We start from the raw sequence: 144,179 nt of genomic DNA on the forward strand, positions 1-144,179 counted from the left end.
AGAAATCAATCTAGCCCAAGAAGCAGAAGAAATGGGTAAAACTGAAGAATTCAGGCCCCTATATACAATCAGAGAGTCGCTTTTGAAGTCAGAAGCTGACAGATGTCTAGAGAGAAAAAACGAAGGACAATTATAACAGGCAGGAATAATTAATGCCAACTGCTTTTTATATCATTCTCCATCTCCACATTCCCTATAAGTTCCAGATTTAGAGGAAAAGAAAGTCTTGAATTGGTATAGTTAGGTCTATGTGTCCATCCCCTGACTGGAGAAAATGGGAACATCGTGTTTAACAATTTCATGCCTGTATTTATAGGGAAGGGGCAGTCTTCCCAGTGTGAGTTTGGGGCACAATTTCAAAAGAAAGGGAAATGGATTTTTGGCAGACATAGACAGCAGATGTCCACTGCGTGACTGAAAAACACAGATTACATGAATCGTGCCAATGTACCACAGAGTTGCGATTGCATGCTTGGTGTAAGATCTTTTTTTTTTCTTTTGAAGTGAAAAGTTCTGTCAAGATGAGTCATTCTGGGAAATCATTAAAGGTGGGACACAAGATAAAAATGGGCATACATCTTGATGAGGAAGGGTCTTTTCTTACTCTCTGTGGTTGGAATAATTCTACTGAGATCAGGGTATTTATTATCCTCAAGCTAACCCTACTTGTAGTGGCTACTAAGAACTCTGTACTGTACAATGGTAATAGCTACTCCTCTAAAGCTTGCAATATCCATGACTGATTGTCATGTCTTCCCAAGTCAAAGAAGGTACCTTCTCATGAGTAGTCAGCATTTGCTTCACAGCTAAACAACGTCCATCCTTAACAAAACAAAATATGAGGAACCAAGTCCTCTCTGTCAAACGTATATTTGTCAACAATTAAATAAAAAGTGACCATGAATTTGAAAGGGGCACATGGGAGGGTCTGGAAGGAGAAAATGGAAGGGGGAAATGATATAATTATAATCTTAAAAACAAAAAAAGTACTTTAAAAAATAAAAGCAAAGCAAAAAAAAAAAAAGGCAATAAAATGTCATTTGGCCCGCAGATGAAAAGAGTTGCTTTGCTCAAGATCAAGATGTGGTTTCTCCAGGGGTGACCACAAAAGGATGCGTGCCCAACAGAATAGCTGTCATGACAATCAACAGCAAGGGCAGCGATGAGAAAGCCAGGGCAACAGGCATGTTTATGCCTGTGATCCATGTGGACACTGAGAGAAAACAGTCTATCCTGCTTGCTTGCTTATTTTAGTACTGGGGGCTGGGCCTGGGGCTCATGCATTTTAGGCAAGCACTCTACTACTAAGCTACATTTTCTAATGTCCTTTAACTATGTTGAGACAAGGCCGTACCACTAAGTCAGCCACGCTGGAATTTGGAAGATGTTATCAAAAATGTTAGCGGTCCCACAGCAACATTGCTTTCATGTCACTCACACACAATGCTTTTTCCTATTCTACATCCTCATCTTAATGAAACTTACCCAAGATTCCCTGAGATACTGAACATTTATTTTTAAATATAGTTTGCTTATTAGGGTGCCCATGTGCCACTGTGTCATTGTGGACGTCAGAGAAAAACTTTGGGGAGCTGATTCTCCTCCATTGTGTATTTGGGAGACAGAACTCATGTCTTTGGGCTTGCTTGCACAGCAAGCGCATTCATTTAAGACAGGTGAAAACACTCAAAATAGTAACACCTGAGGCTTTGCTTGATTTTAGCTATGCATAGCCTCACCCACCCCTTTCTGTTTCCTGGTGTGTGTGTGTGTGTGTGTGTGTGTGTGTGTGTGTGTGTGTGTGTTACATATAGATTTTAAGTTTTGCAAGCATGTGTGTAAGTTCACATGCTAAGGCTGATGTAATGAATTGCCTTAGATTTCTCTCCCACTTAACAAATGAGGCAGGGTCTCTATCAAGCCCAAACTCTTCATAGCCATCTTACTCTGGGTCCATTTTGTCTCTGTCTCCTGAAGCTGGACTAACAGGCAGCTAACCATACACCCATTATTATAATGGTTCTGGTGATCTGAACTTGGGTCCCTAGGCTTGTGCAAGTGTTAAGCCACTTAGGCATCTCTGAGCCTAGCCCCCTCTTGTAACAATGCTCTTGGTAGCTTGGTTCCTTCACCGGCACATAGTGTGCACACAAACCACTCCCCAAAGAACTCACCTGTCTACCTTGGACCTCCACCTGAATATAGCTGCATATTTCTCTGCCAATGGTAACAATCAAATTTAGACACTTTCTAGCCATGTGTATTCCCCATGTCTGGTAGGAAGAATGGAAAGGCTCATTGGCCCATCTAGCCTGGATTTGGGTTTTGATTTTTTGTTTTTGTTTTGGTTCTTGTAAGGCAAAAATATCCTCAAAGTAACTTTCAGGGGAGAATGTTCTATTTACCATCCTCTGCTTGAATAATGGCCATGCATGTGATTAAAGTCAGGGAAGAGACATCTGAAGCTGAAAAATGAAAGTGAGAAGAACTATATGCCCTAATATAAAGCACTACACAGACTATGCCCCTTAGCAACTTAACTCTTCCCCTGGAACACAATCAAATGAAGCCTGAACAATAATCAGGGTTCTTGAGCACCTCCACTCATGTACTATGTCAATCAGTCTTGGCAGACTGTCTCTAGTCAGAATTAGGCCACAGTCTCATATAAAGTTATCATGCTGCATCTGCAACTGTGTAAGCCCTTATTTTCAACCCTTGGATAAGTCATGAAGGACCTACAAGTATTCCAACCACATGATACACTTTTACCTGCTGAACAATCTCACCAGCCTGGTACATTGGTTTCTAAATCTGAATAAAAGTATTTGGGTTTTCAATATTTGCTTTTATTTTGATTTCTATATTTAGGTTTTTGTTCCTCTATTCTTTTCTCTTTGTTTTTTATTTTTTTACTTTCATAGTTTTAAGTAACAATTATAGCACTATAACATTTTATTGGAGGGTAACTTTTGCTCATATTTGAAAACTGTTAATGCTGTCTCTTCTTGCTATTCTTGTTTTACTATCATCCAAAATTATAATTGTGACTTGATTGATGGCTCAGAGTTTGACTTTAAACTTTGAAATAATAACTTTTGATTTGCAAAATATCTTTGTACATGAATTTCCTCCATCCTTTCTTCCTTCCCTCCCTGGATCACTCCTGCTTCTGTCTGTTTCTAGTGACTGTTTCATGAACCTCTAACTGTATATTGTTCTATTGGGAATAAAAATTGAATCACAAGTCTGTGGATTTACTTATAAGTTGTTCAGTTTCTTCTTATTCTCTTTCTTTTCTACATTATCAAAGATGGATGGAGACACAAACTTCTTGAAGCAGGGGTTTTCCCTATTTGGCTCTTACTTTTGCCATTTTAGGGGGACTGAGAATGCAAGAGAGTGAGGAATAGGCTAGTTTGTAACAAGTGTGTGGCTTGTTTCCAATCAGGTACAGGAACTTTACAACAGGCATCAGGATGTTCCTTGCAACAAATTCTGCCCAAGTGAACCCAAACTCATGTAAACAATGCAGAGGGTGGATTAGCAGGCTTTCCATTCATTCACAAACTCCAGGAGGGAAAGTCAGTTCACAAAGAAAAGTTTATTTTGGCTCACAGCTTTGAAGGTTTTGGTCCAGGAGTGGTTTCATCACTTGGTTTTGGGCCTGTGGAAACACTTCACAGAACAGTGTGACAGAGAGAGCAGCAATGCTCCTCATGGCCAGGGCTATGAGAGGGGGGGCAGGGAGGGAGGGAGGGAAGAAGGGAGAGAAAGACAGAGAGAGAGAGGGAGGGAGAGAGGGAGAGAGAGGTGTCTTACTTTTCTATGCATAGCAGGCCACTAATGATCTAAATCCTTCTACTAGCCAGTTCTTTTTAAAGGTTTCTCCACCCTTTCAATCATACCAACCTAAGACCTCAGCTTTAGCACATGCTGTTTAGAGAGGGACATTCTAGATCAGAACTGTAAAACGGATGACATGACCTCACATAAGTGAGACACAGAAGATAAGCAGCCTTTAAGAAGCTACAGCGAGACCTCTTTTTTTTTTTTTTTTGGTATGCGTTTCACCTTTAAGCTGGTTTTCCTCAGAGTTGAAATATGAATGAGTGAGCTGCAGATGTCACATATACCAACTAAGAGTTTGTGTCCTACATTCTCGTTAAAATTTTCTGCAGTTTCAATGTCAGTCCTCTCTTATCCCAAGTTATGTCTTTACTGTCATTAGCACATTGGCAAACACTCATTGTCTTAATTCATTTCATGTGCTCCACTTACAAAAATGGTGTTCCCTAGAATTTCAAAGATCCCCAACAGAAATAAGGAAAAAACCAGTGGGCACCCATAGCTGCAGAGAAAGAAATATGTTGTGTAGCAATAACTCATGTGTGTATGGGGACTGTGAAATTCTACATTATGTCGTCTGCAAGCTGGAAGCCCAGGAAACTGATGTCATCTCAACCCAAGTGTCTGAAAACCAGAGATTCCAGTAGTGTGATAATATAACCATAAGAGCTAAAACTTTCCATCTGTTTGACAAATTAATGAGTAATGGTAATAGCTCATCTCTGGTTTATGGTAGCAGGCAGGAAAAGTGAAGTGTGCACATTTTAAAATGATCAAACTGCTGTGTTCATTAACAGCAGCTCTTATCCCAGGATTCTTCTTGTCGTTACCACCTTACTCATGCACATTCCTCTCAGCCAGGCTCCCTCAGCTACCCTGGATTCTTCTCTCGACCCCATTTGAACATGGGTTTCCATGTTGAATTTCAGGTGTTCTTCATTGAAATTATTACCATAACAACTTCTATGACTGGATAAGAAAAGGCAAAAGACAATTATCATATTAGGTAAGAAAAAATACCAGTTAATTATTACTGACAACAGACTAGTATCATTTGATGACTGTAAAGCAGGCAGCATCAAGCCATAGGGTGGGGACCATGCTGTGTATTGGCTCTCAGAATAATGCTTCAATTAAAAATGGAAAAGTTTGATTCCCAAAATTCCCTCTTACTCTATTCCTCTTCATCTGCTAGCTCTAATGACTAGTGCATTCCTGAATCTGTTTTGTTCTGCTTCCAGATAAATGAGAAAGCCATGTCCACAGCTATCAAAGGATTGCTTGCATGTGTAACGAAATCTAGCTCACAGTTACTTGGTGTTTGAAAGGGTTCCATATCAGTACTCCTTTCAACACTTAAAAGTTACACAGGACCCTAAAGACATTTTATTTGTGTGTCAATATTCACCAAAAAAAATAAAAACTAAGGATGGTTTAAAATGTATCAGTTCACCTAAAAGTCATATTATTGCCATAAGTATATAAATAGTATGTTATGAAAAGCAAGTGTATTTCCAAAACAAAGATACTTGAATAAGAAAAGTGGCACTATTTTACATTTTCCAAATCTCTTTCATGCCTCACCTACTAGATGCAGTCAAATGATCACATCTGCTTCTACATTTACTTTTTTCCTACATCCTATGTTTTGTAGATTCTGAGAAACACTGGATATTTGATAGAACTGAACAAGACCACTACAGTCTCTATATTATTAAACAAATGATTTCCCCCTTGTAGACAGGTGTCAGGAGGAGTTCCAGGGTCCATTAGATAAAGTTTCTAAAACCATTGCTTTCCACATGCACTCCACTGCAACATATATGATTTTCTCCTGCACCTTTTGTCTTTCAAGAAGTAAAATAGATCTTATTCTTAAATTGAACAAACAATGTGAAAAATGTGACATTCAGGGGGGACATTATGGTGAAGAATGGTAACCAGGAGATGTGTCATATCCGTGAAAATCTTTCATGAACTGGTATGAAGTAAATTACAAATACAGACGCTTCCTAGAAGCCAGCTGCATCTCCTTTATCTTTAATTCAGTGACACAAAACAGAATGCCAATGACAGGAACATTATAACAGAGATGTCTTCAATCTGTTAGGCTCTAATTTTATTCTTCAAGTAACTAATTTGAATGTTTCAGCCTTTAATAATGACTGGAATACATTAAAACACAATCCTGATGATGCTAGAAGATATCATCTTGCATAATACAAAGACAGGAACTCACCAATATCTTTCAGGAAGCTGGAGATGTGATAAATAGTATTGAGTTAATTCAGTGATGGTCTGTACCTACAATTACTGATAAAGAATAAGCTCCCTTTTTTCCTTTTATGTATATTGTATACCTACTCTTAGGTACGTTTTCTCACATACATGCATGAATACATGCATTCATCATCCATTAAGCATTTTTTGTGTACAACTTGTCTAAATAATGGCAGGCATTATTCCTGGCAATTGACATATGTATTGGTTACTTCTGTTGATTCGAGAACTTAAGGTAAATGGGGGGAGGTGGTTCACAGTGCTAGGTTAGAGTCCATCAGGCAGGGAAGTCATGGCAACTGCACCTAGTTACCTTGTATCCACAGTCAGGAGGAAGAAAGGGCGAATGCTGATGCCTGACTCTCTTTTTATTCAGACAAAGGCAGGCACCAGCTCAAGAAATGGTAACACCCAGATTTAGGGAAGATCTTCCCACTTTAATTGTTTCCATAATGACTCAGAGTCTCAGCAAGTTGATAATATTAACCAACATACCATAGAAATCAAACACAGATTCTTTGCCCTTGTGAGTTCTATGTTAGGGTTCAGAGAAAGATTTAATAAACAGGGGTAAGTTAAAGAACATACTTCTACTGCAGTGTGTGCTGAATGATTGCCCCTGGCCATGGGGCACAAAGTAGGAACTTAAAATGTTTAGTGAATGAAATAGTTAAATGTGAGATAGCGAAGTTTCTCTCTCTCTATAGCTGCTTCCTTTTGTTAGTTTGTTTTAATGACCCCATTTTTAGTTTTATTACATACTGAGGATAATCTCAAGAAAAAAGTTACAGACAGTAGGAAGAACCAAGCACAGGATTTGGCTGTCGGGGTCTCTATACACCTGCTTCCCTAGGTAATTTGTTCTAGAGCAGCGCCCCCCAAATAATAGTGCATTACATTAGTTGTACACATACTGCTGTAAGTATGAAAGAGAAAATGGAAAGGAGAATTAAATGTTAGTAAATAAATGACATGATGATTTAAAAGATAGAGGAAGGGAGAGGACTGCAAAGATACTTTAGCAGAGAGGGCACGAGCAAACCATTATGGGAACGAGTGCTCAAAGTGTGGGTGTTAGGGGGGTAGAGCAGCCAGCAAAGAATGTGGTTGAGAATTTGTGTAGAGTACTGTGGGAACAGGAAGCTGTTTGAGAGGCCTGGGAGCTAATAAAGGAGGGGGGCACATTTGGGAAGCCAAGGGGATTGTGAACAGAAGAGGGACGTGATCTCACAACTTTTCAATTGGTTTGATTTAGAGATAATGTGATTAAAGTGAACGTAATAAATTATAGGAACCTGAGTGTATTTTGAAAAAGGAAAGTGCCATTGAATAATCTTTTTACACACTGTAAAGATTTGTCACTCAAATTAGTTTAATAGATGCTGATTGGCCAGTAGCCATGCAAGATATACAGACTGGCCAGCCAAACTAAGGATGATAGGAAGAAGGGCAGAGTCAGGAGTTGCCAGCCAGATGCAGAGGGAACAAGAGATGAACGTGCTTTGCACATGATGGAATATAAATAATGAATATGGGTTAACTTAATGTAAGAGTTAGCTAGTAACAAGCCTGAGCTATTGGCCAGCATTTATTGTAAGCGTTTTGGGCGGATCAGGATGGAACTGGAGTGGGTCAGATATTCTGGAACTCGGGAGTCAAAGAATACTGAGTGTTACATAGCTCAGGTGGAAAGGTATCCTGGAACTTGGGAGCCAAGGACTACCACAGGTTGCAGTAAGCTTAGCTGGAGAGCAGAGACCAGAGAGCAGGGAGCAGAGTGTAACAACTCTGCCAAGGGAAGGTTTCCTTTCCCAGGGTCGCCTCTGCTCCGTCGCTGCCGCAAAAAAAAAGATCTTCACCCACAGCTTATCGGAAGGGGTTTATTGGAAGGAAGCTTCTGGCTCCTGGGACTAAAGGTGAGTGCCTGGCTTCTATGGCTTGTGGCTGACTTTGCTTTCTGAATCCTCAGGCAAGCTTTAATAAATCATAAATAACATACCACTACACTCCTACCACTTAGATAATTCATACCTCATATGTATCCAGGGAGACTGAAGGAGGGCATAAAAAGGCACTTTCCTAAAAGATGTGGGGGCCAGAGGACATATTTATGTTCTGATTATATGTCTCCCCAACAAGAATTTCTTTGTGGAAGTCATTTCCTAACCCTGCAAATGAATTGGAGCATGCATCCTCATGGAGTCTCTACCTGAATTCAAATCCCAGCTATGTGCCAGTTCTGTAAAATGGCAACAGCAAAGGGATGTACATCAGGTGACTGTGGGATTGGATGACTGTAAAGCATGCAACCCAGAATACTGGGTAGCACTGCTACTGCTTCTTCAAGCTTGAATCTCCAAGTAAGCATCATAACATTGCTATTCCTATACACATGGATTGCAATACCACAGGGATTAAGGATAAAAGTATATGACGAGGACCTAAGCTTAAAGTTAGATGACATGTCCGCCAATATCTGCACATTAACGTTATAAGAAAAATAGTACTACTTAAAAGAAAACTTATTGAAGTAGCTCACACCAAGAGACTTTCACAGGTGTGTGTGTTTCCCTAAGGAACCACACTTATATGGAAGATCCTGTGAACTGATTGGCTGACTAAACTTTCAGAGTCAACATTTGCTCTTAATCCCTGTATCATCTGACCTAGCATCCTCCTGACTGGAATATACTGTTGAAACCTAGCTGGCCAGTAGCTTCCTTTTTTATTCCCCTGGAACGCAGTGTGGTACTAGAGACTGGATCCAGATCCTCAAGCATGATAGGCAAACACCCTACCACTAGATGCCTAGCTTGTTTTCAATTATAAAACCAACAATGTTATAGCACCCACACCTATACAGTAGAACTATATGCTCCCTCACAGTTGCCCACCTACCCGACGTCCTATCCCTACCAAAATACTTAATAATTCATCGACGTGTAACCCTTTTTGTGGCTATAAAAAGTTCATGTAATATTTCCTAGAACAACAGATTGAGTAGCCCGAACCCATGCTCTGGAATCAGTCACTCATGGTTGTCTCCATATGAATTCTTCCTCCCTTCCCTTAAGAACAGAGGCTGTGCTTTGTAGTTATCATATAAGCACCGCAAACATTCTCAGTCCTGCAGTGAAACAGTTAATAAAACCTCAAAATGCAACATTGCTGCAAACACAATGCAACAGTTACAGGATGTGGAAATACTTTCACACAAGTAGACGCCCTGCTAATCCACCTTGTTTACCTACAAATTGAGAAAATTCACTCCGTTCTGTAAAAGACCATGTGCGGGTTAAAATGAACGACTAAATTTTGATGTTTAAGACTGTATGCTTGCCATGAAATGAATCCGCAAAACTTACTCTAGATTCTTACTTAAGTCTACTGATTTCTTCTTCTAGTTTCCTATGCTGCTCGGGTACAAAAGACTTGGTGGGATACCCCCAACACGTCCCCTCCCCCATTAAATTTCCGAGCCATTTGTGAGTGAATAAATTAGAGCATTCCAGGGAACCCTCCAGTGCACGCCGTGGCTCTGCTGATGTCTTCTTGATAAGGAACAAGCGGTTAAGGACACTTCAAAAGGAAACTTAGGGCTTGGCCCAAGGGCTTCTTGGGGTCAGAAGGCTGGATTTCGGGAGAGCTCCTCTTCCCGGTTCCCGGACACCTAGCTGCCTCCCACCATGCTCTCTGGTGGCACCCCACAGTGTCAGAGCCAGGTGGTGATTATAAGGTAAGTCACCTAAAGGGCTCGGGAGGGGTCGCGACCAGAGAGCCGGCCCCCACGCCGCAGAGCGCGGACTGCGGGGTCACGAGCGCCGGCGCGCGCTCGCCGTGGGGGCGTGGCTTCCGCCGGCGCGGCCCCGCCCCCTGGAGCGCCGGGCGGTCACGTGGCGGCCGCGCGCGTCCCCGTCCGCTGCGGGCTCCGAAGCGGAGGGTGAAAGGCTGCGAGGTGGCTGCGGCGGTGGCCGTGAGGTGGGCGCCGGGCGGGACCGGTGGGGAGCGCGGGTGTCCGAGGGCTGCGGGGCCTCGGCGGGCGGCGCAGCGACCGCGCTGGCTGCGGGGCGGCGCCTGGTGGTGGCGGCGGGCGGCGGCGGGTCGGGGCCGGTAGGACAGGGACGCCCTTGGCCAGCGCGGCCCGGACGGGCGCGCGGAGGGAGGGAGGCAGAGCTGGCGCAGCCCGGACCGTGACGGGCGCGGCCCCGGCCATTACTACGCAGGCCGGGCTGCGGGCAGCGCCGCCGGGCTCGGCCGGGCCTCAGTCGGCCACGGGCTGCATTCTGTCCTCGCTTGCCCTGCTGCTGCTGCTGCTGCTGCTGCTCTGCTGCTGCGAGCCTCTGGGTCTTGCCCAGCGTCCCGAGCCGTCCCTCCTCCTTGCCCTGGCGGAAGCCGCCGAGTGTTCTTGTTTTGATGGCTACCAAAACCTGAAACCACCCAGAGGTGTCGGGAGACGCGTCGGGGCCTCTCCCTCTACCCGGGTGCATCTTAAGAGCCCCGGCTGTCGCTTTGTTCTGGTTGCTGGGTGTGGAGTTCTCTCCCTTGCCCTCCACCCGGTCTGAGAGCGCACGGGATCCTCATTGTTGTGGCTGTCTTGTTTTCCTGAGAGGTTTTTTTTTTTTTTTTTAAAAGAGAGGAAGGCTGGGTTACGTTGTTTTTGAGGATGTGGAAATGGAACCGTCCTCTAATTAGGTAAGAGATTCCGGACTGTAAGTTAGCACACGCATTCTGACAACTATATTTTGTCTTTTCTCCGGGTGCTGTTTAAGCACTTCCCAAGTTTTCAGCATTTTGGGGCTTTTGTTTTTGTTTTTGTTTTGTTTTTACAACGCCGAAAAACTAGAGAACCTAGGGAAGAAGAAAGTCAAAGGAGATAGAATAGGCTTTGTTCGTTGATTGACATTTCAGGTGCCCGGGTGTGTTCACCCCCTCGTGTGTGTGTGTGTGTGTGTGTGTGTGTGTGTGTGTGTGTGTGTGTGTGTGTGTGTGTGTGTGTGAGTGTGTGTGTGTGTGTGTATACCTTGTTTTGCAAACAGGATGTGCACCTGGAACTTGGGTATTGAAAGTCATTTATTGTCATCGAATTTGAGCATGTAGAACATTTCAGTAAATGACCTGTATTAGACTTTTTAAAGGACACGGCATATTGAAAACAAATGAAGAAAATGGACCATACAAACTAGCAGCGAAGCTCCTGGGTGCTGTAAAAACACATGAAAATAGGTCACGTAAATCTCATTTTTAAAGAGAAAACTCAGGAGTGACTGCCACACTAAAGGAGTTTGGGATGTGTTTGGGTCTTGGATATGATATTGTGGAACACGGGTATGGTCAAATGGGCCTGTGTAATGTGGGCAGATTGAAACCCCTTGTGCTTAAACGTTTGAAGTTTTCTGTGTTTTGCTGGTGAAGAACTGAGTAGAGTTGTAATCATGGGGAAACATCCCAAATAACTCGTCGTTAGATAAGAGGAATGCATTTTTTTTTTTTAGGAGACATGTCAAGTGGTAAGAGTCATTTTTGCATTTTTTCTTTTCTGTTTTTAAAGGATCCAAGATGATTCCTTAACTTGAAAGAAAATAATAGGAAGAACTTTTATATATTCATATCGTTGTGACACATTCTCTGTTAGCCATATATGTGCTTGAAGTTGGTCCTGGTTCTTACACGTATTTTTCTGCAAGTGTTAGAGGTGGAAGGTTCTGAGTCTTTCTCAGTTCTTCCGTCCAATTGGGTTCTTGATAACAGTGGATTTGTGGAACTGCTGGCTGGATTAGAAACAGTCTTTCCAAGATGTACAGCCTCCTTTGCTATTTGTACTCTGATTTACCTTAGTGAATTAATACAAAGCCTGTTGTTAAAGGCCTGTTAATTAAAACATTTAAAATTGTAGAATCACAGAGGGGAGGGTGAAGCAACAAAATCATAGGGTTGACTTGACCAACGCCACACATCTAACAAGAGGACTTTCTTATTTACATAATGGTTGCTGACGGTGAAACATGTGATGAGATTAAAGTATCTGTTGATGTTCATATCGCATGAGTTATTGAAATGAATACAAAACTCACTTGGCAGAGAAGAAATTTAAAGATTTACACTTAAATATGAAGATTGTGAAGGCATGAAGATTGTGAAGGCACTCGGTAGTCATAAGATGATGCTGTTTACATTTTAGTCATAAGATGATGCTGTTTACATTTAACTGAAGTTGAGTTTTGACAGAATGCGTGTTTCCAAGTTGGACTTTTTTTGAAAGCTGATTGATGAAGAGCAAAAGTTGATACATTGTAATAGTTACTTGCCTGTGAATTTGGGAATCTTTCTAAGAAATTTCAAGATGTGTATGTTAAATCCCACCTGACCTCTGCTCTCTTTTCCTGTGTTTATAATAGATGCATATGTAGGTAAACATGTATACAGAACAAGGTTTGAAGTAGTCCCCCATTATTGACACCTTTCCTATACAGTATATCCTGCTTTGTTTATTTTGAATACAGAGTAAACTCTGTTTCATTAAATCTTTAAATAGGAAAAACAAAGTGTTCAAGCATATATAATTTGATATTTATATTTTAATTATTTATGATGTTTTATGTGTTCATGTTTTTCTTTGATTTATGTTTTTAAAGGTCAACATTTTATTCAAGTTGGTTATCTAGGGAAAGTGGACTTTTAAAAAGTGTAACTGACTTGATAAATGCAATTGCTATTAACCCTAAATCTTTACATCAGGAATTAACAGTGTATCCAAGTAATTGTAGTTTGAATTTCTTTAGTGGTTACACTTTTTAAGTAATACAATGTGACTTTATTTTTCAGTTTTTAAAAAATTAACTGGGTTAATTGATAAAGATCTAAATTCATTACTAATCTTTAAACCTCTTTATAAATATTGTCTATTGCTTTTTTTCTCCACAATTGCTAAGGGCCAAATAACCTTGTTTCTTTGGTGTTTTCATGTTACTTTCTTAATTTGTATTGAGTTTGGTGTATAATTTAAAAATTATCATAGGAGGGATTGTATATTTGAATCATGTATGTTTGCTAAATTATTTCTAGTAGGTACTTTGAAATCACCCATTTCCCCCTTAAGAAATCCTCTTGATTAAAATAAAAACACTTCTCTAACTTTAAAAACATGTTGTTTGAAATAATGTGAAAATTGTTTTCTGCTGTCTATATGCCTCTATTGACTGTTACATGTATGCCCTGTTTTTTATCTTTGACATTGTCATTTGCAAGATGGTAGTTGATGGGTCAGTTTGGCAGTGTCACCCACACCTGTCACAGCAGAATATATACAGTTTGGTTTTTTTTTTTTGTATTGTTGTTTTTAAAACTATGTTCAGTAAAGTAAGCAATCATTTAGAGTTCATTCTTTTCTGTTCATTGATTATTTTAACAATTTGTCAGCTTCATCTTTTAAGTGAGATGTGTTAATACATATGGCGTTGTAGGTTCAATTTGGCAAGGATGCTCAGCAGCTCTGAGTTGTGCTGAATATAAAGTCTATGTGGACTTCACAGGATACACATGCAAATGTCAAGTGTCCCATTAGTGATTTTATAGTGAATACATAATAAAATGGTGATACTGTAGATATGGTGAGTTACATAAAACAGATTTTAAAAATTAACCTGTTTCTTTTCGTTAGCCTTAGTATAACTAGTAGAAAATTTCAAATTAGATACTTGTTACAAGTTCTTTTTAGATGTTAGTTTTCCTAAGAGAAAGTTTTTTCTTTGTGTTACTTTTTCATTTTTCTTTCTCTTCTTTATCCAGAGAGAGAGAGAGAGAGAGAGAGAGAGAGAGAGAGAGAGAGAGATTGTTTGTTTTGAGATAAAGCCTCATTCTGTAGCTCAGGCTGGTCTGGAACTCCTGGCAATCTTCCTGCTTTTGCCTTTCCAGTGATATGACAGCATTTTTAAAAGAAGGTGTAGTATGCTTGAATTTGAATCCCATTTTAGAGTCTCAATAGCTTTTAGACTTTGAGTAAGCCATATGTCTTCTGAACTTGCTGTTCTTATTTGTAAGTTGTATACTCCCAAATCCAAGGCTGTTTGAGTTTGCATTGACAGAATTGATTTCCCAGTGCTTCATGGACTTGAGAGTGCCCATAAGTAACTAGGAGATCTGACTCTAGTCTGGGATTCACATAGTCATTTCCAAAGAACCTTCTGGTAGTGCCAGTTCTGGTCCTTTGGGACCTAGATTTCAGTAGACATTTTAGTTCATTTTTCTCCTCCCAAATTTTACCATCTATTTGTCTCAGCTTGTATCTGTGAGATATAGAAATGGAATAGTCACTATAACCTGCAAGATTTTAGAAAAATACATGTACTATGAGTTCATGCAGATACTATGGAAGTCCTGTTTACATCTATAAAGTTATTCCCATTTGGCTGGAGTCATGTTTGTTGATGGGTTTCTTTGACATAGTTTGTCTATGAGAGCCAAGGATTTTGAAAATAAAGGCATAACTGGAAGTAAAATAATTTTAATGGTGCACTGAATAAATAATTGTGTTTATCTTATTAAAGATCTTTAGAACAAGAAATAAATTTCACAATTTAAAAATTGGTGAAAAGAATTTCTAGGAGTTGTATCTTCTATTCATTAGGTCAGATAAAAGTGAAAAAGTGTCAAAGAAATATCAGGCAAAGTAAATGTATTTTAACTTTTTGAAAAGCAAGCTCATTAATTTGTAGGGAATCATACTGGAATGTTCATTGTGGCCTCTTAGGAATACTTTTTCACTGCTAATCCCTAGTACAGAAGATAGGTGTGGTAAAGATAAGTGTCTTTTGTTTAGTGAAGGGATAGGATTAGGATGAGAAAGGGTCTTTGCCCACAGTCAATGCTCTGCTGGTGTTACTGAGTGGCTGGTTCTATAAAAGACTACAACCTGATTAGGTGTCCAAATGGAGGAATTCTTAAAGATTTATATGAGTTATTTTGAAACTTCTTTGCTTCTGTTTACTTTAAAGTACAGGCCAGTCATAGAGTTAAAATATTTATGGGCAAGACTAGAATAGATAGGTAAGTGAATAAGTAGGAACAGTTGTGATTTATTAAAGAGAAAATATGTAAATAAATACACGGGAGAAGTAAAGCATTAGAAATAGGAACAATTTTTTTTCTCTGTATTTCATTAGTAGGAAAAAGGTATTTTCAATGACCTGCTAAGACTTTTATACGAAATTTATCACCAAATATTACAGGCCAGAATTTTACCATTCAGTCATATGTACCTGGAATGCATGATTAAGATGAATCAGATGATCGACTCTGGTTAACATAACTTGTAAGACTGTAAGATGGGAAGGACACAGCAGATATCCAGCAGTCGCATGTTAGAATGTAGGCGAAGTGTAAATTAAGTTCTGAGTCATGGTTCAAAAACATAATGAGTGAGGCACAGAATATCTGTGTCCTTTATTTTCCAAACCAAAGCACTCTTTCTCAGGAGACAAAGGACACATACAGATTGCTGTTCCCTCTATCATCCTTAACGTCATTCCATATCTTTATCAGGAAAAGACTCTTTGTTGCTGTGGCTGTCTGTATTCTTGGGATTTATCTACATTTTGGAGAATCTTTCAGTGGGCATTAGCCAGGTGAATCACGTGCTTGTCAAATGATAAAAAGTGGACAGGTTCTAGAGCTGGAGCTGTAGGACTGAATTACACTGTATGTTCTTTAAGGAAGGGTCTCTATGGATTTGGTAGTCTCCCAAAGAGTGCCTTCTTCTCAGGTGAAATGAAGATATTTTATGTGAACAGATGATTTAAGTATTGTGGTCTTTAAACAAATTCCAGATGAAATCAACATTAATTGATTGGCAACTTACTAACCACTTAGAGACATAAAATTTGTTCTGTCTTCATGCTTCAGCAGAAAGTCAGTGCATAAATTAGTAATGCTAATCCTCGTGAGAAGCTCAATAGTAAAAGAATATATAAAATGCAAGAGAGGAAAGTGGTTTGGGTGACCATTCCTGTGCAGTGCAGTGAATTTGGTCAAACATTTTATAAATTGGAGAAGAGGAAGAATTACCAAGAGCTGATTTGATGTAACTACAGTAGTAATCTGAAAAGCTGGTTGTCATGGATAAATCTGAGGCAGTTATGTATTTAGGGCTCAGAGACCTAAAGCTTGTGTTTTCCTAAGAAGCTTTGTCTTTATTGTATAGACTGAAACACTGAACTTGAGCTTCTAGTATAGGAGGAACATGATCAGTTCACTCAGGGGCATAGTGAATGTAAGACCAGTTACTTAGAAGTAGATTCCCAGAATGTTTGGGATAAAAGTTGACAGACTTCGGTGTGACAGGATGTAGGGCTAGAGAAGGTAGTAAAAGTGTTTTCTCTTTTTCTTTGTGACCCTTAAGGTGTGGAAACTGAAATGGATGTTCCATGATTCCTCAGATAGGTGTTTGTGTAGACCATAGAGGTGAATAAATGTGTGATGTTGCCAAACAAGTGTTCTGTTAAAGAAGAACTTTCGGATGATTCTAGATTGGGGAGCAAAGGAAATGACATCAGGAACTGTATAAAGGAAAGAAGATGAGGAAGTGGCCAGAGGTCTGGTCTCCATAATAAGAGCAATTGTGGGAATGAGAAGTGAGCAGAGAGGACTAGCACGTGGGGTCTGAGAGTGGGATTATGACTTCTGATTTTAGATGACAATGCCAAATGGCATTTTATGGCTAGGATGAAGTAAACTTACTTACATTTAGCAGTTCAAAAGTTGAAAACAAAGGACAGTTTTATGCTTTTTAGACTCAATTCACCAGTGTCTCTGGCCTAGAGTCTACATTGTGAGGATCCCCCTAAAGATACTATGTCCTTATTTCTAATGAAGATATAGTGGAGCAAGATTTAAGGACGTCTGAGAAGCTGGGGTGTTGGTTCTCGAGGACGCGTGTGATGGAGTGAAATCAGCACAGCCAGGGGTACACATCTCAGAACCAGTGGCGTTGGAACAGGGGGATGTATGTTTGCCTCTGACCTGCCAATGGGAGCTGATGGCACTGTGCGGAAAATGGACCGTGAGAGGGAAGTGCAGTGAGAACCCTACGATACCACTGAATGTTTTGGCAACATGAAAGCAGAGTGAAAAACTGGTAGGAAGAGTAGAATAGTGGTATCCATGTTATCTAAAGCCAGAGCAAAATGAAGCACATTTCTTAGAAATGCTGTTTAGCTAGTTACTTAGAAAATTCTTCAGCCTTGAAATCAGTTCTCTTAAACATTTGATGGGGAAAGCTGGCTCCTATTTAAAGCCCAAGGGTGCTACATTTACCTTTAGCCATGAGAATCTTAGGCTATCGAGATAGTTGTCAACTGAGAGACTCAAGGAACAGGAAGAAGGATCCAGGTCTCTCCTCTCAGCTTTACCTACTGTGCAGCTGCTTATTTCTTCAGTGGTCATGTGTGTGATTTCAAGGAAGCTTTACATGGATTGATGTGTGCTTTAGAAGCACAGGAAGGTATACTTATGAGAATTAGAGGCTGATGGTGTTTTTTGATTCCCTGGACAAGAGGTAGCTTGAGAGAAAGTTGGCATAAAGGTTGTGAAATTAGTTATGTTTGTGCATAAAAATAGACCCTTTGGTTAAGGTGCTAATGCTGCCTGTGTAGGAAGGCAGTGAGGCTAACTACACTCTGGATTAAGGATGGCCTGTTGACATTTTGTTGCCCTTTTGACTTGTTCATACAGAACTTGTTTGTTTTATTTAAAGTACTTATTGTAGTAGAATGTAAGAATTATGACATACTCTACTCTTTAACCATTTTAAATGTAAAACGCAATGTAGCTAATTTTATTTGCAGTTAAATAGCCATCCTTATATGTATTTCTATAAATAGTTCATAAATAATCCAGACAGAAAATAATGTACTTTTGAGGCAGTGTCTCCCTCTTCTCTCTCCCCCCTGGTCTTTAAGAACCCTTAAGTTGGTCTCTATGAAGTTTCCTATTCATTCAGGACTATATAGAGTATTTCTCTCTTTGTGTTTAGCTTATTTTGTTTTCAGGGTATATCCATATTGGATGAACTTAATTTTTCTTTTGTTCCAAATACAACACTGTCAAATGCCATGTTTCCTTTATCCATTCATCTACAAAGACACACTTTATGTCCACCTTTTGGTTTATAATTCTATTATAAACTTTGGTATATGAATCTCTATGTGAGTCGTGGTTTTCTTTTTATTTATATGTGGCAGTGGGGTTACTGGGGTGTGTTATAATTATCAAACTTCCCTAGGAGTGATATTATCAAAGTGATATTTTTCTGCATCCTCATCCACACGTGTTTCCGCTCTTCCTGTAGACACATGACTGTCTACTACTCTACTAAGGATTATCAGTACTAAGCAAGCACCTTCCCATGTGATCATTGGTTGTCCCCCTTATCCCCAGTGATTTTATTTTTCATGCCTGGTGCTTATTTATTTTTGTTTTTCATTGAGTTGTAAGAGTTCTTTAAGTAGTCTGAAAATCAAGTCTTAATTTTCAAAATAGTCTTATATAAGTTGTCTATTTGTTTTGTTTTTCTGATAAGGTATAATTTATATATTCCTTTTGTTCCCTGTGTTGTTGGTGTTGTGTGTTCTAATGCTTGAAGAGTTTCTCTTCTGATAACTTCTAAGATTTTGAGGATTTTATTATGATATTTTGGTCATTGATACACTTGGGATTAATTTTTGTGTTCCATGAAGTGTGACTTGACTTAGTGTAAATCTGTTTGTCCCAACATCTATAGAGGAATATTCTTTCCCCGTTGAACAGGCTTGATACACTTTCTCAAAGATCATTTGACTATATGTTTATTTCTACATTTAATGAAAAGATTTATTCACATATTTTAATGTGTGTTTGTGTGTGCGCGCGTGCACACCTGTATGTGCGTCATATACATGTAACAGCCTGTGGAGGCCAGAAGAGGGTATCGGATTTCCTGGAAACTGATATTGTAGGTGGTTGTGAACTGCTGTGTGGTACTGAGATCCTGAATCTGGGTCCTCTGCAAGTGCAGTAAGTGCTGTAATTGCTGAGCCATCTCTCCAGGACCATTTATGAATCTTTATTTTATTTTATTGACTTATTTTTCTATGTTTAATGCCAATACTATAGTATCTTAGTGTCCAGATTTATAGTAAGTTGTATCATTTGGAGGTGGCAGTTGTTGAACTTCTTTCATACTTTTCAAGATTATTTTAGCTAATTCCATGGGAATTTAAGGACTAGCTTTCTAATTCATTCAAAAGGGCTGTTAAGATTTTAATAGGAACTACATTGAATCTGTAGAGCACTCTAATGAGAATTATTTGTCTTCTCACATTCTCCAGTTTATGGACACTGGTTCTCTTTTTACTTATTCAGCCCTATTTTATCACTTCAATAATATTTTATCTTTTTTAACCAAGTCTTGGTGAAGTAAATCCAAAACTAATTTATTTTTTTAGATATTATTGTAAATGGATATTTTTCTTTGATTTCCATTTTGCTGACTGATATTATATAGGAACACACTCCTGGGGTTTGTGTGTGTGCGCATGCTTGCGTGCATGTGTGTGTGTGTAACTTATAGTCTACAACTTTGTTGAATGTGGTTATTCAATTTCTTAGGATTTCATAAAGAGAAAATAAGTTTTCCCCCCTCTCAGTACCAGTGAAAAATGTACATTTTAAAAACTTACACTGTGTTAATTGGTACATCTTTATTGCTTCTTCAGTCTAATGTCTCTGCTGGAGCTTCCATTGTTTAACAGCAGTGGTAAAAGAAAGCATCCTTGTTCCTTGCCTTTACTTTTAATTATAAAATAAAATTTGCCACTATTTTTTATTAACAAACTTAATTGACTAATTCTACTGATCTTGATTTGTAGAGCCATAGCTATTGATACTGTTTTTCTTTTTCAGTACGGAGAATGAACCAGCAGTGGAAGAGAAAACCCTACAAGTTGGCTGACAGCTGGTAAAGAAGATGTTTTATTTTTGTGACAGGTGCCTCTGGGATCTGTGATAGAAATGTAAGTAAGACATCTAGGGTGCCATGGCTTTCCCAAAGCTCAAGTGGATTGAGGAAGATAAAGGCAGAGAACCATACCTGTGTTTAATTTTAGTTATGCAAAATGAAGTTTTTTATTGACTCACCTATAGAGTTTGCAGTCCTATTCATGCTTTTTGATTATAATCAAAATTTCTAACGGTTTTCACATAGTGAAGGCTGAAAAGCTGGAGGTCTGAGTTTCCCACCTTTACTTTGCATAGTAACTTACTTGAGAAAGATTTCTGGATTTTAGAACTAATTACTACAAGTTTGTTTCATGAAATGTAAGGGCTTTCCATACAGTATGTGATTTAAAAATTAGTACTCTTTATTTTATTCATATCAATTTACTCTAACTTGTATTTTTATTATGTTTTCTTGCCATTTAGACTTTATGTACTATGCCTTCAGGTGTTTGACAATTTGAACCTATTCATATTAAATTTCATTATATTTGATGAAACATTTCCTACAATCAATACCATAGTTCTAAGTCATGGAAAATGAAAATCTTGTTAAGTTTCAGTCTTGATCATTACAGCGCTCAAATTCCTGGACCAGAAGGACTTTTTCAGATGCTGTCTTTGATACAGAAACTAGTTTGTTACCTCCTTTTTCAGTATGATAACACTGCCATTAAAAGAATGACTATATCATTCAAAGTCAGTATTGAGAAATGATACCATGTCACTTTCTTTAAAATTAGAGCCAGTGAATCTTGTATATTTTGTATCTGCCCCCACTCTCCTCCCCCCCCACACACATACACAACTGGGGGTCAAATTCAAGGCCTAGGCCTTGTGCTTACTAGGCAACCTCCCTACCACTGAGACAGATCCACAGCACCCCCCCCCGCCCATGTGTGTGGTGGTGGGGTGGGTTTAATCTTGATCATCTAGGAATGCACTATAGCCTAGTAACTGAGATGAGACAAATATGTTACCGATTAAGTGGTAGTAGAAATACTATGTTGAGATAACAGTAAGTTGTTTTTGGAGTTGAGAGGAAGAAGAAATGAATGTCATGTAAAGGATGGAGAGTGGAGAGAACAGGAAAGGGGTACACATACCTAACATCAAGGTATTTATAACATCAGGAATTGATAGCACATATACAAAGTAGAGTGCAAGAAAGAGCCCTCAGAATTGAAGGAGTGGGTGTTTATGCAGTACCGGCTGCCTGGTGGATAGTTTCCTTGAGTTGTTGAATTTAATCATTAAATATGAGTAGTCTTACTGTTGAAGAAGCAGAATTAAAGAAATTAAGTCATTTCCCTAGGATGGTTTATACCAAGTTTCTTTGAGAATAGTCCCTTGGAGTCACTTATTTAAAAACACAGCCCATTGAACCCAAATCCAGACCCCTGGGCTCAGATTTTTAGGAAAGTGTACACTAGCTAATTCCTATCTAGGCAAGTGTAGGATGTGTTAACGTAAAGAAAAATGGAATGACTAAGATTTTAGCTCTTTTAATGAAAAGTCTATATTAGTGATCTTGAAATTCTATGCTTAGGAGCTTCTATTGGATTATGTATACAGTAAGAAACTATTAAAGGTTGAGAGATGACTAATACACATGACTGAGAGAAGCCAGGGAGAGAGAAGACTGAAGCCTATTGGAAGGTTAATATTTTGTGCAAGGGGTATCCAAGGGTCTGGAGTGAAGAGGCACATTCTAAAGGAGTTGTGGCCAGGGGTTAAATGAGTGCTGAAAATGGTGATTTATTCAAGGTGAGAGCAAAGGTAAAGACACAGGATTGTTTTCAGTTGTGATTACTTCAGATGTCGGGTGTTGAAGTGGAATTTTGGAATACAGAAGCAGAAATACAGGCTTGAGGTGTGAGGAGTCACGTAGATCCATACGTGTAAGATACTGATAATGCCGACTAAGCATATAATGTGTACAATAAGGAATACGGGCAGAGTCCTGAGCGAGTACTGACTTTGAAGGGTACTAGAGAATGGGAAAGAATGGAAGAGACAAATTGAGAAAGTGCTAAAATCCAAATGAAAAACGTAACGATTGAAAAATAATGGGTTCAAGTATATTAGGGCTAAAGGAAGTCATTAAATTAATTTTGAGATGCTAGTCAGAGTCTAGAGGGTTAGATCATGGTTCCGATTCCAAAATTTAAGGGGATTTTCAAATAGCTGGCAGAAGCCCATGTCAGTAAGGCAGAGTACAAAGTTGAGTTACGTGGAGCATGCTTGCTGGTCTCCGGCAATCGGAGCAGCAAGGCAGTGTGTGAAGCTGCAGTTTCTGACTGAACTGGCTTTGGAAGGCCTCTCCCCTCCTGCCTTTTGTGGGAATGCTGTCAGTTTCCTGACTTCTTCTGAGCATTTTTTAATTCTCTTGCAGGCTGCTTATCATTTGTAAGTATTGGATAACGCAAGGTTTCGTGCCACCCATTTTCATGACTTTAAGAGCCATGCATATGTTGATGACTAGTAACTGGATGATTATATATGCGGACCAGTTTTACTGAGATTCTTAACCTTTTAAAATAAGATTATTTCACTTAAGATGTTAGTGACCTTCCTATAGGTGACCAATTCCTCCTTTGTGCTCCCTGGTTCTGTGGTGCTCAGCTCATAAGGTGATCAAATGTAAGGGCCATAGTTCAGATCCCTGGCACCTACATGAATATGAGGTAGGAAAGACAGTTTGCAGTTTCAGCACATAGAAGGCAGAGACAGCATCCCCAGAGCAAGGTTGGCTAGCCAGACTAGCCATATGGTGAGCTGTGTTTCTGTTGAGAGAAACTGCCTCAATGAAAAGGGTAAAGCAGCTGAGAAAGTCAACCTTGGGTCTCCATGCGCCTCACTCACATGTCTGTCACAAGGGGGTAAAAGGAATATTTATTAAAATTAATTTCTTTGATTTAAATTTCAAGGAATAAAGGTTTTTGAGACCCTAACAAAAGGTGCACACCATCAGTTTATTAGGGTTGGGCAAGGAGAGATAAATGGTGCTGATGACAGAGAGGATAACAAGCACGTGATTATACTTGTAAACTCTGCTGTTTTTTTTTTTTTCCAGTTAGATCTCGGAAAGCATGGCAAAAAAGTTTGAAGCTCTTATAGTGAGAAACACGTGGAGTTGTATTTTCTTGGTTTATTTTGAATGACTTAGACATTATCCTTTTCTGATTCCTGTAAGTTTCTGGAGGAGGGACTTAATTGGTACTATGTTGTGTCCTTTCCTGTAAATACAACCTAGTTTATAAACTGGTATCATTTTGAACATGTGTCTTTGGAGAAGCTGGTGCTATAAGGAAAAGGCAGAAGCATAGGCTATGAGATTGCATGGACTGTGATAAAAGCCAAAGAATATTCTTTCTCGATTTTTAAAGCATAAACACTTTTATTGGCTATCCCTTTCATAGGTACTGGTCTAGTTTGGAGTGATCTTGAATAAACATTCAACGTCCTTATAGTAGTTCAGTTTGAAATGCTCTGTGTTTAGTATGGCAGAATTAACTGAGAGAGAGGTCATCACTCATTTCAGTATCAGCTAATTCATAATCTCTGAACCTTCAGTCTTTGTTCCCATGTCTAGTCAACTCTGCTTTCTTCCTTTTTATCTGTGGTTTCCTGTCTGGAAATTCCTGGAATAATAATTAAGTTGTGTTTCTTTAGCATAGTAAATAAGGCTTTTAGCTCCACTCCTGTTATTCATTGTTTACTTAGTTGAGGACGTTGCATGTGTCCCTGGCTGAAATTGCCACCATCCATGTCCATTCCTCTCCACTCACTGCTTTTAGTAGCTTAACACATTTTTACTACTTCATATTGTGATTCTTGTACTTGAGTATGCATTTCCTTATTTAGCAGATTACACGTGTCCTATTTGTCATTAGATTACAGCACTGTTAATAGACTGGCAGTTGTTCAGTGGGTGCTTTTTTAATTTAAATTAGAAACAAGGTTGCTTCACAAGTCACTCCCAGCTCCCTCTCCCTCTCCCCTTCTCCCATGCCCCCCCACCAATCTCCCCTTCCCCCTCCCCCAGTCCCCACTCCTTTCCCAAGGGAGAAGGAGGCCCTCCATGGGGGTTGTCCATAGTCTGTCATTTCATCCAGGGCAGGGCCTAGGTCCTCCCCTAAGAGTCCAGGCTGAGAGAGCATCCCTCATTGTGGGATGGGCACCCAAAGTCTGTTTGTACCCCAGGGATAAATACTACCCAAGGCCTCATAGATTGCCTAGGCCTCTTCATTGACACCCACATTCAGGGGGTCTGGATCAGTTCCTTGCTGGATTCCTAGCCATGAATCTGGGGTTCAAGAACTTCCCCTTGTTCAGGTCACCTGTTTCTGTGGGTTAAACAAGCCCAGTCTTGACCCCTATGCTCATCAATCAGTCCTCCTTCTCTGTCACTGGGTTCGTTGAGTTTAGCTCAGTTTAGCTCTGTGGGTGTCTGCCTTTGCTTCTATCAGTCACTGGATAAAGGTTCTGTTTCCCAGACTCTCTGGCAGTGGGATTGTAGGCTGGCACTCCCCTGATCCATGTCTAAAATCCATATATGAGTGAGTACATACCATGTTTGTCTTTTTGTGACTGGGTTACCTCACTCAGGACAGTTTCTTCTAGTGCCATCCATTTGCCTGCAAATTTCAAGATTCCATTGTTTTCTTTCTGCTTAATAGTACTCCATTGTGTAAATGTACCACATTTTCTCTATCCACTCTTCAGTTGAGGGGCATCTAGGTTGTTTCCAGGTTCTGGCTATCACAAATAATGCTGTTATTGAATGTAGTGGAACAGATGCCTTTGTTGTATAAATGTGCATCTTTTGGGTGTATGCCTAAGTGTGGAATTGCTGGGTCTTGTGGTAGGCTGATTCCTATTTTCCTGAGGAGTCTCCATACTGATTTCCAAAGCAGTTGTATGAATTGGCACTCCCACCAGCAGTGGAGGAGTGTTCCCCTTTCTCCAATCCCCTCCAGCATAAACTGCCATTGGTGTTTTTGATTTTAGCTATTCTGACAGGATTAAGATGGTATCCCAGAGTTGTTTAGATTTGCATTTCCCTGATAGCTAGGGACATTGAGCACTTTCTTAAGTGCCTCTCAGCCATTTTAGACTCCTATTGAGAATTCTCTATTTAGTTCTGTAGCCCACTTTTTAATTGGATCCTTTGGTGTTTTGGAGACTTGCTTCTTGAGTTCTTTGTAAATTTAGAGATGAGCCCTCTGTCAGATGTGGGGTTAGTGAGTATTTTTTCCCATTCTGTCGGCTGCCTTTTTGTCTTGTTGACTGTGTCCTTTGCCTTACAGAAGCTTCTCAGTTTCAGGAGGTCCCATTTATTAATTGTTGCCCTCAATGTTTGTCCTATTGGAGTTATGTTCAGGAAGTGGTCTCTTGTACCAATTCATTCAAGGGTACCTCCCACTTTCTCTTCTAAGAGGTTCAGTGTGGCTGGATTTATGTTGAGGTCTTTGACCCATTTGGACTTAAGTTTTGTGCATGGCGATAAACATGGATCAATCCGCATTCTTCTATATGCCAGCATCCAGTTATGCCAGCACCATTTGTTGAAGATGCTTCCTTTTTTTACATTGTATTTTTAGCTTCTTTGTCGAAGATCAGATGTTCATACCTGTGTGGGTTAATTTCGGTATGTTCAATTCGATTCCATTGTTCTACCTGAGTATTTTTGTGCCAATACCATGTTTTCAGGACTATAGCTCTATAATAGAGCTTGAAATCAGAGATGGTGATGCCTCCAGACGTTACTTTGTGTTAATGAGGCAAAAGTTCCAAGTGTCCAGACTGGAGAGAGCAGTTAAGAGTGCTTGCTGCCCTTGTAGAGGGACAAGAGTTCAGTTCCCAGGAGTCACATCTGACAGTTCATAGCCACCTATAACTCCAGCTCCAGGTGATCAGGAGCCCTCTTATGGCCGGTGCAGGCACCCACAAACATGTGTGCACATACATATACATTAATTAAAATAAAATGGTTTTTCAAATTTCCAAATGTTTTATGTGTGTCAAGTTCACTACTTGCAAATTGGCAAATCTTTTTTTCCCCTTCCTCACAACAAATTCTATATCATTTTGTTTCATAATTATGTGGAATTTTCATAGAACTTTAGAAACTATTGGTTTTTGGAGGGGGTAATTTTTTTTCTTACCTGAACCTGGTAATTTTTTTAAGTAATGAAATTTAAGCTACCAGTTTACCTGGATGACTAAAAGCATGTATTAGTAGAGGAAACTGAAACTCGGATGATTAGATTTCCTGTTTAATGTTGTTTTCGCTGTGTCTTCATACTATGCTTTCTCGGTGAGTACTTGCAGCTTTCTGTTATCTGGCTCTTTGTTGAGCTTTCTCAGCACTAAATATAAGCGCAGTGATGGAACTTTTTCATAGTGACATGGTATGTGTATGTGTCTTGTATTGAAAAAGTTTTGAATTAGATATTTGAGCTTAATTAAAATAAAATGAAACTTAAATATCTATTTTACAATATGATAATATCCAGGGGTTTGCTTTTAACAGTGTTTTCTTTTCACAAATGTTTGCAAGGTCCTACATGGAAATACATAAATCACACTGGTGGGTAGTATACAGGAAGGCTAGATGCATGATTAGAGGGAATTTTGACAGGAGATGAAGATGGTGTGAAAAGTAGCAGCCAGATCATTTGAGGCATCCTTAGAAACTTTGGATTATACTAAAATCAACCTTTTTAAGGAAGGAGTGTGGCTGAATTAAAAGGCATATGTAGTGATTTAATAACCGATGCTTGATGACTTAGAAAAGGTAGGATGGATTGGGCAGATGGGAGATGATATTAATATGACCTATTGATGTTTTGGATGTGATGAGGCAAAAGGCAGTTTAGGAGCTGAACTTCTCACTTGTATACACATCTAGAACTATAACCTAATTGCTAATTAAAACAAAGGCTACAAATTGCTGTTTTCTAAAGTCACAATCTGAAGGACTGAGCTACGCTTTTGCTTCTTCATACTGAAGTCAGTTTGGAGTATGTTTCATGTTTTTAAATGCTACATTTAGTTCTGTTTTACAAATTCCATGTCTGGGTAGAAACTATATTTAAAATACACTATTTTTTTTTTTTGCTTTATTTTTTGCTTATGGTTCCTGTAAATAAAACCTGATGAGTTACAGCTACAAATGAAAAAGGGTGTTTACACATATTGAGTTTTTTCTGTTTTAAGTTTTCCATCTTTGTTTGAAATAGGGCATTATGGAGCATGTGGGCTTTGAATTTGCTGGTCTTCATTTTTATATCTTCCTCCTGTAGCATGTGGTTTGCCTGGAATAGGTACTCTCTGGGTATTTTCTGAACTAATGAATTAAGATATCAGAGGAGTTTGACCTGGCTTCACTTTTTTTTTCTCTCATTTTCTTAGGATGGCTGGCTGTGGTGAAATTGATCACTCAATAAATATGCTTCCTACAAATAAGAAGGCGAGCGAGTCCTGTTCTAATGCCGCACCTTCTCTAACAGTTCCTGAGTGTGCCATTTGTCTGCAGACGTGTGTTCATCCAGTCAGTCTGCCCTGCAAGCATGTTTTCTGTTATCTGTGTGTAAAGGGCGCTTCGTGGCTTGGGAAGCGATGTGCTCTTTGTCGACAAGAGATTCCTGAGGACTTCCTTGACAAGCCAACCCTGTTGTCGCCGGAAGAACTTAAGGCGGCAAGCAGAGGAAATGGTGAATATGCGTGGTATTATGAAGGAAGAAACGGGTGGTGGCAGTATGATGAGCGCACTAGTCGGGAGCTGGAAGATGCTTTTTCCAAAGGGAAAAAGAACACGGAAATGTTAATTGCTGGGTTTCTGTATGTTGCTGATCTTGAAAACATGGTTCAGTATAGGAGAAATGAACACGGACGTCGCAGGAAGATTAAGCGAGATATAATAGATATACCAAAGAAGGGAGTAGCTGGACTTAGGCTGGACTGTGACACGAGTCCTGTAAATCTAGCGAGAGAGAGCTCTGCTGACGGTGCGGACAGTGTGTCAGCACAGAGCGGAGCTTCTGTTCAGCTTCCAGTGCCGTCTTCCTCCAGGCCCCTCACATCCGTCGACGGTCAGTTAAGCAGCCCTGTAACACCGTCCCCCGACGCAGGCACTTCTCTGGAAGACTCTTTTGCTCATTTACAACTCAGTGGAGACAGCATAGCTGAAAGGAGTCACAGAGGCGAAGGAGAAGAAGACCGGGAATCCCCACCATCTTCTGGCAGAGTACCAGACACGTCTGTTGAAGAAACTGAGTCGGATGCCAGCAGTGACAGTGAGGATGTCCCTGTGGTGGTTGCACAGCACTCCTTGGCCCAGCAGAGACTTTTGGTTTCAAATGCAAACCAGACAGTAGCTGAGCGATCAGACCGGTCAGGGACTGACCGATCCGCAGCAGGGGCTGGAACCATGAGTGTCAGTGTCAGGTCGAGAAGGCCTGATGGACAGTGCACAGTGACAGAGGTTTAAATAAACGTCTCAGTGCCACCACTCAAGGGTGAAATGGGTACCTGTAAATTTCTGCCCACATAACATACTCATCCTTAGTAGTGCATTGTGGGAGTTGGGGTGGGAAGGGATATGGGAAGGACAGACCTGAAATTAAAATGTCTAACATGTCTCTGTTGAAATTTATTTAATGTGAGGAATTGGGGTGTTGATATTTGAGAGCTGTTCAGTAATAACACAGTTTTCTTGACATCTGTTTACCTTCTAGTGTATTTTTTTAAGTCTTTAGTTCTTTTTTTGGCCAATGTGTACCTGTGCATTAATGGTCCTCATCTGACTCTTGCACTACCTTATTTTTCTGCATGGATTGGTATAAAATCATTACTAAAATTTGGCACCTGTGAGGTATTTGATATCGTTATGAGCAGGAAGCTTAATGTGGAAAATAGATGTGAATTTGGGGTTAAGACTAGATGACTAACAGCTACTTCATAGTTGGTCTTACCGAGATAGAAATGTACAGCAGCAGCTGCTAAGTTGTTCCACAATCTGTGACACTCTTCATGGTGTTCCTTTCCATAGGGTCTGCTGTCTTGTCCTTGTCCTTGGACGTTTCTCTTAGTCTGCATTTTTCTTTTTGATTAAAAAAACTATATAATTTAATAAATACTAGAGTTTATCAAAAATAATTGTTTTTTGTTTGAGTTTGGAAAAGGGATGGGGGAACTTTGGCATTTGTGGCTGAAGAGCTTTTTAAAGAGGCTGGGTTTGAATTGATTGTATTCCGCTTAAATTGTCCCCACTCAAGTTTGATTTCTTCATAAGAGAATGTGTACAGAGAAGCTATTTGTGGCATTGTGTTTGGAATAAACAGATGTGGAAAAAAACACAAAGGCTGTGAGATTTAAATTTCTCAAGCAGCTAATACCATTAATTTTACATTGCCTTTACCAGTTTCTATCAGTGGTATTACTGTCTAGGCTATATAGAAAACTTGCACGCATGATGTTATAGATCAAATAAGCCTACTTTCTATGGCTTGGCAAGGTAGAAAGTATCGGTGAGCACAAAACTGAGAATTTGTATCTTGAAAAATCGTGTCTGTATTCCCTTTAGAAAGTGGGATTGTGTGGTGCATATTCCAGATTCTCTTTTAAGGTTACCAAGTTAACCGAATACTAAAACAAAAAGCAGTCACTATTTTGAGTGTCTTTTACCTTTTATTGAGACAGGTCAGGAGAATTTAATTCTTACACATACATTTTAAAGAACTTTTCTGAGATGAACATGACATTTCATTTACGTGTTTTTATTTAATTTAGTTTTTAAAAAGATAGCCACACAAGAATTTTAAGTATTATTAAAAAAATCAATCTGATAAAAATGAAAATGTTTAATGATGCTTCACAAATCTTTAATAGTTTCAATTATAAAACCCCATCAACAGCACTATTTTACCATTGGCTTTGTAATTCCAGGGAACAATGCAAAGCTACTTTGTACAGCCAGTCAGTGCTCTGTATAGTGGCTTTCACTGTTTAGTGGGTCATTTGAAACACAGTTAAAAAGACCAACTAAAGCTCCAAGTTCAGCAAAGATACACCTTTTCATTTCCCCAATAAAGGGCCATTTCCCATCAGTATCCTAAATGTACAGAGCAGAGCAAATGACAACCATTTCTTACACGCCTCTAATCCTCCCTTTTTGCTTCATAAGAAAAATTTACTGAGGTCTTTGGTTTTTAATTTTGTTTTTGTAAATTACATCAACTTAAGAAAGAACAAAATGGCCAGATGTAATAGTATATACCAGCATTTGGGAGATGGTGGCAGGGGGATTAGAAATTCAAGACTATCCTTGGCTACATAGTAAGTTTAAGACCCTGCCTTAAAATTTAAATTAGTAAATGTATTATAAAAGATAAGCCAAAGAATAGACTTTCTGTTTGAAAATTGATCTTTGGCTCTAGGATAGGAATTACTATAGGAATGTAGAAATTGGTAGAAGAGATTTTAAGCAAATGTTAAAAAAGAAAAACCAACAATATGAAAAATATCATCCAAACCACATAAGTGTATTAGCAGTCAATTTCAAATGAATTCTGCTGCTCATTTTTAATATCACTTCACTTCCTCCCATATTTTAAAAGCTATTTAGTGTGTTTCCCTCTCTTAGCAATAGCATCTAGGTTTGCAGGTCCACCCCACAGTGTTGCTAAAACATCTCTTTCATTCTGCAGTGCTTCCTCTAAATACAGCTCTCTGCCTGAACAGACGGATTTTTTTAACCCCCTAATGACTTCTGGAGGCCCACTGACAAATTGCTCTAGCCATTCCTGTGCCTCTTCTAGAGCCTTAGCCTCATCGGAAGACTGTAAGACCTCATCAACAAAGCCCATGTTTAAAGCTTTCTTGGAATCCAGTTTGAGGGTCCCACTTAACACTTTGAGAGCTTGTCTGCTGCCAATGATTTCAACCAGCCGGCTGGCACCACCCCAGCTTGGAACTATCCCCATCTCCTTGTGGACAAATCTGATCACACTCTCCACAGTCATTAACCTGTAAGAACAGAGAGGAAACTCTGTAAGTACACATATATATTACAACTGTAAAGCAGTACATTATCCTGAGCTAACAAAATTAATTGGTTTAGGCAGACATAAAAACATTGTGGAGAATGTTCCCAACTACAATTTAATTTACCACGTACTATTCAACAAATATTTGCTTTTGATAATATCATTTTGTTTTAGCTTTTTCAAACTTTGAAAATGAGAACCCAGCCTTCAAATAAAAAGAACTTCATATTAACAAATTTTTAAGAGTAATTGAGACAAATACTCTCATTTTACGGTTGAATAAGCATGCAACAGAATCACCAGGACTTGACCCCAGATAGTTGAGCTCAGTGTCTCAGCTAGACAAAAGCAGGAGCAGGAAAAGTAAGATGGCGGTGGCTTGGATTGGCCTGACTGACAGCAGTAGGCTCCTATAGAAGGAGTTATATCCCCAAGTAGTATTTTTATGATCAGGGTAATTCATAGAATAATAAATGGAAGTTAATAATTGGTGGGTATAATACTAGTTGTATATTACAAAGTTCTACAGTTTTAGGAAATGTTGCTTGTGTACGTTCTTGTTGCATGCATCAACAGAAGACTTATTGTATCAGAACCTAACTTGACCTAACTAAATTTCAAATCGCAATTTATTTTTTTCCTTTGGAATAATTATTTTCAAAACTACTCACTATAAGAAAGAAAAGCTGAAGTGATTTGCCTTTCCAGCACACTGTACGTTCAACTATGGATGACTTAGTTCTCTTAGTACCAAGTTTCTCAGACTGCACCCTGACCTTTAATCATGAAACACTGCAGAAAATTTTTGCAAAAGCTTACTAACCCACTGGGAAACTTTCTCCCCAGAGAGATGAATTTCCATCAAGAGTATGTCACAAGAGACAGAGCAAGTCTAATTGTCAAAAGAATCTAACTCCACAATAGGAACCTGCCAAAATTTTGGAATTAAACTTGCAAAATACAATATCTAATAGCTGTGGAAATGGAAACAATTCTTACTCTTGAGCGCAGTCTCAGGACAACTTAATATGCCAGTTTTTAAAACAAATTCTGGAATTGGCATGGTTTAGCTATTAGTATAGCTAATGATGTCAAGAATAAGCTCACTTAGAACTGAACATAAATTAGTGAGACATTAGATGTCAATATGATGTAGAGGATACTTTACGAGTTATTACAGTGGCCATGCATGAGTTGTTATAATGTAGGTATTATCCTTACATGTGTTTTGTCTCTTCTTTACTTTGCCAAGATCAGTTATGTATGTTTAAAAAGTTTTATCAAATTCATTTTTCATGTGCATGTGTGGGCACACATTACATGCCATACGTATGGAGGTCACCTGGTTCTCTCTTTTTTACCATGTGAGTATTGGGGATGGGATCGGGTTGGGTTGCCACTTGAATCCTATTTTACAACTAACAAATCCTCAAGTAATCTGTGTAAAAGTATGCATTATAAACTGACATATATTCTTTATAAATTACATAGCTAGTAGTATACTGTATTGACATACCTTTTAGCATGCATTAAGCATAATTTTAAAAATCCATTCATTGGTAGCCCTTAGTCACCAACCCCTCTTTCCTTAGACCCAATAAAAAGAGACCTCGGGCTGCAGCTTAAAGCCCTTGAGAACTTCTATCCATGTGCAATAAATGTCAATCACTGCAATGCATCCGTCTTTAATCTATCTCACTGTTAATCTCCAAATAAAATTATCGTGCTTCTTTTGCAAAAAAAAAAAAAGAAAGAAATCCATTGGTCACAAGAAAACAAGGCATTTCTACAGTTAGAGACATACAAAGCTCTCAGCAGGAAACATTTCACAAGATCCTTCATTAGCCTCACAGAGTTAAACTTTAAAGTTTCAAGTGTTGGAAAATAAAAGGAAATGGTCCAAAAAATATATCTCAAAATGGGAACTGCTGCGTCATCATTTCCCAGGATTATACATCTGAGTTACCCAGTATCACCTGGAATGCTTATTGCAAGGAGAATCTAAGAACCCATATAGGAGACTTAGCCCGTATAACTATAAAGTCATCATATCCAATTTATAAAGCTATTAAAGTCCCTAACTTTGATATAAGAGCTCTAAGTGCACCTGATATAATGGTGAGGAAGAGAAGAAATTCATCAGATGTTGGTATGTGTCTTACTATTTGGATGGAACTACCACAGGAAAAACCTCACAACTGGGCGAAGATGATTTGTGTGTGTGTATGCACACACACCACAGCACACACACACACCACAGTACACACACACACACACACACACACACACACACACACACAGGTCTCCACATAGTTTGTGGGAGGCAGTTCTCCCCTTCTGCCATGTGGGACCCAGGGATTGAATTCAGGCACTTTTCCCTGCTGAGCTAGCCATCTCTATGATCTGACTGTTATTTTTGACAGGGATGCCAGATCAGATGCAAAGTACAGAAAAGGCTACTCTGTCATGCTCCTGCCTTCTAATGAGGGAACCCTAGTTCAGGGTTAGCAAACAGGTCCAAGAACATTTCTAAATGAAGTGAAACTCTACTGAACAAGAAATTTTTTTAATAAAATATACACAAGAAAACTGGAGTTAGTGTTCATTAATGAAGAAAGGTACATATAGTAATCTGTAATAAAATATGGAATATGTATTGAAATGGAAGACTGCAGAGCTCTCCTATGCAGTACACGGAGGTACAGCCAGATCACGTGGCTGGAAATCCTAACATGGCCTCTCAAGTGTGACTATTCTCCAGTTTCTTTTTGTAGGCACTTAGTGCTATGAATTTTACTCTTAGCACTGTTTTCAAGGTTTGGGTATGTTGTGCCTTAATTTTCATTGAATTCTAGGAAGTCTTTAATTTCTTACTTGATTCAGGAGTGATGCAATTGAGCATTGTTCAATTTCCATGAATGTGTAGGCTTTCTGCAATTTGTGTTACTGTTGAATTCTAACTTTAAACCATGGTGATCTGATAAGATACAAGAGTTTATTCCATTTTTTGTTTGTTTGTTTTTTTGTATTTGTTGAGGTTTGCTTTGTTGCCGAGTATGTGGTTGATTTTAGAGAAAGTTCCATGTGGTGCTGAAAGGAAGATGGAATGTTCTATAGATGTCTGTTAAACCCAACTGAGTCACAACTTCTGTTAATTCCTTTATTTCTTTGTTACATTTCTGTCTGGTAGTCCTAGAACATCTATAAATTCTTAACTTGAGCTCTTATGGAAGAATATTAGGTATATCAGTACCTGTTTGCACATAGCTTAGAACTCTTTGAATATATTTTATATCTATATAATTACATACTATACTCTGTACGTGTATTTCTGGCTAAAATAAAGAAAACAAGCATTTATCACCTTATACATAAAGCATTTCCTATTTAGTCTCACATCGCCCACAAAGCTAGTGTGACTGCTTCTTCCAAGAACAAAACCAAGCAGCAACCTAATGCAGTCTGAAGTTCTGACAGCAGAGGGTGCTATGACAGAATGTTTTTTGGTTTTCATTGTATCCATGAATCCACTCATACTGGTTTTCAAAGAGGTGACGATCTTGGTAAATTGTCTTTTACATCAAAACAACTTTAAAGTTTCCGAGTAATAAATAAAACTTAACTAAAATAAGTCCTTAATTATCACATGAAAAACAAAATTTTCTTATTCAAGAGTTTGCTGAATCTTCTCATTATTTCTATTATTCTACGTCATCTATAAGAAGTTAAAACGGGAAAACATTTATTACAGAACATTAGTTTATAAGACTGGAAGTCATGAAGGGCATTATGATAATATTGAGTGTATTATGTTAACCCTGCATGGAAATGAGAAGTTGTGAAGAAGAGGGAAAGTAGGGGAATCCAAAGGTGTTGCCAGGTACCTACTTTTGACTGAGTCATTGTTGCCTAAGTTCTGATTTTGTAACAGGTAACAGAACAGTTATGTTTGATATACATAGAACCAAAATCTTAACTGCCTTATCAAAACTTAGTTTCTAAACTAGTCAAATAATACACAACAAAATAAATAAACATAATGCCCCAAAAATTCCTTGTTAGGGAAAATTTCATCCCCATTTATGACGTTAAAAAAATACGTTACAAAACTCTATAAAGTAACTGTGTGGAATCTGTGATAGTTACTTTTCTCACTGTGACGTCAAAATTCCTGACAAACAAGGAAGGTTTTACTCCAACTCACGGTATACAAGAGTGCACGCCATCATGACAAGGAAGGTGTGACATGAGGAATATGAGGATACATTCCATCATGACAAGGAAGGTGTGATATGAGGAGTATGAGGATACATTCCATCATGACAAGGATGGGAGGGTGCACTGCATCCTGGTGAGGAGGTAAGTCATCAGGAACAGGAGGGCAGCTCTGCACACTGCATGCACACTTAGGAAATAGAAAGCTATGCATCCTGGTACATTCCCTTTTTAATACAGTTCAGAACCCCAGCCCACTGAATGCTCCTGCCCATAGTTAGGGTGGATCTTCCAACCTCAAGTAACCTAATTTAGGTAATCCCTCATGGATAAGCTAGTGATTTCTCTCTGAAATGATTCTAGATCCTATCAAGTTGGCAATCAGTATAAACTAGCATAATATACCCAAATATTCTTTCTGATGAAAATATAATTTGCATGGCAATTTACTTTCACTATGTGCATTTATTTAAATGATAATTGACTAAAGCAAAAATATAATAATTGTGCCATTATAATGCACAGAAACAAAATCAATATTAATATACCCAAAGAACAGGACACAAGAAATAGATATATTGTGTAATACCCTAGCATCTTACATGAATTAGTTTATTATTTGATGGAAGGCTGTGAAAACTTTAAGATGCATATTGTTAATTCAAAACTAGAAGAAGCCAGTTTTTCTCTCTCTGTCTCTCCCCCCTCTCTCTCTCACTGTGTGTGTTGGGAGGGGGGTCAATAGAAGTAAAATGTTATTACACAATCTACAATGAGGCAAGAAAAGAGAGTAAGAGAACAAATAGAATCAGGTTATTAAAAAATATTAAGATGGTAGAGTGAGGAGGCAGGAAAGATAGTTCAATGATTATGAGCAATTTCTTTTGGAGAGGACCCAAGCTTAGTTCCCAGCCCTGACAGGGTGGCTCACAATTACCAATAACTCCAGGATATCTAATACCTTCTTTTACCCTCTTGAGAGGACCATGTGGTACATATAGGCAACACCCTAAGACATATAAAAATAACTTTTAAAAAATATGTATGGTAGACAGAAATAAAATCATATCAATAACGAGTATAAAGTAGGACAAATCCATCAATTAAAAGGCAGACATTGCAACACTGAATAAAACATACACAGAACTCAAAATTGTATTTCCCCAAATAAATAATTCAACCAATAAACGAACAAAGCAAAACAGACAATTTTCAAAATAAGTGTAAAAGGCCAATGAGCACATGAAACATTAAGTTCAACATTTTACCTGCTAGAAAAAATGCAAATCAAAACTACGTGGAGATTCCATCTCACCCAAGACTGAACAGCTGTCATCAAGTCACAGGAAAAGAACAAATGCCAACAAGGATGCAGAAAAAAGAAGCTGTCTACACTACTGGAGAGATAGCAACTAGTACAGTCACTTTGGTAATCCACAAAGGATCATCCAGAACTAAAAACAGATCTACCATATGATCCAGTTATATGTAGCACTCCTGTGAATATACCTTGTAGGAACCAAGTTAACTTATAGAGATACCTGCATACCCATGTTTATTGTAGCATTATTCACAAGTATATAAGTAAAGTAAAAATGTTCCATGTCTTAACTTTGGTAGCTACATGGGATGATATATCATCAAAATTCCTGTACACTGCACAATTGATATGGGTGCTTCTAGCTGCAGGTAATTTATATCTGAATACAAGATTATTTCAAAAACTTGATAACTTAGATCAACATAAACTATTGGAATATTCAGAATGCTATATTATCAGATGGGCTATGTCCTTAGCTTCAGAATTTGGGCCAGAATTGGGTTGAAACTTTTCTAACACATGTGCCAAGATTTTGAAAGATGAAGTATACATAATGGGTTAAAAAGAAGGAATGGGCACATCTTGATAATTTGATTTTTAGGAGCTGGAGAGATAGTTCAGTAGTTAAAAATATTTATTATTCATTATGAGAAAATGAGTTCAATTCCCAGTTCCCACATTACAGCCCAAAACCGTCTTAACTGCAGCTTCAGGGGATCTGATGTCCTCTTTTGACCTCTGTGGGCGCAGATACACATACAAGCAAAAACATTCATACAAAAAAAGATAAATAAATCCTTTTTTAAAAAGTGATGCTTAAAATTATACATTCTGTGAGAAAGATTTTAGAAGCTGGAATTGTCTCCTGTTTAATATTACATCAAATCATTCTATATTGCTATAAAGTACTTTTTAAAAATGTAAAATAAAACCAAGATTAGCCCTACAGCAGAAAGAACACCAAACAAAGAATAGCTTTAAAATATGCCATATTGTTATTTTATTGACATAAAATGTCAAACAAAGAATAGTTTTAAAGTATGCCATATTATTATTTTATTAAGTAATTTTAAGACTCAAAGTAATATTTTGTATACATTAAGGGTGAACATTATGCTATAATCTATATATACACGACCTCACTGAAAGCATTTAAGGGAGACATAAAGAGTTAAAACAGTTGCTTCCTTGAGTCAGATAGAGTGGCTCAGAGTGAGACTCAGTAGATGGAGGGTGAGTGCTCGGGCTCCTTGCTGCCCTCCTGTTTTAACTCCGGTTGCAACACACACCATTTCTGAACACTTAAAAGGGTCAAGGGTACTTGAAAAGAAAGCACCCTCTCTTGCAGACACACTTCTCTGCTATGACTCAAGGCTCCAGCGAATTCTCAAAGCTGTCAACACAGAACTGTTCAACATGATATTGTCTTCCTCCACGTCTATGGGTCTCAGGACAAGCACACAACAGAATAGTTCCCTTAGAGTGGTTCCTTGGGACAGTACTATGAAAAGCATCAGATTTTCTAGACTCTGTACCCACACTGCTACTGAAAGCTGGAAATAATTCTAAGGGAGAGGAACTACCAGCTTCCAAAATTTCCTGCAACTTTGTTCTCTCATTTATAAAGTTGCTATAAATTATAGATGATGGAGACATGGATCTCAGAAAGAAACGGAACTCAGCAAATCTTTCTTGAAGACAGGCACAGGAATCTTTATGTCCATTCTTTTCTCTTTTTCTTACGTTCTTCAGCTGTTAACTCCTTCTGAATAATGCTCTTGGATTTTAGAGTTACATATATTTCCTTGGCTTTCCTTCTTAGGAATTTTGCTAATACTGAAATTAAGGCAAAACTACATTCAAGCATGTGCTAATTGTGTTTCTGGCTGCAGTAATTTTTATCTTACCTGAAATCACATGCTGTAGTAAATTCTGCTCCTCCACCCATTGCCCAGCCTTGAACCAGAGCAACACTTATCAACGGTAGTCTGGATATGGAAGGAAAACAGATGTGTTAATAACAAGCACCATCAAGGGTAGTGAGTCCTTGCACTATCAGTAGTAAAGTGGCATGAGGCGACACACAGGGCAGCTCACACCAGTGCTGCAGAGGTTAGCAAAACTCACTGCCTGCTGCACAGTGGTAGTACATACTGTCACTGTCTTCTAAACACGGAGCCTAGGATACACCTGCAGTGCCAAAGACTCTCCACAGCACACTCACTGTGAAACTGTCTGCTCTATATTCAGGGTTGGGGGTATTACAGTCATATCCAAAGAGATAACCTGATCTAAAACACAGAGATACAAAATCAAGTATTTAAGAGTTCCACCAAAAGACACATCACTACTGCCTACATGGCCATAGACTGCTCCTATATATAAGTATTACTTAGTGTTTAAAAGAAATCTTATTGCTTCTGTTTATAAAGACCCATGCATGGCAGACATTAGTAAACACCTTCAATCCCAGCACTTGAGAGGCAGAGACAAGCAGATGTCTTAGAGTACAAGGACAGCCTGGTCTAGTTCTTGCACAGCCAGGGCTACATAGTGAGACCTTATTTTTTTTTAAAAAGTAATAATAAAATAAAACCTTGTCACAGCAGTGTAAGACATACTACAAGGTAGATCTAAAATTTATTTATTTATTTTTGGATTTTTCGAGATATGATTTCTCTGAGTAGCTTTGGAGGTTGTCCTGGAACTAGTTCTTGTAGACCAGGTCGGTCTCGAACTCACAGAGATCTGCCTGCCTCTGCCTCCCAAGTGCTGGGATTAAAGGCGTGCGCTACCACCACTCAGTCCCCTAAAATGTTTTCAAAGTATATATTTTTAATAGGTTCTAACCAAAATGTAATGCTATTGGCCTAATCTGACTAAATGTTGCCTAGTAAGTCCTACTTCCACATACAAAGGATTACTTAAACAAGAATAACTTTTAGCCAGATGTGGTGTTACATACCTGTAATACAGGCACTCAGAAGATGGAAGCAGGAGAGTCAGGAGTTTAAGGCAGGCCTTAACTAATAGTAAGTGTGTGTGTGTGTGTGTGTGTGTGTGTGTGTGTGTGTGTGTGTGTGTCCAAACTGGGCTACATAATATCCTGCCTCAAAAGTAAATTAATAAAAATTAAAAAAAAAACAAGAACAAGGGCTGATGGCTCAGTGGTTCAAAGTGCCTGTAGTTTTTGCAGAGGACCCATGTTCAATCCCCAGCATCCAATGGTAGCGAATATAGTGTTCTCTGAAGGCACTAGACACACATGTAGTGCACAATACAGACACCCAGACAAAACACTTATCCATATAAAGTAAAATAATCTAAAATAAGAAAGTTTTACACTAGAAAGAGCAGTGTGGTGGGAGAGAGAGTTAAGGCAATGGTATTTAAAGCAGTAGTACTATGATCCCATTACTTTTCTAGACTCTCAGATGAGTGCTAAAAATACAGAAATGTACAATTAATAAGCATACTTAAATATGAATTTTCTTAGTTTTCATAATTTTAAACTGCTTATATATAGATTAAGAAATCAGAAAGAGATTCAAAGCATATTGAAATTTGTCATCTAAAATGCATATTTTTTTCTCCCTTTCCCTCTATCTGGATGTAAAGTAACCCCATTCTTGTCAGAAAGCAAGAAAAGGATTCTGCAGTCCCCAGTCCTCCCCCATCTGCAGGCTGTCTGCTTCACTCCACTTCTGCCACCCTCCATCCTGGAGGGATTCTGCCAGTCACCTCCTGATCCACACCCTTCTCTGCCTGCTGTCAGTATCTGACTGTCACCAGCACTGTTCTTGGTGGTAGCTGGTTATATGGGCACGGTTTCTCAAATGGTTTTCCTCTTTCACCTCTACAAAACTGTTCACACACACCTCACTAGCATTTCATCCTAATGATTGCTCCCTATGGCGTAAAGACAGAGTCCATCATGACAACAGACACAGTGAAGCTCGTCTAACCTTTTTAAATGTACCACTAATGGAATACTAAATTACTAATCTGGGTATTTAAAAAATCCTATTTTTAAAAGAAAGACACATTACCTCATAAATCTTGTTAAGGTGTTCTGCATGAACATAGATAAAGCCACTCCATTCTTTAAAGAAAAATAAGCATAAACACAAAAATTAGTATCTTACATAAGAAATACTTTTAAAATTCAGATTTAGAAAGGAAACAAAGCCATTTGTTTTGGAAATGGAAGTTTTCATTTTGCACTTTGTGGGGCTGAAGTGTAAACGGTACTGTCTGTGCCACTCTCCCAGGGCCAGCTGGGACTGAGCACTGCACACGGGAGCCTGAATCACTCACTCTTCTCAACGATGTGGCTAAAGTTCTAAAAACAGGGAAGGAAGGGAAGGGGAGGGGGTGGGAGGGGGAGGGGAAAGGCAGGGAGGGAGGGAGGGAGAGAGAGAGGAAGAGAGGGAGGGAGGGAGGGAGGGAGAGAGAGAGGGAGGGGAGGAAATAACTATGGAAAAAACAGGGAGGGTTGATCTGGCATAATAGTTTGAGCATCTAGTTGGTCATGGCAAGGAAGGCATGGCAGCAGACCACGAGCAGCTGGGAACACTGCAGCCTCGGCCAGGAGGCAGAGGGGAACGGTGCTACTCAACTTGCTTGCTCCTCATTCAGACCAGCACCCCAGCCTATGGAACAGTGCCACCCACACTCAGGGTGTTCTTCCCTTCTCAATAACCCTAATCTAGCAAACCCCTCACATGAATGCCCAAATGCTTATATCCATGGAGACTCTTCAGTCCCATCAAGTTGACAACCAAGACTGACCATTTCAGCTTCCTAGTACAGAGTCAAGAATCAGTCACCCTAACCCGGGAGAAACTTGAGTCAGACTCTCCCACCTGCTTCCTCTAGGAAGCCATGTGCAAAACAAGAAGCTATAATGAGCTCTGGGATTCTGTACTCTAAGGCTTTCATTCCTAGATTTTTCACAAACTACATATTTTCTCATAACAGCCATACCTTCTTTAATCCAGTATAACTTGGCTTTCAGCCTTGTCCCAAAACATTTTAATACTGTTTGCCAAATTAAATGACTTTTCTTTATTCCGTATCATCTTCTCTTCAACTTAACGAGGTTCCTTCACTGTGATCCTCTCTTTCTAAGAACAGCTTTCTGTTTGTCTGTTGCTTTGACTGTTCTCCAGATTTCCCCCTTCATTCATTCATCCCACTCAGCCAATCCCCTAAAGAAAAGTACTCTTCTAAACCCACCCCATAGCGCTCTCTCTCTCTCTCTCTCTCTCTCTCTCTCTCTCTCTCTCTCTCTCTCTCCCCCCTTCTCCCCCTTTACTTGTATTCTTTTCTTTGAAAGTTTAAACCACTCCCACTGTTAGTTTATGTGAAGCATCAGAACCTCAAACTCAGCACTGCAAAACTTACCAGGGCAGTTTGAGTTCTTATTCTACCACTTAGCAACAGCATGCACTTGAGCAAATCATGACTATGAGCTCAGTTTTCTCATCCATAGGAATGGGGGATAAAAATAGGAATCTGGCTGATTTACAGGATGGTGGGAAAGACTCACACACACATGCAAGCACACACACAAGCACACGCACACGCACGCACACACTGCTTAGCAACTAGAAAAGTCACAATGAAAAGCAGGCTCAGAATGCTGGTGTTATTACTAGTCTTGTTCTATTTCAAGGAATGCCCATGTCCAATAATGTGATTCCATCACCACTTTCCAAATGCCTCAATAGCGTTCTCTTTTGGCTTCACACTACTGCTTTATTACTATTGTTCCTGCACCTTAACTGCAGTACTTACCAACTGTTTCAATTCATGATTTGACATATTACCTCTACAAGATGGGGGCTAAGGAATGTAACAAGTCCTCAATAATATTTCTGCAACAACCATTAAGGTACTGTGTACTGATTTTTTTTTTTTGTTGTTGCTGTTGGTACACGCTATAATCCCAACACTTGGGAGGCAGAGGCAGGAGAATCTCTGTGAGTATCAGACCAGCCTGGTCTACACAAAAAACAAGAAAGTAGAGCATGAGGAGGGAGAGGAAGAATTGTTATTATTAATTCATCACCCAAAGATACAAAGTCAAACACTCATTCAGTTACCTGAGGTGAGGGAAGAAAAGAAATCAATGGGCTAGAGACATTACTCAGCAGTTAAGTGCACAGGCTATTCCTCTAGGAACCAGGGTTCAATTTTCAGCACGCACACTGTAGCTCACCATATCTGTAACTCGCATTCTAGGAGATCAAATACCCTATTCTGTCCTTCCTGGACATGCAGGTGATACATAGGCATACATTAAAAAGAAAGGAAGAAAGAAAGCCAGACAGACAAAGAAAGAAGTCAGCAAAACATAAAACACTACCTGCAGGAAATAACTATGGGAAAAACAGACAGACAGACCTACTAATGTTTGGGTATAGGCAACTGGGAAGTATTGGGCAAAGGTATGGAGAACTGCTGCAGATGCTGTTTCCTCTGTCTGTATCCTGAGATCCAACCTCACCTGTCTAGGTCTTCCTAGTATCAACCATGACAAGGCGTGCAGTACCCAATGTGCACAAAACCCCACAAGCACCGCCCTCTGCACCTGTGCCCATCTTGAGTACAGTAACTCCCATCTTGCACAGTGTCTTGTTATATGACCATAAGAACCAGCTTCATGGATTAGTGAATTTATTTTAAATACACTGAAAGATTTCTGGAAAATAAGTCATTTGTATATTACTATAGCTAAAATGAAATTGTACAAGGGTAGCAGCAAGCCCAAAGCAGTTAGACAGAAACTGGGGTGGAGGGGGGAGTTCCTGTAGACATTTAAGCAACGAAGACCCAAGCAATCCACTGTCAGGAGGGTAACAAACGGGGGCAGCGACAAAGGAGGACATCATCTTCAGCCTAGGTTAAGACTGTGAAACTTGCTAAGCCCCCAACCTTTCCTTGAAGCATTACACACTTGCTGTAAAGTAAGCAATTCTGTGTTTCCCTCTGTACCACTGTGGACTTTGATTCCTTCTTACTTCTATAAAGAGACTTCTTAGGGTCTCCAGAATATCCATAGCATAAAACCTTACTCTTATAATTCAATAATATGTGTACCCTTTTTTTTCTATCTTTTGCTTTTTCTCCCTTACATAATTCTTCAGGGCTAATCCTTGGTCACATTACTCCATCTTCCACATTTTCCATTAAGACCCAACTGTGTAATAGGGACAACTGGAGTTCCTTTCCTCAGCATGAAACAAAAGACTCCAAAAGAAACCAGCTTAAGGGGTCAGTTACACACGAAAGGAAAAACCTAAGGAAACAGCTTAGGATACAATAGTGCCAGTGTTGACACTACCATGGATACATGATGGTTTCACTGGATTTGTCTGTTTCTGTGGACATTTGGAAATTTCCTTCAGAAGTTTTTCTTTTGTTTTGTTTTTTCGAGACAGGGTTTCTCTGTGTAGCTTTGTAGACCACACTGTCCTCGAACTCACAGAGAGCCGCCTGCCTCTCCCTCCCAAATGCTGGGATTAAAGGCATGCGCCACCCACCACCCGGGCTTCTTCAAAATGTCTTAATTGAAATATTACAGTGGCAAAACACCAATTTAATTACGTTTTAAAGACAATTCCTCTAATAACCGCACTAAAGTATTTCAGTATATTTAGAGGACAATGTAATCCACTTGCTAACTTTTTACATATTTCAGTTACTTCATCATTCCCAGAAAGCATATTCACCAAGTATGTAGATGCTACTGACATATCTGTCACACAGACTCAGTATGCTGGACACAGAAGAGCTTCCCTGAGAGAAAACGCGTTCACATTGTGAGATCACAATAGTTCTCATGGTCTCAGCTGCAAGTGTTAGACACATTCAGACTGCAACTGAAACTCATGTTAAGAGCCCAACATTCCTAGACTCCAGGATTTTAAGTTTCATATTTACACAAACATAATTGCTTCTCAGGTGTAGCAGACTACAGACTATCTGAAAAAAATGGTTCAGGAATCTTATGCACACCATTTCTACTTGTTATTTTTAAAATAATCATGTAATAAATACTTTACAAATGTTATTGCAACCCTGAATATTACCTGCAAAGAAGCTGCTGTAGTGGCTCACAGCTATAAAATGACTATAAGCCTAGCTCTCAGAAGGCTGGGGTGAGAGAAGTTCAGGGACTTTGAATCCAATCAAGGATACATAATGAGCTCTAGGACAATCTGAGCTAGAGTAAGACCACACACACACACACACACAAAGAGTTTGAGGAACTTTCACAGATGAAACATCTAAGGAATCATGAAAACTACTGTATAGGATTCCAAAGCAGAAAAAGGACACAAAAGAACTACCAATACCAATACTTTATGGAACTATTTTCTCTTTCTTTTACACCACTCTGACATGTAAAACTAAGTATATATCTAATGTGTACAACTTGAGTTTGCAAATACTCACCAACCCAACTATCAGCACCCATTCAGGCTGCAGATACACCCATCATTTCTAGTATTTTTAGCATCCCCTTTATCATCAGTGTGGAATATGTGTAAGAACATTCAACGTAAGATCCACCATCTTAGAAAAACAGATATACGATAACATTGCTGATTATAAACACTATACTAGAGAACTAATTTCTAGCACTAATTTACCTGTGTAACAGAAACTCTATTTCCCATATTCCGCCCTTAGTACCTGTCAACCAACATTCTACTCTGTGCTTCAATAAGCTTCACTATTGAGATCCCACATGTGAGATCATAGAATGGATTTTCACTAACAGTAAAATACAAATGTTGGTGCATAAGTATTTAAAAAATCTTTATACCAAGTAAATATGCCAAAACAAAGGGTACAGGGTATACACATGGAAGACTCTATACTATTCTTCCATCTTTTTCACAATCTTAAAATTATTCCAAAATTTCAATTTTTGTCTTTATAAAAATATTCAATCAAATTAGAACTGAAAGATGTGGGAGGCATTACTGGAGAGAAAGGAGAGTCACAGGAGCAATACTGAAGACAAGAGACACTCAGTCTCCAAAAACACCAGCACAGTCAAGAGTGCTCCTCTTGGACCACAAAAATGAGGCATTTCAGCTTGTCAATCAAAACGTTTTTCATAGATAACCTGTAAGACCTTAACATTTATTTGTTTTCCTATATTATTCCCTTTCTAAATCTTCATGATTTCTCTCAAAAAATAAAAAAGAAACCATCTAAACAAAATAAAAACTATTGTTTGAAGGCCACCAAGGAGTACGTGTATGACAACAACCACATAGGTTAAAATATGACTTTCTCAGCTGTGTCTGATGGGAGCAACCTCGGGTGCACAGCCCACATACTTGCCTCTGAAGTGGAGAGTGCTTTCACAGCATTCAGATCAGATCCTGAGCAAAAAGTATTTTTTGCACCATGGACAATGAGGCCTTTCCCTTCTGTCCAATTTTCCAATTCAATTACCCTTTCCAAAAGTTGTAGCATCATGACACCTACCAGATGAAAGTAAAAACATGAACACATGTAAGAGACTGATAGAAACAGGAATAGCAAAGTGCCCAGCAAGATCACCAGGACATACACTTTACAAATACCTGCTGTATGTCTACCAAATGCCTGTTGTGCCAATACAATGGAATACACAAACGAGGCATATAAAAAAGCCCCTGCCCTACAATTTTAAATTCATTAGCCTATGTATCTTAAGAAATCAACAAATATATTTAGAAAGAAAAATAAGGATATATCATACATGTCCTAGACATACAAAAATTGGGATATGTAATACTGGATACAGTGATAAGCATAAAATACTTCTTATGGTAAATAAAGATAGCAAATACATGATAATTGTCTCAGTGAACAGCTTAACAAGTTTTATGAGCATAAGATGACTGTGAGACTATATAATAAATAGGCTATATAAAAGGACAAAGTGAGTCTAACTCTCTTCCTAGAAAAACTAACAAGATTTTACTTAGGTCTGGAAAGGGCAATAAATACATAATAGATTAACACCATGATTGACAAGCTAACATGCCTGAAGCACCCTGTGAAAGTGTTTCACAGGTCTACAAGCAGTCAAGGCAATGATTTATATATTAGATCTTTACGGTGATATGATTGCAAAATTCTTCATAAGCTTCTTTAAAAATGAATTTAAAATTGGAAACCACAGAGAATGCCATTTGAAGTTCTAATGAATAATCTGTATCTATGCACATCTTTGGATATCTTCCAAGGTCATAATATCTTTAATATCCTAGGTAAAGGGAACAAAATTAGAAGCCAAAGTAAATATCATAATTGAAGGTTATACATGAATTCCATTAAATACAGACTTATTTTTGAAAAAAAAATCCCACAAGGTCAATAATCACTACGCTGCCATTTTTAAAGTAGAAAGTGGGATGGGGCTCTACAGTAAATGTTAGATCAATGTTATGTACTCACAAATAACTAATAAATAAAATCATCCTTTCTAAGCATGATCTTCTTAAAATGGAAACTTCTTAAGAGTGTCCTGCATGCTTGAACAATATTATTGCATGCAAATTATTTATAGTTTGGGAGAAACCAAAGATCTACACATTTAGTGTAAAAATAAATCAATATATATAAATATACATCTTCAATCATGCTACAGTAATAGTAGGCATGATATAGAGAATTATACTAGTGAATTTTAAACTCATTCTTTTGACTTAGTGCAGTAACCCTTAAGAACTGGAAGAGTCCTTACACACTAAAGGCCTTGGGGTATCTGCTTTGACTAGTTTTAAGCAAAGGCATCAGGGGTTCACTCATCTCCCCGCCCAAGCTAACAGAGCACCATTACTTATACATCTCTGCTTTTATTTGTTTTGCACATTATACATCAAACTAATACTACCTACATAATAGAATATATAAAGCTAGTACCATTAGTTTCACGTAAATTTTGAACATTTGAAATGTGGGTGGCATGTGGAGTATGAGGGTGTATTCCATCGTGGCGCGGAAGGCATGGATGACATCAGAGGTGGGAAGGCAGCTCTATTCTGTTCTGCTTTCTAAATGATGGCTGCTAGACTATTTACCATTACAAACAAATCTTATTTTACCAAGATTTGTACTCGTGATTTATAAAAATACACATATGCATAATTACAAAATATTTCTGGTTCACATTATAGGGAATTGTGTCTGTATATATATATATTCTACAAGAAATACCAAAACTGTCAAGAATCTTTTCACCCGCTCAAGGCCAAGAAAACTATGCTAGCAGGCTATGACTTAGTGTCCTTCTTTATCTGGAGAAGGCAGACCTCTTGTACCTGAGAAGGCATTCATTTTATTGGGGTTGTTCAGAGTGAGAATGCCAATGCCATTCTGATTCTTCTGAAGATCAATGGATCCACCAGGAAACTGCTCCAATATCTTTTTCACTTCCTCCTCATGGAAGCCATGAGACGTATTATAAAGCGACACCCCAGTTTGTAACAGTTTTGTCCTTGCAGACAGAGACGTAGTCAAAAGACTTTTTGCCATTTCTAGAAAAGAAAGAAGTATGCAGTTGCTCCAATAAAGAGAATCATTTTTCTTTTTCTACTGTTATGTCTGGATATAATAATAGGCCTTTCTCTTGAATTGTAAAAACCTCTCCAAAGAAGGTAAACTCCATTTAAAAAAAATTAAGACACAGTCAGGTTAAATAAGTCAGGCTAGCCTACAACTCATTTTCCTTCAAGGTTCCAGCTTTCAAAAGTGTTGGCCCATGCTGGGGTGGGCTTTCAATGATGTCATTCCTGCTCCTGTCAATAAATGCACCAGTTCACCAAGGGGGAATTTAGGACTGTTACAGTGGTCTGTCATTGGTTCTCAGTTTGAACTGAACAGACTTTTTTGTTGTATCTCTCCCAGAAACAGTGTCTAGCAACACTATGTGTGTGTGTGTGTGTGTGCACTTTTTATCAATTGTTACAAATTTTTTATTCTACTGCCCACAGCTTTCCTAAAGTCTGTAAGATGGCAAATCTCACATTCATAGCTCTGATCCCGGCCTCATTTATAGCTGGATGTCCCTATAATTTAACTGGAACATTCTGAAATTGAGTGTTTTTTTTTTATTAATGCCTGTCTACTAACAAAAGTATTGTGTCCAAAGCTTTCCTTGATACATATATATATATACATATATATATATATATATATATATATATACACACACACACATACATGGACCCAAATAATCAGAGTCTCACAAATATAGTATGCTATATTATTTCCCCCTTCAATTATTTTTCTCCTTTTTTTGACCTGGTTCTCCAAAGACAGGATTCTAAGTTTCCACCTAAAAGGGATTACTAATATTATCCCATGTTAACATGTTACTCATATCAGTAATTTTCATTTCCTCTCACAAGGCAAATGGCTGTTATAGGTTAGGACTAATATATTCTGTTAGAGGTAATTTGCCAGTAAATAACAACAACAACAAAAAAATAGCCAACTTAACTGAGGGAACCCTGTGTCATCCTACTCATTTCCATTTCCAGAGAAAGACTGAATGTAAGCTCTCTATAGGAGGCAACAAAGAGTGCCTACTTCTACTAGTACTGCTATTTTGATTTTCAAATTCTATTCTCCTTCATTTCCTCTTTACTGGCTAGTCTCATTCCCCACAATATCCTTCATATTTTGGGAAAAGACACCTGAAGCTAGCTACCTTTGCTCTCTCATATTAAGAAGACCACACTGAGGAGGTGTCACACTTCTGCTGGATCTGCCTCTGGTATAGAAAAACATAAGCTTTCATGAACTCAACTGAAAAGTTGAGTGGCCTACATAGCCAGAAGGAAACCTAATGAGTTTGTCACTTTTACATAGGCTGTGTGTGCTTTGTGAGCATTGAGTATGATCAAGTATAAAGAGATAACTAAGAAATTAATTTGGAGCAAAGGTTTTGATCTTCCCCACACTGGTCATCACTCTAAATGAAGATGCTAAGAAAACCTGATTAGGATTTAGATGGCTATTTAAAGAATATTAATTTGTCTGCGTTTTTATAATGAATTGTTTAGGAAAAGAACAAGAAACTAATATATAAAATATAGAGTAGAGGCTTAAAATCATTGGCATTTTAATTGTTATTATATGGTAGTAGAACCAGCGTTTTCTTTGCTTTTGTTTGTTTGTTAAGGGGTCTATCTACTTCATGTAGTTACATTGTCTCCTTCTCCAGCATCTGGTGTCTCTAGCATGATTAGTATTATTGCTATCAGATGGAGCCTCTGTTGGGGGAAGTTCTGTGCATTTGTCAATAAATTACTGTTGAGCCAATAGGAAACCTAGATAGGAGGGACTAGGAGTCCAGGAGAACTCTGGGAAGGAGAAACACAAGAGAGTCAAGATGTAATGCCATGGGGGTAGGAAGCCCGGAACCATTCTCCGGTAAGAGAAATACTTAGATTAACAATTATGGGGTAATTACTTAAGTCAGAGCTAGCCAGTAAGAAACAAGCAAGGCAATCAGCTTCATAATTAATATAGCCTCCGGTGTGTTTATTTGGGACTGATGCCGATCTAGAACCAGGCGGGCGGGAAGGCATCCTCTCAAGGAAAAAGCTTCTCTTTAACAAGCCTCCTTACCTTCAAATCACTGAACACTTAAAATATGTATGTAATGCACTGCTTTGTATCCTTAAAAAACTTTGATTGCAAAACTGATATGTTCCCAAGAAAGGCTTCTACTGTGACAAGGACCCATTCTACTAATGCCATATCTTTCTCTTCCTCCTGTATTCTGTGCCTCTTCCAATACAGACCCTTGTTTTCTGCACTCCTTGCAGATTCCTTATCTGTACCAGAGTAACTCAAAGTACAGCTTAAGCCTGCTAGACTCACTGACCCAAGCTTTGGGATTCCAAGTCTAACAATTCGATAATAGCGTGGTGTGCATACTTTCATCCCAATTCTAAACTCACGAACTAAAATAGACAGTGGTCTGGGCTGGAGAGATGGCTCAATGGTTACAATCATTTATGCCCACTTCCAGAGAACCTGTGTTTGGTTCCCAGCTGGAAACTCCTGCTCCAGGAGACCCAGCCCTCTTCTGACCACCCACTCTTGTGCACATAACCTGACCACTCTCACATACACATAATTAAAAACAAATCACTTTTAAAGATACATGATGGCTGTGCTGCTAAAATGGCAAGATGCCAGACATTAGTGAATTAGTGTAATATCTGAAAATACAATTTAAAAAGAGCTCAACATTCAGGTGCTGGCACACTAGATGCACATAACAACCTTTATTTGCTTTACTCCTGGGAACACAAGGCAATGAAAAGGTTCTAGGGCAGTTACAATTTTATAAAACTTTCTTCAGTGCAATAAACATTTTTTTCCCCAAACTGTGTCATGTGGGCTACTTTGCTATCCTATCAGGAACAGATCTTTCCAGCTGAGAAAGCTCCCTGTCAAACCACTGGTAAACTGGAAAAGGATCCCTTGCTGTCCATCTGGGATGAGGGTTTTCCTCTCCAATTCTTATGTTAGTTTTTCCATTAAAAGTCCTTTTCTATTTAATACCACACTGGAATCATTAACTAGTGCCAGAAAATTAACATAACTCCACATTTACAACAATCAGCATGCAAGGAAGGAAGTAAACAATGAAAAAATCAGAAGGTACTTTAGCCTGAAATACATATCCTGTTTCTCGGGTTTTCAATGTTATACTCCTTAACTCTGAAGTTCAAGTACATGCCCCACACACACACCTCTCCTCCCACACAGAGCCAAGAAAGCAACTTTCATTTCCTCAAACCTTGTTTTCTGTCATCCCAAATTTTAGCACATATGATATTACAGTCTTTGTGTTTCAGACAGTAATTCCAAGCCATCTTCTCTAACTCTCTGGTCTGCATAAAACCCATTCTTTAACACCAATACCTGCGGTAGCATCAAACTACTTCTTTTTGACAAATTGTCCTACTAAATTTAGTTGCCAAGAGGGCATCTGGGATGCTAAGAATAGTTCCTGGCAAACAGTAATTTCCAATCATTTTCTTAAAACAAAATTCGTAGGCCCTAAGGACCTGAGCACAGCTAATTCACCATCTATCTGGTTCGTTTATCTTACTCTCACCCTGCTGCAACTTTGTCTCTCCACCAGCTGCTTCGCCTTTCTGGAATGAAGATCACTGCTCTGTGCGCCCCAGCTGACCCTTACCTAATCGGCTGTCAACTCATAGACCAATAAGGTGTCCAAAATCAAAACAAAACCAACCCGTTTTGTTGTCATGCCCCTTCTTCCTCCACCCCTGAGATTTCACAATCCCGTCAGTGCCCCCAGGAGAATGGTATTTCTTCACACCAAGTCTTCGATTAAACCTGTTCCTATCTCTAAATCTGTAGCACCCAGAACAACAGAGGTAACACGTTATAGAATCGAATGTGGAAGTTAGGAATAAGAAGTACTGACTTTTACGTCCTTCACAAAGTCTAGGTAATAACTCCTCAGGGATTTGCACAAAAGTGGGGAGGGGTTAGATACCTTTAGTACCACCCACCAAAGTTGGATTGCTCCTCTTTTGTTGTTAAAAAAAAAAGGGCGTCACTAAACAAATATGTAGGCAATGTTTAAAATAAGCAAGATAATTAAGTTCACAAGTAGACATTATAGATATCCAACGGAACATCACCTAAGTTCTCACCGGGATTCCAAAGCCCTCAGAAATCAACTTAGAAAGCTGGAAACTCCAGTGTCCTCATCCTTTGGAATTGCTAATGCCGCTGTTTTCCCAGGATCTCTGCAACTCGCCGGGAATCTTCCCAGAGACCTACAGAACCTCTCGAGACCGACGTGAGCGGCGCCTGCACTGCCTTCACGAGCCGGCAGAGGGCAGTGCGCCTGCGCGGCCGCTCAGTGCGCAACCGCGTGCTCCTCCGCCCCGGATTCGCCGGAAAAGGCGCTCCTCCCGGATCACGCCACACCAGGTTCCGGGGTTCTCCGGGGACTGGCTGGTGGGCGCGTTCTGAGAGCCGCTCAGCTTTCTAGGCATACAGCCCTACCTGCAGCCCCTGGCGCTGACTTCCCCTTCCGCTTCCCTAAGACCCTCTTCCGCTCTTGGTGCCTCGCCTTCCGCGGCGCGCGACCCTCTTCCGCTCGCACAGCGGCTTCCGGGGCTCTTGCCTGCTGACCTGCTTCCGCTCCTGGTGCCCGGTGCCCGCTCACACTCGGGTCCTTCGCTAGCCCCTGGGACGCCCTTAGGAATTCCCGCCGCCCCGGAAGTCCCACCCCTTCCCATCAGACTCCCCTGTTCTGGAGGAGAGGCTTGCCTTTTTCTGTGGTTGACATTTCCTTGGTGTAGGCTTCAGGCTAGGGAAGGGAGACCACCGAAATCCTTCCCATCCTGTGACTACTGACCAAGGTAAAGGACACCGAACCTTTTTAAGATTAGCAGTTCCCGTGGTCAGTGTTATGTCGTCTATCAAAAGTTAAATATTCAGCAGATACTTGTGACATGACTATGGCATGTGCTCTGTAAAGACACCAAGCTAAAGAAATCTGTACAGACCTTTTTTTTTTTTTTTTTTTTTTTTTTTTAATGGCACAGGCTGTAAAAAAGTACTTTGGAAGACAACCTAAAGGAGAGGCCCTTTTACTCCGCTATTGCAATCATTGTATCACAGAGAATGGACTCCGACTAAGTATTAGGTAGATGATAACAAAAAAATGTGTTTAAGCGGTTGAAACATTTTAATCTGTTACTTAGTAGTAGGGGATGGCTGTTCCTAGTTGAGCAGATGCAATTTGGATGTTTTAAGAGAACAGACCCCGCTCCATCATCAGAGAACTGGAAAAGCACAACCTATTGGTCAGTGTAGAGGTGGTTAGTCCAACAGCATTTGTGATTACCAAGGGATCTAACCTACACAAACTGACGGGACAAAAGCTTTGCATTCTTGTAAGGTGTATTTCTTGAAGGGGTCCAGAGTGTGTGTGGAGGGAGGGGTTGTTGATTTACAACTGTAAAGTTTGTTTGTTTGTTTGTTTTTCTTCTAGTAACTCACTTAAGAAAGGGAAGTGTAGCAGGTGGTGGTGGTGCACTCCTTTAATCCCAGCACTTGGGAGGCAGAGGCAGGCGGTTCTCTATGAGTTCAAGACCAGCCTGGTCTACAAGAGCTAGTTCCAGGACAGGCTCCAAAGCTACACAGAGAAACCCTGTCTGGAAAAACCAAAAAATAAAAAAATGGGGGTTGGGGATGGTGTAAGCCAGTCTTGAAGTTGCTCACCTGTAATCCCAATATTTTGGAAAATGGATACAGGAGGATGAAGAAAGAGTTCAAGGGCACCTTCAGCTATGTAAAGCTGAGGGATATTTGAAACTCTGGATTTTGTCTGGTTGGTTGGTTGGTTGGTTTTGTTTTAAAAAGGGAAGGAAAAGGCTGAAAATAAAGATGGGTATCTAGAGGCCATCAGTATTACGGTGACTAAAACAAATGAGCTTTGGGGAGCATTTTAAGATTAGTTGGGAGTCAATGTTTGGATGGCACTCTCACATTCCTAGGTGTCTGCAATTGTCATGAATAAGGATCCAAGAAGTAAAACCACATACTTCAGATGGGATGGAGATAGTGCTGCAAAGCCCTGGAACCGAATGATGGCCAGTTAGAATACAATATTTTTTCAGAAGGGACTAAGAGATAGTTTACTCTAAAGGCAAATATGAATGGGGTTTGGGTTACCCCAGTTTTTTATTCCAATATGGCTGCAGTTTTATGAGGGTGCTATAATAACAACAACAGCAAAAGTAATAAATCAAGATATTTTCCAAATACATTGGTGGGAACTTGAGGTAAGCAGGTTGAAACAAGACAGGGAAGTCTTAGCTGTAGATCTCAGATGCTATCTGACAGCATTAACATTTTGGTTGGTGGAAGCGATCAGTTTCTCCAAAGATTTATGTAATCACAAAAATTGTTAGATCACCCGGAGAGGTAACAAATGACTGTGAAGTGGGCTAAAGATGGCCTAAAATGAATGGTTATTGGACTCTGGAGCTGTAACATTCTAGCCTCTCCACAAACACTGAAGGGCTTTAACCAGATAATTGGCTTTACAGAAGGTTCAGGGTTCCCTGTGACTCCAGAAACTCGTTCATAGTTCCCCTGTTGAACTTTTAGCAATGGAGCGGCCACTACTAATTACATACTAATTTTCCTTTGTTGCTAGGAAGGCTCATTTCTAGAATCTGATGTAAATTAGGTCGAGTCGTAGACAAGATAATCAATCTTGAGGAGAAAGGAGTAACTAGTAAAACCACTAAGGAGAGACTCCTGAAGCATATCATCAGAATCTACTGGCCATTATGATTTAGATCTGATCTATTTCTGCCTCTGTATTTGTATAATGTGACTTCTAATAGGAGTAAGACAGCTAAAATTAATCAAAACACTGACCTAACAAAATGAAGGTAGCAGATTCAAGAAACAAATACTGTAAGCAATCAAAATAGTTCCTGTAAAAACTAGATTGACTATGTTTTCTCCTGTATGTAGTTACTTGTGTTCTATGCATGATTTTATATTTGGAGTATTTAAATACATTTCCTGTCCTTTAATTTCAGTTTTTCTTTTGGCCAGCCTGGTCTCCAATTTATTGTGTGGTAGGCAGCTTAAGTTGTTACATTGTTGACAATAGGTACTTGACAGAACTCAATTGTCACATTGCACCTTGACTGTGTTCATTGTGCCCCAGGCGCCTGGCAAGATTGATAGTCCTTGTTCTTTTTTTTGTGTAACTCTATGATACTATCTTTATTTAGTAAGTAGGTACCTATGCAATTTGGATGTAATACTATTACATCCTTTATCAGTTTTCCAAGTGTTTCATGAGTTGTCATTTCTCAAAAAAATTACTAGCAAGTTGAGATGGAATGAGTAAAAGCTGGGGAAAAAGTTAAAGAGATCGTAAAGCATCTTAGGAATTTGTAGTAGAGAAAAAAATGAACAATTGGTGTTAATGAACTAAAGTATCCAAATCATAGTTTATATTTCATACATAGTCTTCTCTGTGTTCATATGTATGATTTAATCATTGACTTGAATAAATTGAAATAAACTTTGAGACCAATCCACATAGAATGAGTTTTTTAGTGCCTTGAGAAAACAGGAAGGTGAAAACCAAAGTATCTAGTTTGTACTTGCTATAACCTTGTAGAAAGTCAGAAAGCTTGCCATTACTCTTCTTTTTTCTTTTCTAGTTGTGGTCTACTTTTCACTATGTATGGTATATCACTGTAGGTGTACATCTTAGAGTGGAGACATTTTCTACTCTAGTAACTTTTGTGCAAAACAAATGCCAGGGCCTGAGAGATAGTTCATTTAGTCAAAGTGCTTACCTCACAAGTATGAAGACCTAAGTTTGACTCCTAGAACTCACATAAAAAAAAAACACTGGTCTTGGTGTTGTATACTTGTAATCCCATCAATCCCATCAGTGGAGAAACTGGCCAGCTGATCTATCTTAAAATGAACTCCAGGCCAATGTGAGGCTGTTTGAAAGGAAGTGGGTGGTGTTCTTGAGAATGACACTTGATGGCATCCCCTGACTCCCATGTGCAGGTGTACCTGCACACTTGAACATGTGTGAAAAGAATTCAAAGCACGCTTTCATTGTTATTAAGCTATTTTATTATAAAGTCAATAGCTGTTCAAATGTTCCAATTTGCAAATAAGTTGTTTTGGTTTTCATAAGTGCAGATCTAATTATACCTATTGTCCCTAGCTCTTGACCCACTGCTAAATTTGTTTTCTATCTCTCACCTACACACTTTTTCATGTTCAGAATTATATTTTTTTTCAGAACTGGGATTTCATATGCTAGGTAAGTACTGTATAACTGACATACACTCCCTATCATATACTGAGAGTTTTTCAATACCTACTCTTCTTAAAACTGACTCAAAATAATCTTGAATAATGAGGCACAAAATTTATTACTATGTGTTTTTCTACCTTTTTGTACCTCTTCTAACTCTTTTCCTTAATTTATCTTTCATTTTTACCATCCCTTTCTTTCTTTTTTTTAAAGATTTTATTTATTTATTAATAATATGTATACAATGTTCTGCCTGCACGCCAGAAGAGGGTACCAGATCTCATTACAGATGGTTGTGAGCCACCATATGGTTGCTGGGAATTGAACTCAGGACCTCTGGAAGAGCAGCCAGTGCTCTTAACCTCTGAGCCATCTCTCCAGCCCCATCCCTTTCTTTCTATAGTAATAAAAAGCCTTTCTTAGTCTATTATGAAAAGCATACGATGCTCTGCTGCTTTAACTTTTTCCATTTAAAATATAATATGGTGCTATTCACAATAGCTAAATTATAGAATTCACCAAGATGCATTTCAGCAGATGAATAAAATGTATAGATACACAAGTTTTGTTTAGTTCTAACAAAGAATGCAATTATGTCATTTGAAGAAAAAAACAGAACAAGAGATCATCATATTATGTAAAATAATCCACACACACCACAGGAGAATGAAAACACCATGCTTTCTTTTATCTCTAGGAGATAAAAAGATATGAAACTAAAAGGGAAAGACCTGGGAATTACAAGGAGGGTTAAGAATGAGTGGTAGATTAATATAATGAAAGTATATTATATGTACATATGGAGATGCCACCAAGAAATCTCTTCATGTATACAATTAATATATGCAATAAAAAGTTTAAAAACAATAAAAGCATTCAAAAATGCATCAGTAGCCACTAATGCTTGCGTAGTGTTTAAATGTAGTTTTAAATATTCTGCGCATAGTAGTCTACACACCTGTGCATCACCATGCTTTCCCACCACGATGTTTGCCTCACTGTAGCCCGGAAACCTGGAACCAAGCAATTATGGACTGAAACAGCAGAACTACTATGAGAATAATCAAGGCTTGCTCTGCTCTGTGTCAGCTGGAGGGCTAAGAACAGAAACTGAAATTATACTGTCTAGACCTTGTTGGAGATAGTGTGTCATTGTGCAGGTGGGCTTTGAGGTCTCTTTTTACCAAGCTTCCCTCAGTATGACAGTCAGTTGACTTCCTGTTGCCCATAGCATGTAGCACTCTCGGCTCCATTACCATGACTGCCTGCTTGCTGTCATGCTCCCTTTCATAATGATAATGGACTGAACTTCTGAAACTGTAAGCAAGCTGCCTCAATTAAAATGTTTCCTCTATAAAAACAAGGGAAAGACCTGTATGACAAGAACTTTAAGTCTCTAAATAAAAATGGCAATGTTACCAAAAGCAATCTACAGACTCAGTGCAATCCCCCATCAAGATCCCTTCACAATTCTTCACAGATCTTGAAAGAACATCACTCAATTTCATGTGGAAAAACAACAACAGCAAAAAACAGAATAGCTAAAACAATCCTGTACAAGAAAGGAACTTCAAGAAGCATTACCATCTCTGACTTCACACTCTACTATAGATCTATACTAATAAAAACAGTTTGGTACTGGCATAAAATTAGACATGTGGACCAATGGAATCAAATTGAAAGACCCAGACATTAATCTACACATCTATGAACACATGATTTTTGACAAAGAAGCCAAAAAGATACAATGGAAAAAGGAACTCTAACCCTTGACAGGATTTAACATGCATGGCCTCTTGTCTACTTCCTAATTAAATAGGCATTTCTAGCTAGACCTTGGATTTGCCCATTACTCTTCACATTCCTATCAGTATCCTGGACTTCCCATCTGTTACCACTGATCTCGTATCATTCTAGATTTGCTGTGACAAAATACCCACAACAAGTTACTTAAAAAGGAAGAAAAAATTTTCCAGTTGTGGTTGCACACATCTTAAACCCAGCACTACAAGGCAGAGGCAGGCAGAATTCTGGGAGTTTGAGGCCATCCTGGTCTACATAGTTTCAGGACAGCCAGAGTTATGACCAAAATTATGTCTCAAAAAAGAAAAAGGAAGAAAATGTCATTTTGTATTTCAGTCCAGAGATTTCAGTTCACAGTCACTTGGCATTAATATTTCTGGATCTGCATTGAAGTAGAATATTATTATACAAAGAGCCTGATGGAATGAACTTATGAATAGTAGCTGTGCAATAAAGAGAGAGAATAAGAGCAGGAATTGGGAACAAAGCATATTCTTAAACATTGTGTATATTAGCTACTTTTCTTGTTACGATGACAAAATTTCCTGCTAGACAGGACTTAAAAGATTTGTTTTGGCTCATGGTGTCACAGGGGTCTAGGCATAGTCATTTGACCCCATGTGTTCTGGTAGAAGAACATCTTGCCAGTGGGAACAAGTGGCTAAGAAGAGCTATTTATTTCATGACCAACCAGAAAGCCTAGTGAGGGAATGTCGGCACATGCTTCAATTTTTTCCTTTTCTACTGTTTGCACCCCGAGTTCCTGGCCTACAGTAATAATACCACTCACATTCAGTAGGAAGCTTCTCTCCTCTGTTAATCCTTTCTGGAAACACCCTCAGGCACAAACACATCCAGAGGAAAGCCTCAATCTCAAAGATGATTCTGAATCCAGCGAAGATGATATGAAGTTGAACAAAAATCCATCTCAAAGTTCCTGGTACATTCCAGTCACCCATTAAAATATAACTATAGTCACCAGCTCAACCACTGATGACTCAGGGCCTAAACATCTTGCTGTTTACCAAAATTGCTTCCGCTAAACACTGTTGCACTGTGGATTTAAGCTTCAACACATGAGCTTTGGAAACTCATTTCAGATCAAAGCTAATGCAATGTAGATAGAGAATTGTTCACCTGGGTTGAGAGTGGTCTCTTTTCTTCTATGAACATGCTCACAATTTAACCTTTTGTAACTGTGGGTTGAGTGCTTTATTATTATTTTTCTATAACCTAGACATGAGGTGTCCTACTTTTAATGCAATTAAATTTGAACTTTGTTTTAGAAGTAGTGGGGAGAGTGCCCTGATCCAGAAGTTACTTTCCTCTTAAGTCTATCTTGTCCTCTTTAACCAAATTGCTATGAGCACTATCTTGACTTCTCTCACTGCCTACAAACAATTGTATTGGTTATAAGACCATCCTTGGCTTAAATTCTCCCACACTTCATTTCAAATAAAGTTAGCACTTTGATAGAGAACTTCAGCCATCCTACGGATGAGACATCTCTTCTGTTTAGATGGAGTGTTGGGAGGAGATAGGAGCCTCCAGCCTTTGTAGTGGAACCTCTTCTGAGTGGAACCTCTGTCCTATGGATGAGATGGGATGAGAGTAACCATAGCATCAGTCTCCTTAACCAAGTTCACACCTCTGTTATGCCTCTGTGCTAAATAAGGGTGGACAGAAGAAGGAATGAGTGAGTAGAGGTAGGTGGAAGAAGGGAGCATATGACCTGTTAATTTGGTAGCGGGAATTTGTTCTTTATACAATCTAGCCATGGTGATTGATGAATGCCCACATGTGGCTCCTCACATGGCAGATAGAGGGAAAGGAAATTCATGGACTTGGCCTTGGTTGCACTTGTTTACAGTGAAGTTATCCCTGTGTTGAGCTAGCAGAAAGCAGGGGAGGCATGGGCCAGGATTTGAATGTCCCCAAATCCTCCTTGTTCACTCTGAGTTATAGTAGAGTTTATTTAACAATTAAAAAAAACATATTTCTGCCCTTATGGTAATTTTCATGCACAGTTGATTGTGTTTTTAAAAATTAATCTTTATCATAGATACTTGTTTTTTTTTTTTTTTTTCTGTCGGGTAGGCCTCATGCTGTCCCTTCAGGAGTGAACTCTTGGAAGATGTTACTTTTGAGAAAGGCGCTTCAATCCAGGTGGAAAGAAAACAAATGATTAATAATTCAAAAGAAGACTAGAGAGATAGCTTACTGGTTAAGAGTACTTGCTACTCTTCTATAAGACCTGAGTTCACTTCCCAACACTCATGTCTGGAGCCCATAACTGCCTGTAACTCCAGCTCCAGGGGATCCAATTGTCGCACCTGCTGTGCAGCCTGCATCCGAGAATGTAGTGAGGTGGTCGGGATAGATGACACAGAGACCGGTCGGTTGCTTTAAGAAAACTTTATGCTTCCCAAGTCAGCTTAGGAGGAGACCCCCAAGAAAAAATGCTTCCCTTTTTAAGGACTTCTGTTTGTACTAAGAGAATGCATGTATTGCCTTTATTGCCAGGAGAATGTGTGTGTGTGTGTGTGTGTGTGTGTGTGTGTGTGTGTGAGTCTTCATTGCAAGCGCTAAGAGGTCTCTCCCTTGTAGGAGGGAGGAGCTTTATATACATGTTTACAGCACAGTGGAAAAACCCCAGGTAGAAGAGATAGTTGTTTTCCTCCTGCTAGATGTTGATGTCAGAGGGTCAAGGCTGGGGCAGTAAGCCAGGACTAGAAAACAGAAAGCACTTGGACTGGAAAACAAGTTACACTTGTAGGCTGACCAGCAACTCACAGAGACCCCATGGGGCTGGGGCCCAACAGACTTCTGCCATCCATCTACATACAATTCTCCAACCAAGCTCTCACAGCTCTCCCAGACTTCTCACCCTCCTGGCTGGTGGTTTAATCTCTGGCCCCAGAATCGGGGAGACACAGCAGGGAGCAGGAAGAGGCATCTAGCCATGGGGGATCAAAGTCATGGTGTTTCAGTGAGCAAGCCCTTAAGGGAGCCCTATCAAGAGCTTTATGGCACTGAATTGTTTTCAGTAAACATGTTTTCAGTAAACATTATCTCACAGCTGCCTGCTCCCAGGCTGAAGGGGAAGTGGGTTTCTGCTCAAGGTCTGGTGTCCCCACAAATATCCCCTATGAAAGACTAAGTATTGGCTCAGGACCCCCAAAACCAAGTTCTCAGCACAAAGGAGATTTATTTGCCACAGAGGGACAGAGGGCAGGAGATAAGAGACAAAGACAGGAGAGAGAGGATGAAGGGAAAGAGAACAAGAGAAAGTGGAGTATTTTCCCTGGAGGGACAAAGGACTGCCTCTGAATAGAGGGGAGACAGGCATGGCAAATAGGAATCAATTTATAAAAGTACATAGGGAAACCGTGTGTTACGATGAGGTTTTCATTTTAATTGGGCATGTTAATTAGGTGAGACGAAGGTGGCTTCTGATTGTTGGACTTCAGGACCTTGGTAGTCAGCTTCAGGAGGGGAAGTGACCAAATAAGGGAATAGATTTCAGTGGCTAGCTTTAGGAATGTAATCTAGTAGTTTTAAAAGGAAATAGGAGCTGGGCGGTGGTGGTGCACGCCTTTAATCTCAGCACTCGGGAGGCAGAGGCAGGCGGATCTCTGTGAGTTCGAGGCCTGGCTGGACCGATAGCCTCCAAAACAATACAGAGAAACCCTGTCTCGTAAAAACCAAAACCAAAAAAAAAAAAAAAAAAAAAAAAAGGAAATAGGAGAGAAGGGCAAAGCCTGCCAGAGCCATGCTCACCACACTGAAGCTGGCCAGAGTGCCTTCCTTCTGGCCTTCAAGGGCACCTGCACAAATATAGTCCATATAAGTTCACCCAGGCACACATAAATAAACATAATAAATAATAAAAACAAAACATTGAACACCTATAAAACAAAACCAGATTCTTATTGATACACAAAGAAAACAAATTTAATACTTTAACTTAAACCTCAAAATGTAGTAATATTTTAGTTATAATTTTAACACAGCTTATAGTATTGATTGAATACTTGATCAAACATTGAGGAAGAAGAGTAAAATAATATCTTTGTCTTTAATGAAGTGAAGGTAATATTATAAATTATTCTTTTATGTTATCATGCATAATGAAAATGAAAGAAAAAACATTTTGAAGAGAAAATATGTCCCTCCCCCAAGTTTTAAAGAGTGTGAAAGTTAAAATATGTCATTGTGAAATATGTTTTTGAGACAAGTTCTCATACTGGCCTTGAACTTGGTTGTTGAGGAGGCTGGTCTTGGGAATAGGGGTCAAGGGTAAATACTGTAGGTGCATCCCACAGGATTCCATGGTAGGACAACATTTTCTATGAGAGGGACAATAGAAGAGATGGGATCAATTCAAGCTGGAGCTCCTGTCTTACTAAAGTGTGGATCCCCAGGAGTTATGTCTGAGCAAGTTATACATTAGGATGTCCTCATTGTCTTCTCCCCTAAATCTAGATGCCAGCGCAGCGACTCAGTTGTCTTGAAGGTTTCTAGGAATATGGCTGAGGTGACTGTGGGGAAGCAAGAAGTTATGACTAGCCACATGATAGACAAATGGAGTCCAGTCACCACTGGCATCTCTGGGAAGCCATATGGAACATACGTGAAGCATTTTATCAAGGCAGTGAGGAGAGTCAACTACACATAGGTGTCTACAGCAAGGAGCTGAGTAAGACCTGTCACTAGGAACTGTCAACATGTGGGCACATCTGTCCTGCTGTTCTTGCTGACTATGTCTGAGAATGACTTTCTGACAAAGATGTAGTGACTAGTTATGTGAAATCATAATGTCGCATTTGAATTTTATGACTCTGAGGTGTATATTGCCAGTGTTTGCTTCCTCACAGAGGCTTATCAACAGAGACCAGACTGAATCCTGCTCTTCTCCATACTCCTGATCTCAAGCTATGATCATCCTGTAAAGAAGAGGGAATAGATGCCTTTCGTCATCAGAAGTGTTGTAATGACAAACTTTAGCTTGTTGGTGAGAGACTATGGAAGTTAAATGAATAAACAGTTTCTGCATAACCTAAAGCAGGCTACTATGACACTAGGAGACTGAACACAAGGCAAAAATAAACTTTGAGGTCTCTTTGGAAGAAACAAGAAACAAAACATAGAAATGGAAGCAAAAATTACAAGAATCTTATACAATCCATCCAGGACTATCCTGATCCATACAGTCAATACTGAACATTCTGAGGAAAAGCAAAGATGGTGAGCTTGGAAAGGATAAGAATTCATGGAGTTATTTTTAAATTCTCTGTGCTAGAAAGAAAAAGCATGGAAGTAGGTGTACCCGGGGCTAGACTGAATTGGAAAAGTAAGCTAATGTGCTACAGTGATACAGACAGATACAGGAAGCCCAAGTGCACACAGCGGTGGTGCAGAAAGAATGAGATTAGGTGCTGATAGAGACTTAGGAGTTATTGTTGAACTGGGGTATTACTAAGGCCAAGATTAAATGGAAACTAAAGGTTTTGATGATAAGGAGCTCACAAAATGATAGCAAGACAGATGGCAGCCGATATCAAAATGGAAACATACAAATTCTGGCATTAGCATTGAAGAACAAACAGAAATAGCACTTTAGTCTATATATATATGCCTTACTTAGTGTATTAACCCTAGCATGTAGAAAACCTCTGAATCTACCTGCATTTACGATTTCCAGCCTGTTTATGGCTTTCAGACTGTTACAGGTATGGGATTGTTCAGAGATTTGCCAACCTGACAATGAATAAATTTTAGTAAACAAGAGTCTTTTTAAATACTGGCCAGGACGATGGATACTGACCTGGTCCATATGTGAGACTGGTGCTCAGAGTTTAGCTCTGAATTACATTAGTTGGGGACTTATAAAGGCAAAATTCACAAGGCTACATACTTCGCGCCTTCAAGCAATTAGTTCAGTTTCAACATTTAAATTTGTTCTTGTTTCATTTCTTCCAAAGAGATCTTAAAAGTTTACTTTTCTCTCATCTTCTGTCTCCTAGTTCCACAGAGACAGATGAAGGGCAAAACTCAAAAGACTGTGTGTTCCCTGTCTACAAGTAATCAAATACACACACACACACACACACACACACACACACACACACACACACTCAGGACAACCAAACATAAATGCACATGCATGTTATTTTACATGACCACAACCCCCAGAATCCCAGGAAGTTATCTATCTTTGGGCAAGTGGGATTTACAAGGTTGAGGCATTTTTAATTTATAGATCTCTTAAGCACAGCCATCGCACAGACCTGGAAGAAAATGAGGTGAGGAAAGAAACTACTGCTAGGGAGTGAGAAGACAAAATATTACAGTTACACACTGAAAATTTTACCCTACCATCAGCACATGAGTTCTTTTTAGAGAAAAGAATATATCAAAGATTTAAGTAACGTGATGTGTATTTTTTCTATAGTGTGTGTGTGTGTGTGTGTGTGTGTGTGTGTGTGTGTGTGAGATCCAATGGAGCTGGCTGTTTTTAATTTTCCTTTTGCAGAGACTCCTACGTGAAGACCTAAAACATGAAGAAGAAAAGGGAAGGGGGCAGTACTTTCCTCCCTTGACAGCAATACTCTTTTCTGCTTTTAAGGCGCTGCTCCTCTGCTCTTCCATATTTAGTAACACCAAGGAATCACCATGAGATGCATTAATAACACTGGCAGGTTTATATAGCAGTGCCTGAAGGTAGAAACAAAAGGGATAGAGAGAGTGAGCATTTAGTCATGCTAAGGGAGTCTTTTCAAACTTATCTGAAATATTTAGACAGTATTTTCTAATGTTAATAAAATGTTAATTTCCATTTTATGAAACTTTTGACTTGATCTGCTTCTAGAGAGAGTGGCATGCATGGCTTGAGTTGACTTTGGCATATTTGGCTGGTACCGGCAATTGGGGAGGCAGATGCTTGTCTTCATTTTAATGATGCACAAGCCATCCATGTACTCTTGACTGTGTAGCAACTCTTGTAGCTGCTGTACTGCAGTGTATGTGTTGAGTTCAAGGGAATTCAGAGGAGTTGTGTTAAGTTCCAAGCCTGGAGATAGAGCACAATACCCAGTATTCAGGCATTTACTCACCCAGGAAGTAAGGTTCTGATCCTCAGGTCTCCAGCATACAGAATGTATTTTAAACACACATAGTCTACAATTTGTGTTTTTCTTTAATGGAAATAGAAGTAAATTATTATCTGGTATTCATAGAATCATGAATATCCTTAAATGTCTAAGATGAGAAAACAAGCTCTGTACTAATATTACTATTTGACAATCTATTTGACACCAGAAGTGAGACCTGAACTCTTCCTACACATTGCAAATGTCTTCTCCCAGCATGTGGTTTATTTTAAACTGCTTAAATAGGTTTAAACCTTTTGGGTATGAGTATTCTACCTCCATATATCCATGTATGTGCACCGCAAGAGTACACAGTATCTGGGAGGCCAGGAGAGGGGCCTAGGTCCCCTGGAACAGGAGTGACAAGTAGTTGTGAACAGCAATGTGAGTGCTAGGAATCAAACCTTGTTCTTAGCAAGAGCAGCAGGTATTCTTAACCAGTGACACATTTTTTCAGCTCCCGAAACAGGTTAAAACCTTATGCATTCTTATTCAGCTCACGTTTAGCCAGTAATGTTGGTGAGACTTTATGGGTGTAGCTTTTGACATTTCAATAAGACATAATCTCATAGCAAACTCACTTCTCCTCTGTCTTTTACAGTTTTTCTGCTCCTCTTCTGTGGTGACCCCTGTCTCTTAGTTGCAGGAGTTGTACTCTATGTGTATCCATTAAAGGTAGGCTCTTAACTCTGTATTTTGATTGGTTGTAGCTTTCTGTAATGATCTGTCTGTTGCAAAGAGATGTTTTCTTTATGAGGGGTAAGGATTAATGTTATCTGGAGCTATACTGACAAATACTTATGTCGCACCTGCTGTGCGGCCTGCATCTGAGAATGTAGCGAGGTGGTAGGGATAGATGACACAGAGACCGGTCAGGTGGTCGGGATAGATGACACAGAGACCGGTCGGTTGCTTTAAGAAAACTTTATGCTTCCCAAGTCAGCTTAGGAGGAGACCCCAGTCCGCTTAGGAGAGAGAAGTCTCAGGAGAAGTCTCTCTAAGAAAAAGGAGCTTCCCTTTTTAAGGACTTCTGCCATTCATCTACATACCATTCTTTCCTCCTGGCTGGTGGTTTAATCTCCGGCCCCAGAATGGGGGAGACACCACAGGGAAACAGGAAGAGGCATCTAGCCGTAGGGGGTGTGAAAGGCCTGGTATTTTAGTGAGCAAGCCCTTATCTGAGCCCTATCAAGAGCTTTAAAGCACTGAATTGTTTTCAGTAAACATTACACAGATGCCTGCTCCCAGGCCGAAGGGGAAGTGGGTTTCTGCTCAAGGTCTGGTGTCCCCACATACTTAGAATATAGTTAGGATTTATGCCAGTTTAGTAAAGTTGTAACTGTAGATTCTCCTCCAAGACCCATGACTTCATTAGCCCTAGGTATACATATAGGTTTCCAATACCAGGCATGAGGTCCCCCCTGTTAAGTAGGTCTTAAGTCCCATTAGAGCTGCTGGTTACCACAAGGCATGTGTTCACTACGGCACTTTTAGGGTTTCTGTACCATGCTGGCCATTGTTGTAGTTCATAGGCAGAATATCTGGGTAGGACTATTGGTTGCGACCATCTTTTGGAAGCTTGCATGATGCCTTCTGGCACCATGAAAGCTAGTCTTTAGGGAGGAGGCTTTCAGGTCTGTCCCAAGTCAGGGGCCTGTGGTCCCTGTGTCTAAAGCGCATAGTGTCTTCACCAATAGGCATGCCTAAGTGGATGGGAGAAAGTCCATGAGGCCTCAATCCTACTACACAAATAACTATGATGTTGGGGAAGTCCTTTGTCAGTAAAGCACTGCTGGCCAATAGGAATCTAGATAGGTGGGACTAGGAGTCCAGGAGGTCTCTAGGAAGGAGAAACACAGGAGTCGAGATGTAACGCCATGGGGTAGGAAGCCCGGAAAGTTCTCCGGTGAGAGAAATACTTAGATTAACAATTATGGGGTAATTACTTAAGTCAGAGCTAGCCAGTAAGAAACAAGCAAGGCCAATAGCTTCATAATTAATATAGCCTCTTGTGTGTTATTTGGGGACTACAATGCAGCAGAGCCCAGGCGACTGGCAGGTGATAAACCAAAGCAGCTAGCAAGGAAAAGCCTCCCTTTACACTATGACAACTAAGAAATGCTAAGAGTGGAAGAAATAGTCTCCTCCAGGGAAGAGCACACCCATTGGACAGCCCTGAGAACATACATACAAGTAATTATTACACAGTAGACTGAGAAAGTTATATTTAGGAATATATATATATATATATATATATATACACGCATGCATTTAACAATCATTAATGAAAAAGGAAGCCATGAATTTAAAATAATTTATGGGAGGGTGTGGAGGGAGGGAAGGGAAGCTAGAAAGGATGTAATTATTTTAATCTCAAAAATAGAAGAAAAACAAAAACTTATGCATTATTGCTCAAAGTAATAAAGCAGTATCTCATCATTTCCCAAACTTTGCAATTTATTATATTTATGAGTTTAATCTAAATGACTTTCAAGTGTGCTATGACATATGGATACTTTTCATACATATAAATAATTACCCTCTTTAATGAAATAATCACCATTTTTATACTGATTACCTAGGCCACTTATATATTGTGGGGAAAGGGGACCAGTCAAAGAAACACACCCTGAGCAGAGCCAAAGAAACACACTTTGGCCCTGCAACTAGAACCAAAGAAATGTACCCTGACCGTAAACCAGTGCCAAAGAAATACACTTTGTCTCTGGAATCTGAGTCAGTGAAAGAAATAAACCCTGGCCCTAAAATTAGAGCAAAATGGCTAAAAAAGACCAGTGAAAGAAACACGCTTTGGCCCTGAAACCAGAGCCAAATCTGACCCTAACCCTGTACAAAAAACTAACCAATCCTCGAGCAGAGTTCTAGCCAATCTGAGCTCAGCACTAAAATGTGACCAATCCCCACCCTGGAAGCCCTATATAAACCCTGAGTTTGTTCAGCTTGTGGCTGTCCCTACTACCTGGCTGTCCTCTGCCACATTGGCAGAGGGCAGCCACTCTCCTGGATGCTCCCTTCCAATAAACCACTTCAATGAGCTTTGGCTGAAGAACTTCTTTTGCATTGGGGGTGGAGCAGAGGCGACCCTGGGCAGAGCAGAGCAAGCAGGGCTGTAACACTTTTGCCATGTAAATGTTCCCTTGGCAGAGCAGTGGTGTTACACTCCTCTCCATGCTCTCTGCTCTCCAGGAGCAGAGCTGAACTCTAGCAACTTCGCCAGAGAAACCTCCTGCCGAGTAAAACTGCTACTTCTGGGCAAAAATTCCCAGCTGGAAGACCCTGTCCTGTTAGCTGATACACTGGGGAAGCCTTTTCCAGAGGCAAGGCTGTAAGCTGCTAAGCTTACTACAACCTGTGGTAGTCCTTGGCTCCAGAGCTCCAGGTACCTTTCCAGCTGAGCTGTGTAACACTCAGTGTTCTGTGACTCCCGAGTGCCAGAATACCTGTCTCCTCCCGAAACGCTTACATATATGAAGCTGCATTTATGCATTTGTGTGATCATTTATAGGCTTGCTACTAGATTGCTGTGGTTTTGGTTTGCTCTAAGGCAATACAACATTTCAATTATGATTGATTTGTAATATGCATTGCTAATTGGGCAAGCTCTTCTATCCATTTTTTCCTGGCTTTACTTGGCTGCCTAATCATTTACACCCTAGTTTTTCAGGTTCATAATGAACTTAACTAGGATTTTGAAAAAAACTCAAATTGTATGTATATATGTATGTGAAGATATTATAATAGGTATCAGTTATTTCTAAGACTATCGTCTCATGTACTTGATAATTTATTTAATTTAATAATTTTTGTACTAGTACCATGCATTCATTTTATTTTATTCTTGATGTTCTTGTGGATTTGTTTTCTTGACATAGGGGTCTCATACAGTCTGGGCTGACCTCAAACTCTCTAGGTAGCCAATCTGTTTTTGAACTCCTGGTCTTCCTGCCTCCACTTTCCAAGTTCTGAGATTATAGGCATATGTTCAGCTAAAGCTATTATGATCTGAATATGAGATGCCCCTCACAGATTTGTCATTCGAGGTTTGATCTTCAGCCAGTGACACTAGTTGAGGAGGTTTTGAAACTTGCAGAGATGGGACATAGTTGGAGATCTTGGAGGCAATGTTGCCCTGGTTTGCTTTTCCTCCCCTTCCTCCTTCTTTCCTCTCCTTCCTATTTTTTCATAAACTGAAGTTTTTCCATCACATGCTACTTCAACCAAAACACATGTACACACACATGCATACACATGTATACACACACCACACCATACACACGTGCACATTGTTAAGAAGTAGTAATGGAAGATACCTTGGCAGGTTGAGTCCAAGGTATTCTGCAAAGAGGTCACACCACGCAACAGATCTTATGTAAGAGGTTTATTGGGGAGGAGGAATGAAAGACTGTCTTGGAGTGAGGACATGAGAGAGAAATAAAGACAGACAAATAGAAAGACCAGAAGATAGAGAGAAAAAACAAGAAAGCAAGAGATGTGATGGCAGGGACCTTTTAAAGGGTTGATGACTTCTGATTACGTAACTGCTGAGTCTCTGAGGACAGGCTGCAGGAACACCTGGTTTCTAACACATGTACCACACACACACACACACACACACACACACACACACACATCTCCCCCATACACACCATATGTTTATACATGTTTTCTTATACATCATATTTTTATCTATGTTTTCCTCATATTTGTTGCCTGAATTGATTTATAACCATAAATCTGTAAATCATGAGAGTTTTAATAACCCAGTTATTGAATCCATGATATTTTGTAGTATTGAAATGATGTAATTTATCTATTCCCTTATTGAGGAGTTAATTCTAACTCTTATGAAGAAAGTTGTGAAAAAATTCCTTTTGTGGTCTCCCTGACCACTTTATTGTTTATCTGAGCACAAACAGCACATCTAACAGTGGTGTCTTTAACCAGGAGGGTGTCTTGGTGGGGATCCAAAACCAGTCACCTTCTCAAACTTACTGACCTGTCATATGGTAACATCTATTATCCTTGTTTATTCTGTGTGGCCAGTTCTCATTTTTCCCAATCAGTTTCATCTGGCCTGTATTCCGGGTGGTCCAGTAAGCTGGGCTCCAACAGGGATACCAAGACTTGAAGAGGTTCCACTGGTTCTAGGGCCACTTCCTGGGCAGTAAAGTCATCCATTCTGTGGCCTCTGGCTTCCAAGGAACCCTTCCCCCCCAGTTGTATTTTGCCATGGATAGTGGACACCCCCTTGGATAATGATATAGCTTCCAGTAGAGCTAAGATTCCTTCTCTATTTCTTATCTCATTTCCTGCTTGGGCTAGCAATACTCTTTCCCTGTATGTATCCCCATGGACATAGGCCATTGTGAAAGCATATTGACTGTCAGTGTATATTGTGATAGTTTTGTCTTTTCCGTCGATGGAGTGTTCAAGTCAAAGCTAAAAGCTCAGCTCTTTAAGTTGAGGTTACCCTGCTTAAAGATTATTTTCCGGATAGTCCTAACTTGGGTCACCATCACTGTCCCTGAATTTCATCCTGATTTGGAAGAAAATGCTCCTATCTGTGAACAATACCAAAATCTGGTGTTGTCAGTTCCAGGTCAGTCAAATCAGGCCTGAAAGAGATTATGTCAGTCAGTTCAAGACAGTTATTCAGGGCTGACATCTTATGGAACTGAAGGTAAGGTAAGGTTGACCCAAAAGAAAGCCTTGCTATTGGATCATCTGGGTGTTGGACATCTATCTCTCATATGCTCCACTTGAGAGGGCCTCAGCAGAGTATGGGGGCAATGAGAAACCTTTTTTTTTCTTGGTTTTTTGAGACAGGATTTCTCTGTATTCCTTTGAAGCCTGTCCTGGAACTTGCTCTGTAGACCACACTGGCCTCGAATTCACAGAGATCCACCTGCCTCTGCCTCCAGAGTGCTGGAATTAAAGGCATGCACCACGAACACTCAGTAAGAAACAGTTCTTGTCCTAAAGTTAATTTGTCAGCTTCTTTTACTAGCATGGATGTGACAGCTATGACATTTATATATGCTGGCCATCTGGTTTTGACTGGGTCAAGTCTCTTGGGCACATATCCCACTGATCTTTTTCGGGATCCCAGGTTTTGCATGAGAACTGCCTTGGCAATGCTTCTGGTTTCATTCACATACAAGTAAAAGGTAGTTTTGTGGCCTGAAGACTCTGTTTCCCAGGGCTTGGACAGTTTCTAAAAGGCCTTTTGTTGCCTGTTTATATTCCCTCTCAGAGGTCAAAGCTATGAGGTCGTCTACACATTGGAGCAGGGTGCTTTGTGGGTATTTTTGTCTCAATTCCAATAGGTCTGTACTCAGAGCTTTATTAGAAAAAGTGAGTTTTTGAACCCTTGTACAAACAGAGCTCAGGTTAACTAACCAGTATATTCACCCCCTGTGGTGGTATATTCAAAAGCAACTATGGTTGACTGTGGCAAATAGGAGGCAGAAGAAAGCATCTTTTAGATCCAGGACCATCTTTTAGATCTTCTTTTGGAGGGCGAAACACTTAGGATGTTAGGGTTCAGTACTATGGGGTAGATGATTTTGATTCACTTGCTGACTTCCCTTAAATCCTGAACTGGTTAATGTCAAGTGTCAGCCTTCAGAACAGGGAGCAAGGGAGTATTCCATGGGGAGTGACAGGGACAAGAATTCTTGCTTCCTTCAACTGGTTGATATACTTAATGATTCTTTGTCTGGCATCCTGGTTCATGGGGTATTGTTTGACCTATACTGGTGTTGCAGAACTTAATAACTGAACTATGATGAATGATTGGTATGCTGCTAAGCCTGGTGGGTGCCCCTTGGGTCCTAACATCTAGGTACCTTGCTTTAAGTTCCTGCATGTGTCCTGAGGATAACTTCCTATCTGGTGGCTGAGTCCTTGTGTAAGAGGTACTCCTCAGATAGAGAACAGATGACCAGAATATTGGTAAGAGCTTGACCAGAGTCCACAGTTAGACTAGTCAAGTTCCCCCTGAAGAGACGGTGGCTCTGAGTTTTTGTAGTAAGTCATTTCCAATCAATGGGTATGGGCAGTCTGGCATAATAAGAAAAGAATGATTCACAGTACCTTGTCCTAGGTCTATGGTCCAAAAGGTTGTCTATGGAAACTATATTGTATGGTATGTCGCTCCTTGGACTACTGTTTTCCTAGAGGTTAGTGGTCCAAGGGAATCTGTCAAGGCAGAGTGTGCTGCTCTGGTATGTATTAGAAAGTTAACAGTTTTGTTCCCTAATCTTGCAGTCACCTTCAGCTCCTAGGGACTAAGTCTTATGCAACTCAGGCCCCATCAATTTTCAGATAGCTGAAAGATGGAGTAGCTCTGCTCTTTTTCTTTTCTGCTAGGACAGTCATTCTTACAGTGACCTTTCTGCTTGCAACAAACACACTGTTTCTTTACCAGACATTTTCTTTCCCTTTCTCGTGGTCTATTTTCCTTTCTCTAATTTCTCCCTTGAATGTTTCCCTAAAGCAGCGATGACCACTCAGGAAGAGTTTCATTCCCTGTCTATCTTTGGCTGAATCTTGACTGTTGTAAACTTCCTGAACAGTTTCTAATAGTTGAGACCTATTCATCCCTCCAAATCCCTCTAATTTCTGGAGCTTTTTCCTTATGTCTGGTGCTGACTGCATGGCAACGGCCACATTGGTGGATCTTTGGTTTTTAAGGGCATCTGAGTCTATGGGAGTCAATATTGGGTATTACTCAGAGAGCATTTCCATACACCCAGCGGGAGATTCATCAGAATTGTGAATTACCTGACTTACCTTGGACCAGTTGGTAGTTTCCTGGCTATCACTATTAATCCTCCCAACAATGTCTGGCAAAATGTATCCATCAGCTTTTAACCTTCATTGGCATTAGGATTGAAACTGGGTCAGGTGGATGGAAGGGTCCTCTCTATCCAGGTGTCTGCATCAGGCAGTGTCTTGCTACCTGGTCTCAGAGTCAACTTCCAAAGTTCTAGCTGGATTCAGTCCTTACCCATAAACAGAGTGGTCAAGAGCTGCTGGCAGTCATCCCAAGTCAGCTGGTGTGTATAAAAACAGTTTCCAACAGGCTGATGAAGGCGTGCAGCTTCTCTGAAAATAAAATCACTGATGGTGAGGGGAATATATACCATAAAGGCATTTCCCTCAAGGAGAGAACAGATGGTACTTCCTAAGCCTCAGACAAAACTTCGAGAGAAGGGACTGGGTGTTATAAGTCAGCCTCCTGGCCTTCCCTCTGGGGAGAACATTTCCTCCAGACCCTCTTGCATTTCCTATTGGCCCAGTCAGAAAATGGCAGAATATGCATCTCTTCAGGTGGAGTTTCTAGAACCTGTGCTACTTTGGGCTTCTCTACCATTTTGGCCACACCAGGAGGACCCTGACCCTCAAAGACTGTAAATTTTCAAGCATAGGAGTGGTTGAAGGGCAAGGGTCAGTCAATGACTGGCATAGGGAAACTGATCAGTTTGATAAGGAGAGCTGGTCACAACATTCCAGACTACCTTGACTGCCTGGGATGCAAAGATCCCTCAGATAGCCCTCCCATCTTAAAGGAGGGCCACTCATGTTCTCAAAGGCATCCAGGGGAGAAATGAATTCCATAGTCGTCCCCATCCAAGAAGCTCCTCTAAAAATGTTTTAATATAGTAAAATTCCCTCCCCAAGGGCAAGTGACAGACTGACTTCAAAAGACAGAAACAAACAATGCAGATACATTAACAACTGTTAGGAGGCTGGGATCATCCAGAGGTTCACCAATCTGACAAGATAATTTAATAAGAACAGTCTTTTATTTTCAGATAGTGGCCATGAACAAACCAAACACTGAAAATTCTAGATAAGGTCCATTAGTCTAAGGATTTTAAAGTTACAATTTGGGGGGATTGCATTAACTCATATCATGCACGGGTGCAACAAAGCTTAACTTTTCTAACAGATGTCAGGCAGATCCCTCAGTTATCCCAAACAAGCAAGCATCATATACCAAAAGAGAACTAGCAGTTAGCCTGTTAGCCTTGTTAATCAATTATCTTGTAAGAACAGCTGAGGCAGTGAAAGATTTTACAAGATTGAACAGTTTTTTAGAATAATCCAACTATTCCAGAATAATCTAACTATCCCAGGAAAAGGGAAGTCCTGGGTACAGGACACAGCATATACAAACTAGAGGCTTACATGATAAAGGTATTTTTGTGTATATATATATGTGTGTATATATATGTATATATATGTAATTAAAACCCTAAATAAGGGCTGGAGAGATGGCTCAGAGGTTAAGAGCACTGACTGCTCTTCCAGAGGTCCTGAGTTCAATTCCCAGCAACCACATGGTGGCTCACAACCATCCACAATTTAATCTAGTGCTCTCTTCTGGCATGTAGGCAGAACACTGTATATGTAATAAATAAATGTAAAATAAATAAATAAATAAAACCCTAAATAAAATGCTAACCATCATATAACCAGACAAATTACAGATAGCCACCAAGCATTCATTCATCCAGTAGATGGAGTTGGGAGGACTGGGGTACATGCCCCTGGTAATTCCTCATAAAGTCCCTGGACACAGGATCCACAGTGGCATCTGTCACCCCATATTGTGCCCTCATCACTTGGTGAATTCTATAAAAGGAATTTACCTTCTGAGGTGTTCAGATCAGATGACTCTCCATTTGCCTTTTTTTGGGGGGTGTTGGTGGTGTTGGGATGATAGGGCCCCTAAGTGTTCAGGTCCAGTCCCTGGGATCTTGGTGGGACCTCCAAATGTTTTGGAGAGTTTTCCAGAGGTGACCACTCAGATATAGTTTATAGCCAATTGAGTCTTTATTCCAGTGGCTAGGACCACACGCAAGTGTTTTGGGATCTGGGCATGACCTCAGATGTCCAGAAGATGGGTATATATTAATTTAAATTAGAAACAAGCTTGCTTCACATATCAATCCCAGCTCCCTCTCCCTCCTCTCTTCCCTCCCTATTCCCCCACCAGCCACCCCCTCATCCCCCCACCCAATACCTACTCCATTCCCCAGGGAGGGTGAGGCCCTCCATGGGGGAGCTCCAGAGTCTGTCATTTCATCCAGAGCAGGGCCTATGCCCTCCCCCATGTGTCTAGGCTGAGAGAGCATCCCTCATTGTGTGATGGGCACCTAAAGTCCAATTGTATGCCAGGGATAAATACTGATCTACTACCCAAGGTCCCATAGATTGCCGAGGCCTCCTCACTGACACCCACATTCGGGTGGTCTGGATCAGTCCCATGCTGATCTTTCAGCCATTAGTCTGTGGTCCAAGAGCTCCCACTTGTTCAGCTCAGCTGTCTCTGTGGGTTTCTCCAGCCTGGTCTTGACCCCTTTGCTCATCACTCCTCTCTCTTTGCAACTGGGTTCCAGGAGTTCAGTTCAGTGTTTAGCTGTGGGTGTCTGCCTCTGCTTCCATCAATCACTGGATGAAGGTTCTAGGATGGCATATAAGGTAGTCCAATCTCATTATCAGGGTGTGGCATTTAAGGTATCCTCTCCACTATTGCTTAGTTTGCCAGTTAGTGTCATCCTTGTAGATCTCTGGAAATCTCACTAGTGTCACATCTCTCTGCAAACCTAAAATGACTCCTTCTATTATGGTATCTCTCTTCTGGCTCTTCTCTATTCTTACCCCGACTCAACCTTCCTACTCCCTCATGTCCTCCTCTCTCCTCCTCTTCTACCCCTCTCTTTTCCCCAGCTCCCTCTCCCCTCTGCTCAAGAGATCTTGCCCCATTCCCATTCTCTGGGGTACCATGCATATCTTTCTTAGGGTCCTTCCTGTTTCCCAGTGGGATTGTAGGCTGGTACTCCCCTGATCCATGTCTAAAATCCATATGAACACAGTGTTTTTAAAGGCAGAAACCATGTGCTGACATCTTTCTTGGCAGTTGAAAGGGGGCTTCGAAGAAGCCAAGATAAGCAGTTAGCTGGAGGGGGTGAGAAGTGGGGTTCTGCAGAAGCAAGCAGTTTAACAGAATCTAAGCTAAGTGAGCTAGGTTATCCTGACCTTAGATTCCTAGAATAGAGTTTGGTTGTTTTCAGTGGAATATTCTCCATCAAGGATATCAAATTCTAACTAGATGTGAAATGACCTCAGCAGGAATACAAGATGGAGGAACCACTACACTGCCTTTCCCCATCACAGAATGAAGATCCCAATAGAAGAATCTAATTTGCTTTTGTATTTTCATGTATTTAGGCATTTGTTACATAACAATAAAAGCATCAGGATTAAATGATCAAATAGTTATTGTTGTGTTTCTTGACCTTCTTAGATAAGTAAATAAAAGTTCATGTTTGTGTTTCTAGGACAGCCTGAATAGGAACAGAAATATTATACTTGTTAAAATTTTGTTTTTCAGAATCTTAACTGATGGTCAGTTTTTTCTCCCACTTTTATCACAAAACACATTATAAATATTATAATTTAATAAATAAATAATAATAATACATGGCATTATTAATTGAGCTCAAACTTTAAACAGACTGAGGTATATAAAGATAACGCTTTGAGAAAAACCAATAGTGTGCTGAATTTCATTGCCGCCAGTTAATTATGGTCAACTGATACATTTTCAGGAATTTTGTGAAGTGATGAACATCACATTTGTTGCTGGAAATTGGCCATGATAGAAGCTATGTATACCATGGAAACTACCACTATATTTTTATTACTATTTTGTTTTGTTTTCCTTTCCCAGGAAGCCAGTTGTGAAACACTTAACAGCACCCCATTATCAGAAACCTGCTAGTAGGTCAGATGCTTGCATGTGTTATATTAGAAGCGAGAAATTCGAGGCAGCCTACAGCTGCTGTACAGTTGTTTAGTGCAGATGCAGACCATCCACCACACTGTGCAGCTCTCTCTCTAAACACAGACCATCCACCATACCAGATCTCTCTTTTTGCAAAGTTCAGAATGTGAGGTTTCAGGATTCTAGTGCTTTGTAAAACTGCATTAGCTGTACAAAATGCCTACAGAGAGAGCTGATTCTCCAGACTCGGGTTCACAGGGTTTGTTTCCCTTTTAAAGCTGAGTTAAAGGAAAGGACCAGAAAGAAGACATGGAAGTGCAGTTGTTTGCATTTCCTCCCCAGTTACTGGACTTGTTGTTTTTCTTCTTATCAGTCTGCCCCCAATCTTCTTCAGTTTTCATATGTGAGTCTCATGGCTAAATGAAGCTTTGGTGTTATGTTTGTGTCATGAGTCGGGAATAAACTTATTCTTAAAAACAAATAAATGAACAGACCCAAGATTTAGTATAAGGAAAAAAAAATCCTGTGAGGTAATGTAAATGACAATCCAAAGTTAAAAACAAAACACTATTAGTTTTGTTGTAGAAATAAAGAGAGAAAGAGAGAGGGCTTATACTATTTTCAAAAGGTACCATAGTCAATATGGGAAGATGTCTGTGCATTAATTCTTTTAAGAACAATACAATACTGCTATCTGTTAGGCCCCAATCCTGGGCAGAGGGGGAGGAGGACAGGGGTGTGAGGGAGAGTGGTGGAGGATCGGTGACATTGTCTAGAATGATAGTCTGGCCTCAACTAATGCTGGGCAGGACTATAGAAGAATTGCTGGCAGACAGCTGAAAGCTCACAGGCAGCAGAAACCTGCAGAACAGGTTGATCTGCCCAGAAGAGCCCCTTTGCTCATCTCTTCCAACCTCAAGCAAATGGGGCATCTGGCTCCTTGTTGGAGCTCCACATTAACCTCCAGGCTCCTGTATTCCTATTAACAGGTACCTGCGATGCAGCCCACTACGCCACTCCCCACTCCCTGCCTGCCCAGGCAGTGCCCACTGCCCTTCCCAATCCCCACCATCACCAACAGTTCCAGCTTTCTGTTTCTTCTCTCTGTGGCTTCCAGTTCTCCTTTAAAAACCAGCAAGGCTTCTCTCCCCTGCTCTGCTTCTTTCAGCCCCAGAGAGGTAACCATGGCAGTTTTGGACTCCGCTAAATACCTCCAGCTATTTTCCCTCCAACCTAGAGAGAGCCACATGGCATTGTGATAGCCTCGGTTTCACTGTGCCCTCCCTTATAGCATCTTAGTTTCTTTCCCTGTGCCTGTAATAAACTACTTAGACAAAAGGAATTTAAAGAACAAAAGGCTTGCCGAAGGTGGCCAAATATGCTTTTAATCCTAGTACTCAGGAGGCATGGTCAGGCAGATTTCTGAGTTCCATACCAGCCAAATCTACAGAGCTCCAGGACAGCCAGGGATACACAGAGAAACTCTGTCTTGACAAGCAAAACAAAACAAAACAACATCAAATTGAAAAGGTTTTATTTGGGCTCAAGTTCATTTTTCTCATAAGGAAGTCCTGGTCACAGGAACTTTGGTCAAGTTGTACCCACCATCAGGAAACAGAGAACAATAAATGGTTGTGCTCAGTTCACTTTCTTCTTGATGCACAGCCTAGAATCCCAACCCAATGAATGTTGCAACCTGCAGTGTATGACTCTTCCACTTCAATTCATTTAATGGCTAGAACCTCAAAGTGATGCCTAGAGGCGCCTCCCACAGATGTTTCTAGATCAAAGCAATTTGATAAGCTTGCTAAATTCCTGGCTTTGTGCTCCATGGGAAACACTGCCTTCTCTCATGAAGCTCACAATGTAGTGAGAAACCAAGAGTGAAACAGGGATTCTGATAGATGAGTAGGTATACAACCAGTGGTGCTGTGACCATTCAAAGTGCAGTGGACCATCTGCATCACTTAGTCACCTAGAAATGTGACATTCTTAACTTCAGATGACCTCAAGAGCAGTTCTTTGAGAATAAATTCTGATTGTACTACATAAAACTGGGGAATTTGTTGGAAGACTAGACAGATTATAGAAGTAACACACACACATACACACACCAGTTTGCAACAAAAAAAAAAGGGAAAAACAAATCTGAGAGTCCAGCTGCAGTATATTGTAGTCATTTTTGTAAAGCTTCCCTGTCACTCATCTTTCATAACTCCCATGGGCCTTTTATCCTCTTTTGATCAGTGAGGCCATCATTAGCAGAAGTACAAATATTTTATACTGTTATTTTATTTCTTAATTATTTATTCTATGTGTCTTTTACATTAAGTATCTTGTTCCCATTTATTTCCCCATCCTTTCTCATCTGCCCTTCGCCCCTGCACACCTCCCAAATCAAACACAATTTAAGAGAGAAAAAAAGGAAAAATAAAATAATAAATTAAATTAAAAAGGGAAACACTTAAAAAATCTCATCATGGAAGCTGCAATGTGACACAGTGAGTCATGCTGGGAACCCCTTTGTCCATGTGTCTGTCTCACTAAAACCAAAAAGAAATGTGCAGAATACTTAAAAGGCCGAGTACGTCACAGGAAAGTTGAATGCTGCGGTAATAATCTAGGGCGTATTTCTCAAAAATTTAAAAGTTTTAAAAGTTCCATAGTATCACATTAAGGAGTAAGTCACTTTGAATGTATGTCCTATAGTTAGTGTAAGCTTTTTATTTCAGGAAAACCCTATGTGCTACGCTTTTCTATAAACAGATGACACACAGTTGGATCAACTCACCAATGTGCTACGCTTTTCTATAAACAGATGACACACAGTTGGATCAACTCACCAATGGCCTTTGATGCTTATATACTACAAGAGTCCAACCTAAATCTTCTTCCCAAGTTACTCGAAAATGCATTGTAAGGTGTGACAGAGCAAGACGCTACAAAGGTTCTTCCATTTTAGGCTTGACTAGAATCCGATTGCCTTGATGAGAAGCTCTGTGGAAAATTACCCAACTCTATTCTAGGAGCCTGAGGTCAGGATGCCCAAGCCAATTTAGCTTATGTTATACTGTATGCTTGCAAAGAACCCCCTCCAGCTAACTGCTTATCTTAGCTTCTGTTAAACAGCAGCTGTTGAGATGCCAGGGTGTGATTTTTTTTTCCCTTTAAAAACTCTACACTTCGGACACTTGGTGCTATTCTTAATCCCTAGGGAGTAACTTCAGCCAGGTAATGCTTTTCTAAAAAAGACTCCATTTGCATAGGAAATAAGATGAGCAGTTGACAAATGGAATCTCATGAAGGTAGAAAGCTTCTGTGTAGCAAGGGAAACTGTCAGTCAAATAAGAGACAGCCCACAGAATGGGAGGAAACCTTTACTAGTTACACATTCTGATAGAGGATTATTATCCAGAACTAAAGCACTGAACACCAAGAAAATTAATTACCCAATTAAAAATGGGAGCTACAGAACCAAACAGAACATCCCTAAAAGAAGAAATACATATGGCTAGGAAATATTTTTTAAAATGCTAAACCTCCTTAGTCATGAGAAAAATGCTATTAAAACAACTTTAAGATTCCATCTCACCCCAGTCAGAATGGATACTAAGAGTACTGTAACGAGAAGTACGGGTATGGACGTGGGAAAGGAGGATCTTACACAGTGTTGGTGGAACTGAAAACTGGTACAACCACGTTGGAAATCAGTTAGAAGATTTATCAAAAAACGATAGTTCACACAATCCAGCTATTCCTGGGCATCTACTCAAAGAACTCTATGTCCTCTGTCAGGGATAATCATGTCTATGCTTACCTTATTCACAGTACTAATAGATGCAGCTTAAATGCTGGTGAAAGAATAATGAAGATGTGGTCCCTATGCCCACTGTTGTATTCCTCATCTGTAAAGAGAAACTAAATTATGAACATTTCAGGGTTATAAAAAGAAATGGAAAGAATATTTTAAGTGAGGTAACTGACCCACCCCCCCAAAGGATAAATGCTACATGCTCCTATGAGAATGCTAGCTTCAGCTCTTTACTGTGGTGTGAAAGCTAAGAAACAAGGAAGGAAATAGGTTAGTATTAGGGAGACTAGACAGTAGAATACAGGTAAAAATGTAGAGGAATATTGTGGCCAGAAAAGTTTAGGCAGGGGAAGGACTAGGCAAATGGGAAGAATTCTCACAGAACAAAATTAATGGACAAGAATACATGGACGACATTTGTGGTGATGATGGACATGGGTGGCGAAGAGATGGGAAGTGAGAGTTGTCAGCATGCCAAGTGTGCATAGATGAAATTGTAAAAAGCAGTAACAAAACCTATTTTTAAAAATCAAAAGCCACTAGGGAAGGAGGAGGAGTAGACCAGAAATTGGATACCTGGTAATGTCTGCTCTGAGCTAGTTGTTCATGTTATTCCATGAAATCTTCAGATACGTATTTCTCAAACTATTTTCAAATTTATTTCTAATGAACTTGTGAAATACTAGGTTTCATCCTAACATCCTCAAAGTTAATTACTCCTAGGCCTGGATAATACTCCTTCCAGAAGCCATGGATAGTAAAACAAAATCCCCAGTTCAGGAGTAAGCTACTCCCTTACAAGTTGTTAGTTAAGGACTAATAACAGCAGCCCCAAACATCACAGCCTAAAGCCATTGCCCACCAGAATTTAAGGGAAGACCCTATTGATATAAAACATCTTGGGTCAGGCATTGGTGGCACACACCCTTAATCCCAGCACTCGGGAGGCAGATGCAGGCAGATCTCTGTGAGTTCAAGACCAGTCTGGGTCTATAACAGTTAGTTCCAGGACAGCCTCCAAAGCCACAGAGAAACCCTGTCTCGAAAAACAAAAACAAAAATCACCTTGGTCACAAGATGTGAAGAAAACCTCTATTATCAGCACTCAGTGTCTCAGCTTTTGAGAAATGAGGACAGAGGGAAACCAGAAATTGACTTTGAATGTGAACACACGCTTTTTTGCTTTGGGGCCTTTTGCCTAAGGATGTGTGGAGGATGTGCACTTGGCCAGACCACATGATCCCTAGTCTCGTTGACACAACTAAATTAGGATCAGAGGTGCCAACTACAAAGAAGGGAAGAGAGTCCCAAAAGCTTTTGTAATGCTTCATCTATTTCCACAAATAAGGATAGGCAAGAAATCCTTATTCACAGAACAGCTTGTCAGAGTAAGAACTGCATTGCAGCAACTGTAAGCTAGCCAAGGAGATAGAAATGTCACAGAAATATTGTAAGAAAAATATAATCCAGTTCACAAGCTGCCTCCTAGAGATAATGTTATTAGCAATGAATTCTTCACTGCTGGCAGAGCCTGAGGCCCTGTTTATGTATTATCAGGAGGGAACAGTGTGAATAAGTAATGGTCAGCCACCTTGCCTATGCAATGTCAATCCCATAGGCATCTTTTCCACTTCTATTTTTATCAAAGATTATTTTTTGCTGCTTTTGTGTGTGTGTGTGTGTGTGTGTGTGCGTGTGTGTGTGTGTGTGTGTGTGTGCTTGAAACATTGCTTCACCCCACTCCAGGCTGATGTGAAATTTACTATAACAAGGCTTAGCTAGAGTGCTAGGTTAACAGGCTTGCCTCACCATACTTGGCTTCTCTTCATATTTGGATGCTTGAACTCACTTTAAATATTATCCAGGACTTAGTAATTAAAATATTCATATTAGCTCAAATTACCCCCTCAATTATCACTTCCTGGATATAAATAATAGACATATCAACTATCTTGCTACATTTCTCATGTAAGACAGATGACAAACTCCTACCTCTCGTCTCCAGAGGGAGGCTCATATTTTGGTACTCAAAGTTTTTGGCTTATAAAAATTTTAATATACAACACTTTTCTATTTTTGCATCTGTGAGAACTGAGGGGAGGAGACAGAAGGGTTATTCAGGACCTCTATGCCTTGCCTGCTAAATTGATTCAAGGACATCTGAGAGGTTCAGTCGTCAAGAAAACTTGGCACATGGACATCACTATGAGTTTTCTGATTCTATCTTTTAAGAGTCACAGAGTTTTTACCACAATGTCTACCTCAAAGGTCTTCATGTGTAGCCTACTGGCTCTAGCTGGAAACTCATTAGTTAACCTGACTCATCAGAGTTCCTTTCTGTTAAATTTAGATAAAACAAGATGGAGGGGATGCTAGGAAAACTACCCGTTCTCCCATTTACCAATATGAAATAGATTTCCTAAGTCAGGAACTTCAGGTAGTCTGAAATCTGGGTAAGTGAGAGCTAGGAAATTCTACATGGAACAAAGCCAGACCAATGTAGTGAATAAGGGAGAGGGAGAGAGAGAGAGACCGAGAGAGAGACCATCACGTTCCCACACAGTTCTTATGCACAGCTCATCTCCAGCTATTCTTGGGCTTGCTCCAATTCTCTTTCTGTGGTACAGAGCACCTCTCTCTGTTTCTATTCCTTATTCACTATGTTCTCTCTCTCTCTCTCTCTCTCTCTCTCTCTCTCTCTCTCTCTCTCTCTCTCTCTGTCTCTCTCTCTCTCCTTTCTTTCTCTCTTTCTTCCTTTTTATAATAATTTTTTTTTTTGGTTTTTCGAGACAGGGTTTCCCTGTATTGTTTTGGAGACTGTCCTGGAACTCACTCTGTAGACCAGGCTGGCCTCGAACTCACAGAGATCCGCCTGCCTCTGCCTCCCGAGTGCTGGGATTAAAGGCGTGCGCCACCACCGCCCGGCCCTTTTTATAATAATTTTTTATTTACCTTTTTACACGTTACTCCCAGTTCCGCCTCCCTCCCCTCTTCCCCTGCCCTCCCAACCCCTCCAGCCCCCCCCCCCGCCCCAATCCATCCCCCCTCTGCTCCCCAGGGAGGGTAAGGCCTTCTAAGAGGGATTTTCAGAGTCTGTCATATCATCCCGGGCAGGACCTAGGTCCTCCCCGATGTGTCCAGGCTGAGAGAGCATCCCTCCATGTCGAATGGGCTCCCAGAGTCCATTTGTATGCCAGGAATAAATAGTGATCTACTCTCCAAGGTCCAGTAGATTGCGGAGGCTTCCTCTTTGACACACACATTCAGGGGCCCCACTTTTGAAATCCTTCCCAGCATCAAAGGATCATGAAAAAAGCCCAGGAAATGACTCAGGACTCCCCAGATCCTATTGGGTTTGTCTGAATTTTTACAGCACAGATGATCCAGCCAGCTTTCCTTTCCCCTAAAGCTGGTGTCACAAAATTAGATATTTTGCTTCCTGTGGGGATTCTGGAGGGAGCCTACCACCAAGGATGCGTGGGGTGGGGACGACTCTGCAACGGAAGTACTGGTTGAACTCATTTCTGAAGGGGATCTTGAGGTGGGTTAAGAAACAGGTTTTCTTGGTAAAAACTTTGAAACAATGGAGGCAAAGGGTCTGTCCTCTTGAGCTCATTACTAGACCATAGTTGGATCTGGTATCTGGTATCTGTTATCTGCAGTTACCTGCCATAATCCTGGCCTCTGGTTTAAGTCCCCCAAGCAACCAAAGAAATCAGGCTGTTCCTTTGAGCGCCTCCAACTGCCAGGTTCCACCCACAGAACACTGTAACTGCCCTAATGGCTGGACTCTGCCCCCGCCCTACAGAGTAAAAAGCCGGATCTCTGAACTAGAAATCCCACCAATCTCCACCCTGGAAAGCTTTCCTATGAAAAGGTCCACCCCCTTCTCTAAGAAACTCTATAAAAGTCCCGGTTTCTACTCAGCTTCCTTCTGTTTCTTGCCTGAGCAGGGGCAACCGCCCTGCTGATGTTTGCCCTCCCAATGAATCTCTTTTGTGAGATATTGTGCTGTGTGACCTTGTGGTATTCCCTGGCTCCTGACTGCCTGGATATCTTTCCATCCGAGTTGCTGCAATGCTACAGCTGGTCCCCGAATCACTTTGGTTTAGCTGGTCCCCGAATCACTTTGGTTTGCCTGAGTATGGGGGATTGGGATCCAAGTGTTATAGGCGGGGCATTCATGGTATGCTCCTGGTTGCAGCCACTGGCTTCCTGTTTTGGTGTACCTTCAGGTGGCATTTGAGCTTAGAGGGATCCTGGAAGCACTTTTTACACTCAAGGAGGGGCTTGTATCCTAAATAAGCACATCAGAGCCGGCTCAATCCAGAAGCATCATTGTAAATCTTGCCACAAATTGCAAGAGAAAGACCTCTCTCTCCACGGTGCTGGGGCTTGTAGCCATTATGGAACCATTTGAAAGATTAGATTTCTCCTTTTTTTTTTTTTTTACATTTTTAACCTTGAAGGTATAACATGCAAACTTACTTTAGAATTCTCATGTATTCCAGATATGCTGCTGAAAAAAATCAGAATGGTCTTTTTGTAAACAGCTTGTGTAAGTGTGTTGTAATATGCATTAAAAATTAAACATTGAAAGATCAGTAATAAAAACTACAAATCAGTAATTATCATGCTAAATCAGAATTTTGTCAGTCGTGAAGGCATGCTAACAAGGACTTTGGTGCAAAATGTGTAATTAGTATCATTGAAATGACGTTAACAATTGAAAAAAATCTACCTCTGCCCAACAGCTACTGCTCATGGTATAGATGTCAATTATGGTGATACACACTTCTTGCATATTGCAGTTGTCACAAGTAAAATCTTGCTTTCGTCATGGACTTCTACACAGTTTTATCTGTCAAGTAGTACTTTTCTCTATGCGTGCCTTTAGCCTTTTTTTAAAAATCACTTATCCAGTAAGAGCTTTCTTCTTCTCACAGAGAAATACTGGATATCCACAATTCATCAGTAATCTTATTGAGGTCATACTATAAGGGAAAAATGGGCAGTTTGGAGAATAAAATAATTAGATTCAAAGCAAGATAGTAAATAGTGAACTAAAACTTCAGACAGAGCAAGATCCTGCAGTATCTAGTCACATTTTCCCTGTCTTAGCCTATCCCTTAATCAATCAAATCATGCTGACTTACTTTCAGTTCAAATTTTGCCAAGCTACAGGGCAATATGGAGGGTTGCCTTATAACCTTTTACAGTGTGGATTATTTTCCCATTAATTTACTTATCTCACTCCAATACATCTACCTTTCTGCCAATATTTTCTTAAGAAAACTTTTCCTAACACCCCAAATTAGGCAAGATTTCCCACTGTATATCCTCTCCATCCTATTGTTTGATGTTGAGTTTTAGGTGTCATAGTAGAGAGAAGCTCACCAAGATGCTAAGCCTTCATTTTCTGAAGAAGGAGAGAGGTATAGCCTTCTTGGAAAAGACTGACAACCAGCTAGCTCACTCCAATTACTTTATTCAATCATATACTAGCTCCAAACATATATAATTGGAGCTGGGAAAGGTTCCAACTATCAAAGCCATTTTGTTCTTGCTGCCCGTGAGAGCAGGCAACCCACACAAGTCTCAAGCACAATCAAAAGTAAGAGCTCCAGGGCTTCCAGGACTGTCTTAGGACCAAGGTCAATGCAGGTGCTAGATCCCACACAGCACCAAGTGCAGACTCTCCAGAAAAGCAACATTTCTTCAAGGTTTAAACAGTCTTAAAACAATTTCTCTACCTCTACAAATCAACCCAAACATATCAAAGGCTTTGCTGAAACATTTCTATCAAAGCCAGACACAGAGGCTTTACTATCCATTTCACTTAAAGCCAGGCATGAGGGCTTTACTTACATATCACTATATCACCCCCATATTTTTCCTCTCCTCATAGTATTTAAAACAGTATAATTAAACAACACTCTATGTGATTATGAATTTAATATGTATCTTCCCTAAGCATTCTTAGGTCACCCAATATATGGTTGGTGAATCAAAAATATAAAGGCACTGTGCATATTGATGTACCTTCTTGTTCCAATGAAAGCTTTTGAAATTTTGTTTTGCTTTGTTTTTAGGCAATATAATGTCCAGTGTAGACTCACTGAAGAGACTGCTCCTGTCTGGAAAACTGAGACCAATATTATCACTTGAGGTTTGTCAATAGGAACTTTGCAGCATACAGTTCAACCTCTTCCTCTTTCCTTTTCTAGAGATGTTAGAGACCTAGAAAGTTTCATTCTCAGAGTACCAGTCAAAAGTCTCTCTTCCCCTGATGCTTCTCCATGGGAAATGAAATGCATCCCCCTTCCCTCACTAATCCCTTTGCCCCTAAGTTGGATGGTTGCTGCATTGCACAGGAGACTGGCCCACCAAGTGCCTCTGGCCAGCCAAGCCGCACAGTTTGCAAGTCAAGCAGGGAGCTCCAGAGATGCAGCTTTTGTGAAAGTCATCACTTTGGTGATACAGCTGCCTTTAAACCCCCAGCGCTCCTGTAAATAGCTTCTGTCCTCATTCCTGTAAATAACCCCCATAAGCTCACTGATTCACTTAGCTAGGCTGCTTTGGAACCATTTCTCTAGCCTGTCATTCATGCTTTGTCTAGGATGAATATATGTTTCTTCACATTTCCCCAGGAAAAGTTTCACAACAGGAGTAAAGTGTGGCTTGAGAAAATTAGATTTACAGAAATGAGATAATTCTAGGCAACCAGATTATGAAACAATAAGGCTATAAGTCAACGTACTGAACGCTTTCTGGACAAAACACTGCCCTGCAGAGGTGTAGAACTTTTCTCTATCTTGTACAACAACCCTAATGGGGAGGTTAAAACAAAACTATTAGATTAATACAAAGTAGTGATTTTTCCAGATGTGGGAGATGACCAGGTTCATGTGGTCCACATCTTGTTTCTAGAGTTTGAATCAACTTTAAGGCCCTGATCAACTCCTGAAAAACCTCAGTATACCCCCCCCCCTTTTGAGACTCAGAAGGTTGCTTCAGTGAAAAATTCCCCAAGTTCCCCTAGGCAAGGAACAAGGTCAGATTAAAAAGAACATCTAGTCCAGAGTGCTGATACGGAAAGCCGGCAGGCTGTAGAGATAAGTTTAATTTTGACCTTGTGGTTTCTCCAGGAAGGATGACTTATGCCCACGCTTCTTACAATATATCCCTATTGCTTGCCCAGATCTGCACCTGCAGTGGCTCCACTTCTTACAATACCTCTATTGCTTTGCTTGACAAAAGTATGTATATAAAAAGAAAACTGTCCTGAAGCCCGCCACGTTCAGCTAGCTAAGGCTGCTGAATCGCCCACAGACGCCTGTGTAAACAACAAACCTCAACTTAAAAAAAATTAATAATAAAAAAACAAAAAACAATAACAACAACAAAAAAACCCCAATAAACCTCTTGTGGTTTGCATCCAACTGTCTGGTTATTGAGCTCAGGACCTCATGGGATATTCTGCCTGATTACTTCAGGTCTTTCACTCCGAGCCTGCACCTTGTTCCTACAGCAGTGTCCCCAGCAACAGGGCCACTTATCTGACTCTTACACAGAGATGTTGTCAGTTTCACCTGCCTCATAGGCCTCTTTATAGCTCCTTACACTCTGATGCAGCCTCTTTAATCTTTTGTAGTCTTTCTGCAACCTCTATTCATTTCTACTTATAGATTCACATACCGGGTGATGAGTATGAGTAATGTGTGATCATGACAGACATATTTTCTTCAAGTTTGAGATGATCTTTTATAATCTTCCTTTGAGACAGATTCTCATATAGCTCAGTTTGGCCTTTACATTTCTATGTAGCTGAGAATCACCTTGGATTTCTGATCATTCTGATCCATTTCCCAAAAATGTAAATTATAGTTTGCCCAGTTTGAGGTGCTGGAGATGAAACCCAGTACTTCATGCATGTGAGGCAAACACCTTCCCCTTCCCAACTGGACCTCATACCAATCCCCTACACAATTACAAAATCAACTGTAAGTGATGCTAAAAAAATTGCATCAAGAAGACTTAGCTGAAGTGATTCTTAGGTGTGTTGAGCCTTGGCCTCCTTCTGGTGATATGAGGAATATTTGTCTCCTTTGTTTCATCCCTCTTCCATAGCCAAGTTGACAATTACCAAGTAAAATTTGGCCAGACATGATCATATAAATTATCTTACAATAGTTCTCCAAATTATTCCTATGGAATGAAGTAAAGATAAAGCAAGCAAACAAATAAATATTCTCCACAGTCAAAAGTTACTAGGTCATACCACTCATATCTTTTAGAAATGTTTAGAAGAATTAATTTTGTTATATGGTAAAAAAATGACTAAAACCTAAGCTTTTTTGCTGGTTTATTTTTTGTTTGTTTGTTTGTTTTCAAGACAGGGTTTCTCTGTATTGATTTGGAAGTTGTCCTGGCACTTTCTCTGTGAACCGGGCTGACCTCGAACTCACAGAGATCCGCCTGCCTCTGCCTCCCGAGTGCTGGGAATAAAAGCATGCGCCACCAATGCCTGGCTAAAGTTAAGCTTTTTTATTTTAATTTTTTTCATTGTGTGTGCGTGTGTGAGTGAGTGTGAGAGAGAGAGAGAGAGAGAGAGAGAGAGAGAGAGAGAGAGAGAGAGAGAGAGAGAGAGAGAGAGAGAGATCCTGGAATTTGGAATTGAGGCCAACAACTGACAAGTGGAACCTCACAAAATTAAAAATCTTGGTGGGTGGTGGTAGCCTTTAATCCCAGCACTCAGGGAGGTGGAGGCAGGCGGATCTCTGAGAGTTCAAGGTCAGCCTGGACTACAGAGTGAGGTCCAGGACAGCCAGAGATACACAGAGAAAGTCTGTCTCAAAAAACAAACAAACAAGCAATTAAAAAAACTTCTGCACAAATAACAAAACATTCAGCTGAGTGATTTGGGAATCTTCAAAGCAGGAAATCTTTGCAAGCTATATGTCTGTCAGAGGAATAATATCCAGAATAAATAAAGAACTAAAAAAAAATCAATTCAAAGAATTATCCAGGTATCTAAAAACAGAGAGTTCTCAAAAGAAGAAATATAGTAGCTAAGAAATATCACAAAAAATGTTCATCATCTTTAACAATTGGGCAAATTTAAATAAAAACACTGTTGGTGCCTGGTGGTGAACATGGTATTGGAGGCAGCTTAAATCTGAATTCATAGGCCACAATCTCTCATTTGTAGCTCTAGAACAAACTATATTATTCTCATTGAAAACAAACAAAAAAGAATGATCTACTATGTTCTTTGCCTCATAGAGAACACAAAAAGGATGCTATATCAAATTTACTCGCATAGTCATTCCTCTTTTTACCTAAAATGTGGATATAAATATGTATTTTATACTATATAAAATCTTAATATATTTTCCTTTGCCTCAAAGATAACATAAAATAGATGTTATGTCAAATTTACTTATATGTTCATTCCTACTTTTATCTAAAATGTGAATATAAATATGTATTTTATAATATGTAAAATATTAATATATTCTGTTTGACCCAACATACCTGGAATGTTCTCACATCAGTGTATAATCAATAAAGACATAATTTTGTGAGAGGTTTTACTTTTTCATTTTATTTCTTACGTTTTTGTAGTGAGATTTTTTAAAATAGCACTTCAGGAAAGGCACAAAACATAACAATATGGATAATAAATATCCTGATATGTCTGATAATTTATTAATTATGTTTATTTGTATTTTTTACTTATATATCAATTGCCAATGAATTGAAAACCCAAACACGCAGCAGTGATTAAATTTAGCATTTTTCATTCATTTAAACTACTGTTTTACATACATATTTTCCAGGTTTGTTGCTGTGATGATATATGATGTGTGGGACTATTTGCTTCATGTGTCTACTTGCCCTGAGCCCTATAGATGGAAAAGCGTGGCCTGTTTACTTTTTCTACATCATATGACAAAGATGCATTTGGAGGAAACAATTCTTCGGAGTCACAGAGTCCCTCTACCCATGTGAGCACCAAATCCTGGATTTTCTTATCCTGAATACCTTTCCACAGTCCCTCCATGATTCTCTTCAAGTTTTTACTAATGTAATGCTGAGGATGGAGACCAGGCTTACACATATGATAGGCGAATACTCTACCTCTGTGTAACAACCCCAGTGTTTTGTTTTGTTTTGAGACAGGGTCTTACAAAGTCACCAAGTATTCGAAGACAGAATGAGGAAGTTTAGCGAGGTGAGGAATAATTAGCAACTGGTATGCTGAGGCTTCTTATGCTGAGTTTTGGTTTATATCTTCATTTTACTGCTGTTTTCAGGTATGAGGTGGACCGGGAGAAAAGGGTTTTAAGAAAACCATCTTAATGTGAGCAAGGAATAGAAAACAGCAATTCAGTTACTCCACTTTTTGTGAGGCAAAAACGGAGAGCATGGGCAAGAGAGAGTGAGGAGGCCTTGGATTTCAGGTTAGAGATTTAATATTTTATTTTGATGGCTGTGCTATTTTTAAAAAAAAGAAGTGAAAAACCAATTAGTTTTACCATTTATGAAATGTTGTTCATTTGTTTTCAAGAACAAACTTCATTTCCCCTTGTAGAACTAGGAGGAGCGATAAATAGTACAACCCACACATTCTAATGATAAACTCTTGTTCCCACACTCTCCTATTGCTTTCTTTTGCTAGGAGGAAGCACTAATCCCCCAGCAGGCTGCTCAACGGGGGCACCAAGGTCACTGGAGGACTGGTAGATTAGTTCCACTTGGCCACATGGGAACTGAGGATGGCTATGCTATTATTTTACACTAAGGACAAGGCATTCTTTTCACCATTCATATACAATACTTTACTAGAGACATTGCTTATATGGTTTTTTTTGAGGGCCTTACTGCTGCCAAAGCTAGGCTCACACTCATGATCTCCCCACCTCAGCCTTCTGCATGCTGGAATCACAAGTATGTACCTGCCAATTGGTTGATTCCTTGTTTGGAAAGCAAAGGATTATATACTGGACTTTGGATGCAACTGGACGGTAAGAGTGCTTGTCTAACATATAGGAATACCTGAGTTCAAGCCCCAGTACTACAGGAACCAGGAATAATGGCAAACAAAACAGAGCAATGCAAAAGAAGTCCTTTTAAAACATGTATGATGCCATGTCCTTTTGTAGTGACTTGTCACTACAAAAAAAAACTTAGAATGAAAATATTAATTCTTAAAATATTCTGGAAGGGATTACACAACATGATTCTCTTTCTTTTTCTGTTACCTTTTGTCTTAGTCAGAGTTACTACTGCTGTGATGAAACGTCATGACCAAAAGAACTTGGGAATGAAAGGGTTTACATGGTTCTTGTTTCTACATCACTGTTCATCATCAAGGGAAGTCAGGACAGGATCTCAAACAGGGCAAGAACCTGCAGGCAGAGCTGATGCAGAGACCATGGATGCTGCTTACTGGCTTGTTCCTCATGACTTGCTCAGCCTGCTTTCTTATAAAACTCAAGACCACCAGTCCGGGATGGCACCACCCACAATGGGCTTGCCCTTCTCCCATTAATCACTAATTAAGAAAATGTTCTACAAGTTTGCTTATAATATGATTTTTCTAGGGGCATTTTATCAACTGAGGTTCTCTTCTCTCTGATGACTGTAGCATGTGTCAAATTGACATAAAGTTAGAAAGCTCACCTTTCTGAGTCTTTTTAGTTCAATCTCATTCTTACTCTTCTTTAATTATAAGAGCATCTGTGCTGTACCTCTATAACAGTCACCATGGGGCTATCTCAGGACATTTGCACTTGCCAGTTCTTCTATCTAAAAATACTTCTTCTGTAGATACCTATTTAGTGTACTCTCAACTCCTTCTAATCTTTACTTAATTCTCTTGTCAACAAGGCTGCCCTAATCACTCTGTTTAAAAGACTTTCTAACACAGCGTGCACCTGCTCTTTCACATTCATTTCTAACTATATGACCATTTGTATGTGTGTGTATACATGTGTGCATGGTATATATATATATATATTACATATTATATATGGTGTGTTTTGCACATTTATGTTTGTATGCACACTTTTACATGTATACATGATGTATACATACATGTGTGTGTAGAGACTAGGACAACCTTGACTGTCAATTCTTAGGATCTGTCTTTCCTTTCTTTCTGTGTTTTATAATTTCTTTCTTTTTCTTTGTTTTTGTTTTTTGGCAATGTCTCTCTAAAGTCTCTCTCTCTCTCTCTCTTTCTCTCTCTCTCTCTCTCTCTCTCTCTCTCTCTCTCTCTCTCTCTCTCTCTCTCTCTCTCCCTCTCTCTGTCTGTCTGAGACTCACCAAGTAAACTATGCTGGCTGACCTGTGAACACCCAGAGATCTGCCTGCCTGGCTATATATTTTTTCTTTCTATTAATTGTTCTCTCATACAATACACCCGGACCTCAGCTTCCCCTCCTTTTACTCCTTCCAACCCTTCCCCCAATCTTCCTTCTCCCCTAGATCCAGTGATTCTCTGTTTCCCTTTAGGAAAGAGCAGGCCTCCCAGTGATGTCAACTGAACACATCATGAAAAGATGACAAGGTAAGACTATGTGCAATCCCTCATATCAAGGCTGGACAACTAGTTTGATAATTCTGTCCTTTGCTAATGAAACCATTTAAAATCTTAAATGTACCTGTTAGCACTACTTTAATGGCCTTGCAATAATTTCCATTTATTGTTTTCCACCTAATGCTTTTGAAAAATATTTTCCGTAAGACTTCCTCTATTTTGATAGATTGACTATATCAGTTCTTTTAAATTAATTAAAAATTTTTTGCCCATGTCATGCATGCATGCAATATTGTGATGGTGTTTTCCCATCCCTGATACTTTATCTTACTGCCTCCTACTGACCCTACTTATCTTTCTTCTGTTTTCCTGTGTCATGCAAGTAGTCACAGTTGCCTTGTGACTGTGCTGCAATGACCGTGACATAAGCAGAAGGCAGCATTTCATAGAGCCCCTCTTTCATTTAGGGCTGAGTACTCAACAGTTACTCAGTTTTCTGCACCTGGACCAGTTATGTGTCCCTGCTTCAACTGCAAAAAGATTTCTCTAGCCAAGACTGAGAGGAGTACTAGTCTAGTATAAAAGCAAATATTTAGGAGGCAGCTTAATTATGTCTCCATTTAATAATACTTTAGTACTATATTCCCCCATAGGGACCATGGCACCCCAGCCATAAGTTTTTTTTAATCAGGTGTACAATATCAAGCATGTATTCTCTTGTGGAATAGGGCTCAAGTCCAATTATATCATTGTAGGTTACCTCTAGGACATTGAAGTGATGGTCTTCTAAGCAAGACCTAGGTTAAGGGGAGGTCTTTCTATTGCTAATACAACACAGTACATATATAAGATACAGATAATCAAGCTGGAACTGAGCCAGAAGCTTCCTACCAGCTGTCCAGTGTTTATAATGCTGGAAAGTCCAAGGCTGGCTGCTACGGGACAACAGTTATCAAGATTTTTTCCAGCTGTGGACTATGAATCCTATAATATTGTCTTCCCAGGTAATATATGCCCACTACTAAGACAGTCAAATGAACTTTAAAAAAATTACAAAATAGACACAAAACAAACACAAGAGAATTATGAAGGTCAGAGCAGGTATAAATGAAAATGACAGAAACTGAGTAAAGATAAAGGGGTTATTATCTAGAAAGAAAAATAAAAGTGACAAACTTGTAATAAGAATGGCAGATTTAGAAGAGAAAGATCAGGGATACAGTTCAGTTGTAGAACATGTGCCTAGAATGTGTGTGGCTGTTCTCCAGCACTGCAAAGACAGGGGGGGGACTAGAGGGGGGTGGGGTGGGGTAGCAACTAATCAGCAATACGGTAAAAACCAGGCAAATTTCTATACATTCTTTGTCCATTTTAATGATCACATGAAAGGAACATTGCTTAAAATAAAACAGCTTAGATGAAATGGAACAAATCCTTTCAAAACCACATATATGAACTGGATGGTTTGACCTAGCCAATAAATCTCAGAGAAAGTGAATCCTTAGTTTAAAGGCTTGAAAAAAAATCACCAACCTCAGGTTGATTTTACTGGAGAATCCCAACCAACAATCACCATTAAACTCTGTATAATAATCTTAGAGAAAATGGAAAGGCAGAGAATATTTCAAAGCCGGATCACAGTAAGATCTTAATGCTAACACCGCAAAGACAGTATGAAAAGGGGGAAGACTGATATGTGTCTCTCATAAATATATAGACCAATGTTCACAACAAAAAGCTAGCAACTGAATTTACACTCACACACATATACAGATACACACCTCATAAGGAAGTGACATATATTTTCCAGGGATGCAAGGCTGGAAAAAGTTAAGAAACTTTTTTCACGGCACAATAAACCAAAGCAGATTTCTAAAAGGCACTGGAGAGACAGTGTAAGGGTTAAAAGGGGAAAACAGGATTGAAACTGCATAGTAGTGATGGGCCTTGGGGTAATAGCTCGGCCCTGCTTCCAACCAGGGTTTCTGCTTCCAGGTTCTCTGTCGTATAAGGAGCCCAATCTGCAAATACCTGCCGCCATGAACGCTCATGTGACTTGTCTACCCTGATGGACTAGAATTAGAGCCGAGAGCCTTCTCTTTTAAGTTTCCTTTTTTCCTGGCAAGTTTCCTGCAGTAAGAACAGGAACTAATCCCACACCGCACAAATAGAAGCCTCTGAGTTAGCCATGCTTGTTTTGTTTGTTTGTTTGTTTGTTTAGTTGGCTGGTTGTTGTTTTTGTTTCTTTTTGGATCTGGTTTCCAAACTTCTATAAGCCTATTGCCAATTCATGCTGACTTTTTTTTCAACATGTGTTGGTATGTACCAACTTAATGAATATTTAAATTACTTTTGATTATCTTGTTGTTAGTGAATATTTTTGTTTCACTCATTCAATCCCAGAATACACAACATATTTATGTGTGGTTGCTGTGCTTGATGAACAAAGTGATATTATTTCAGTGCCAGCAGGTTTGTTCTGGGCACAATACTAGGGCATCTGGGTTGCTTTTTCTGCTGGCATGCTAAAACCCCAGAAAAGATGCAAACACAGGCAGGAACGGTTTATTTGGGCCCAGTTTGACGTTACAATTTATCTCAGCAGGAAGGTCACAGTGAAGGGAGCCTGAGAAAACTGTCCACATTGTGTTCTCATTCAAGAAGCAGAGCAAAACATGTTTATGTCCCGTTCAGTTTGTCTTTTTAAAATTATTTTTATTATTTTGTATTTATGTCTAAACACATGTCTGTGTGTGGGTATGTGCACTTGAGTGAACAGCATTAGATTTCCTGGTGCTGTGATGACAACTGGTTGAGAGCTACTTGAGGTGAGTGCTGGGAGCCAAACTCACGTCCTCTGCAAGAACAATAAACACTCCTGACCGATGAGCCATTTTATATAGTCCTAGAGCACAAACCTAGGCAATGGTGCCACCCATAGTGTGTAGTGAGACGAAAAGAGTCCAAGGCCTTCTGGATGTACTTGGAATAAGTAACCTGGGCCTGGGTGGCATCCAGTGATAATTGTGGCCCAGATGTGCCTCAGGAAGCTTTCTGGTTCTGCATGGATTAATCTTACAGCCAGAAAGTTTCTGTTTCCAGCTCCTTGTCCTTCCCACTGGACAACAGTGGATCAAGACAGAACATTCTCGCACTTGACTTCACTTTGTGTAGGTTCCAGGAATCCCAAGTTCCTTTCTACTCAGACAGGGATCAGAATGACTGATGCTTTGCCTTCTTCACATATCACTACATTGCACTTGTTCTTGAAACTGAAGTCTGCTCTTATCAAAGCAGTCTTTATGTATATTAGACATAGACTTATAGTCTCTGGGTCTTATTATTTTCTTTTATGTGTTATATGGAGATATGTGTGAACTTCTTTATTTATTGCACTCTTAGGAAACATTTATGTTCCAGGAGTCAAATAAAAAAGAAAACAACAGTAGAGGAGAGCAAAAGAGGGGCTTTACCATCTCGTCCCTTTCTTGTCCTTCCTGGTGTTTCCCATTGAAGTCTTCAGATGGCATCCTACCATTTCCAGCTCCTTAAGCTGTCCTATACTAAAGTGCAAAGTGCACTTTCTCCCCATTTATTTCAGCTTTGTGATTATTGTTTGAGTTGCCTACAAATGGGGCTTCACTTCCCACTTCTGGTTTCTAGGTCTGAGCTTCTTGGTTGCAGAGCTTGTATCTACTAATTTCTTTCCTGGGATGACTCAGTTCTGCTTTGGCTCTGGATAAAGGAGGGTCCAGAGCTGCTTTATGAAGAACTTGTGATGGTGACCACCTGTCACATCCCTGAGCACTCTAGCTCTGGGTTTCCATATGTAGTTCTGTTCTTAAGCCCAGATTGGAAAATGCGATTCAAAAGCAAATGACCCTCAGAGAACAAATTTAGATTAGATCTAAATTAGAAATAACTATTTGATTACTATGCTCTGAATGTGCCCCTCCACAATTCCCATTGAAACTTAGTCTCATTGCAACACTGCTAAGCACTGGGACCTTTCCATTTACAGCATCATGATGCCTTCTCATGAATGGGCACATTAGCAGCCTTGTTAAAGAAACTTTAGCTATTTACGTTGGAACCTTTTTGTAGTCTGCTCTAGAAAGACATGCCCTCATTTACTCTAGTGTATGTTGAGCATGAAACTTTCCTGATTCTTTGGAACATGGGGAAAGGCTAGGATTCAGTTAGCACCATAGATATTGATTGGCTACATACTTTACCTTCTCATACTCCCCATCCAAAATTCATATAAACTAGAGAGTAAGCACTAAAAATAGAAAGTACTTCTCTACAGGGAGTATTGCTCGCAACATCTTGAAGCTATTAAACCTATACAAACCAGGAGTGAGCACATCCACACAAAGCAGGAGTGAGCACCATGGTCAGGTCACTTGAAAGGTTCAGTCAAACTCCCACTTCTTTGCGGGGAGATAGGGTTGAGGAGGCTTACTCAAAACCTGTCTCCATTTCCAATTACCATCTTGAGGAATATTTATTCCAGTTATTATTCTACTTGATTCTCTTCTGTAATTAGAAATTGCAAAAAGTCTGTCCTGACATTTGCTATGAGCTGGAAACAAATCATGAACTATGAATGCATTTTGCCAACTATAAATCACACATGAACCAATTTATGCAGGGAATCAGATGTTGGATAGTCAGAGTGAGGTTTGGTTGCTATTCCAGGGCCCTGGGTAGTTGTCAGGGGTTTCACGGGTCTGAAAGATGTTGTCAGTGATCATGATGGTTGATCTTGTTTGCCAACATGATTAGATATGGAATGAACTAAGAATTGCAGTGCTGGGCAGGTCTGTGAGGGTATTCCCTGGAGGGGGAAATTTCTTACTACATGAAAGGGAAAGGAACTTTCTCAAAGTGAGCAGCACCTTCCAATGGTGCTCTGCATACAAACAAGTTCAAGGGAACAGTTGTTGCTTTGTGTTTGCATACTTTAGTCCATCACTAGTGAGTGTACATTCTGCCTCTCACACTGTCCTCTTCTGACATTAGCACCTAGTTAGTTACCTCAGCCTTCCAATGTGAACTGAAGACCAGAGGCTTGCAAGGATACTCCAGGCCTTCTGTACCAGATTTGGATTTCTGTGGGATCCAGCCTCATGGACTGAGCAGTGACCAGGCTTTTAGCCTTTCTAGAATGTGGCCAGAGTAGGACTACCCAGAGTACATCATGCCGGACAATTTAACAAATCCCCTCTTAGTACACATTCATCTTGTATACTCTCCTTTCTAAGATGGTGACTTTTCAGATGCTTCCAAATCTGGGCTTTTCTCTGTTTTAACATGTTTCTCCAATCTTGTCTATTGGATTGATAATATTACCATAATGTAATGGTCTTGTGTTTATTTTACTAATATTACTTTACTAATATACAAATCACTTCCTATGGCAATAAAAGCAATTCAGGAGCAGTCATCTCTGATGTTATCCAAGGATGACTTTCCTTTTTTTTAACCTTACGATATTCATTTTTAAAAAGAAGTTTATTTTCTCACTTATAAATTCTACTTAAGGAAAACATGTAACATTTGAAGTAATAGGATACTATACTAGAAATTTGAATCTACCTAAAAATAGTTTAATTCCATCATGTAAATGCAAATTTCAGGGGTGGACACCCTCTTCAAAGAAGACTTTGTTCAGACTTAATACCATTTAGAGAGGAACAGTGAGTGGGTGTGCAAAACGATATGGAGTTGCTCGTGGCTCTCAGCAGGTTTGTCTTAACCTCTATGGTTATTTTGAGGTCAGCTGCGTTCAGAAGTATGTGCATTTGGACTCAAAGCTCCACTGGAGTTCAGCTTTGACAGGAAGAAAATAAACACATTCTTGTATCTACAACAGTAGGTGTTTCCAAACTTATTTTATTTAATAACTTCCAAGGGCTGAAGGTTTCCATATCAAATAATATTTTTATCAGAAAATGTACCTAAAATAAAATAAGTTAAAGATGTTTAATACTCTTTATGGGACCAGATTTTTTGGATATTTTGTTTTTTGGGGACTTTGGGGTGACTGGTTAAATCATTTATGTAGAAGTAAATCACACTTTGGGGACAAATGAAAGTTATGGTTCATGTTTGAAGTGCTGGATAATACAAATGATCACTTATACTTTTATATTTGGTTTAGGGATATAAGGCAATATCCAAAATGTACATGAAAGTGCAAACAGAGAGAGAGAGAGACAGAGAGAGAGACAGAGAGACAGAGAGACAGAGAGACAGAGAGACAGAGAGACAGAGAGAGACAGAGAGAAAGGACTTCAAGTACTCGGCTAGAAGATCAGCTAGAAGTTTCAATAATCCCTTGTGAAAAAGACTTTTTGTTTCAAAAGCTTTCTAGGGAAAACATATCTAAATAGATATTCCTAATGAAATATTCCTGCAAATGGTTAAATATTCTTAGACCTAGGGATGATAGCATAATGAAAGGTGATACTTTGGGGAGGAAAATATCTACTCAGAATAGAAAAAGTACCAGTTATAAATAACAATAATTCAAAAAATATTTTCAATAATAATTTCCACTTATCTGGTAAATTTTTCATAAAAATTATAAATTGCTTTAAAAGAGAACATAGACTAATCAATTTGTCTTAGCTTCTTCAGCTTTCTAATCAAGGAGTTGGACTAAATGTTAATCTTTTAGCTCTAATAGTGTATCATTCAAGCTGATAGAAGGTATTAAAATGGACCCATTGGTTTATCCAAATGATAATAGAAAATGTGGCTTAAACGTATGAAGCCTGGCAATGCAATTTTTTTGTTTGTTGAGAACAAAGGAAAGTACTAAGTGATGAAAGATATTATCCAAAGTTCAAACCCATTCAGGTTTAGTCAGTTACCCCTGACCATCAAATAGTTTACACTGTTTTGTTTTATTGAAGACTCCAAGAATTCCAGGCACCTACTGTTGGAAATCTTTCATTATTATTTTTGAGATGAGATCGGGACTTCCGATTTTTAAAGATCTCAACATTCTAGTTTGAACATAAAGATGGGAGCTACAGATCACTCCCAGACTGACTGGGATCCAGGGGAGCAGAGGAACAGACCTGACCCTGGGGGGGCCTATGGATGACTTCCAGACTGCCTGGAATCTAGGAGTCCTGCCTGGGACCCAGGGGCACAGAGGAACAGAAATACCCATGGCAATATTTGTAGTTTATCATTTCCTGCCCCTAGGAACCACTTTTCTGGTAATTTCTCTCCTCTAGGGGAAAAGTACAGAGCAATTAACACCTGCCATCTTGACTACTCTCCTGTGGTAGGAAAAGTCCCTGATGGGAGCAAGAATGAGAGAGTGGATCTATAACCTTCACAATTTGTGCCAAAATCACATTGTAGACACTTAATTCCACTTAAGCCCTGGAAGTTTTCTCCCTGTAAACCAAGAATCTAGCCATCACTATGCTACTGTCTCAAGCCTTCTAAGGCAATCTGTGATTTACAAATTACTTCCTTTACTTCAGGGATTGGTATCATAAAGTGGGTTCCTCTTAGTGGCTAGAGTATACTAAGGAGAACAGCCACTGAATCTGTTTCTTTTTTGGGTGAAGTAGAATTAATATTTAACTAGCCATATAACATAATTGTCTATAAACGGGAACGATGGGCAACAAAGTGGCTTTGAAGTTCATCCTTCTAGGCTTCTAAGGATCTCAACTTTCCTGCTTCCTCCATGCTACTTATCAGTAAAGATTTCACGCATCTGGTGTGAGCAAATTGTAGCCGAACTATAAATCACAGTTTTTCATGTGACTATCAATGCCCAAATGTAGTTTAAGGCCTTTTTACACAGTATAAGAAATACAGCATAATTTAGCTGTCAATAAAATATTGTTCCTGATCATCCTCTTTATTTAAAAAAAGTGAATTCATCTCTTAGCTACTAATTTTGGGGAAACAATTAGAAAAAGGGAAAAATCAAAACAAGTGACTTACTTCTACAGAGGCAGAACTCCAGATAAAGCAGCTAAAAAACTTACCACAATTTTAACAAAAAGTAAAATTCAGCACAACTTAATTCCTTTTTGTATGTCATTTAAGGAATGTTTGTTACTGAGATTGACAAAATAAATTCATTACTTTGTCCTGTCATTATTAAGGCAGTCTTACGATACTGGCTCTGAGAATCAAGTATATAGTTAAAGCCATGTGAGACTACCAGATGATGTATAAAAGCACAAATGAGCATCTTATGCTTGCTTTAGAAGGCTGATCTGTTAAACCTGTGATGTTGTTCTTCAAACAAGAAACAATACAAGTTATCTTCATATGGGTTAAAATGCTATTTAAGATAAGACTTCTGGAAAACTGCTAATGTTTGTGTATAATTCTTATTTTTCAATGCAGTTGGTGGCCAAGGAAGTGGTTAATAATATATGAACGTCAAATGCCATAGGTGGATACCTATTAAAAGGTGTGCACTATATAAATAGGATTGTATATTTTCAAAACTGTAAAATAAACACAAAGAATTATAGGTCTACATGTTATAATTTAAAGTCAACACTGGCACTTTTTTTAACCTAAATACATTCCTATGACAATACATGCACCTACAAACACATGGCCATGCACATAACCTTGTTTTCTGCATTTGCAAGAAAGTTAGAATATACAATATTGTACATTGTGTCAACTTAAATCATTTTGGAAAGTCAATGAAGATGGCAATAAAAATCTAATCTAAGAAATTAAAATACAAGGAGAAAATTATATCATAGATTAAAAACACTGAAGACTGATGGAAAGTTAGGGTTAGATCGCTTGTCCCAGTGATCTTGAAAGATGCAGAAGAGAACAGGACAGTTTGTAAACACGCTGAATATTCAGTTTGGCAAAAGGGATGAAAACTTTTGTAATCCAGCAATGCAGGCTAGAGATCTAGACCATCTGGGCTGCGGTTTGCAGAGAGACTTTATAGCTGTGGGCAGTCCTCCGTAAGGCTGGGGGTGCAGATGGTGATCTGGATGCCCATCTGGATGGGAGCCGGCGATTGGCTGGTCTAGCAGGTCGGGAAAATCCTTTTCCATTTGAGGCTTTCACTGCTATGGATTCCTGCAACACAAATAAAGGCCACGGTCTCCTTACACACACCGCCTTTATCCAAGAAATATATCAAAAGGACCACCACCACCACCACCACCACAATAACAACAATAAAAGTGTTCATGAGATTTTGTATTCATGGTTCCAACTGTCCTTCTTCAAATGATATTTTTTAGATTTATTTTTGTTATACATAGGTGTTTTGCTCATATCCATGTATGTTCATATGTGCACTATGTGTGTGCCTGGTGCCCACAGAGGTCAAAAGCGGTCATCAGATTCCTTGAACTGGAGTTAACAGAGGGTTATAAGATGCCCTGTGGGAACTGGGAACTGAACTCAAGGCCTCTGGAAGAGAAGCCAGTGCTCTTCCCGGCTGAGCCATCTCTTCAGCTCCTGCAACCCTGCAACCTGCCCTCCTAAGAAAGCTGATGTTCTTGCATCTGAGACAGGCAGTGAGGACAGACTCAGGTGCTACTGCCTCCCTCAGAGCCAAGTAACAACCTCATTTTTATTGTCTCTTTGGATTCTTACATTTAATTCACAGGGGTTTTAAAAATGAAGCAAAGCAATGCAATATGTTCCTAAGGATCTACAGGAGAATACCCCCCCCAATCCCTAAACAATGAAAAAGAAGAAACATTCAGCGTATGTTCTTAGTTCATGAGAAATTTGTTGGTTATATTCGTGTTTGTGTGTCTCTGATCATAGGACCTACAGATTTATGGTTTCAACTAAAATGAAGGGAAGTATAAAAGCCAGTGAATTATTTGAAATGCTGGCTAATATAATGTCTCATTATTTAAATTACATATAAAAGGGGGCATTTTGTATAAGTCTTCATAGACTGTACTCTTTTAAGTGGACAAAAAAGAATTGTTTATTTAAATACCCATTTTTTTGTTAATTTTTATGTAAAAAGTATCTGTGACTAGCTGTATTTTGTAGACTGTCTTTTAGTGGCACAAACAAAAGAGTTTGTTTTTATTTGTTTTAAATGTTTAAACATTTAAAACTAGACATTATTTTACCATCATACACATTTGTGTGACTAACCCTATGAGGACACAAGTCATACAATGGGAAAGACTGAATCAATCGTAATTGAGAAAGTGGATGTTATTAAAAAATGTTTTATGTACTGAAATAATAAACCTTTAGGGTAAAACTCTGTAAATCAACAGATATGTATTCTGATTTATTTTAAAGAAAGGAAACAAATAACTTTCCTCGGGTTCTTGAAAGCATAGTATATCAATTTTACTATTTATTATTTACCTATTTTTGAGGCAGGGTCTCACTACATAGTCCCAGATGATGGGAATTCAACTTTGAAAACCATTCCAGTGTCAAACACCCAGAGCTCCACCTGCTTCTACCTCCTGAGTGTTGAAATTAAAGTTATGAGTGACCACATGTGTCCTTGATATGACTTATTTTTAAATAATGCGCTAGTTGAAGTTTTTAAAACTGTACCCTCAATTCATATTAAGTTATGCCTCACAGAGAGCCAAGAAGCTAAGAAGATACCAAATTGTGTCTACACCCTACTTATATGATCTAGCAACGGGCCTCATTTCAGAGCTATTACTAAAGATGGATGTAGTCTCTGATTAGCTGTGTTATCTTATTTGAATCTATCACTCCACTTGCTGATCCCCACCCTAAGCAAATGTTCCATTTGATACATTTCTAAACATCGGCCCTATATGGTACCACCACTTACATCAGAACCGCATTTGGTCCAGTTATCCCTGAAGCATTTCGAGTTTTGCTGTGCAGACCCCGTCTCTGTCTCATAGGTTTTCAGCAGCTTTTTCACAACACCATAATTTGATCTGGGATCAGCTGACTTTGGCCGGCTAGAAAAATTGCTTGGTCGCCAATCATGCTCGTGGAACATGAGCTGATAGCTGCTGGGACTCACACATGCCTGAATTTGTTTGACCAGGCCTGTTGCAGATACTTCTGTGGAATTACTGAACATGTTTTCCATGGGCACAGGCATTTGGTCACTAGCTTTCAAGCCATTAGTCCCACTGACACTTTCTGATACATCATCTGTTTGAGCAGTAGAGCTATCACAGAGATGGAGATAATCAAGTGGTTTTGAGTAGCTTTGACTTTGCTGTCCTGCTTGACAATTTCTGTCTGTTCTAAATACAGTTCTGTTAAATTCATCAATCTTTGCTGCCAGCTTTTCATTCCTTGGAGTCTTTTCTAAATTGCAGTTGTAACTTCTGCATGGGTCTGTCTGTGTCAGTGAGTGAAGAAAGTCATTTTTCACATGATGATCAAGATGATATTTAGTAGGGTTATCAGGAATCACCTTATTAAATTTTGCTTTATGGGGGGTGAAACCAACTTTTTGAGACTGTGTAGAAGGGCTCTCCTTTGTACCTATAAAAGTGTCACATGACCACATATTAAGTCCAGTGTCTTCATTACCTGGAGGCTTGCTATCTATTTTGACTTCTGGTGTCAAAGAGGAAACCATGGTACTGTCTTTCAGTCTTCTGTCTTGTGGAAACAATGGAGACTGCCTCAAAAGGAAATGAGGACTGCAATTCCTTTTGTCTTGATTCTCATGGGCCACCCAACTGTGGTATAAACTTTCCTTCAGTCTTTCTTGGGTTTGTTCAGAGTATGAGCTGGAGAAATTTCGAGAGGTACTTCTTGGAGGAGGAATTGGTGGTATTTCACTTCTTTGTAAATCAATTATATCAATTCCACAGTTTTTCATAGAATTGTTTTGGAATCCATTAGCCCAGCTCTGATTCTTTTGCTGTTTTTCTTTCTCCAAATTGGTTGGAAGAATGCTCTGGCCATTACTGATCAAGTGGTCCCCATGAGGTACACGGATTGCATTGGGCATTTCCCGGAGAACAGAATCTGACTTCATCCTAAACAATCATAAAACAAGGTACATCAATGACAATTTTTTTTCAAAATGAGCTTTTAAGGGAAGCCATAGTTTAAAAAATACATTTCGGCTATAAGTCACAATTTTCTGAAACATTATGTGTGTATAGTTTTATATATATATGTGTGCACATATATATACATAGTGCTATATAAAAGTACGCATATATATGTATGTGTATGTATTCATATTCTAAATCCACTTATTACAAGGTCTCTTTATTTCTTTATTGTAGGATAAAGTCTTCAGTGTTAAATTTATGCATTTAACCCAAATTTTAGTCATTGTCATTCCCCAACATGAATTCTCATGCAAGATTCAAACTAGACAATATGGTCTCCTGAGTTTCGGCTTTTGACCCACCCATTTTTACAGTTTTTCTCCTGCCATATCCTTTTCCTCTCTTTCCTATGCAATTCCTATTCACTATTCATAATTCCTATTCAGTCTTTCATTTTTCTCCTTGGATTGTAAATAGCACTGGGAATAGTGTTAGTCTGAATGAAGTATCATGAGCACTAAGTAACCCCAAATGGAAAGTTTCATTTGAACTTGAAAAGAAACTAAGACTATATTTAATGAATCAAAGAAAGGGAAAAAAAGAAACAGGCTCTAACAAGGTGTGCCTATTGAGAGAAGAGTGCCCTGGATGGATTTGAAGCAGAGTGAGGGATAATGAATGACACAGAAATACTAAGTCACGTCAAATCTTAGAACAATATTGAGGCTTTGAAGTGCTTTCTGGAGGGCATTGGGATGACCACAAAAGCTTCACTCTTTAATGGTTTGCGTTTTTTTTTTTTTTGAGAATTTCATACCATATATTTTGGTCATATTCTTTGATCTTTCTTAACTCCTCCCAGATTGTCTCTACCTCCCTATTCACCCAACTTTGTTCCTTTCACCATGACAGTTTTATACTGTATAAGGAGACTGGCAAGTCTCTGTATAAAACAATGTGGACTAACAAATAACAAAATCACATAATAAATTATACATGCTGAACTTAGAAAAAGCTTCTACAACATCTTAAAATGAAGTATAGTAAGCACCCCTAACAGAAGACAGAAGGGAAGTTCAATGGTCAAACGGAAGACAGTGCACTGTGGATAACACACTCTGTTGCAAGTCAGCACAAAACTGAGTGTCCTGACAGCTAAATACAGAAAGGAAACCCATTGTTGTAGCATTCTAAGAGAATATCTGATCTCTTGATGAGCTAATTGTTGACACAGAATATCTGTACTCACTATGCATAGAACTCCAAATTATTATTTTTTTAACTTAGCTAAAACTTAGTCTTAAAATGACATTGTGTTTTTAACATAAAATAAAACAATAGTTTTAGGTCATAGGTGCCATATAATGTGCTACTTTGAAAAGTACATAATCCTTTATTATGTGCCTAACTGATGAAAATTAAATGATCCAGGCATAAAATATTTAAGTAGAATATCTTATATTGTTCAAACACCACATTATTAAATTTGACATAGTTTAAAAATTGATTTAACTGGATTTGCCCATCTGTATATTTTTCCCCTGGTCAAACACTCAAAATGAGAAAGACCTACAATAGAGGATACATATCCATTTATTACAGAGTCTAGCTTAACTAAACTCAAAGAATATCATATTCCTAATATTTAAGTTATAAAACATATTAGAAGATTGCTTTTTAAGAATCCATGAAATAAGATATACATCATGAGGCAGTTTAGATTCACTGACTATAAACAAAATTCTTTTGGATTTCCCAGTTTACAATAATCACATGTGTGCCAGCCTACCGTCTGTGGTTAGGGTGCTTTCGGATTTCCTCTTGAAAGGTGCATAATGCTTCACTCACTTTTGCAAGTTCTTCAAGAGCCTTCATATACATAACACATAAAAGAGAGGTGTTGTTAGCACTCGGAAGGGCAAACACTTCTTTAGAAACAGTTCCTGGCTGATCCCATATTACTTACTGTGTTAAGGGCGACAGAACAATCTTTACTCTCCTCAGAAGTCCTCGCTCCAGACCATGCCTCACATGCCTCCTCTTCTGTGGCCAAAGGATTCAGAAGCCCGACTTTGCTTCCTGTGGGTGTGTTTTGTTTTTTATAAGCTTGGTTTCCTCCTCTGAGGAAGTCCCTTTCTAGTTTGTGGTCCTTTTCCAGATCATCTTGATGATTCCTCACTCTAAATTCACGTTGTCCTGAATCGGAGGGATTTGGAGGAAATTCCATTTTATTTTGACCATGATCAATATCAATGACCTTAGAAGGTTCATTCATATTCATTTTCCTCCTCAGCTTTACTTCCTGGCAAAGCTGTAGGAAATAAAAATTAAAAATGTAGTTTTCCTAATTTACTTGATCAATATCTTTTTCTTTCTTTTTTTGATCAATATATTTTTTTAAAAGCAGAGTTTTATTACATAGTGTTCTCAGGCTTCCCAATATCTACCTGTCTCTGTCTCTGAGTACTGGAAATAAAGGTATGTGCTACTTACTATGCCTAACTTTGATCGATATTCTTGATACTAAGCAAATCATTCTGAGTTCTTTTTGCAATATTACTATATACTACCATGGGTAGTAATGATTGTGCATATAGATAGTGCTTCTAAAACAGGGTCCAGCTAGGACAACTTTGATGAACCATAAAGACTAGTTTTAGTAGAGTAATGTGTAGATACAACATTCTGTTTTTCTGATGAGAAATCAACTCATTGAAAAACAAAAAAGTCTGGATCTATACAGAGTGCAGAAACACAATCACAAATTACACTGACCCAAATCAATTACTCTCTATTCTCTATAATCACTTTCTAATATGACAAGAGTTTAACACTAATAGTCATATATTTTAAACATATGATCTTATATAACAACATTAACTGTCTAAATAGGTGACAACACCATATAGTAAACCAGAATATTCTTTCCTCTAGGTAATCCCTTATTAATAATTTCCTTGGTTGGTCAACTACATTATTGAGATATTATAGTGACATTTTTAATGCAACAATGATACACATTCTTTTAAAAAGTTGTTTTTACTCAGATTAAAATGATTGCATCAGTGTTCTACATGATAAAACAGAGCTTCAAAGCTTGGACCATCTATCGCCTCCGTAAAAGACAATCCCAAATTATTTCTTAAGGAGGATGCCTTAGTGAAATCAGCTGATACTCCATCAGCTAAGCCCCAATGTGAAGAAGGAAGTAATGTTCTCCTGAGATTTGCTTACATCTTGCAAAAGCATATCATTTTAAAACAGACCATCAAATAACTTTAAAGCAAATACTTATATATTTCACAAAGGTAATAGATGCCTATAATAATAACATACTCAATATTTATGCATAATTCCCATTAAGAGAGTATACATAACTAATACATTAAGGATACATGGTGCTTTTAGTTCCCCAATATTGATAAAGATTTTAATCACTCATCTCAATGACTGAAGTAAGGTTCCCATCAAACTACAGCAATAAATTGTTTTGATGCCTACAAAATTATCTGTACTGAATTACTCTTCAACATGAATGATATAAAGAACAACCCTCAAAGTGCTCTGTTAAATTTATGGATGCTATTGGCAGTGTTTTCTCATTTTTAAGAATTTATGAATAGACTTGGCATGGTGGCACTCACCTTTAATCCCAGCACTCAGGAGGCAGAGGCAGGAGTATCTCTATGAGTTTGAGGTCAGCCTGGTCTACAAAGCAAGTTTCAGGACAGTCAAGGCTGTTACACAGAGAAACCCTGTCTCAAAACAGAACAAAACAAAAACATTCCTGAATTAAAAAGAAAATTGCTATAGTTTCAAACCTGGGGAAATTGTGCTATTCATAACACATGACTTTTCATTTCGCATGTTAACTGTATTGGGTTCTAGAAAGACTCACTCTTGTGTATTATATACAATTCCTTTCATGTATTCACCTCTTCCTTCAGTTTTTGATTTAGTATAATTTACCTTACATACAATTTTATGCCATTATAGCTTCCCAAAATTTCTCAACTTAGTTGAGATATTAAAACAACAACAGCAAAAATTCCCCCCTCAAAAAAACTAGTACACTGTAACGAATGGAAAACTTTTTCTTTGGCTTAATACTCAGCCCCTGTCAATAGCTGAATGACCAAAGGACACAAACAGAACAGATTGCAAGGCAACAAAAAAGTTTCAAGATTTCTATCAGCTCAATGTATACATAATTATAGTTCATATGTGGATTATTCCATGTTTAAAATGGTCTGAGTACACATGCCTTGGATTTTCAATAGCAATAGCACTGAACATGGAGAGGGACCCAGCAGAGATGCATGAGCATCTTCATGCTGGATGCTTTCACTCAATGGTACTATTACTTAACATCACCGATGTTACAGGTGCACACTCTGGAGTCTGCATTTCTCTAGCACATGGCTCAATATCATGCATACTACACTTATTTAAAAATGTATTTGCTAAGGAAAAAATACTTTATTATGCTTGAACCATACAATTTCCAAGTACTTTTTTAAAGTTTTACTTTTAAAAACAAGGGTCGATTCTCTACAGCCTGAGAAAATATTTCCTTGTGTTTTTCTCAGCATTTTTTTATCTTAGCTTTGCACACTGTAGACCATATGCATATGATTAGAAGAAGACACACAGTGCTGGCATTGAGAAATTACCTATGGGCACGTTTTATAAACATACCCTCAACTATCCTATTTTAATCACAGGCAGGAAAGTCCTTGGATAAGGGGAGTAAAGGGAGTTAGTAGAGTGTTTTTCAAATGTAGTAGTAGAAGTAGATTTATTTTGGAATCATTAACCACAGATGTCTCATCTTTATTATTCCCTTGGGGAAGGATTTAATACCCCCAATCTTTATTTTCCATTTTGGCATACCACTTTTTCACTGTGTATTTTATTCAAAACCTATTTGTTCTCTGTTAATCAGAAAGAAGTGTGGATGCACTGTAAACATGCAAAGCCCTTGCTTTGCTTGTCTGCTAAAGAAAAATAAGGCTCAGGGAGCTGTTAAATAACTGTCTTGTTAAGTTGAAGAAACCATAAAATCCAATATTATTTATTGAACAAAATATAGCAAAATCAATATACATAAATTTCAGTTGGAGAAAGCTTGAAGACACACTAAAGTAAATGTATTAAGGAATATTTCACGCAAAAAATAGAGGATGATAGGTGTGATTAATGAGAATAAAATTACTGACTGTGTCAGAGCCACGATATATGATTTTAAAAACCCATTTCCTAATAACACCTTGCCAGAGTAAATCTGATGTCTTCTACCACTTTTCTGTCTGACATATGACATACCTTTTGATGCTGCTGATTTATTTGACAATCTTTGGTATATATTACTCATATACCATCTCAGGAAGGAGATGGTATATGAGTACCAAATTATATTCTTGATACTGTATGCCTCATAAATTATTTATTTCTTGCATTTTCATCCTAGGCTATAGTAGATGAAGAGTCATACAGAATATACACATTACTTTTGGTACCATGAACCTGAAATCAGAGAATAATAAATTGATACATTGAAGAGCATAAGTTCTCAACCTGTGGGTCGTGACCCCTTTAGGCTCACATATAAGTTAGTCTACATTTAAGATATTTACACATTATTCATAGCAGCAATAAAATTACTGTTACAAAGTAGCAACAAAATAATTTTATGGTTGCGTGGAGTCGCCACACCATGAGGAGTTGTATTAAGGTGTTACAGCATTAGCAAGGTTGAGAACCATTTCAAGGTCTTCATTTTCATGTAAGGTTATAAAATAAATGCAGTCTCAGAGACACCAGTAGGTGTGGTTAGGCTGGTTTTGATCTAGTAAGTGTCACGAGACGTTTATTTCTTTGGGGGAAGAAGAGAAACGAAAGTAGTCCCCAATAGGAAATGAATGTCAGCAGGATTTTCATGTCTAGCTTGGAGTTTACAGCATCTTTAAACGAATCAGGTCATACCTGTTCAATCTTCTGCTGCATGACCTTCCACTGACTTTCCCATTCTTTTCTTTCGTTATCAAACTGGTCCAGTAATTCCATCTTTTCCTTATGCCAGTTGGCCTCTGTGTTCTCCCGCTGCTTATGCAGGTCCATGGCAACTGTGTGGGGGTCAGCCAAGGGGTCTCTGCTCATCTCTGCCTTCTCTCAGCTGTTTCTTGGAAATGTGGAAGTGTTTGATTGGAAGGGGTCTCACTTGCCTTTAAAATAAAGCCTGAGATAAACATGAGAAGACAGAGTTCCAAGTTCACGTGCTTTGTGGAAATATCATTTTGTCAAGAACCAGTGACATAATGTATAGAAATAACTATAGGAACCTAAACAGGAAAGAAACAAGATCTTCCCTAGGTCAAGTGGAAAGATTGTGCCAAGATCCAACAGGTAGTCACCTCAGCAGATTCATGTCTTAGCTAGAAAGCATGCCAGTCTTAAAAATGAAAAAAAGGTCATTGTTTTACTTCCTCAAATAAAATCTGCAGTATCACTATTGTTCCATGAGACACATCTTAAAACTTACTCATGATCTCTTTCACCTGGACTTATACGTGCCTTGAACAATAACTATAGGAAACTGAAGAAATGCTTTCTTATGTTACAATAAGTAGTGACCAAAATGGCCTGATTTCTACCATTCAGGATATGAATATTTAGGGTTTGATGAGACAGTTTAAAATACCAGACACAGAGCCTGGAAAGATGGCTCAGACCTTACGATTGCGCACTGCCCTTATTTGGTTCTCAACCCCCTTATAGAGTGACTTATAATCACCTGTAACCTCAGCTTCAGGGAATCCAACATCTTTTTTCTGAATTCTGTGGACACTTGCACTGACAAGTGCATGTATCCTATCCCCAATATACACATAGTTAAGATTAACCTTAAAATACAAGATATGTAATTATGTCATAAACTTTGATAGTTTTTACATTAAAGTGAGGATACCCATAGCATTATTATGAACTTTAGATAGTATAATAAATGCACAGTAATTTTAGAAATTAAAAAATACTTTGGACTTTAAAAGTTTCACTTTATCTGAAGAAAGTTTTTAATAATAAAATCATGTATCTTTGTATTGAACATAAAAGCTTATTGGTAATGCACCATTATATTTACAATTACTGTGTCAATAAGAAGCAGAGTTATGGGTAGCAGAAGGCTCACATGATTAGCTTGTCAAGGGCCTGGACTCCAGCACACACATGTGTGCAACAATGTGTGCATGTGCGCACACGCAACGTGCACACACACACACACACATGAAAGAGAGAAAAAAAAACAAAAACCAAACAAAACCCAAACTCTGATTCTTCATGTTACTAATCCATGTCCATAACACTAACCCTTTTTGTTGCTTATGGATGAATTTGTCAATAGTCAATGTTGTGATGTTGCTGGCAGAACTAAGTCTGTAGGACTATGTAGCAAGAGCAATTTTGCACTCACTGAAGACAGATGCATATTTCACACCTCATATATTAGATGACCGTGAAAGATAACTATTTTTGTTATGCCTCTCCAGTTAAAATAGGAATGAATTATTATAGACTAGAAAGAATTGGGAACATAACACTTTTTAATGCAGGCTCTGCTTCTTAAAAATAAAAAAAAATAGATCAGTATTTATCCCGGGTATACAAATGGACTTTGGAATCCCATCCAACAATGTGAGATGCACTCTCATCCTGAACTCTTGGGGGAGGGTCTAGGCCCTGCCCTGGATGAAATGACAGACTATGGACACCCTCGTGGAGGGCCTCACCCTCTCTGGGGAAATGAGGGGATATTGGGGGAGTTGGGGGAGGGCATGGGAGGAGGGGAGGGAAACGGAGAGAGACCTGGAACTGACTTGTGAAGCAACCTTGTTTCTAATTTAAATTTAAAAATAAAAAAGTTAAATTACTAAAAAAAAACAATGAATTATATTAAGCAAATGGACAAAAATATAAAAAATAAACAACAACAAAAAGTCTATTAATGGAAAGATCTATAGTTTTCTCAAAAACATTTACCAATGACACTTTGATATTTTTTGCATATGTCCTTGGCACTCACAGTATCATTACTAATTCAGTCAAGAAAACTAAACAATTTCAAATTTAGTTACAAACATGCTCTCATGACCCCTGTGTTAGTCACCCATGCTCTGTTTCTAAACTCATTTTCTTCCTCATTATTCCTGGTTTTCTTTTGCTACTCTCCCCACTTATAAAGCCAAGCCACGGAGATCTAACACAATGAAGACAGTAAAGAATTTACAGAATTTGGGTTTTTGTTTCGACTGGCATAATTTTTACTACTGATAACCTAGTGATATTTTAGGTCCACCTAAAACTAATTTCCAGGAAATACAGATATTTGTTGTGAGAATGGAAGACTGCTTCAAAGCTATCTGTAACCAATTGTGATCTGGAAGTATCTCAATGGCCATAAATAATTGCCTCTGAAACATCTTTGGAAAAGGGTAGAGGTCTGAGACATCAGGAAGAAACTCCAAATTTAACCAAGGATGCTAGACAAAGGGAATGTTTTCTGACAAGATAGTCACAAAAAAGGTTTTATAATATTCCAAGTATTTATTCAAGTCATGGAACTATGGGTGCAAGTTCGTTCGTTTTAATTCCTCCTGACCACAGGCACCTCCTAGTTTAAAGATGTCAAGCCCTTCTATTTTTATCTACAAGAAGATCATCTAGTTTTGTCCCTAATAACAGGAGTATGTCAGCCCAGGAAAGAGTTGTGGAGGCCTGATCCTGAGCTCCTCTGCAGAACATCAAACTTGTCAGCTAGTATTGAAGGACTGATCTTCATAGCCTCCCCTTTCCAGAACCAGAGTAAAGGCCTAGTGAGTGAAAGGTGATGACTACTGCTGGAAACCAGTGATTTCTTATTAAAAAGAAAGCTTCACCAAAATGCTTATTTACAGCAATGTTTACCTCTTTTTTTTTTTTTTTTTTTTTGGTAGGTGGATTTCCTTTGCTTTGCTAGAATCTCTGTCTTGGATTCAATACATATAAATACCCACTCAAACACAGCAGGGGTACTTCACTGTTCTCTAAAAACAAAGTGTGTGGGGGGCATGGAAACATTCCGAAGTGCAATTTATCAAGTGAGAGAATGTGTATAAAGAATCTAAACACTACACATAATGAGTTCTTAATAAATGATTATTCCTTCCCCTTGTCTTTCGTCTTCCCTCTTTATCTTTTCCTTCATGCATTTCCACGTAACTCACTTCTGAAAGTAATACTGGTTATTTTGAATTTTACTTCTCTGAAATCAAGTCTAAATGTGTAAACTCTTATATTCCCTTTGATTGTGTCTTGCCTTGGATGTATGCCAAGTCAAGTATTTAGTGCGAAACAGCTTGTTGCTAGCAAAAAGTTAAATAAATGTATAAAACTGCTTTTGCTATCATTCTCAATCAAGTTTTAAGATGTCGAGCTAAAGGATCAATTGTGTGGGGACAGAGTGTTCTGTGATGAGAAGTTTCAGGGTCAAGCAGAGCAGCACATCCAAAAGCCCAGATTTAGTGTTCTCCCTGAAGCAGATATAAAAGTTCTCTGTTCTTAGCTGACACTCTTTCCCTCCCACAGATGCTGGCATCTATGTGGGAGAGGAGAATGGATTTTTGCATTCTGTGTCCTCTTTCCCCATATTTCCTTGCTCTCTGTTTTATATTGGTTTTCTTAAATTTCATTCAGAACAGAAGTTGATAAGAGGAACCAGGGAAGGACAAAGGTAGCTGCATTCATTAGTCACACATGTGTCCCTCCCCCAGCAACCCTAATAAACTGGCATTGTGTAATCCCTTTTAACCTCCTTCTCCCCAAGGCCAGAAGCCAAGATTGTAAATGATGGAGAGTGGGTTGTGCAAGAGTCATGATGGGAAGCAAAACGGTTTAGTTAACGGTTCATCAGTGACAGGGAGCAAAATATAAGAACAGCAAAGGGGGTCTCACAGAGAAAAAGTCATAAAATACAAGCTTGGGTGAAAACAACAACTTCTGACTCGGAGAAGCAAAGATCTGAAAGCACTAACCTTGAGCAGATGTACTCCTGCCATTTCACTCCATCCCCCCAGAGCTGCCTCAGTTTGATCGCGGCCACACTTCTTCACGTGGGGCATGCTCAGTTCTTTCCACATCATGGTGTGATCATTTCAAACTGCTTCGTGCCCACTGAAAACTGGGTTTTAGCCAAGTAAGCCTTACAGTGTTAGGAGAGGTTACTGTACTGTCACTTCTGTCTCAGGAGGACTCTGCTCTGAGGACTACTTTGTGACCTCTTACTTTCCTTTTCTAAGCATATTACTCTTCATATAATTCAAGTTCTTCACTCACACGAGGATACACACTCCAGAAGGAATGTATGAGTCAGCAGATACTGCCAACTTCCCAATTCCTAGAAGAGATCATTTGGCCTGGGGATGCCTTGCTCCTGATAAATTTGGAGGGATTAGGGAACCCCATGCCTGTACCTCAAAGTACAGTATCACTTGTCTGAAAAGTTCCCTAGCTCACTTCCCACGTTATTATCAATCACTGATACTGTTTCAGGCAATTAAAAAGTCCTATCTCTCTTAAGCTCTTCATCAGCAAAAATTCAGAGACCTCCCCATTTGACTTTGTTACAAGATAAAATGAAAATTCTTCATGCTGTTTATTGCTATTGCTGCCTGCTCCTTGTTTCCTAGCAAGGTCAAAAAGATACAGAATACCCAATACCAAAGATATCAAGTTTGCTTCTCATTCATTACCGTCATTTATCCTTGGCTCTCCAATACTTTACTTACACATTCAATCTAAGCTATAGGCACATAAATTTTAGTTTCCTCAGCTGATAAAATACAGGCTCTGACTAAAAACAGCAACTTTTGGCTGGGGGAAGCCAATTACCTAAGAGTAGTTAGTAACCTTGGGCAGAGGGTGTGCCACTGCCATTTCTTGAAGACTCCAGTGCCTCTGAGCTCACATTGCAGTAACACTTAACCCTGGAGTCTAAGAGTCATCTTGGATGAAACTACATTGTTTTTATTGTGAATATCAAATAGCAAACTCGGTGGTTGTGAATTTTATCTTGCAGATATTAAAAATCACTTCATCCTGCCACAAACTGCATTCTAATAAATAGTTAATGGAAACTTAGGCTGAGCAAAGTTTTTGTGACCTACTGAGTATTAGTGAGAAACATAGTCTCAGGGTAAGGATGGCAGGGTCAGTCCAGGCTTTGGAAATCCTCTCTCAGCAGCTAAACAGCTTCTTCCCGAGTCAGTTGAATCCGTTATGTACCCCGCCCACTGTCCTAAATCCCAGACACAGGCATCCAAAAGTGCGGGAGATGTTGAGATCCCACGTTACTTAAACCTCATCCACATTCTAAAATGCAGCAACTGCAGCCCCTCTGTATCCTGCCATAATCAGTGTCTTGCTTTCAAATGTGCCAGAAAGAAACATACCTTCTTGTACTTGGGGGCAGTCCTGCAGCAGGTCAGGCTCTGTGTGGTCAGTTTAGCAATGTAATAAGTGGAGCAGAGAGCTAGGTGTCTGAAAGAACAGTCTCAATAATTCCTTTTTAAAACAAAGTCCGTCCATTCGCACAGCGGTTCTTGCAAGTCCCTTCTCAAACTTCACCATCAAAGGGCCACTCAGCTCATTGTCACAACAGCAGCTGGGGCTACTGTGACGTCAGGAACTTGGAGGCGGCCTTCTGGCCCCTGTTTCCAACCAGAGCTCTGTAACTCTAGAGCAGTTCGCACTCTGGGTAAACAACTCCAGGTCCAGGACATTTTTAACTTTTATAATGGAGCCCAGCACTTTCAAACTTGCCAAGAAAGAGAGAGAGAGAGAGAGAGAGAGCTGCTTGCTAATGGCACATGATCATAATGGCCATATTTAGATTTCTTTTATTTGGAAAGTAAACTCATTTCTTAGGAGCAAGAACTATCTATCCTCTTCCTCCAGCCTCTCTCTTTCCCTCTCTCCCCTTAGCTAGTAACAAGATGTAGTCCTCAGTGCCTTTGTAAGTCTGGCCTGGGATGAAGGGGAAGAATGTATCACACAGAGTGAAAGAATCTGAAACACACACACACACACATACACACACACACACACACACACACACACCAACAAGCATGAGTCAAAGAATTATGTGAAAATATACTGAATGCCTGCCTTTACATAAAATAGAAAAGGGGTGTATATAAAAAGCAGCCTTGCATCTCTGTGATCCTATGAAAGCATTATGCCTCTATCTGTAGTATAGTGATGTTTTTACATAGAGGAAGAGGAACCCTCGGGAAACGATGGTAGTTCCTATAAAGGGAGGGCAAGGAAATATCAACAGTGAGATGCCTGTATACTTGACCCCAGTGAGGTATGCTGCAGTCCAAATAGGGGGAAACAATGAGAGTAGCCCAAGTGTGAGTGCCGTGGAGCAGATCAAATAGGCCTGTTTTGGAAATGTGAGGCACCTTTGTCTCCCCACAGTTATCTCTGCTTTTTGTTTGTTATCGGTGTGTCTGTGTCTGTGTGTCTCAGAGTGTGACATGTTATCGGTGTGTCTGTGTCTGTGTGTCTCAGAGTGTGACATGTTATCGGTGTGTCTGTGTCTGTGTGTCTCAGAGTGTGACATGTATATTTGGCCTTATATAAACATATAGGTATCTGATGCTTTAATTTAGCCAGTAATGTCTCTAGGACAATTTTGAAGCTAATACAACACAAAACCTATGCTAGTTTTCAAATAATAAGATCTGATCTTGTTGATGTTTCCCACTTGTATACCATGGTATTTGAAGCATGATATACTTTCATATTATTTTTTCCTGCTTCCAGGTACTATCTCATAGGTAGCTAAAATGTTTAATAATGCTAACCTGTTCATGGCAAAAATAAACTGTGAGGAGCCGCCCTCGCTATCGCTATTGCCGTTAGAAGATGGCGCTGACATCCACTGTCAGTTGGAGTTAACTGTCGCTGTCAGTTGGAGTTAACTGTCGCTGTCAGTTAGAGTTAACTGTCGCTGTCAGTTGGAGTTAACCGTTTAAACTGTGCCTCTCCCGTGACGTCATCTGGGGTGATGTGCAAACCACCAATCCCGGCTCTACACATCTCACTCGGAGCTCCTAGGCTTATATAAGGGGCTGGGTTTCTTAGCTTGGGGTCTCCCTCTAAGAAGCTGATCATCTATCTCTCAAGATGCATTAAAGCTTTACTGCAGAAGGATCCGAGTGTTCTGCGTCGTTCTTGCTGGCGAGACGGTAGCGCGGGACAATAAACTTATTTAATTTTATCACTAATCATGTAATTAATTAAGTTATACAATATAAATTTTACTCTGTAAACCTGGCTAGCCTAAAACTCACTGGCATCGCCCAGATTGGTCTCAACCTGCTTCATCCTTTTAAGCCCTGGAATTATGGAAAAATGTTGGGGCCTAGCCCCCACAGGGTCTCTGAGTTGTTTGTCAGCTGATAGCCACAGGTGCATCCTGTTTTCTAGTCCTGGCTTACTGCCCCAGCATTGCCCCACTGACATCAAAATCTAGCACGAGGAAAACATGCTCTCTTCCACTCGTGTTTTTCTACTGTGTTGTAAGACTATATATAAGACTTCTCCCTCTTAGCACAAGGGAGAGACCTCTTAACACTTGCAAAATAAAGACACTTCTTAGGACAAGCAGCTGGACATCTGGTCTTTTTCTGATACATCGCAGAAAAAGCCACCAAGCTCAGCACGGACTTGGGTATCTTTTCTCCACAGTAGGACTTTAATAAAGGCAGAATAACTGAAAGAAATGCTTGCCCATGTTTAGAGATCCAGGCTTCATAATTCCAACAGCCACAGCAGTCATAAGTTACAATAGTAGTAACAGCAGTTTTTCATTGTGAGCGCTTTATGCAAGACTCAGTGCTAAGAACTCCAAGTGGATCTTTGTGTTACTTTACCCCCTTAGCAACAGTCTCTGCAGTTATTTTTAACCTGATCTTACTTATATCCATGGCTTAGAGAGCTAAAGCGTCTTGACAAAGCCCAAGAAACATCTCTGCCAGGGGGTAAGACTTGGAACTAGTTTTCCTAATTGGGGACCCTGGAATTTTGTCACAGGGATCTAGGTTTCAATTCTTCTGCCATCATTTAACTGTGTGAGTTCATAGCCTCTGTCTCTGCCTTAAACAAACAAATATATATACCTTTTAAGAGTGAGGGAGGGAGTTTGCTCAGAACCATTAACTAAACTATCAAATATTGCTATGTGGAATCTCATTCCAAACCACTCTGTTTCTGTGCATTCTTTCTAAGTCAATTTAGGACTTCACATCCGGGCATGTCAGCATGAGCTGGAGTCCCAGAAGAGCAGGGATATAGGCAGGAGAATCAGGAATTCAAGGTCAATCTCAGATACTGAGGGAGTTCAAAGCCGACCTAGGTGCCATGTGATCCTGTTCTCCAAACAAACACAAGTCCACAAACAAAAACCAAAGAGAAGAAAGAGAAAGGACTCTTCCCAAAATTCTATCAGCTAGCATTTGGCTGACTTAGAGAAGTTACATTGTGCCGTGGACTTTTGTCTTCCTCAGTGCTGACTACTTTGGTGTCCTGTCTATTAGCTTATTGTCAGGTAATTGCATTGTATATAGACTTTGAGCAAGGATATGCTTCAAGTTGAACATTTATGTGAATATCTAATAGCTCTTTCTGTTGAGTAATTTTGTGTATGTGTGTGTGTGTGTCTGTGTGTAGTCTTGATCTCTGTCTCTGTCTCTCTCTATGACGTGAGCATGAAAACTAACTGATAAGATACAAAGGCAACAACTTTTCAAAACAGCTTTCAAGAGTTTCCAAACAATTCCATTTTACAAAGAGTAGCTATTGTTCTGTGCACAAAAACCATGAACTGAAAAGACTAATGATGGTGTAATCTGTCCCACAGTAATGGTGATACTTTTACTTAAGCTGTTTGACATTTTTAAGTAGGTGTTAGAATAACAGAACATCCTTGTGGAAAAATGAGTTGTTGTGTAATGCAGATGATTGATTTGTATGCCATTTGAGCACTTGATTTCATCTTAAAATAAGAAACACTCTCAACTTATTGCTCTCATTTTAGAAAGAATTATACACTCACAATTGAATACCTGATAATCCAATGTCTAAGTATAGCAGAATATGCACAAATATTGTAATAAAATGAAATGGAGAACCACTAGCTGCTATTAAGAAACAATGCAGAGAATTTTAAAAAGGATTTAAAAGCATTTGTGCTAATGACAACATTATCCACAAACTAGAACATTTTGGAAAGGTGGAAGATGGGTACTGAATACATAAATGACACCAGCAGGTGTTTCCAGAGTTACAGAATTTAGAGCCAAAAGGAGTCTCTGAAGTCATCTAGCTAACCTTCTCGTTTTACAGTGAAGGAAGAGGCCCTGGTATGGAGTCATCTGCTCAAGGTCACAGCACTAACGAAGCCGAGAATAGAAGCCAGGACCTCTCATTCCCAATGCGGTGCCTTGAAACTTAAAATTCTACCCAATTCAAGACACAAGAGCCAAGGTCAGGGATATGGAGGCTGGTTGTGACTAGCTTTGTCAAATTCTCTTTTCTTCTGTGTTGAATGAAGGGAGGTGATGGTGTCTCCATCAAGTATGACATAATCACATAGCTGAGTGTTTATTTTGGTAATCAAGGCTTGGATCCTAGGGAGATGGCCCCATGGGTAAAAGTGTTAGTCATGTAAGCCTAATAGCCCTAGTTCAGTCCCTGAAAGGAATGTAAAAAACCTGGATGAGCTGGTGTGCCTCTGTAACCTGGAGGCATGGGAGGCAGAGTTAGGGGAATTGTCCTGAAGCTAGGAATACACAGCATAGAATCTGAAACTAGACACTGCATGCCAGCAAGGTGGAATGTGAGAACGGACTCCTCAGAGTTATACTCTGAGTTCCACTCATGTGTTGTGGCATACACATGCCTGTGCGTGACAGCACACACCACACACACCACACACACACACACACACACACCACACACACACATGCGCATACACTCCCACACACACCACACACACACACACACCACACACACACACACACCACACACACACACCACACACACACACACACACACACCACACACACACATGCGCATACACTCCCACACACACCACACACACACACACACCACACACACACACACACCACACACACACCACACGTGTGTATATACACACACCACACACACATACCACACACACACACCACACACACACATACACACACACACACACACACACACGAGGAGGGGGCACATGAACAAGTACTAAAAATGTTAAAGAGGTTTGTGTTCTTGGCTATAAAAAAGATTCTGGACCAAAGTAAAAAGACATAAGAATTCTAGCTCAGTAGCTGAAAAAAATCTGGGCGTAAACACAGCAGTATGGCTCTAAGCATGGCATTACACAATCTATAGTTTTCTGCAGGCTGATGGTCTTTAAGCACCCCCAAAGTAGTTATTTTACTCTCTTTGAGCCAGGACAGTTCTCGATGCTATAGGACTGGGGAGCGTCTGAGTTCATGTTTGTATAGCTTTCTTTTTTTCCTTCTTTACCATCCAATCATACTTAGGAGTAAAAGGGGCACTGTGTTTGTTTCCTTTAGAAATGACATGAAAATGACAGGCACAGAATGACTTTGGGAGAAAATGAGATCATTCTTTTCATGCTAATGCTGGAGGCCACACTATAGGCGACGTGTTTTAGGTAGCCATTCCTTCCAGAAGAATGTCTCAACGTGCATGACCTCAGTTGTTCAGCAGAGCTCTTCAACTGTAAATTATCTTTCCAGTTTGTAAAGAAGAGAGATGTGGGACATTTCAGTTAAAGTCTCACTTCAAAACCACTGATGAGAAACTACAACGCCCAGCTCAGGCTGTGGGGGTTTGAAGACTAAAACCAAACCATGGACTTCAACATCTGCCAAGCCCAGGAGAGTGCCAGAGATGGGGTGTGCAGCATGACTCTTCACATCCTTGAAATGAACCAACAGACAGATGTGGGAGCCTTTCCGCAGTGAAGCACAGCGCTCCCCCAGATATTCAGTCCAGGGTTACAGCCAGCCATATCTCACACTGCTCAGAAATCTATATTGAACTACATATAAAATCTTGGATGTTCCCCTAATTTGAATTGTTTCAACCAGATCATCCAGTGTGGAGGTCCAGACTTTTGGTTTCCCTGTCAAATGTAGTCTTATTTTCTCTGCATCCCAGAAGAGCAGAGTTTTAAGTGTGTGTTAATGGAAAAAAATGACTTTGATACATATGAGTCTGCACCAAAATATTTTTTTCCTTCTAAGTTACATACTTAGAATATTACATTTCATCTAGTGCACTATTTTATCAGTGTTGGATGTTTTCCCCTAGAATCATGGGATGCTGGGTCCTTCTATTCTAAGGTCTGGTGACACGTCAATAGATATTTTTGTCAAGCAGATCTGTCATAGAACTTATATATAGGCACTTCCAGATGTATTAAATAGTCCAAAGAAACACCTTTAATTATTAGATTTTATTTTAAGTGCTGGTCCAAATTTTGAGTTAAAAAAAGTAACATTTGAGAAATACGTGTTATTTAAAATTAGAAAAAGATCTTTTATTCAAGGTTTATAATTTGTGTTTAGTATCTCACTGTACTGTATAGATTTGTGACTTAATGATAATGGCCATAGAATAAAAAAAAAGAAGGCTCTCAGCTAAAGTTATCTATTAATTGTTCACCACAAGAGGGCCACCCTGAGTCATTTCGCTTTGCTAGTAAGTTTGGAGGCAAAGCCTGGTTCAGACAGGTTATTTAGGGGATGTGATTTGGAGGAACAGGAATTAATCCATAGTGTACTAAACAGTGTATATCTAAAAAAAGTGTTAGCATTACCAATCTTGGAAAATAGGATAATTCCAGAAGTTGTCTGCTAAAGCAGTAGTGATGCGAGAAACCACTTGCTGACTCTTCGGAGCTGGCATGGAGAAGAACCACTGTCACAGAAAACACTGGAAGGCAGAAACTAACCTGAGTATTGATGGGAGCTCGGGGGCCATTGCCTGGTTCATTTATAGGTCATGGTGAGGAAAAGGAGCACTGACTGGAATGGAAGAAGCAGGCATGGGAGCTAGATGCAAAGTGAGAACTGTGGCATTGTTGGTGAGAAAGCCATAATGGTGAGAGACTTGAGGTCACACTTCAGAGAAATCTATAGACCTAATGTAACCAGGGGGACTTCGATAGCCGCCAGACTCATTCCCCTGAGCTGAAGGTATCTCGGTGAGTCCTTGTGAGCTTGTAAACATAATACTCTGAAGAAAGCTTGTGTGCAAACATTTCAGACATCCATGAAGAAAGAGAGATTAGAAAGTTGTGGTATCTAATAGATACTTTAGTATACCTTCCAAAGAGTCCACGTCTGACCCTTACAGTATATTGTGGTCCTTGATGCCTTTGAAGTAATTTGAACAGTCATATTCCTATAGCTTTGCCTTTTTTCCTCTTTTCTTTTCTTTTCTTTTTTTTTTTTTTTTTTTTTTTTTGGTATTTACGAGACAGAGTTTCTCTGTATTGTTTTGGAGGCTGTCAGTCCAGCCTGGCCTCGAACTCCCAGAGATCCGCCTGCCTCTGCCTCCCGAGTGCTGGGATTAAAGGCGTGCGCCACCACCTCCCGGCTAGCTTTGCCTTTTTGAGTTCAGGTATTTGGAACCCACCATAATATTTTGAATCTACTTGCTTCCCAAAAATTCAGTAACTTCAAACAAGGAACTTTTTGAGGATCAGTTCCTTCTAAAGTCAGGGGTATGATCACAGACATGAGTTCATCTCTTGTGGTGTATTCTTACAGCAATACAGTGATGTCCACTACTAGGCAGATGCTCACTTCCCTCCATATCTCTCCTTTGCCTGTGTCACTGCGGCTTTTTCTCCAAGAAGTCCAGGCACATGAAAACAATGGAAAGGTCCTCCATGTGGTAGTTTTGACCCCAGTAGATGCTATATCTCCAAATGAAAGTGCTGACATTCCTAGGGTCAGCTCAACCCCAGAATAAATTAGTGTTGGTATTTTGTCCTATATTCCACCTTGGAAATTCCAAATAATTGATATATTTTTAAAGTATGGATTTTTCCCTGTTCCAAAGTTAATACTAGATGACATGGCAGAAGACGTTTTTTAAAAAATAGCAAAAAAAACTATGGATAGTCATGAAAAAGAATGACAAACTATATACAGAAATGAGTTGTTGGATTAATATATAAAAGACCAGGTATGTACATAAATATATGTGTATTTCTCTATGTATATACATATATATGTATATGTGTGTATACAGAGATAGATGATAAACAGAAATTTTCAAGCAGAGAAGGCATGCATGGAATATATTAGCAACATAGTAGAAACCATTTGAGTCTATGACTATGAACTTTCAGAATAGCCATCATGAGAAGGAGCCACCATTAATTACTTCCTCCCTCCTAACTAGCAATACAAAAGCACTGCTTAGAAGCACACGGGCTACTGCATTCATCATGGTGCATATGGGACATGGTGTGTTCTTCTGTTGTCTCTCTGTGAAGTCTTATAAGTATCATGAGCATATTGAGATACGTTGATAAAGTGTGAGGTTCATCAAAATGTATACATAAGCGTCTTTCCTATCCCAAAGCTGATTACAAACATTCAAAACTGCTTATCTCACTGAAACTTCTGGCTTGTAAAAAGGGCTCTAGAATATAGGTTTTTATGGATACTAGTTTCTAATTGTATCAAATTCCATTATTTTAACTAAACATTCAACTGGTTACTTTCATCACATTTTAATTTAATCATCTGACACTTCCTGTTCATTTCCCCCAATCAATTAGGTCACCAGATTCTACCAGGTAAGACTGGGCCATAGCTCTATGAGAATGTAGCTAAAACACTGCATAGACTTTTTGGAGTTAAGGCTAAGCTGCCAGGCTGGCATTCCAAACTTCAGTGACAGATAATTAAACAGCCACATCCCAGCCTACCACATACACTGCACATTCCTGGCTTGGCACCAAACTTTTCTGTGTTTAATGAGTTTCAGTCATTTTTCTTTAAAAATAATCAAGCAAATTCCTGTGTTTTTCTTAAGCCTAGGCTAAATTAACAAGGACTCTAGTTCCTATGCCCAAGAATGTGCCATAGAAGGGAATCTTCTCAATAATTTTTGCTTTACAGAATGATTTCCAGCGTGACACTTAAATAAAATAGCTTTGAAGATGAGAATGAAAGATTCTTTGTCTCAACAATTGGGAGATTTTGTGAGGCTGATCATTTAAAACCAGCAAAAATAAGATAATTTTACACAGAACAAAGTAACAAAAATAATGCAACAATGAGATTAAAGACCCGAGTGGGGAAGTATTTGTAGTGGTGAAGGGAGATGCTGAGGGAAAGGGGGAAAGTAGGAACTCCTCACCGGTCTTGGGCACCATCTTTCTTAACTTTCTTTTCCAACTCTAGATACTAGGTTCCTACTGAAGATCGGAGAAAGGTCACTTTACTGGTAGTTTTCTGGACCACCTTCCTCTCTCTCTAGCTCACCAGCACGGTCTCTCTTTGACACAGGAAATTCTGACCACCTGACTCTGATGCAGTTATTACACACCAGAGCAGGCTGGCTTTGTGTGTGTGTGTGTGTGTGTGTGTGTGTGTGTACATGCTGAAGCACAAGTAGAAACCCAACTGGATAGTAGATAGGCCACAGTTAGAAATAATGGTTCTAGCACTGTAGGGAACTTCCAGTCATTGTGACATCATACGTTTCCAGAGCCTCCACATTTAGCTAAGAACCACTGCTTGGCTCTGGGATCTCTGGCTCCAATTGTCATAGATATTTCATGTAAATTTTAATTTCAACTTTTAAACATTTATGTTCAGTTCCACTGAGGTTATGGATCAGGAAGTTATCAAAAATTCTAGCAGACCGGTTTGGGTTTTTGAAGTGTGTGGAACTGTTGAATGTTTTGAGTTAGACTCTCAAATTGTAAACCAAGCAGACTTCAAATTTGCCATGGTTTCCTGCCTCCATCTCCCAGATGCTATGATTGCAGGATGTGCTACCAGTTTGACCAAGCATAGAATTTTCTCATTTCTGTCTTCCATGAAAACCTACCTAATCTTTAGCCAAATTTTAAGATTAGAAACCAAATGTGACTGTGTATATATTTCTATGGCAGAGCATTTGCCTGCCATATAGAAGAGCCTGGGTCCCACTACTAGCACAGAAAAACCAAAGAAAAAACACCCAACCAAGAAAAATCTATTTATTGACTGATTCCAACTGCTGGCAAACCACTCATCAGACAATGCTTCTTACCCTCTTCAGAAACAATTATAACAAGATAAACAAAAGTGTGTGTGTGTGTATGTGTGTGTGTGATATAGTATTGTGCAGGTGCTGTATGCATGAGAGCATTCAGGTACATGCATTTATGGAGGTCAGAGGGGAGGTTGTGTGTATGTATGTATAGTGTGTGTGCTGTGTATGTGTGCGGTATGTAGTATGTATTCAGGTACTGTATGCATGAGAGTGTGCAAATACATGCACTTGGGATCAGAGAGAGATGTTAATATGCATGTGTAGTGTGTGTGTGTGTGTGTGTGTGGTATGTGGTGGTGTGTGTGTGGTATGTTGTGGTGTGTGTGTAGTATGTTGTGGTGTGTGTGTGATATGTGGTGGTGTGTGTATGGTATTTGGTGGTGTGTGTGTGTGGTGACGGTGATGTGTGTGGTATGTGGTGTGTGTGTGGTGGCGGTGGTGTGTGTCTGTGTGGTATGTGATGGTGTGTGTGTGTGGTATGTGGTGGTGTGTGTATGGTATGTGGTGGTGTGTGTGTGTGTGGTGACGGTGATGTGTGTGGTATGTAGCGAGTGTGTATGGTATGTGGTGGTGTGTGTGTATGTGTGGTATGTAGTGGTGTGTGTATGGTATGTGGTGGTGGTGTGTGTGTGTGGTATATGGTGGTGTGTGTGTGGTATGTGGTGGTGTGTGTATGGTATGTGGTGGTGTGTGTGTATGTGTGGTATGTGGTGGTGTGTGTATGGTATGTGGTGTTGGTGTGTGTGTGTGGTATGTGGTGTGTGTGTGTGGTATGTGTGTGGTATGTGATGGTGGTGGTGTGTGTACAGGTACTGTATGCGTGTGAGTATGCAGCCTCCTTCACAAGTAGAGGTCAAAGGAAGCCGTTGAATGCCCTCCTCTATCGCTTTCCTGCTTGTTGCCCCATCTCCACTCCCCACGCGCAGCTTTTTATATGCGTTATGGGGGATTCAAACCTGGGTCTTCATGTTTGCATAGCACATTCTCTTACCCACTGAACCATCTCCCTAGCAAACTTTTCCTAAATCTAATATTTTAGGAGAAATGGAGCAGTAGGGGGTTAAGGGAAAACCCTCTTCTGCATGTTAAGTTCCTGGGATACCAAAGGCCCATCTGCATATCTTTAACTGGAAAACTTTCCCATGGGGTCTTTTCCCTGTAGTCAAGAGACTTCATTTTATCACAGATTTTCACATGCATTGACCTACATGTGAGCCAAGAATATGATTTTTCTTATTCTTTTTTCCTGAGGTCTAACTAGATAGTTCATTATCACCTTGACCTTACACACCTCTTGTCTTAGCTTCCCCAGTATTGAGGTCACAAATATGTAACACCACACTTGGGTTCAGTGCTGGAATTTCCATGTATTGCAGGATCCCAGTGGGTAAACTACCAACAATATGGGCAGAATAGAATCTTTGATGTGTAGAATCCACCCAGGTGACTGTAGGTACAGACAACAAGACAGAATGCTAGGGTTCTCTAAAGTAAGTTTAGGTTTACAGAGTAGCTCCACTAAAACTATGCTTCCAGGCTTGAATTGTAACTCAAGGAAATTCTAGGTACTGTATTTATTTCCCTTCTTACGTGGTTCCTCATGCTATATTGCTAGCACATTTTCTTCTGTGAAGGCAGTCCTGTATGGTAGTTTATCATAGAAAAGAAGGGCTCCTAGCACAAAGCCAACAATACATAGATTCATATATAATACATAAATGGAGAGATAGCTGATTTAATGAAAACTTAGATAAATAAATGGGGAGGGGGAATGTTTAGTTTCTTATTGAACTAAAAGATCAATTAGACTCATGTTTCCAAAAACATCTCTGAAGAAAAACATGTCAGTGTCAGAATGTATTATTTACTTTTCAAGACAGTGACATTTCATCAGTTAGCATATATTTTACAGATATTTATGGACACTGACATTTTCTTTTTGGTCTAACACACGGAACACTGTACTCATAAATCTATGTAATCTACATCAGATAATTTATTAAGTATCTACATTTACTTATACTTAATTCCACTGCATGATTTTTGAAAATGCAACCAACTTAACATTTCCAGGTTTGAATTAATACTCAATTCCTAGGAATTAATTATGAGACTTAGACATATATGAAGACATATATAATATACACAAAACTCTGCTACACTTTGTTTTCCTTACCTGAAATCTTTTGGTCTTTGGGGTTTTCTATTGAATTTGACAGTGTATGATGAGTTGTGTCTTTTTACAGAGATATGCAGTCTTCAGTGTTTTTACAGCATCGTTACTACAGAAATGATACTTCTTGTATGTCTTGTCTTGAAGGGTGGACAAAATAAAACAACTGAAAACACTACAACAAATGGTAAATGATGAAGAATTTACAGTACAAAAAACAGTGTAAAAAGGAAGACAAGCTTAAATATTGTTGTGTAAGAAAGTGATGAAAATAATACAAGGATGAGAATAAGTAAAATGATGGGCTGGAACATCTGGGAAGGCAAATGTAGAGACAAGGAGAAGAGTTAATTAATAATCATTTTAAACCTTACTTTCATATCAACCAACAAAGCACTGACTCCAATAAAGATAATCCCCGTTAGACCTATATTTGCAAATTCTTAAAATATTTCACTATAAACAGCACTTTCTCTCACTCTTCCAAATATCTATATCCCCCAAGAGTGTAGTTGAAAACACCACATGCTTGGTATTCAAAAACCTGCAAAATGAAAACCAAAGCTGGTACCAAAACATACTAAGTAGAAGAGAGTAACATTTAACATTGTGAAAGCCAATGGGTTCCACCATGGTTTCCCCCCACAGCAAAGCATAGCAACATGCAAGATAAGCGATGGGGCTGCACGCTCTCTAGCTGTGGTCAACAGGCAAGTGATCTAATGTCATGCTGCTGCGCATAAACTGGGTTTAGAACATCCGGGTCTCGAGTGTGTTCAAAGCCATGCATGCTGTTGTACTTCGGTGGGTTCTCCAATGGATACGGGACATCAGGCTGCTGCAAAGGCTGGTACTGCCTGCTTGGTTCCATAAAGATCTTTTATGTGGTTAACGTGGCCTTGATCTTTCAGTGGCCACCATACCTGGCCAAGGCTGTTGAGTCCCATTCATCCGGTATGCCTCTACAAGTCAGCAGGGAAATGCTGCTTTCCCCTGTGCTGGAATACTTATTATTATTTCTTTGAATTAGTACTGCCGTAAAGCTATGTTACAAACTTCTCACTGTGATCTCCACTATTGAACTGAGGGTGTTCTAACTAGAACTAACCACTGTGTTACTTCAAGTTAGGTAGAGGGGTAGCTTGTATGTGTCTCATCCATCGGGCTCTGAGCACAAGATCATGCTTCCTTACTATCAGTTTGTACACTTATCAAAAGTATCGAATTATCTTGCTTATTCAGAAAAAAAATTTTAGACAGGGTGTCACTCTGAAGCCTTGGGGACCTACAGTCACAGAGAGTCACCTGCTTCTACTTCTCCCAAGCACTGAGATTTGAGGGTGCACCACTTCCCCGGTTCATTTAGTCATTTATATGATCTTAAACTCAGTTTGGACCTTGCTCACAAACCTCAAACACCTGAGGTTTCCTATTGAGGATCTTTATGCCGGCCAACCTATTAGGGAAATACTGAAAAATGTTGACCTTTTAAAATGATAATGTGCATTAAAAATCATCAGTCTACACAAAACCCGATTGTGTCATTGTTAAATTTCCCCTTCAAATAGAACAGGAAGGGATAATTGTTAGTGATCTATCGGGTTTCAGGAACCTCTGCCTGGTGGAACACACTGTGAAAATACAGGCGCCTTTCTGGGCTTTAAAGCCCACTTCCCTAAAGTGAGATGCAGAAGTCCGGGTTGGAGACGCCCCACGAGGGACCGCAGCTCCATGGGCCATCGCCAAGGCTCGCAAAAGGCAGAACTGTACCTGACTCACGGATATGGGCTCCTCGGCGCCGCGGTCATCCGCAGACTTGGGTACCTCCAGGCGGTCGATGAAGGTCTGCAGCTCCTTGCGGAAAGCCTTCATCTGCGCGTTAATGCGGTAGAGCAGCTCGTGCTCACGGATGCGGCTGCCGTCGTCCTCCTCGTCCATGAGTCCGAACAGGTCCCCGTTGGCCACGTAGATGCGCGCCTCCGTGATGATGGTGCTCGTGTCTGCGATGAGCCGATCGATGGTCTTTCCCAGGCGCTCGGCCTCGGAGCGGATGTCCTTCATCTGCTGTCGATCGGAGAAACTCTTGGGCCAGGGCCCGGGTGCGGGGTAGAAGGAGCGGGTGGGCGTCAGGGAGCGGATGTTCCGCACCTCCTCAGAGTCGCTCTCCCCGCCAATCGGCCCTTCGCGCTTGCGATGGGGAGGCCTGGAGTCATCATCGCTCTCCTTCTTGCCCGCGTCGCTCTCGGCGTCGCTGTCGCGGGGGCTGCCCCGGATACCCAGGTGCGAGGCCAGGTCGTAGCGCTGCATGTTGGACATGAGCACGCGGTTCTCATACTGCAGCTGCATGACCTTGCCGCTCAGCTCGTTGATCTGCAAGCGCGCCGCCTTCAGCTCCTCCTGCAGGGCCTCGGTCTTGGCGCTGTCGTGGTGCCTGGAGCTGTCATGGCCGCTGGACTTGTACTTGTACTTGTTGAGCTCCGCCGTGATGCGCTTGTTCTGCTCCTCCAGGTCTGCCACGTTCCTCCGCAGCAACTCGGTCTCGTCTTCCACCAGCTGCAGGTGCTGCCGCAGCTCCGACAAGGACTCGCTCTGCTCCCTCATGAGGGGGTTGGCCGAGCCATTGAAGTCATCGCCCCGCAGGTCATCCAGTTCTGCCTTCAGGCCTCGGTTCTCCACCTCGAGTTCCACTATTTTCCTGCCCAGGATGTTGGCCTCTTCCTCCACCAGCCTCAGCCGCAGCTTGAGCTCGGCCTCTCTGGTGCTGGGAGGTCCCCCAGCTTCTCCTTTGGGTAAAGGACTGTCCAGATCCCCATAGAAGGATCTGTACTTCTGGAGTTCGTGCTCAAATCTGTCCTTTTCTTTATCAATCTTGGCCATTTTCTTTCTCATCAGGGCAGCCTCTTCCTTAACGAACTGCAGCTGGCACTTCAAATCCTCATTGTCCTCCTCATTAGGGGAAAAGTGGGGGAGAGGACAGGAGGTCATTTCTATGCAATAGAGAAAACAACCAAGAAAGGACATCTGCAAAAATAATTTCTTTTCCATTAATTACCACTTAAATGTCACAAATAGAGGTGTGTATTTTCTCCACATCACTTACTTCTTTGTCCAGTTAAATAAGGTAGTTGGGCAGTTGTGGTGCCCACCTTTAATTCCAGCACTCGGGAGGCAGAGGCAGGTGGATCTCTGTGAGTTGGAGGCCAGCCTGGTCTACAGAGCGAGTTCCAGGACAGCCTCCAAAGCTACAGAGAGATATTGTCTCAAAAAATGGTAGTGTGTTCTGGAAACCAAAAGGAAAGAGGATAGCAAAAGTGAGAAAGCTTGCTCACCACTATTCAGGGATCATTATATGTGTTTGTGATCTAACAATGATGCCTGCCTGAAGATCAGAGATGTAAAGGAGCCACTAGAGAGATTTCTTACCTCTACCGAATCCTCAAACCCAAAAGGGCAATCCTGTCTCTACGAAACCTCAGACTGAATCTCTGAGATCCTGGCTCCACCCAGTCATACCCCTTCCAGGCTCCTCCCTAGTGGTGGGATTAAAGGCATGTGACTCCCAATTACTGGGATTAAACTTGTGAGCCACCACCATTTGGCTCTGTTTCTCTTTTAGACTGGATCAATTCCGTGTAGCCCAGGGTAGCCTTGAACTAATCCATCTGCCTCTTTCTTGAGTGCAGGGACTGAAAGTGTGTGCCACCATTGCCTAGCCTCTATGGCTAACTAGTGTGGCTAGCACTACACTCTGATCTTCAGGCAGAATATCACCACACTAGCTGCTGCCAACTATTTCACAGTCTTCTGAGCAATGTTCTTCTTATTTTGAACTCCCCCTCACAAACTACCCTGTATATGAAACCTGATTGCCCTAAGGAACATGGAGTCACTTTACACTCACTCACTGCCATTTATTGAACATGAGTGTGAACCAGATGCTCTTTGGCTTTTTACAAAAAAAAAGAAAGACTTTTTCTCTCCTGAGCAGATTGGGAACATGGGGGGAGAGGAGAGGGAACTGGGGGAAAGAGAGTGGGGGAGCAGGAAGGTTGAGTTGGGGGAAGAACAGAGGAGAGCAAGATGAGAGATACTTTAATAGAGGGAGTCATTATAGGTTTGAGGAGAGATCTGGCACTAATGAGAATTCCAGAGATCTGCAAGGATGACACTAACTGACAAACTAAGCAATAGTGGAGAGGGTACTTCAAATGCCCTCCCCTGATAATGAGTTTGACAACTATCTTATATGCCATCCTAGAGCCTTCATCCTGTGGCTGATGGAAGCAGAGGCAGACATCCACAGCTAAACACTGAACTGAACTCCTGGAACCGAGTGATGAGCACAGGGGTCAAGACCAGGCTGGAGAAACCCACAGAGACAGCAGACCTGAACAAGGGGGGAGCTCATGGACCCCTGACTGATGGCTGAGAGGCCAGCATGGGTCTTATCCAGAAACCCTATATTTGGGTATCAGTGAGGAGGCCTTGGAAATCTATGGGGCCTTGGATAGTAGATCAGTATTTATTTATCCATGGCATCTGAATGGACTTTGGGAGCCTATTCCACATGGAGGGATGCTCTCTCATCCTGGACACATGGGGAGGGCCTAGGCCCTGCACTGGATGAAATAACAGACTCTGAAAATTCCCCATGGAGGGCCTCACCCTCCCAGGAGAGCAAAGTGGGGATTGGGTGGGGGATTGTGGGGGGCCAGGGGAGGATGGGAGGGAGAGAGAGCTGGGATTGATATATAAAAGAAGCTTGTTTCTAATTTAAATAAAAAGACTTGCTTTAATAGTCAGAATGCATGTATAATTAGGAACCGAATACACATTCCTTGTTTATATTCTCCCTGGATGAAAGGTGTTGGGTGGCTTACTCAAGGCTACACAGTGGGAGAGAAGAAAACTGGTTTATGATTTACTTCTCTCTGAAGCTGTAGCTCCTGAGCATTGTCAGAGAACACTGTTCCATCCACTGCTGTTTGAAGGAAGTTTTGTTTCAAAGCCCACGCAAAAAGAAAAGTCTCACACAAAGTGATCCGTGAAAGGTGAAACTGGTAGGCACTCTGCATGGGTTTTGAAGTAAGAAACTCTGTCATCTGCTAAAATGGATAGAGTTAACCCTGCTTGTTGAGTCGTAATTCTGGTGAATCCTCTCATGCATTCTTACTCTGTCCTCGGAAGCCTAATCATAAACTAAATTGAAATACTAACAAAGAAATAGACTTCTCTCGTAAGATCATTCATAGAAGTTCTTATTATGTCTGTAGTGGTTTGAAGGATGGGCCCATAGACTCACAAGTCTGAATACTTGGTCACCAGGGATAGAACTATTGGGGAAGGATTACAAGGTGGAACCTTGTTAGAAGAACTGTGCCACCAAGAGCTAGTTTTGAGGTTTCAAAAGTCTCAGGGCATCACCACTGTACTCTCTCTGCCTTCTGTTTGTGAACCAAGATGTGAGCTCACAGCTGTGCCTGATTTGCCCTGCCATCATGAACTCTAACCTTCTAAAACTGAAAGCTCAGTTAAATGCTTTCTTGTGTAAGTTTCCTTGGTCATAGTATTTTATTACAGCAATGAAAAGGTAACTAATAGAGTGTCTAAGAATATTTTTCCAAAGATCATTTCTCAAAATTCACTTTTGTGTCCTTATTTAGGTGAACAGCGACATTAGTAAATAAGCAGAGATAGAAAGATGATAGATAGATAGATAGATAGAATGTGATAGATAGATGGATGGATAGAATGTGATAGATAGATAGATAGAATGTGATAGTTTTTACAGTGTATTGTATGGAATACAGGGCCTAACAATGCTATGCAAATATTCTGCCAACAAGCATCATCCTTAATCCTTCTTTTAAAGATTGAAATAAACAACCCTTCTTTACTTAGACTTCTGAGACACGGTGTTTGAGATACACTCTGATGAAGAACTAGGGAGGGTGGGCTTCTGATAGAGAGGTTCTGGAAGCAATGGTCAAAAGGTGTAGATCCTTTCCCCTCCTAACTCCTAATGAGAAACAGAAGGGTGGGAGAGTTGCCTGTGGTGCAGAGGCTGAACATCACACTGCTGCCTCTATGGACTCACTCCAGCCATCAGAGCAGCTGGGACTTTCACCTCTTTACAAACGGGAAGGCTTATCATGGCAGCGCACAGGCTAGTAGGCGGCAGAGCAGAATCTATATTCAGGCTGACTGCAAAAGTGACATTATTTGAGCTGTTTCTAGAAGAGAAGTGCAAATAAGGAAACTAGGGCAGTGGGTAAATCTGAAGAACTAGGAAGTGCTGCCCTCTGTTTTCCTTGAGAAGCCATGTGTGAGCACTGAGGGGATCCGGAGGGCTGAAGTGCAACAGCTTTCAGTAACGCAGAGTGGAGGCTGAAAGGATACATCATAGACAGCTTCCATGTGAGAATCCAGTCCACAAGAAGACAGAGAAGCAACCTTGCAGGAGGTTCTTGAGGTCAAGGACATCTTACAGTGTTTAAGACCACAGCAGCCGAAGATGAAAAAAAAACTCCGCAGTTCTGAACTTTAGGGTCTTTCTTGATAGATTCTACTGATGACTTCAGTCCAGAAAGAACAAAGAGGAACAAATTCTGGGTGACATACGGATTTAGGTATTTATAATGCAGTCTTTTTAAGACAGCATTGAATGGAAACTATACAAACATCTACTAGTAGCCATGTGGGTCCTCAGGTCTGAGATCATGAACATTTATGCTCCAAGACCTAGAGAATTCTCATGTTTGATCACAGGATATAAGGACAAGATGTCTTGGTGTGATAACTGAAGCTGTTGAAACAGTTATGGAGGCAACCAAACAAGAGAGGAAAAGAAAGACACAATGATAAGAAAAGCTCAAAGGTTTGGCAGGTCATGTAGTCTTGTAGCATATTTGTACACTGTGTGAAGATGTATCTCTGTGATTGTTGTAATAAACACATGAATGGCCAACAGCTAGGCAGGAGGTATAGGCAGGGCTTCCGGGGACAGAGAGGACTCCCGAAAGAAGAAAGGTGAAAATGTCAGGAGACACGGAGCAACAGGAGAGGGAACAGTCACAAGCCACCTGGCAGAACATGGACTATTATTAATTGGTTAATTTAAGTTATAAGAGCTAGCTAGGAACAAGCCTAAGGTATAGGCCAAACTTTCATAGTTAATGAGAAGTCTCTGTGTCATGTGGGAGCCAGTAGGGCAGAAGACTTATTAAATATGACATCCAATGTTGGAGCATGCATTTCCACAAAGGACATGAGAAAACTTTAAAAAGAAAGGTTCCAAATACATAAACATGGATCCAGCTGTGGCTTCCTAGTTCTGCAGTCTCTGGGGCCACAGAGTATGGAGAAGTAGCTCCCTGAGGCTGCTTACAGGCTTGCGACATGGCGCCATGTGCATAGCAGCAAGGCAGGTTTAAGGTTTGGCTCACATGGTCAAAAAATGTTGCTTAGTAAAGCTCAGTCCAGGCTGAGAAAATCTCTAAACAGAATACGGTATGCTTAAAAAAGTGATTAGGTACTGAAAAAAGAAAAGGAAATGGGTATGGACAGTCATAGAAGAATTAGTTTAAAAACAATAAAGTCTTTATGAAAAGAGTAAAGTAATATTAGCCATGTAAAGATGAGAAAGATTATAACACGGGGATTTCAGACCTTATGTGGTGCTTTGTTAATGACAGCTGCTGAGAGACATTGAATTATAAAAGGGACTGCTGAATTAAACCAGCCTATATACTTTAGGGATGTCTTGGCTTCAGAATCGAAGTTAAGAATGGAAAACATGTTGCATTGGGGGAAAGGCGTGCTTTTGTTTCCACAGGAAATGGAAAGTTTTGGGTTCCTTCAAAATTAGTAGAGACCAGATTTTATCTGGAATGACTTCCTAAAAATCTTGGCTTACAGACATAAAGAAATAAGTCAAAGAAACTATAAGACAGGTGACATATATGCTGATCCCTCAACTATGGGAACAGCTCTGAGACTGGATGAAACATGATAAATCTTGTTGGCTACTGAGTCCTCACAACTTATTATTACATGTCATCCTTTCATATGGCATGGATAGAGGTTTGGTTATTATAAGTCCAAACAGATTTATGGAATTTACAGATAAGTTTTACCTGCTCAAAAATAAAACAGAAAGATAAGATAGTTATAGTTTTCCTTGTTACAAAATTCAGGAAAAAAGCCCACAAAAGAGGTGTAAATGTATAAGCTTAAGAGATATAAAAGCTTAAGTTGCTTATCTAAGAAAATGTTTTGAGGTCTAATAAGATAGTTTTGGGTTGGTAATACAAGTTAGGACAGGAAACTACATACAAAACTTTGGACTCACCTAGATAGGATGAAGTTTTTTTCTGAATTTGCCAAATGCAAATTGACTGCACATTGTGAATATAATTCTTACCTGATAATTGTTTTTATCGTATATAGTTTTACTATGTTAGAGTTAAAACCTTTCCTTTTTATTTAGACAGAAAGGGGGAAATGTTGTGAGATACTTGTACACTATGTGAAGGTGTATTGCTATGATTGATATAATAAAGAGCTGAACAGCGAATAACTAAGTAGGATGTGTAGGCAGGGTTTCCAGGGACAGAGAAGACACTGGGAAGAAGAAAGGAAGAGACACAAGGAGATGAAAAGCAAACAAGATGTGCAAGATGAGAAGTAACAGCTATGGGACACATGGCAGAACATAGACATGGATTAATTTAAGTTATAAGAGCTAGTTAGAAACAAGACTAAGCTACAGACTGAGCTTTCATAATTAATAAGAAGTCTCCATGTCTTTACTTGGGAGCTGGTGGGACAGAGAAAGACTTGTTACATAGTAGGCCAACAATCAAAGAGGGTACCTGATTAGTCAATATCAAATGTACTTTCACACAGGCTAAGTTTTATTGGAAAGTGTCCTTAGCTGAGATTTGGTATCTGGGTAGTCAGTCACCCATATGGTAGAAAACTTTATTTTCTATTACAGAAAAACCCTTTATTCTACTGACATATGGCATGGTTTAATCTAGCTAGCACAACAGTGGGTGTGATACAAACCACAGAGTGAAACAGAACAATTCTACACTTCGCTGTGTCAAGCAAAGCAAAGATAGAAGCATGTCTGATTTTCTATGCATTTTCCCTCTCCTACCCAAAGGAATAAAAACATATCTAGGACTTGGAAATATCCTACGTGTGACTAAGTCATGTTAAAGGAGATGTAGTAAGAGGAGGCGGGCTCAGAAACTCATTTACTTATTAGAAGCTCTTCAAGATACACAGTGTTCTAGCTTATGCAACTTCAACAGCAGAAGAACTCTGCATGCCAGTGTGCTTTTGCCTCTTACCTTATAACCTACTTACAGGCTGCACTTAAAACTAAACATAAAAACACCATACATAATCATTGAAAAAATGATTCATAGAAATTTGTTCCATCCAAAGCAAAGTGGTAAAATGTGTGCTCTACTTTTCTATATAAAAAGAAGGCAAGAAAACTGAGAATTCCGAGGTGAAAACAAGTTGAGATTTCAGTCCGTGTCAAGGACTCACTCATAGGAAGATAAAGATTATGTATGAGGAAGGAGACAGCCATCAGCCAGCAAGACTCAAGCTGAGTCTGGCTTTGAACTCAAAGACTAATTTGGAAACCAGTTTTCATTTTAACTAATTGTATATATTTACTTATTTAAGTGCTCCGTAACTCTCAACTCTCAACATACATATGTATGTATGTATGATATATGTCACACACACAATCACAAAATCTCCGTCCCCTCCCCCCACCACACCACACAGAAGCAGAGTGTCCAAAAGAATGAGTATCTTATCAAAGGACATGTAGACAGCATGGAACAAAGGTTTCAGTATTAGTAACATGACTTGAAAGTGAATGCTCTCAATTTCTACTTAATATTATTTCTCACTGAACAGAGCCAATCTGCTGCAGGGGGTAGGTACAAGGAATAGATCAAAGAAGATAAAGTAGATGCACAAAATCATATATGGTGGGAGACGAAACGTTGGCTTTTGTCTTCCACCAGCAGACCCCGTACTGATGGACTGGCTCAAAAAGTTCATGGCCAGATCAGGACATATTACACAACACTTATGGGCTAATTGACAACCTGAAACCAGGAGGGAAAAGTTCTTCAGAGACTTTAAAACTCCAGGCCATAAGAAGAAACTGCGTTTTTCAGCTGTCCAAGTCCCCCGTCTGCTTTGCAGAGAGTCCTGTTCTCCATGTGTCTGCTGCATGTGTTTGTTCCCTCAACCCCGAAATAAACACATTTTTTCAGTGACCAATTCTGTTTGTGGTGCTTGACACTCTTCACTGTCATCTGCTGCACTTTAGATTGTTTCAACTGACAGAGAAAACAAATTGATCAGGAGTCCTAGACTGTATCAATACCAGTTTATCTTTCGTCCATTATTCTCTGGTTCCAATGGTCTTTAGCCCATGCTAAGTTTAGTTTTAGTGTTTTCTTTCTTTCCTTTTTGTCTCCCTAGTCACTGGTACCAAGAATGATATCATCATCATCATTTGCCTCTCTGACCTTTAATTATCTTTTCCCACAGCATTCTTTATTCTGCAGATGCTATAGGAACAGTCATCCCACTGAGTGCATTAATTATGAAAGAATGAAATTAGCACTCTGGTACAGTTTTCAAATAAAGCATGCAGAAAGCACTAATGACGTGTTGCTATGGGCTTACCATGTAAAAGCTCATATGATATTAGTTAGTTCTAGCTTTATCAGCAACTACTCTAACATTTTACCACCTGAGTCTACAGCTACATAGTTGATATACATAATTGATACGTTTCACATAAGCCTATTTAGCCATTATATATGTTGCTTATTAACATGTGCATTTGGAGGTGCTTTATAAACGCTTTAAATTTCTATTTTGACATACCTCTGTGGGTGTCTGTTGAGCCTTCTTTTCAGATTTTGGTAAATCTTTACTTCCTCTTCTTTTTAAGGATAACTGAAACAAAACAAGAACAAGATTAGTTTGGTAAACTAACAGGTTTTTAACTTAGTTGTTTTTAAGTGTCCTAATCTCACATGATAAAATAAGACAAATAAAAAGAGTTCCTAAGGAAGGAAGAATTCCTGAGACAGACAGATTTAGATATAATTTCCCTGGAAACAGAGATGTAAATCACAGTAGAATGTAGCTAGCAATTAGCCCTTTACTGTGAAATGCAGAAAAATAACTCACACAAAATACAGATCTGTGACTCAACAAACTATAGAACTCACATGCAGGCAAGGGCCTGATAGCATTCTTTTATCACTAAGAGGAAAAAGAAGAGGAGATTAAAGTGTTGTTTCTATTGTGGGTTAGGTTTCAACAAGCTCGTCACGACATTTTCAGTGGACTCATGCAGAATCCACAGAAGTTCACCCTCTCACCCCTCAGCCCTTCAAACAAACACCCATGTGATGCAATGGCAAGTGGAGTGGGTGGTGAGACGAGGAGAACTCTGTCTCAGTGAGTAGGTGGCCTGGGAGCCTCAGGAATGTGGGCTTTTCCAAGAGAAGCCTGGAGTCTAGGTGGTTAGTTAAAGTCCCCCATGTTTGATGAACTGGTCAAAATTAAAATTCAAGCAAATGCTAATTCACAGAATATTAACAAATGCCCATGTCATGAACCAGCACTCTATAATCACCGAGGCTCACTTCGATTTCTCACTCTTATATAATAAGAATGGCCCGTGTAAATAGTAATTACCCATGTTTAACTATCTATCAAATAGCACTATATTTTGAGCTACAGAATCAAAATTCAATTAGATACCACACATACCACCAGAGGCTCAAGTTAGATAAGGGAGAGTGGAAGCCAATAATTACAGTGCATGGTAGAGAATGAAATGTTTTGGGCTCTAGGAAGCATGGATTTTTTCTTAGTGCAGCATCACCCGCATAACACAAAAATGTTTGCTGCTTGGCAGAGGGTAAACAATATTTGCTGAACAAATGAGTAAATATGAAATAGTAAGTTCTACAGCCAATGAGAAGACTAGGGGTAGAGAGATACAATAGAAACAGAAATAGCTTCTCAAAACAGGAAGCCTCGTGTGAATACAAAGAACTGAAATTAAATCCTTCATATGCCAATGTATCATAAACCATCCAGTGGTAAAGGATGGTATCTGCACAGATGGTGGAAGAATAAATGCCTGTAACTTTTGATTTTCAACATACACAGGTCAATGGGTAGTACATGTTGTTATTTACTTGCAATTCTTTAGAGAAGTGGTTCTCAACCTTCCTAATGCTGTGACCTCCAACTATAAAATTATTTCATTGCTACTTCATAACTGGAAATTTGCTACTATTATGAATCATAATGTAAATATCCAATATGCTACCCTTTGAGGGTCGTGACCCTCCATTGAGAACCAGTGTTGTGTGATGATAGTTTCCTACTAAGCTTCCCTTGTGGCCAGCCAAGGCAACTCTGGAAGGGGAGGACTACAGGAGAAAATTTGATGTAGACTTTCTTGTCCATTCAAAGGATTATAACCATTTTTTTAATCCTCAGGCATTCTCAGCCTTGGTGAAATTATGTTCCTTTGCTTTGTCTGCCAGTGAACACAGTCCCACCTGCCTAAGGTCAGATACCTCTCTTTCTCTGCCTTCCAGCACTTTTAAGCCTCCTCAGAGATCTAACATATGGTGCCAAAACCCCAGATGAGAAATCAGAGGCCACTAGCTTCCCAGGTCCTCAAAAGGACAAACCTCCGTAGCTCTCCTAGATTTGCCAGCCCCAGGCAGGAGAGAGCCTGGCAGGGCCAGCTGCTTCTCTCGGGCAATCATTTCTTTTCATTCTCCATCTCCGTCCTTCTCTCCTCTCTTTCCTTTATTGTTCTCTAACACAGTCTGACCTTTTAGCTGGGAGGCTAAGCACAATTCAATTGAATACACATGCAACATACCCCAAAATGCCAGAACAAAATGATTAATAAGATCTGACTCAGAGGTGCGTTGGTTAGATCTGAGGTCTTATGGGAGACCCCTCTGGATAGACTTAAGATTCCTTAGCCAAGGCACTGAGAACTTTCCACTGGCTGTGAGAAAATCTGGCAGAGAATCTTAGAAATTTTCCATTGACCTGCCATTCATCAGTGGATCACCCTGAAACCTAATACTGGTTCTGCAATTTCTTGACCCAGGAATCATAGGATCTGGGGCAGGGGACATACAACCCAATTTCCAGGCACATTCATTCAATACAAAATTTGGGGGACACCCTGCGTTGCAGGATATTGACCTCTATTTTAACCTTGGACACATACCCATTGTAGGGTCCAAATTATCTGCTCCAAAAGACACTCCAGGCCTTTTTGTGGCTAAAAGGAACTGCAATTAGGAGAATTGAAACCAGAAACTCTTGCCCTTCAATGGAAATCTGGCTTCAGTGTACCCTGGAAATCATAGTCATTGCCCAGAATTTGGAAGTTTTGATCTTATTATCTAAACTGATTTATGATAACTCCATAAAGCAATGGGAAAAGTGATCCAAGGCTCCTCACCCATAACACTCCCAATTCATTTTAATCTTTCTCACCTCTGCCACTCAGCTCTGGTTTGTAAGTCCAGCCCCTCCTCCAGGCCGCTAAACTTGTATGTTACAGTTCCTAACTGAGTGAGGAGAAGACTCTTGCCTTCAGCCTGCCTTTGTTTCTGCTCCCACAAGCCTGTATATGTCTTTTTCATTCTCTTAACACTAACCCCTTCTTGGTTTTGCTTATAAAATGTTCAAGATTATAGATATCTTTGAAGCTTTTGCTGAAATGAAAACCTTCTTTACCTCAAGATCTGTAAAACCAATGAGGTGTGGTTTAAAAGGCTGTAAAATTCCAAGCAGGAAGAAAGAGTATCTCAAAATCTGTCATAAAGGGGGGGGTTAATAGTTAAAAATTTATGTTTAAGTAATCTTAATCTGCTAGAACTTGTAAAACTTGGATTCAATTCTTGCTTAAGAAAATAAATGTTTTTGAAGAAAAATAGGAGGGTATAGGCTTTCTGGGATCACCTTATCAGGAAGCTGAGTTCACCTCTGAATAAATAAAACCATGTAACTTGCTGCCATTTTGACTAATGACCTCAGCAAGATGGAAATGACCATGTGATTGACTGTCATCGTAACGGGTGACCTAATGGAGATGAAAGCAGCAATGTGGTTGACCACTATCTTTACTAATTGTTATAAAGAAGGCATGCCATGTGACTTCAACACCATCTTGTTCACTTTGACCTTGTGGTATAAACCAATAATTGTAGTGGGACCCTTAAAATTCTTAGTCCTACTGAGTCCCCATCTTATCTCTGTATTTCCTTTTTATTAGACTAAGAGGGAAACAACAGGCCTCCAAGATATTTTGGATGAGGATGGATTTTTTATGGGAATTTTTGTCCTTACAGAAAGAGGACAAAACCATGAACAAGGTTCATGAAAAACAGGGCACAGGGCTGGAGAGATGACTCAGAGGTTAAGAGTACTGGCTGCTCTTTCAGAGGTCTTGAGTTCAATTCCCAGCAATGACATGGTGGTTCACAATGTATAATGGGATCTGATGTCCTTTTCTGGAATCAGGTATATGTGTAGAATACTAATACATACATACACACATATATATATCCATATATATGATTTACAAAAGAGATTAAGAACAGTATGTTTGATGATTAAAGTTTATAAATTCTTAAGGTTATATTGGGCACTTAGGCTTAAAAGAAGCTCATTAACAGGTGTATGTCTAATCTCTTAATTTGTTTTAA

The 144,179-nt window shown here is 39.7% G+C and overlaps 4 protein-coding genes, 3 long non-coding RNA genes and 1 pseudogene across 17 annotated transcripts in view; 3 read left to right on the forward strand and 5 right to left on the reverse strand.

Annotated features, from left to right (window-relative positions):
- Positions 1-10,000: 10,000 nt before the first annotated feature.
- Positions 10,001-29,519, forward strand: Rnf146 (ring finger protein 146). 3 transcript variants are annotated; one of them, XM_040728097.1, is made up of 3 exons: positions 10,001-10,107; positions 20,062-20,171; positions 27,574-29,519. In XM_040728097.1, coding segments are annotated over exons 2-3 (1,080 nt in total). In that variant the 5' UTR covers positions 10,001-10,107; positions 20,062-20,169; the 3' UTR covers positions 28,652-29,519. The 3 variants fall into 3 exon arrangements, with proteins under 3 accessions (XP_040584031.1, XP_040584032.1, XP_040584033.1); XM_040728098.1 differs by lacking the exon at positions 10,001-10,107 and adding an exon at positions 10,374-10,821; XM_040728099.1 differs by lacking the exon at positions 10,001-10,107 and adding an exon at positions 16,736-16,754.
- Positions 29,520-29,837: 318 nt separating this feature from the next.
- Positions 29,838-52,972, reverse strand: Echdc1 (ethylmalonyl-CoA decarboxylase 1). Of its 6 annotated transcripts, none has more exons than XM_021223998.2 (6): positions 52,951-52,972; positions 48,078-48,293; positions 46,108-46,250; positions 40,794-40,846; positions 38,652-38,732; positions 29,838-31,188 (listed from the first exon to the last, which is right to left on the reverse strand). In XM_021223998.2, the coding sequence occupies exons 2-6, from the start codon at positions 48,289-48,291 to the stop codon at positions 30,780-30,782; spliced, it is 900 nt and encodes a 299-aa protein (XP_021079657.1). In that variant the 5' UTR covers positions 48,292-48,293; positions 52,951-52,972; the 3' UTR covers positions 29,838-30,779. The 6 variants fall into 6 exon arrangements, with proteins under 6 accessions (XP_021079657.1, XP_012965659.1, XP_012965658.1 ...); XM_013110205.3 differs by lacking the exon at positions 52,951-52,972 and adding an exon at positions 52,822-52,947; XM_013110204.3 differs by lacking the exon at positions 52,951-52,972 and adding an exon at positions 52,452-52,634.
- On the forward strand, positions 52,944-69,053 carry LOC121132791. Its single transcript, XR_005869417.1, has 3 exons — positions 52,944-53,180; positions 66,188-66,261; positions 68,794-69,053. It is a non-coding gene; the product is annotated as an uncharacterized LOC121132791 (long non-coding RNA).
- Positions 64,968-81,306, reverse strand: LOC121132793. The gene is made up of 3 exons (XR_005869419.1): positions 81,222-81,306; positions 73,619-73,716; positions 64,968-65,152 (listed from the first exon to the last, which is right to left on the reverse strand). It is a non-coding gene; the product is annotated as an uncharacterized LOC121132793 (long non-coding RNA).
- Positions 81,307-81,445: 139 nt separating this feature from the next.
- On the reverse strand, positions 81,446-85,621 carry LOC106023067 (annotated as a pseudogene).
- Positions 85,622-85,724: 103 nt separating this feature from the next.
- LOC106020772 lies at positions 85,725-96,116 on the forward strand. The gene is made up of 5 exons (XR_001196203.3): positions 85,725-85,773; positions 87,308-87,384; positions 91,058-91,225; positions 93,738-93,792; positions 95,758-96,116. It is a non-coding gene; the product is annotated as an uncharacterized LOC106020772 (long non-coding RNA).
- Positions 96,117-99,642: 3,526 nt separating this feature from the next.
- On the reverse strand, positions 99,643-129,563 carry Kiaa0408 (KIAA0408 ortholog). Of its 2 annotated transcripts, none has more exons than XM_005065781.4 (6): positions 129,373-129,563; positions 111,762-112,014; positions 107,743-108,087; positions 107,566-107,645; positions 104,579-105,755; positions 99,643-102,861 (listed from the first exon to the last, which is right to left on the reverse strand). In XM_005065781.4, the coding sequence occupies exons 2-6, from the start codon at positions 111,933-111,935 to the stop codon at positions 102,688-102,690; spliced, it is 1,950 nt and encodes a 649-aa protein (XP_005065838.1). In that variant the 5' UTR covers positions 111,936-112,014; positions 129,373-129,563; the 3' UTR covers positions 99,643-102,687. The 2 variants fall into 2 exon arrangements, with proteins under 2 accessions (XP_005065838.1, XP_040614255.1); XM_040758321.1 differs by lacking the exon at positions 129,373-129,563 and adding an exon at positions 117,260-117,564.
- Positions 129,548-144,179, reverse strand: part of Soga3 (SOGA family member 3) — a 47,364-nt gene continuing 32,732 nt past the window's right edge. The window contains exons 6-8 of one of the 3 annotated variants that reach the window (XM_040758319.1): positions 140,302-140,373; positions 131,140-132,312; positions 129,548-129,683 (exon numbers count right to left, since the gene is read on the reverse strand). In XM_040758319.1, the coding sequence (XP_040614253.1) occupies positions 129,573-129,683; positions 131,140-132,312; positions 140,302-140,373 (1,356 nt within the window). In that variant the 3' untranslated portion in view covers positions 129,548-129,572. Of the gene's footprint in view, positions 129,684-131,139; positions 132,316-140,301; positions 140,374-144,179 lie in introns of all 3 variants that reach the window. The other 2 variants (XM_013110175.3, XM_040758320.1) reach the window with 2 other exon arrangements.

The sequence above is a fragment of the Mesocricetus auratus genome, unplaced genomic scaffold, assembly GCF_017639785.1.
Source record: "Mesocricetus auratus isolate SY011 unplaced genomic scaffold, BCM_Maur_2.0 Super-Scaffold_100018, whole genome shotgun sequence".
Lineage (NCBI taxonomy): Eukaryota > Metazoa > Chordata > Mammalia > Rodentia > Cricetidae > Mesocricetus > Mesocricetus auratus.

Bases quoted from the DNA above. Each gene is read 5' to 3' on its own strand.
- Echdc1 (XM_021223998.2), bottom strand. From the start codon at position 48,291: ATGGCAAAAAGTCTTTTGACTACGTCTCTGTCTGCAAGGACAAAACTG. The intron at 38,733-40,793 runs GTAATGTGTCTT...TTCCATATCCAG, and splicing joins ACCTTAACAAGATTTATGAG to ACTACCGTTGATAAGTGTTG. The intron at 31,189-38,651 runs GTAAGATAAAAA...CTGTTCTTACAG, and splicing joins ACTACAGCATGTGATTTCAG to GTTAATGACTGTGGAGAGTG.
- Kiaa0408 (XM_005065781.4), bottom strand. From the start codon at position 111,935: ATGAGCAGAGACCCCTTGGCTGACCCCCACACAGTTGCCATGGACCTG. The intron at 107,646-107,742 runs GTAAGTAATATG...ATGTATATGAAG, and splicing joins GTTCTGTCGCCCTTAACACA to GCTCTTGAAGAACTTGCAAA. The intron at 105,756-107,565 runs GTAGGCTGGCAC...ATGATTGTTTAG, and splicing joins AAGCACCCTAACCACAGACG to GATGAAGTCAGATTCTGTTC.